The following is a 144,179-nucleotide window of genomic DNA, read 5'->3' as shown; positions in this document are numbered from 1 at the left end:
GTTTGACCGGTCTTCCTCTCCCTCTCACCAGCTGCTGTTGAAGGAAAGTGCAGGAATCTTGAGATATGTGTTGCCAGAATTGATTGACAAGGCTGTAGACTCATTTTGGGGGACTTTGAGGTTCATGTTGTATGTGCTCCTGGATTCTAGTTACTTTATTTTTGCTCTTTTTTTGAGCAGTCTGGTCGGGGCAATCGATATGGATTGGGATGGGTCGGTAAAGAATGATCCTGCAGCCTGCATTGGCAAGCAGTGTGCCGCTAAACTGAACGAAACTGAATACGACTGGTTTGATGTTTGATATTCACTCACTTTTTGCTGTTTGCGCAATTTGTTCCTTTTTTCATGCCTTGGGTGTTTGATGTTTTCTTGAACAGGTTCCATGGTATTTCTTTGTTTTGTGGCTGTCTGCAGGAGGATGGATCTCAGAGCTGTATTCTGTATAGGTATGTACTTCTGGTGCATTTAAAGTCATGTGGACATATATTCCAAAATCCTTCTGTTCCTCCACACACTTCATTTACTTCCTGTTTAGTATATGTTTCCCTGCCCAGTTACACTTCCTTACACATATTACCTGTAAAAGCTCATTTTGTCTATTCAACGACAAGACATCTTGGATGTTCTTGATGGTTGGCTTGGACTTATTGGACTACAGGGTTTGTTGCCATCCTGCATGTCTCCATGTCTCATGATCACAAAGGGATCATGTACTAAATTCCTATTCTACCTCCAGTACTAACAATCTTCCAATTAATAAAAGCTCCAGCCAACCATGATCCTCTGTCATTTGCTCCTGTGCTGATCTTAGATTGAATTTGTCACTCTTCTTTGGACTTATTTATTTTGATATTATTCTGTCACTTAGGAAGCTTGTCAAAAAGTTTCCTAAAACCCACGAGAAACAATGTCAAACCAGAGCTGCTTGTCACCTCCCCAAAAAATTCAGTCAACTTGGTAGGTTTATACTGGCCATTACAATTGATTACTACAATATGTTGGCTTCCAAACTTAAACTGCCAGGCATGTAATTAATTTATCACCTTCCCCTTATTTAGACAATGTTACAATACAAGTAGTCCTTCAGTTTTCTTGGATCACTCCTGTAGTCAGAGAGAATTGCAAAATAATGGCTTGAGTCTCCACAATTTGTTCCCTTTCTTTTCATAACAGCCTGGGATATATTCCATATCACCATGAGATTTATCTACTTTCAAAAACACAAACCTCCTTCATAATTCTTCTCTTACTATGTTTGTACCAAACAATATTTCACACTTCTCTTCCTTTCATATAACAATGGACAAAATCCATCGCATCTTTGAAAAAAATCTCCAAAAATTAATGTAAAACATTCCCTACACATCTATCATTCCACTTTGGTTAAATGTTTGGCCCCTAATAGTTTCTGCTGTTTCCTTATTTTTTCTCTTTTTTGGAACACCATATTTTTTGAAACTCCGACATAAGTTTCTCTTTCTTGGCTTATTCTACCTTGTTTGCATCTTTGGTTGTCACACTCTTTCTCTGGAGTGGGTGCAAGTTTGCCCTATTTTGCTTGAATTTCAAACTTGACTTTCACATATTTTAATCCCTTCTCAGCCCAGTGAACTTGGCCTTCTGCCAATTTAGAACTTTACAATTATATTTTTGCCCTTCTCCATAACTACAGAAATTCTGAGCAAATTACAATTGGCACCCCCCCAAAAAAATGTTCTCTCATTGACTCTCTTGCACTTCACAAGCTTCATTCTTAAATCATGATTTCACCCATTCCCTGCTCCCGCCGGTTTCCACCAGCAACCCCATTATCCATCTCTCTTTTGGTTTGATTCATACTGCCTAAAAGAGTTGTGAATTCATTTTATGAGCTCTGTGCCCACTAAGCCTTTTCATTTTGACTGTATACCAGCTAATATCAGGGTAATCAAAATGCCCTGAAAGTACCATTTGCATTTGTCAGAAATTCAGGTTCATTGAGTCATAGAAAAATACAGCACAGAAACAGAGCCCTCGGCTCATCAAGTCCATGCTGAAACCTTTTTAAATTGCCTACTCCCATTGACCTGCATTGACACCATACCGCTACAGATTTAGACTTCTAAATCTCCCTTAAACTGTTTGCAGGTCTATAGCACACTCCCAGTGCTGTGACTGGTTTTGTTTTGTCCTTTATTTCAGCCCAATAGCCTCACTTCATGATCCATTTCAAATTTCCTTCCTCCTCTACCTGTAAAAGCACCTCTTTATCCTTGGCACACTGCCTCCTTTTATTTATTGCATTTATTTGTTGGAAAACCCAGCAGACATTAAATTGCCATTTCTGTCCCTCTTTCTGCCAGGTTTCAATAGAAGATAAAAAAAAGGTTTTATACTTCCACTTATGTACCTGCATCTTCAGTTCATCTGCCTTGTTTACTTGGTCCTTGCATTTTGGTATGCACCACAAAGCATAGCCAGACTCTTGTTTATTGTTTGCCTTATAAACTTTGCCCCAGCTTCCAAACTTTCTCGGTATTGTTTTGCCTTCCATGTTCAGCTCTGCCGTTTTTGCCTTCTTAGTCCACGTTCTGCTTCCCATCCCCCAGCCAAGCTATTTGTGAAGATGAACAACGTGCCTCTTCACAATTTCTAGATTGCAACATCCCGTCTCAAGGCCAGCTGGTTTCTACGTTATTGATATTTCTGCGTTTACCTGGTTTCACTTTCAACATCGATGCAGTGAACGAAATACAGGTGTCCCCCGCTTTTCGAACGTTCGTTTTACGAAACCTCACTGTTACGAAAGACCTACATTAGTACCCTGTTTTCGCTTTCAGAAGGTGTTTTCACTGTTACGAAGAAAGGCAGCACGCGATGAAAAATCAGCGCGTGAAAAAATCAGCGCGCAATAAAAGGCAGCGCGCAGCCCGAGCAGCCGCTCTCCCCCAGATTCGGAACGGCATTGCTTAAACACGTTGCATTAAGCAGCCATTAGCAAGATGAGTTCTAAGGTGTCGGAAAAGCCTGAAAGAGCTCGTAAGGGTGTTACACTTAGTGCAAAACTAGACATAATTAAGCGTTTCGATCGTGGTGAACGCAGCAAGGACAAAGTGAGTTTGGCTTGTGGAAGCTGACGAAGATGATGTTGAAGAGGTTTTGGCATCCCGTGAGCAAGAACTGATAGATGAAGAGCTGATGCAATTGGAAGAGGAAAGGATAACAATCGAAACCGAATGCAGTAGCGAAAGTGAAGTCATCCAGGAACTGAACGTGAAGCAACTGCGTGAGATTTTCGCTGCAATGATAAAGTGTGACTTTAATTTTGAAAGGGTATGTAGGTTTAGGGGATATTTGCAGGATGTTTTGAGTCCTTACAAAGAACTGTGTGATAGAAAAATACTCGAGGCTCAGCAGTCAAGCAAGCCCTCCACAACAGCCACAGCAGACGACGAATCTCGACCTTCGACATCGAGGCAGGCAGTCATAGGAGAAGATGAGCTGCCTGCCCTGATCGACGATGAGATGACACCCCCGTGTCCCACCACCCCAACCTCTGGGACCCGGACAGATACTGGGTATCGATTCACGGAGAATGCAGCAGTAGCCGGGAGGCACACAGCACATCTTTAAGAAAAAATCCAAAATAAACATGCTAATTAATTAGGTGCCATCTAGCATGTAATTGTCAGCCCAGATCAGTGCCGATACAATCGGCAATCGCCTCTGATCTGCACCAACATTTACGTGCTGGGCAGCACCTAATTAATTAGCATGTTTATTTCGGCTTTTTTCTTAAAGATGTGCTGTGTGCCTCCTGGCTACCCCTGCGTGCTTTGCAGCAATGTATCAGTCGGCACCCTGGAGGGTGGGGGCCACTGCACCACCCCAACCTGCGACCACTCAGTCTAACACACCATCATCAGTGTGCTCGATGTCTTCCCAATTCCCGTAAGTGATACTACACTGTACATACATTATTTCTACTTTATATAAGCTGTGTATATTTACATGTTATTTGGCAGATTTGGCAGCTTCATAGTTTAAAGGTTACTGGAGAGCACGTTTATGCCAACAGCGCTTGCGTGAGATTTTCTGCCGAGAGCTCTTGCGTGAGATTTTCGCTACGGAGATCTGTGCAGGCAATTGTTGTAGAGAAGTATTTCTACTTTATATAGGCTGTGTGTTTATCATATCATTCCTGCTTTTACTGTATGTTACTGTTATTTTAGGTTTTATGTGTTATTTGGCATGACTTGGTAGGTTATTTTTGGGTCTGCGAACACTCACAAAATTTTCCCATATAAATAAATGGTAATTGCTTCTTCGCTTTACAACATTTCAGCTTACAAACCGTTTCATAGGAACGCTCTACCTTGGATGGCGGAGGAAACCTGTACTGGGAATTCTAGTCCATAATTCAGTTGTTATTTTTTCATGCATCACTTATGGTCTACAGTTCTCTAACAAACCAGACCTCAAAATAATGGTCAGAAATTTCTGGAAACAACTTTCCTGCTGACTGAATGTAAAGCTGATGTGTTCAGAGGCACCTTTGCATAGAAGTGAATCCCTCATACCTCTCATATGGTGTAAACGTCATTGAAATTGCCTTTCATTTCATATCTAGGGTGGAGTTTTCATGACTTCTTTTACTCCAGTGTAAAGTGATTATTACAAATCTTGCTGTGCCTGATTATTGGTTTTATAGCAATGTGGAAATGTTTCCGTTCTTTGAGGTTGTTAGAGCCAGGGGTTTTAGTGGGGACAAGCTCCCACTACCTATGAAATGCTCCCAATGGTGGCATCTCTAATCGTCTCTGACAACCAAGTCTCTCTCCTGGCCTTCACATGTGGATCAGCTACTACGTTTGGTGGTACTATTTCTACTGATAGGAGAAACGGAAAAGGAAGGTTATTGGTGCTTTAAAACTAGTAGCTTTGGGCAGATGGGGCTCATTAGCTGTGGTGGGCAGATGGGGCTCGTTAGCTGTGGTGGGCAGATGGGGCTCATCAGCTGTGGTTGGCAGCTCACCTAGGAGAATGAGAACTCTAATCTCGAACCTCTACTGCCTTGCGGCCATATGCACTCATAGGGAAGACTTTGGGAGGAAAAATCCAGAGCTGGAGTCCCTAAGACTGTCCTATATTGAGCTTAATGCTGACTGGCAACTCCTGCAACACTGCTGGTGCCAAATTGTGTCTGTCACCGCTGATTCCTTTGGATTCATCGGCTGCATGGAGAGGGGGTGCCTGCTAAATGGGCAACAGCTTGCTCTCCATATCCTACTGGCTTGCGAATCATGTAGACAGCTGGGACACAACATCCATGGTTGATCCCAGCCAACGGAGGTGCCTCTAGAAATGTTAGGATACAGGCTGCTTCTTTGCTTGTACACAGCATAAATTACTTGTGTTATTACAAAATCTTTTCCAGAATGTTGTTGTCTCCTGCTCTTAGTTGCAGAGAGAAGGAGATGAAAGACCGTAACATCATAAAAATATTCAAATTAATTGCTTATAAAGCCGTTATTACTGAACATATGCTTCCATTAGTTTGGAAAAGTAAAAAAAAAACAAAACACTAATAAAATAAGATTACATTAAACAGGATTTATAAAAGGATTACATGCTGTACTTCAAATAAACAAAAAATAAATATGTTTTAATTGCTTAAGAATTAAAAATGCTTGAAGTGCACAGAACTCCAGCCATTTCCGAGGGTCCACTGGTTCATGATATTGCGGTTGGAGGGGCTGCTTCCCTCAGAGAGGTCGTTGAGTCCCAATCCTCTTGGAGGTATTTTCAACATTTTGAGATTTATGGATTGGACTGCAGTTCATTTTGACCTCTTTTAGTTCTATGTTTCTTTTGTGCTCTCGTCCGTTTTTCTTGTTGCCGATTGGTTGGTTAGGGGTTTGGGTGAACTATTAGTTTTTGTGTGAGGGAAGAGCTCGCGGGGGTGTTCAGAGATTGTGAATTTTTGCTGAATTGATGACTTTCTTTCAACTACTATGGTTTTTCTGTATTTTCTGACTATCTGGAGAAGGCAAATCTCAGAGTTGTATTCTGCATACATACTTTGATAATAAAATAAACATTTGAATAAATATGATGTCCCAAATCTGGTTGAATATGATGCAGTAAAACTGTCACATCTGTCTTTTCTTATATAGATGTCAACTGACCAACATGTTTCAATAATTTCCTTTTCATAGGCTTGCTTAGTCACTGAAAAGGTAATTTATCCTTCTTTTTGTTGTATTTACTATTTTGGTAATATTTAGGTAATATTGTAAATGCATTCTTTGTTGTTTACATAATTGATTACAGTTTATATGTAAAAATACATAAATGGCATATGTCATTACACCACCACATCATAAGTGCGCGCCTCGTTCAAAGTACAAATGTATAGTACATATGTTATTCCAGAATCCGTGTTTTTCTTTTGATTAGTTTTATGTTTTGGAGTTACAACACATAACGGTGACAATGAATATGTTTTCAAACACACCCAGGATGACTACCTACCTGTTGAGACATTCGAGTAAAAAAAAGTGCAGCATGTGTTTTTTCGCAAGGGAAAAAAGACAATCAAGTAAAACAAAAGGCAGAAAATGGATGAAACTCACAAGTTCATAAACAATGAGTGCTGGGTGATAATAAGCAGAAATAGCTGGCTATATTGAAAAGACATGTGTTCGATTGCACAAAAGTTAACTGAGTGATGGTATACTGAACAGATTGAGCAGTGTTTTAAAGCAAATGAAACAGGCAATGAGACTTGAGTGCCAGTTTTGCTGAGTCTGATAGGTGGAAAAACATGTAGTTTGCTTCGAAGTTCGACTGCTTCAACCAAACCAGCCGAAATGAGCTTTGCTGACATCATGAAAGTAACGCAGGATTACTTAGAGCCAAAACCATTGTTGACTGCAGAATGCTTTGGGTTTCATAAGTGGAATCAAAAGGAAGAGTCATCCATTTCATCACGTGGCTGAATTGAAGAGATTGTCAGAGCATTGTCTGTTCAATGATGGTCTTAATAATATACTAAGAGATTATTTAGTTTGTGGAATCTTACAAGAAAGCATTTAAAAATGACTCATAAATGAAGCATAGCTAACATTTAAAAGAGCAGTAGAAATAGCTAAATCAAGGAGAAAGAGAGCAAGTAATGCAGTTTAGTTGCAGTCAGGAATGAAATTGAGTGTGATCAAAATTGCAACATATAAACAGCAATCTGTCTGACCAGACAAATTGTGCTATCATTGTGGCAGGGGCTCACATACACCATACTAATGCAGATTTACAGGGAAAAATTGCAGAGAATACAACAAAGTAGGGCACATACAAAGATCATGTCGTGCAGACAAAAATAAATGGACTGCACAGGGAAGTGAAAAAGATCAAAAGTCAAGTTGCAGTTTCAAAAAGAGCACTAATCTGCATGAGAATGACAGTGATCCAATACTGCATAGCCTTGAGATTTACAACGTGAAAACTAACAACAGACATGCGATATGGCATGCACCAGAAATGAACAGCAAATTAATTAAAATGGAATTGGACACTTGTTCAGCTGTTTCAGTCATTCCACAAAATGAATTCGAATGCCATTTCAAAGATACTAACGGAAGCCTTCAGGTATCGAACTAAGAAGTTATACTAGAGAAAAGATAACTCCTACCGGAATGACATTTGTAACAGTGAAATGCAACAAAAAACAAATCACATTAAGCCTACATGTGGTAAAAACAGGAGGACCAGCAATGTGGGGCCATGATTGGCTGAGACAATAACAACTTAATTGGAGATCCATCTACAATTTGCATGCCACATTTCCTGCAATAGAATCAACTGAGGACAAATTACGAAAAGTACTAGATAATGCTACAACAGAGTTCAAGGATGGCTCTGGATAACTCAAACATATCAAGAATAAAATAGTACTAAATGAACATGCCACACCCAAGTTTTACATAGTCTGTCCTGTTCCTCCCATCATCCATGATAAAGTAGCCAGTGTCTTAGATCACACAGAGCCCAAAGGAATTCTTCCCAGGGTTGAATGAAGCCCATGGGTAATGTCAGTCCCAATAGCCAAGAGGAATGGGTCTGTCAGGATCTGTGGTGATTTTAAGGTCACCATCAACCTAATACTGAAGTAGATCACTACCTTCTACCCATAGAGGCTATCTTCACAAACTTTTCTGGAGGGAAATACTTCAGCAAAATGAACAAAACTGAGGTCTAAAATGGGCTAAACTGAGGTCTACCTACAAATTATTATTTCAATCAGTTTTATGTTTTGAAGTGACAAAACGCAACACATTTGAACACCGAAGCAAGTGCCAACATCTGGAAACAGGATTATATTAAAGATTGAATCTTAGCGGCTGCTCACCCTGCTAGTAGGCAGAAATATTGGAAGGGCATAAGCCTGTTAGGTGCCAGTGAACTTTAATGAGCGTGTTGAGATTTGGAATGAAGATCATTTAATCAGAGAGAGTCAATAGGTCCTATGTCGTTAGTTTAATCAAATTATTTCAGAAAAAATTCCTGTGTGTTTAAACAAAGGGGAAGCAAATATTTGTGGAGTTTCAAAATGTGTTCTTTTTTTAATATTCAATTTTACAGATGAATGATACTAACAAGGCCAACATTAATTTCCCAATGCTAATTGTGCTTGAAAAATGTGGCGGTGACAAATCTTTAAACTATAGTAGTTTTTATGATAAAAGCACTAACCCTATAGGTGCCACAGTAGCATAACAGTTAGTGTGGCACTATTACATCTTTGGGTTCCAGAGTTCACAGTTCAATTCCCGTGCCGTCTATAAGGAGATCGTATGTCCTTCCTGTGAACTGCTTGGGTTTTCAGATTTCCTCCCCCAGGTTAATTTGTCATTGTAAATTGTCCTGTGACTAGGCTAGTGTTAAATAGGTGGGTTGCTGGGCAGTGTATGAAGGACATGTTCGGTGCTATATCTCTTGATAAAAAATATAAACAAACTATGAGAGCGCCAGAATCTAGACCTGGTGACAATAAAGGAATAACAATAAATTTCCAGGTTAGGGATAAAACTAAATATCCGCTGAGGAACTCAGAGGAGATGGCTGTCTCCTTGCACTTTGTCATTTACCAGCCCATGCTTGAATAGTGTTAAGGTCTTTCTGCATGCAGGTCCTCACTTGCTGAGGAGCATTGAATCTTGTTCAATCATCAATAAGCTTGCAGTTTACAGTCATTGCCCACATTACCCAAACATACCTTTTCCAGACATGTCCCGACCACAAAACTTCTCCCGGAGTCTTTGGTAACAAGCCCCATCACCAGAGGTGGCTCTCCCTTCAACAGGGAAGGTCTGAATTTTCACTTTTGGCACACATTAAAACCCTCTCTCTAATATTGGCCTACTTGACCTGGTTTCAAATTATGTGTGATAATTCTGAAAGTTTCCTTTGAACAGTTTATGATCTTAAACCTGTATTTGAAGTATAAGGTGATATCATTGATGAATAACAACTCAAAATGACAAATAACAATATGATGATTTATCTGAGATGGATTTGAACCTAGCAACAGCCAATGATTCCCAAATCTGCATTTTCACCTCGCCTCTTCCACCAGCCAGTTTGATATATAATAATCTGCATTTCTGGGCTTTCATTAAAAAGTCAGCTTCAATGCTGATCAAACTGAATGCATAACAAAAAGAGTAATAAATACCAGTGAAAATGTCTTGCATCATAATTGCCTGGTAAAGTGAATTGACATTTTGTGTTTTTAGTTATTCAATGTAGCTCACTACATGATAATGGGCTGGAATTTGCTAGGGATATCCAGCAATATGATAAATTGCAGGGGATATTCTGCAGTTCAAACAAAATCTGCAGAGGTAGGAACATTAGGTCAATAAACTTTCATTTGAAATTAGAATGAGGAAGGTCAGCATGGAATGTCTTAGAAGAGTTGGCCAGACAAGGATGAGGGACTCCGGGAATAAAGAGAAGTTAAGGAGGCATTAGAAGACAATCTTAGTCATGTCACGTATTTCACTAAGGAAGCTTACCTTGGGGTTCAGCAATAAGGTTTATCTCCAGACTGTTGCCAAGGAGAGAGATGAACCTGATAGCAAGAGAACTTATTCCAGTCTGAGGGCTAAAGATAATGCCTTTCCTTTTTTTTTTGGCATGTGCCTGCATGCGTGCGAGTCTGTGCGTGTGCGTCTGCGTGTGCGTCCGTGCGTCCGTGATGATGTCTTTTTCATGGCTTTTACAAGGTGCAGAGCGAGTGAGAGAGACTGTGTGGCGTGCCACTCCCCACACAGACATTTGTACAGTATTTTTCCCTTTTATTTTACGAGGTCGAGTTGCGATCTCGACAATCAACCTGGCACGGATGGAATGCGTACTTGGGAGCGGACCCGACTGGTTTCGAACCTGGGAACCTCTGCTCCCAGGTCCGGCACCGATGTCATTGCGCCACCAGCCGGCCCAGGATAATGCCTTTCCAGTGTTGGGTTACAAGAAATTTCTGTTTATCCAGTTTAAGTGTCTGAAAGCAGTATAATCATTTTGAGATCCAGAAGAGTTCATAGATGTACTACTGAGGTAAAGAAGATTTCTTCCGTATACAGTAAAGCACACTGATTTTGGTTAATGTTATTGAGAACTACCATGTAGAAGAGGGATGTGGGGGGGGGGTGGAGGAAATGATAGATCCTTGGAAGGCTTCAGATATGCAGATTATATCAAATGGATATTTGCTCAGTAATCTATTGCAAGCAATGTCATTTCATATTGAATTATTTTTGTGTTATTGAAGTTTGATTATATCAGGACTTTGAGACTTCATCAACTACAGGGAAGTGTAAAAGTCAAAAGATGGATAATAAAATGAGATATTTTTCAATAAATTTCCTTTTGGTTTTGAGATAATAATTTGATTTCTATTGCTGAAAATGTGTTTAAATTTGATCAGTCCTGCTGTCTTAGAATCGGAATCAGATTTATGTTTATGATCTCTGGCATATATCATTGATAATTATTGATATGTGGCAGCAGTACAGTGCACGACATAAAATACTGTAAGATACAATCAAAGCACTTTAATAAAAATTTCTGAAGAGGAATAGTGAGGTAGTATTCATGGACTTCAGGAATCTGATGGGGGAAGAGACTGTTTTTAAAATATTGAGTTGGGTTTGCAGACTCCTGTACTTCCTCCCTGATGGTAGTAATGAGAAGAAGGCATGATATGCAATAGGAGCAAATGAAATGAGAAAAGATTCCTTATTGCACTAAACATGAAGTATTAGTATCTATGACTGATAATTTCTCAATTTCCTGAAAGAGGAGACAAAGCCCAAAAGGTTCTGTCAAAATTCTTCTCTGCATCTGCTATTTTCCACATTCAAAACTTTATCTTCTGGTGTGTAAAATTCACCTGTGAATCTTTATTAAATAAACTCAGGGTATACTGCGTTCTCTACTTGGCATATCATTGCTTTAGAAACAAAACAAGAATGTTGACCAGTAATGTCTCCCTTTCCTGGATATCTGTTGAATGACTGTTGTACTAATAACACAGCCCGTGTTTATTCTGATCCTTGTTCTGTTGCTGAAGGTAAGATCTGACATTGTTAATGTCTGCCTTATAAACAATTACTGTCACTTTAACTTTTTTTTGGGAACTTTTATATGTTTGCTGCAGATAGAAACATAGAAAACCAACAGCACAATACAAGCCCTCTGGGCCACAAAGCTGTGCCGAACAAGTCCTCATCTTAGAACTACCTAGGCTTACCCATAGTCCTCTATTTTTCTAAGCTCCATGTACCTATCGAGGAGTCTCTTAAAAGACCTTATAATTTCCAACTCCAACACCGTCGCAGCAGCCCATTCCATGCACTCACCACTCTCTGTGTAAGAAACTTACCCCAACATCTCTTTTGTACCTACTTCCAAGCACCTTAAAACTATGCCCTCTCACGCTAGCCATTTCAGTCCTGGGAAAAAGCCTCTGACTATCCACACAATCAAATCATTGTCTTGTACACCTCTATCAGGTCACCTCTCATCCTCCGTCACTCTAAAGAGAAAAGGCCGAGTTCACTCAACCTCATGCTTTCCAATCCAGGCAACATCCTTGTAAATCTCATCTGCACCCTTTCTATGGTTTCCACATCCTTCCTGTAGTAAGGCAACCAGAATTGAGCATAGTACTCCAAGTGGGGTCTGACCAGAGTCTGATATAGCAACAATATTACCTCTCAGCTCTTAAACTCAATACAGTTCTTTTATCCTGACCCATTCAGTTCCCTACACAGAGAGATAAAGTGGTGGATCACATTTTGGAAGCATGAGCAGAGGTCATTAAACATTTCTTGACCTTGCTGCTATTCACTTGGCCTGATATGTCTCTAAACCTTTTGATAATGTACTTTAAATCTACCTTTTAAGTGCTAAAATGAGTCAACATTGTAGTTCTTCCTTCATTCATTGAATGATAGAAATCTAAACTTTCCTCACAAGTAGAAGCAAAAGGACACCAGGGATTCCCTCCATGGGACTCCACCATTCAATGAGTTCATTTGTCTTATCTATATCCCTGTCCAATCCTTACATTCTGAGTCCGATAATACATAGAGGCATATGAAATAATAAAAACTGAATAAGAATAGACACTAAAGTTCAAGGTATTTAATTTACTTCAGCTTTTTATGCAAATTGATCTTTTAAAAGAAAGCAATATTGATTAGCAAGTAGTGATGTGATTTTTATTTGTATTGTGAACAAATATAATTCTTGCAAACCAAAATTATTAGGACTTTCAGTCTAATGGCCTTCTTTTGTAAAAAGCATTGTCAACAATTTTCTTTAAATTATCCTTTCTTTTTTCATTCTACACATAATAATCCAAACTTCTCTGGGGAATTGCAGGTCAATCTTAATGTACTCCTGTGCTCTTCTTCAATCCCAGCATTGTCTGTAGGGAGTTTGTACCTCTCCCTGTGACTGCTTGGGTTTCCTCCAGGTTCTCCAGTTTCCTACCATAATCAAAAGATGTACGGTTGGTGGGTTAATTGGTCATTATAAATTGTCCTGTGATTAGGCTAGGGTTAAATTGGGGGTTGCTGGCTAGTATGGCTTGAAGGGCTGAAAGGCCTATTCTATGCTGTATTTCAATAAATAAATAAATAAATTGTTGGGACCTTGGCATAATTGTGGACCACGTTTCAAAAGACCCCAGTGCCATTTGTGTAACCAAATACTTCTTAGAGTTTGTGCTTTTTTTGCAAGTACCCTGAATTCTCTCTAGGTGTCAAAGCATTTGAACTCAGTGGCCACTTTATTAGGTACCTTCTGTACCTAGTTAATTGGGCACTGAGTGTATCTTCATGGTCATCTGCTTCTGTAGTCCATCCACTTCAAGCTTCAACATGTGTGTTCAGAGATGCTTTTCTGTATACCACTGTTATAACGCATGGTTATTTGATTCACTGTCGCCTTCCAGTCAAATTGTATCAGTCTGGCTATTCTCCTCTGAGCTCTCATATTAACAAGGCGTTTTTGCCCACATAACTGCGGCTCTCTGTATTTTCTTTCTTTTTTGTTTTTTGCATCATCAAACTCTGGAGACTGTTGAGTCTGAAAATCCCAGGAGGTCAGCAGATTCTGAGGTACTCGAACCACCCTGTCTGGCATCAACAATCAATCCACAGTCAAAGTCACTTAGATCACATTTCTTCCTCATTCTGCTGCTTGATCTGAATAACAAGCGAACCTCTTGACCATGCCTGCATGCTTTTATGCATCGAGTTGCAGCCAGATGATTGGCTGATCAGATATTTGCATTAATAAGCAGGTGTACAAGTGTACCTAATAATGTGACCACTGAGTATATACTGAGTTCAACTCAAACTAAAGTCCTGACAGTGATTTCCTACAGCTAGTGGTTTGGATTTTGAAAGAAAAACAATTCAAACCAAAACATAACTAGCTCTTTGACTCTATCCATTGAGACCTCCCCAGAGACTATTTCACAATGGCAATGAGTGATACATTTTTCATTAATCTTCAGTATCCTTATGTCAGTAACCATCTCAGGGGATTCATTTGCTTTGAGTTGTGTTACCCTGTTGATTACTTGCATCTAATTTTGACTGAAGTCATTAATTTTACATGAGTCATTGTTATTTTGTTGAGGTAGGAATGGACATGTTGCTTATGCCTTCCCTAGTGCATAATTTAATGAAGTAATCATTTAATGTCCTAACTGTTACACACTTTGTAACGAGATCTTGAGACAAACAAACCCAGGCATGGAGTAAACTCAAGACTGGAAGGTAGAAAGTAATGATGAGGATTTATTTGAAGAATGTAACATAGTAATAACAAATGACTCAGAGTGTACTTGCTCGAGAAGGATAGAGTACACAGGCTGTCAGTTCACTCGGAACTCAAATTCAGGACTCAATGACGAATGCTAGTCGTGATGAAGTTAAATAGTGCAAGCCCGTGCATATCAAAATCAAAACTCAATAAAACTAAAAACCAGGATGCACGAGGTACCCGCATTCAAAAAACAAGTGGCATGAAAAACACAAGGAAATCCTTCATGGAAGTTTACAGCCTTTCTAAAACTTCTCCTGCCATGCAGCATGCCTGGACAAGATAGAAATTTTTTTTAGCTTACATTGTGGGCAACAGTTTAGTTGACTTGAATTATGAATTAACAAATATAGGCAATTTCAAAGAGGGAGGAAGAGAACGTTGACTCAGACCATGAGAGGCTGCGTCAGGTATTTTCATGCCTTACAAGGCGCAGATTGGAAGTCTGTGTGGGGCACCACTCCTCGCACAGACACTAGAGCAATGTGTGGTTAAGTGCCTTGCTCAAGGACACAAACATGCTGCCACAGCTGAGGCTCGAACTAGCGACCTTCAGATCACTAGACGAATGCCTTAACCACTTGGCCACATGCCCAGTTTCAAAGAAATGGTGTGTAATATTTTCATTTCAGGGTGATTTTCATGATCAATAGCCAAAGATCCATAAGATACACCCAGAAGTATTCAGGAAGGAAAATTATTGTTGTCCAATGTTTTCAGGTGTGCCAGAAGACCAAAGCCTGACTCTCTCCAGCCCCCTCACTGGTCTGAAGATTTCATGACAGAATTACAAATTTCACTTTCAGTAGAACGTCATCCTGCTGCAGATTTCTAGAGTCTGATATGGACTCAATGTTCACTTTATTAGTTATACCTGTATACCTGCTTTGTAATGTAAATATCTAATCAGCCAATCATGTGCCAGAAACTAAATGCATAAAAGCATGCTGACATGGTCAAGAGGTTCAGTTGATGTTCAGACCAAATATCAGAATGGGGGAAGAAATGTGATCTAAGTGGCTTTGACTGTGGATTGTTTGTTAGTGCCAGACAGGGTGGTTTGAGTATCTCATAAACTGCTGACCTCTTGGGATCTTCAGGCACAACAGGCTAGAGTTTATAGAGAATGGTGCAAAAAACAGGGAAAATATCCAGTGGTGGCAGTCTTGTGGGTGAAAATGCCTTGTTAATGAGAGAAGTCAGAGGAAAATGCCCAGAGTAGGTTAAAACGACAGGGAGGTGACAGTAACTTAAATAGCCATTTGTTATAACAATGGTGTGCAGAAGAGCATCTCTGAATCCACAACACATTGAACCTTAAAGTAAAAGGGCTACAGCAGCAGAAGACCAAAACTGAGTTCCTCCTCTGTGTGGCCACTAAGTGTACCTCCTGCTTACTGCTCACTAATCCATTGGTGTTTAGGACAGCAATGAAAGCTCCCCATCTCTGCCTATCTTTGTCCAAAACCAATCTTGGTCTTGATCTTGGCAATGTTCAGAGCTTCCTTTATAGTGCTTGTAGCTTCCTCTCGGTTTTCAATACTGTCAGCCATGCAAGTCCTGGGTGGAGTCTCAGGAATACCATCACACACAGATATAGAGGGGTTATTCATTGCTGTTTCTGTAATAATTTTGATTGCCCAGTCAGCATTGTTAGCCCTAAGGTGAACCGCCAAACCTGGAGGACTTTAGCCAGCATAGCTCTCAAGGTCTCCAAACAACAAGGTTGTGGTCCTCTTGGAGGTTCTTCTGATTTGTTGTACCATTTTGCTCAAAGTTGCTTATTTCACACATTACATATTGAATTACAGAATATTTATCTCTTTGGTGCTATCCACAATTCCAATCTCCCCTTTTTTTCTCTCCTTATTTTGATGTTGGTTTAGAACATGCAACCTGGGCTTCACTCACTGAATCACAAGTCACGGTCATCTCGGTCATTCTGTGAACCATAATTTCCAGTTCCTGTTCATTGTCTGAATTACTTCAATCCCCGTCATAAACCCAATATCAGAGATGCATGTGAAAGGAAAATGAAGGAAGGTTGTACACATTTCTGGGATGTGGGTGCCATTGGTAAGTACTTTTTTACACATGTCTGAATATATGGATATTTTAAATAACCAGGCCCCATTTCGCTTACCTTATACTTAAGTGATGATATTCTAGCGTAGCAATAGTGCAATCACCTGTGTTGAGTATGATGTCCTCCCTTAATGGAGGATGCCTGTGCATGACTTTGTTTAATGTGAGAAGGCTGATGCACGGGTAGCCACCTCATGGTCCTTGACAGATCGGGGTCAGGAGCCCAATGGCATGGGATGCAAGATGACTGGGGTCCCTTCACCGCTGCAGCTTTCCTTTGCCTTCACTGCTGCTGTGATGAGTCATCAGCTTCTGCCAACTCCACCACTGAGGTCTCCGTTGGATTGCTCTTTGTCTGGTACCTCCCCCTCGACTGTGCCACCACGGTGGCCCTACCTGGAGCTGAGCCCCAGGATGGCATTGCTCTTGGGATCTCAGGAACTCACAAGCCTCTTCACCATGACAAAGTGACGAACCTGGGAGAAGAATCTGGAGTGCTTACATGTGGTATTATGAATGGTTACTCTATTGCTTTGGGATTCTGTGTGATAATTCATCTAGATTGTAAACAGAGTTGACAATTTCCAGATTTCTTTTACAGGAGAATGATTGTGATGCTTTCATCATTTAATCCTATGTTTATAAAACAGAAAGTGAAGAACATATATAATTATATGAAGCATCGCTACTGTGTAACTTGACCAGTACCACAGGCAATGCATAAAATATTTATGTAACATTCAGTTCCTGGCACATAGAGTTACTTATGATGCAGAAAGTATGCACTGTTATAACCATCAGGGTCTTAGTAACAAGAAGTAGTGAATGAGGAACATAAAGCTGGTGAATAATGCATCTAAAGTTACAGTCCTTCCAGGTGAGGAACACTTTGCCTGCAAATCTGCTGGGGTTTATCTACTGCATCCAGTGCTCCTGACACAGCCTCCTCTATATTGGAGAGACCCGTCGTAAACTGGGGTTGGCTGCTTCGTCGAGCACCTCCGCGTCATCTGCCACAAGCGGGACTTCCTGGTGGCCAAACATTTTAATTCCAATTGTCATTCCTGTTCTGATGTGTCGGTCCATGGCTTCATCTTGGCACAAGAGGAGGCCACCCTCAGAGTGGAGGAGCATCATCTTATATTCTGTCTCGGTAGCCTCCAACCTGATGGCACGAACACCAATTTCTCCTTCTGGTAAACAATTCCCTGCCATCCCCATTCTCTATTTCCCACACTGACCTTTCACTTCTTCTTACCTGACTATCACTTCCCCCTGGGTCTTTCCTTTCTCCTATGGTCCACTCTCCTCTCCTATTTGATTCCTTCTCCTCCAGCATCTGACCTTTCCCACCCACCTGGCTTCTTCCCTAGTTTTTCTTAGTCTTGAAGAAGGGCCCGAAATGTTGACTGTTTATTCATTTCCATAGATGCTGCCTGACCTGTTGAGTTCCTCCAGCATTCTCTGTGTGTGTGTGTTGCTCTGAAGTTAATTATTTTGAGTGCTTAGTTGGACATTGAAGGGTTTCCTATAAACATACAAAAGGTTTCTAGCTTTTTGACCCATTTCCAATTATGTCAACTGCAGCAGAAACTTATTCAGTCAACAAAAAATACAAACACTTTCCTCCTAGCCTAACCATTTGAATGAAAGCATGAATGGATAAAGAAGATATGGGTTTAAAATAAAAATTTCATCTCATTTTTGCATACAGTAGATTGACTTTTATGTAACTGATAAAAGGATATTGCGGACCTGAGTTAATATACAGCACAGTACAAGCCCTTTGGCCCTTGTTGTTGTGCTAACCTTTTAACCTATTCTAAGATTAATCTAACCCTTCCCTCCTGCATAGTCCTCCATCATCCATGTACTTATAGCTCAGATCCGTTCTCCAAAATTAAAAAAAAAGTCATTAATCTATAAATTGGGTATTATGTATGGAATAAGATAAAATTGAACTTCTAACAATACAATGTTACTATTATTTTTGTATTAATTCATACATAGAATCTAGATTTTTATTAGGGTAGGAGGTTCTCTGCCACCATGTATCTGAAGAAAATAACATTCGCGTATTTTGCTCGACTCTTGCTGCACTCTGCTCCCAACCCTCAACAACATATAAAATCAAAATGTAAATTTAATCTTTGCTTTCACTGGCAACAATGCAAATCATTTTTTTAATGTTAAGATCCATAAATATAAGCACATTTTTGAGGAACAGTTTTTGTGTGGCCCACAAAGTTCCAACACTGGCCATGTAGAGGAAATATGAAATGGGACCATAGATGGTCAAGGCTTTGCTCACCTCTCCTCATATCCCTAATCTGGGCTCGGTTTTATATTCTGTCTGATTACAGCCCAATAAAGCTCTTTGTAATGTTTTACCATGATAACTGGACTCTGACTCTATTGAAAGTAGTTGGTATTCCATTTGTGTGTCTACTGATCATTTAAGTGTTACTGGTTTGCTTTTCAATTTGGATGCAAACATGATCTACATACATTGTCATCAGTTACTAAAGGAACCTTACTCATAATTAACTAGAACACTACTTTCAACTGTTTAACTTATATCTAAATTGTACTGTGAGCTATTTGTTATGTGTAGTGTACTTATAACTAATACGGAAATGTCAAATTAAATTGAGTTGGGTTCTCTTGGGTAATATGTTATAATAGCAGTGTACATATTACAAATAACTGTTGAATGGTAATTTCTTTCTCACTACTGTAAGCTTTAAAATGAAAGCTGAATAATTTAGTGGATAACAGCACTGATTAAATAAGTTTTTGCTTTGCACAGTCATTGATTTTCCAAGGAATATGAGGAAAGTATAACTTCAACCATTTTACCATTTACCATTTTTACCACTGAGTACAGTCACATGGAGTGTCTCCACAAGAAAGCATCTCCCATCATCAACGATTTCCACCATCCAGGCCATGCTCCCTGATTCTACCATTTGGCAAGAGGTGGAGGAGTCTTAGGACTCACACCACCAGCTTCAGGAACAGTTATTACCCTTCAACCATCAGGCTCCTGAACCAATGTGGATAATTTCATGCACCACAACTCCGAACTGATTCTCAACTTAAGGGCTCACTTTCAAGGACCCTGCAACTCATGTTCTCAATATTATTTAGCTCTTTATTTGCACAATTTATCTTCTTATGCACATTAATTGTTTGTCAGTTTTGGATGATATACAGTTTTTCATAAATTATATTGTTTTTCTTTATTTTCCTATAAATGCTTGGAAGAAAATGAATCTCAAGGTAATAGATGGTAACATGTTGATAAAAAATTGTTTTGACTTTAACTAAATTAATTCACAGCATGTATTATAAATACATAAATCAATACTTTTTAAACTCTGAGGTTCATTATTATTGTGTTGGATTACTTATCGAAGGAAAGGTTTATTTTAATGAAAGGTTGCTTTATCATCAAATCTTTTGACATTGTTCATGGTCAAATCGAGAATAAATGATTTTAGAACAATAGAGCATTATAATGAAAAGTGCTATTGTGACAGAAAGCAACACGACCTTTGGTAACTCTGTGTCTGAGTGGTGGTAATATACAGTATGGGATAGAATTAAATAGGATAGTCGGGATGCATGGAATAAGGCCACAGCATTAATCATGAGTGACTTTGATCTATATCCTGCTTGGTCAAATCAAATTAACAATAGTAATGTGTAGGAATTGTTTCAGGAGTGTTTTTGTGGTGTGTATTTTTAGACCATCATGTCGAGGAACTTTCCTAGACTGGGTATTCCGCAATGTGAAAGGATAATTCTTGACAATTATTTGGAAAAATACAATTACAATATAATAGAATTCTTCATTGACATGGAGGCTGAAGATGAAACACCAGAAATTCGGGTTCCAGTTATAAAGAAAGCAAATTACCTGCTGAACCATGTCTACGCCCACCTGGACAAGCCAGCGAGCACTGTGGGGGTCATGTTTTTTGATTTCTCCATCCACGCTGCTCTGCTGGGGGAGAAGCTGACAGCGATGCAGGTAGATGCTTCCCTGGTGTCATGGATTCTTGATTACCTGACTGGCAGACCACAGTACATGTGCTTGCAACACTGTGTGTCCGACAGAGTGATCAGCAGCACTGGGGCTCCACAGGGGACTGTCTTGTCTCCCTTTCTCTTCACCATTTACACCTCAGACTTCAACTACTGCACAGAGTCTTGTCACCTTCAGAAGTTTTCGGATGACTCTGCCATAGTTGGATGCATCAGCAAGGGAGATGAAGCTGAGTACAGGGCTATGGTAGGAAACTTTGTCACATGGTGTGAGCAGAATTATCTGCAGCTTAATGTGAAAAAGACTAAGGAGCTGGTGGTAGACCTGAGGAGAGCTAAGGTACCGGTGACCCCTGTTTCCACCCAGGGGGTCAGTGTGGACATGGTGGAGGATTACAAATACCTAGGGATACGAGTTGACAATAAACTGGACTAGTCAAAGAACACTGAGGCTGTCTACAAGAAGGGTCAGAGCCATCTCTATTTCCTGAGGAGACTGGAGACTGAGGTCCTTTAACATCTGCCGGAGGATGCTGAGGATGTTCTACGAGTCTGTGGTGGCCAGTGCTATCATGTTTGCTGTTGTGTGCTGGGGCAGCAGGCTGAGGGTGGCAGACACCAACAGAATCAACAAACTCATTCGAGGAAGGGCACCAGAGGGAGGTGTTAGGCAGGTGAGGAGAAGAGAAGGGGTAAGAATGGGGAATGGAAAAGAGAGAAGAGTGGGGTAGGGGAAATTACCATAAGTTTGAGAAATCGATGTTCATGCTATCTGGTTGGAGCTACCCAGACAGAATATGAGGCATTACTCCTCCAACCTGAGAGTGAGAGGAGGCAATGGATTGACATGTCAGAATGAGAACGGTGATTGGAATTAAATTGGTTGACTACCTTGAAATCTTGCTTGTTGTGGCCAGAGTGAAGGTACTTGACAAAGCAGACCCCCAATCTACATCTGTAATTAATTAAATGGTAGTAGTTTGCTGTCATAGAATGGAGAACCTTAACAAATATATTAACAATAGACAGGCAGTGGACAATATAGAAAAAATTATACATGGATTATAACAATTAGTCATTTCCGTCTGGCTCAGAAGTAAGTTAGGTTTAATAACCATGGCTTACAAAGGAAATTAAGGATTGTATTTGGTCAAAGAGCACGCTAGGAAAAGCAGCAAGCCTGAAAACTAGGAGCAGTTTAAAATTCATTGAAGGGGACCACAGAAATTGATCAAGAAGGGAAAGATGGAAAATGAGAGTAAGCTTGAAGGGAACTAATAACTGACTGTAAAATCTTTTGTATATACAGTTTGTGAAGGTAAGCACACTCAGAAATGAAAATGTTACTTTTGGGGAACAAGGAAATAACAGGATAATTCAATACATTCTTCTATTATTTCTTAATAAAGGAGGGTACAAGTCATCTTCCAGTTGCCCTAGGGAACCAAATGTGTAGAGAATCAGAGAAATTGAACGTCAGAGAAATGACTGAATCCACCTCAACCCTGCCAACCCACTCCTCGTCACACCAGAGGCTAATAGTCTACATCTCAGAGGATGAAGAGTAGTGGCCTGAAAGTAATCAGCATCTAAAATTCTGTAGACACTGGAGCAAGTTAACCAGATTAAAGGGTGTAAAATGTAACCCTGTGTTAAAAAAAAAGAAACAAAAAGAACAGTAAGCCTGACATTAGTAGTACTGAATTGCTAGTGGAATTTTTATAAGTGTGATAATATGGAAAAAAATTGATAGGATTGGGCAAAGCCAGAAGAGGTTTATGAAAGCGAATTAGTCTAAATTAATCTACTGGAATTTTTGAGGAACTAACTAGTAAAATAAATAAGGGAGACTATTTGGAGTTTCAGAAGACTTTGATAAAATGTTTGCATGGACTGAAACCAGGAAACAGATGTAATCCTCAGGCTCGGCCAGCACGTGATCGCCTAGGGGAAAACAACTTCTGGCCCTGCCAAACTGAGAAATCTCATTTGTGTGAATGCTGCGTGCTGTGTTGCCCGGTTACAAATCCGCACCCCAGAATATCCGACAGTACACTATATGCAATTAAATGATTGAACTTTATAACTCTTAATCTGGATAGAGGGTTAGTAAAGAAAATAAAAAGTAAAAGGGCCCATTTTAAGGAAAAAGTCTTGCGCATCGTTGGAGCTCACTGTTTGTTCATTTGTTCCCGTCAACATCCAAGTGTAGCCGGCCCTCGGACTCTTGTTCCTCAGTCCACTCCGTGCGGTGGTCTTCCAACTCTCTCTATTGCTCCCCGACGAAAAGACCACGAAAAACCCGGATCACAGACACTCAAGAAAGAACAACATTTCTCCCATTGGATAACATACATTCCAAAGTCCCATTATCTCTAGCCATAACACAAACATTGCTGCTACAGAGAAACCATTACCTTAACAGTGGAATATTACATAGAAGCCATTACATTAGCCTTAGCAGTGAAACCCTACAGTGTGTTACACAGAGAATGGGAATAGTCTGTTCAGGTGATAAGTAATGACTAATGGGGTATTGTTAGGATCAGTGCTAGGGTTCCAGCTGTTTCCCTTGACTTGAATGGGATATCATTCAATGTGTATCATTGACTTCAATGAGAAAAATAAATTCAGCGATATACAGACACCACAAAGCTGGAGGAAGGAATATGGGGAGTTTGGAAGATGCAAAGAGATTTCCAGTGTGATTTAAAAAGCTGAATGAATGGGCAAGTGTGTGATATGCAGTTTAATGTGGATAAGTGTGAGTTATATATACTGCGATTCAAAAAACAGAGACATCTTATTATCTGAATGTTATGGATTGGAAAAAAGGGTAACGCAATGGTGGCTGGGTTTCCTTGTATACCAGTTGCACCATCCAGACAACGCTCTCTTCTTGCTACTACCATCGGGCAGGAGGCAGAGGACTTTAAGTCCCACATCTGCAGGTTCAGTAACAGATATTACTCTACAACCAGCAATCTCCTGAGCCAGCAGGGATAACTTCACTCACCTCAACTCCGAGATGGGTCCACAACCTGGAAAACTTTTAGGACTCTACAACTCGTGTTCTCTGTACTTTTTTTTAAATGTGCACAATTTGTCTTCTTTTGCACATTGGTTGTTTGTTATTCTTTGTTTATGTATAGTTTTTTGTAAATTCTATTGTATTTATTTATTTCCCTGTACATACCTGTAAGAAAATGAATCTCATTTACATATATGCACTTTGATCATAAATTTACCTTGACTTTGACTTTTGACTCTGAAAGCAAACACATTACACGTTGATATTCATTGTAAAGGTATTTGAGTCAGAAAGCGAGGATGGCTTGCTATGGTTGTACTGGACCTTGGTGAGACCACATCTTATCCCCTTATCTATGAAAGCATGTTCTTGTCAAGGAAGAAATACAACAAACATTTACTCTACTAATTTGAGCAATGGCAGCACTGAGATGTGAGAAGACTTTGAGCTGATTAGAAACTATATTCACTACAATTTAGAAGACCGAGAGAAGATCTTTCAAGTCAAGGTTCCATTTCAAGCTGAGTGTATTGTCATAGACACAAGAATGTACGGGTGCAATGAAAAACTTGCTTGCAGCAACATCACTAGTGCATCGGTTTACAGAAACATAACGTTTTGACAGAGATAGAGAAACTCGATATAGGATGATTTTCCAGATGGCTTGGAAGTTGATGGAACTCCATAGCAGAAAGCAATGGAGGTTGAATAGTTTAATATGCTCCAGAAGGAAGAAGAAATAGAAATGCAATATAATATGAAGTTATCAACGTTGCTGAACAAAAAGTAAAAACAGAGATTTTGTTAAATGTTGAGAGATTGGATAATGTTGATGCTCAAAAGGACGTAGATGTCCTTGTGCACAAGTTAATGAAAACTAGCATGCAGGTGCAGTAAGAAATTGGCTAGGCACATAGCTTTTATTATACAGGATTTGAGTACAGAAGTAAAGATTTCTTAGTGCAGTTATGGAGGGAATTTGTGATACTGCAACTCGTGTATAATGTTCTGTTTTGGTTTACTTACCTAAACAGTGCAAAGATGATTCACAAGACTTGTTTCAGGGTGGTAAGTTTGCTGCATGAGACCTGATTGTGTAGACTAACACTGCATTTTCTCAAATTTAGAAGAATGGCAGAAGAATGGGACCTATAAAATGCCTGCAGAGCTTCACAAGCTCGATACAGGGAGTGGTGGATGCATAGAATGTTCTGCTAGTGTGGTGATAGAGACAATTACATTCAGTAAATGCAGGGAATTTTGTAGAGGCAGATACATTAGGGAGATTTAAGAGACTCTTAGATAAGCTCATGGATGAAATAAAAATGGAGGGTTATATGTGAGGGAAGCACAGATTGATACAGAAAAATTATTTTTTTCCAGTCCTGATAAAGGTCTCAGCCCAAAACATAGACTGTACACATTTCTTTAGATGCTGCCTGGCCTGCTGAGTTCCTACAGAGTTTTGTGGGCGTTCCTTGGATTTTCGGCATCTGCAGATTTTCTCTTGTTTGTGATTGGACTACTACACTACAAGGTCTCTTCCAGGGATGCCTACCGTGAAAAAGTTTAAATCTTCCCATTGATGGGAGTTCAGTGAAACCCTCTCTCACTGCTCCCCCTCTGTGATCTCTGCTGCCCATCTTTTTTTCCAGTCCTGATGGAGGTTCACGGCCTGAAACGTCGACTGTACTCTTTTCCATAGATGCTGCCTGGTCTGCTGAGTTCCTCCAACATTTTGTTTGCGTTGCTTGGATTTCCAGCAACTGCAGATTTTCTCTTGTTTGTGTACAGGGAGGATATTTTCCCTGCCGAGGAGTCTGGAATGATGAGCCACATTCTCAGAATACATGGTAGACAATTTAGGATTGAGATGAGGAGAAATTTCTTACATAGAAGGGTAATGAGTCTTTGGAAATCTCCACCTCAGTTCCTTCAATACAATGACCGATAGATTTGCATAGGACATAGATCACAAAACATTACAGCACAGTACAGGCCCTTCAGCCCACAATGATGTGCCAGCCTTTAACCCATTCCAGTTTCAGTCTATGCCCTTAAAATTATGCCCTCTTGTATTAGCCATTTCTGCCTAGGGAAAAAGTCACTGGTGTCCACTTTATCTCTGCCTCTTATCATCTTGTACACCTCTATCAAGTCACCTCTCACCCTCCTTCGCTCCAGAGAGAGAAGCCCTAACTTGCTCAATCTATCCTCACAACACGTACAGTTCTCTAATTCAGGAATGGTCTAACCAGTGTTTTATAGAGCTGCAACATTACCTCACAGCGGGTGAACTCAATCCCGTCACTAAGAATGCCAACTCATAAGCCATCTTAACATGTTATCAAATTGCATGGCAGCCTTAATGGATCTATGAACGTGTACCCCTTGAACCCACTGTTCCTCTACACTACTAAGAATCCTACCATTAACTTTGTACTCAGCCTTCAACTTCTCAACATTCTGCAAGATCTTTCTGTACATAAACGTGTTCCAGCATATTATCTCTACTGTGCTTTCCTCACACTTGTCAAGATCCTTCTCACTGGTGAATACTGAAAAAAAGTATTTATTGAGAATCTCACCCACCTCCTTTGACTCCAGGCATATGTTTCCTCTTTTATCCCTGATTGGTCCTACCATCACACCTTGGGGTTCTCCTTAATCCTACTTGCTAATGTCTTTTTATATCCCCTTTTAGCTCTCCTAAGTCCCTTCTTCAGCTCCTTCCTGACTACCTTTTAATTCTTCGGAGTACTGTTTAGACCTTGTTTGCTAAACCTTAAATATGCTTCCTTCTTCCTCTTGAGTAGATGTTCCACATCTCCTGTCAACCATGTTTCCTTCTCCGTACCATCCCGTCCAGCCTTAATGGGAAAAACCTATCCAGAACAGGATTGAGTCCTGATGAACGGTCTCAGCCTGAAACATAGACTGTTCATTGTCCTCCATAGATATTGCCAGAGTTCCTCCTGCATTTTGTGTGTATTGCTCAAGATTTCCAGCATCTGCAGAATCGCTTGTGGTCTATGATTTCCTTCACTGTGTTTCTTTCTCTCCTCTCTCTCTCTCTCTCTCTCTCTCTCCCCTTCTGCCTCTGTCGCTCTCTCTTTGTTTCTCTGAATCTCTCCCTCTTCCCTCTTAGTCTTCTCTTTGCTTATTTCATTGAAATAAAGTCTAGATGCTGGTCAGCGAAGTTTGGTAGTTCCATGGTTGATGTTTCATTTTCTGTTTTAGTTGACTATGATAATTCTTTATGTCCTCCCAGCCTAGGTAATACCCATGCTAATCTTCTCAATGGAATTCTAATTATAGGTACACATTCCAAATAACAAATATCTCAGATAACCTTTAGTCAATGGTTATTAAAGTGGTTAATTGGTTTCATCCTAAAAAACATGACTCAACTCTAGGATTTATTCCTTATTCATTTAATTATAACCTTCTTTAATGTTATATCTTTTAAAGTATTTTATGAATTTTGAGCAGAGATGTGTGGCTGTTTTTGAATTTAGTGGTAAAATTAATACTGTCTGCATGTTAAGTATATTTCCTGGTGGTTTGCACTGCTGATTTTTTACTCAAAGGCATCCTCATTTTCTGGCACCTAATTGCAACAAGATGTTTCTCAATGCCCTGCTCCATCCCCTTGTGAAATACCCATTAAATAGTTAAAGCAACATAATTGTTTTTCCTCTTTGTGCTTTGGGAGAAAGGATGACCTTCTCTGAAATATAAGCTTTCCATGTCATATCAATGCATTATGTAATACAATTTCACTGTGAAATGAAACAAAATTGAGAACTAGAGTCTGCCTATTGTATAGTGTGCAAGTTCTATTTGGTCACAGAGACATCGAGTTATACAGCATGGAACACAGAATGGTATATAGTAGATAGGACCTGTTGGCGAATATGGAAATGCACTGAAGGGTCAACCATCTGTGATTGTTCATTCATTATGTGGCATGTCTCAGGTCCTCAGCACATTTTCTACAGAAAGGCTTTGCCATTGCCTTCTTTTGGGCAGTGTCTTTAGAAAATGGATGACCTCAGCTATTATTAATACTCTTCAGAGACTGTCTGCCTGGCATTAGTCATTGCATAACCAGGACACGTGATATGCACCAGCTGCTCATACAACCGTCCACTACCTGCTCCCATGGCTTCACATAACCCTGTTTTGGGCAGGGGTGTGTGTGTGTGGGAGGGGGGGGTGGTTGCTAAGCAGGTGCCACAACTTGCCCAAGGGTGACCTGCAGGCTAGCGGAGGGAAGGAGCACCTTACACCTCCTTTGGTAGAGATGCATTTCCACCCCACCACCCCAAACTGTACTAGCCTACGCTAATCCCATTATATTCTCCCCACATTCCTATTAACTTCCCCCAGATAAAATCACTCACCTACATGTTGGGGACAACTTCCAGTGGAGTGAAACAATTTAATGGTATTCAGTAATAATTTGATAGTGTATACAGTCCATTAGTTTAATTATGGGTAACATTAGAGTGAATATCTGATGTAATTAAACAATCATAGCATATGACATGGCAATGTTATGGAGCGGCAAGGTAGCATAGTGGTTAGCACAATGCCTTACGGTACCAGTGACCCTGGTTCAATTCCTGCTGGCACCTGTAAGGAGTTTGGGCATTCTCTCCCTGACCATGGGATTTTCCTCCCACAGTCCAAAGACATACTGGTTGGTGAGTTAATTCGTCTTTGTAAATTGTCCCGTAATTAGGCTAGGACTAAATCAGGCGATTGCTGGGCAGCAGGGTTCGAAGGGCCAGAAGTGCCAATTCCCTGCTATATCTCAGTAAATAAATAAAAATAAATAAATAATTGATGTTTCTGACTTGCAGGGAGATTAGCATAAGGACAAGTCTCTGGAACAGAACCCTTACATATCCCCAGGACTGCCTATCCCATTATGATATATATGAACTGACCTCTCATAAATTTGCCTGCCATCTTTCTTCCTTACTTCCAAAGTGCCCCCTAGAGAAGCCTGAAGGAGATGCAAGTGCAATTTTGTTCATTTCTATTTTGTCACAGAGAGGTAATTAATGAAGGGTACTGTATCTTCTGTAGGAGGATACCCAATGTCTGAGATGCAACCTCAGTTGGTAGTACTCTGCTATTATACTTGTGAAGTGAATGGCCTTTTACCCTTCACTGTTGTTTCAAGAATCTCAAGCTCTGATATGCAAAGGAGTACTCTGCAAACATGCAAATAAATCTTTACCTAAGCACGTCTCATATATATATATATATATATATATATATATATATATAATTAAATCTTTAGAATTACCTCTGCACATTGATTAAATCAAGAGAAAAAAATCAGAAAGAGTCTTATATTTTAAAAATACTTTAACTTTAAAAGGGTCTACATTAAATCATTTGGCAGCACAGTATCATAGCAGTTAATGTAATGATATTATAGACCCAGTGAACCGGGTTCAATTCCATTACTGCCTGTAAGGAGTTTGTACATTCTCCCTGTGACTGTGTGGGTGCTCCAGTTTCCTCCCTCATTCCAAAGTTGTACGGGTTAGTAGGTTAATTGGTCATTTGGATGCATTTGGGAAACACAGACTCATGTTGCATCTCTAAATAAAATATAATCAAAATAAAATATCCAAATATTTGAGGCCCTTTAATAATCCCCATAATCTCATGAAACCATCTTAATTTTTGGCAGTGATTGTCTGCCTAGCTATTAATCTTTTTAATCAAAGATTTAGCTTTTAAATAGTTTGAAACGACAAAGCTCTTAATACAGTGCAATGTTATTGTTGATTACAAAAGCTGGAGGTTATGTTGTGAAGTAATTCTTCACAAATGTACTCATCTCCATTAAAAGTCCATTCTGAGTTCCGGGGGCACAGTGGAGATGTTATTAGCAGTGAAATTTACAGCATTTACATTTTTGTGTCTAATGTTGAACTGATGTTGAACAGAACAGAAAGCGTTTGACAGGTCGCGGTGTACTCTTTTAACAATCCAACTCTAATTCCGGCTTTGCCTATACCACACAGATACACACACAGACACAGATACGCATTCACGGAGACACAGACACAGACACAGACACACACACACACACACACACATATTTACATACACACATGCTCACTGTCTACTTAGTTTACTATCATCAACACACTTGGAAATATGGCATTTGTTCCCTCAGCCAAATTATTAATTTTGATTGTGCAAAGTTGTGGGGTTTCACAGTAGCCAAAGCCAAATTGAGAATGATGTACTTCCTATTCTTTTCTTTCTGTCCAATAATCAATTCTCCTAGTAAAATCCATTCCTCTTTTTACCTCTCAGCACCAAATCCCCGAGCTATCTCATATCTCATTACTACCATTTTTCTTTGGTTTCTGCCATTGTAGCAACTAAATTAGAGCCATAGAAAAGAGGTCACGAAGCCACTTGAACAAGAATAACTTGGACACAAATGCAAGGATGGATTTGTGCAGCGATGAAAATGGATGGAATCCTACTGGCCATCCCTGTTGTGGAAACACCCCAAGTAGAAGTTCTGTACACTAGCTGTGGCCAGGATCCACTGATATTTAGAAACTGTGGTTGTGAATCCAAGGTCACCATAGAAAGCATCTTGTCAAGATGCATCAAAGCTTGGTATGGCAACTGTTCTGCCCATGGTAATAAGAAATTGCAGAGAGTTGTGACTACAGCCCGGTCCACCATGCAAAGAGCCTGAATGAGTTCTCTCTGACCAGAGGAGACAGTTTTAGAGTAAGAAGTGGGCCATTTAGGAATGAGCTGAGGGGAGATCTCTTCACCCAGAGGATGGTGGATCTTTGGCATTGCCTGTTGCAGAGGCTCAGACATTGTGCAGAATAGAGATTTCTGGAGATAAAAGGAAGCAAGGAACATAAGGATTGTATAGGACAATAATGCTAAGGCAAAAGATCAGCCATGATGCTAAGGAATGGTGAAATGAGCTCAGGAGGTCTTTATGGCCTACTATACTTGCTCCAATTACATTCTTAAGTCCTTTAGTATATCTATTTATATTATACCTTCTGTGGCTTTGGGATATTCCAAAATGTTTTTTTTAGCCAAGGAACAACTGTTGTAATGGGTAGCTATTTATTTTAGAAAGTTTCTCTACATAGCAAAAGTGATTAAGTGGTTTTAGTGATGGGCACTAACATAAAGACCATAAGACATAGGAGCAGCATTAGACAATTTGGCCCATTGGGTCGGTTCTACCATTAAATCATGGCTGATTTATTAGTCCTCTCCAGCCCATTCTTCTGCCTTCTCACTGTAATCTTTGATGCCTTTGCTAATCAAGAAACTATCAACCACTGCTTTAAATATACCCAGTGACTTGGCCTCCACAGCCACTAATGGCAATTAATTCCACAAATTCCCCACTATCTGGCTAAAGAAATTCCTCTTCATCTCTGTTCTGAAGGACATTCTTCCATTCTGAGGCTGGGCTACCTAGTTCTAGACTTCACAACTATAGGAAACATCTGCTCCATGTCCACTCTATCTAGGCCTTTCAATATGCAATAGGTTTCAAGGAGATCCCTCTCTTCAGTTTTCTAAACTCCAGAGACTACAGGCCCAGAGCCATCAAATGCTCCCCATACATTAACTCTTCCATTCCTGAGATCTTTCTCTTGAAACTCCGCTGGACCCTCTCCAATGTCAGCGTATCATTACTTAGATAAGGAGCCCCAAACTGCTCACAGTACTTCCAGTGCTGTCTGACCAATGCCTTATAAACCTTCAGCGTTACATCTTAGCTTTTTTTCTGGTCATCCCAAAATTAATGCTAACATTGCATTTGCCTTCCTTATCACCAACTCAACTTGCAAGTTAATTTCAGGGAAACCGACACAAGGACTCTTAACACCCTTTGCACCTCTGATTTTTGATTTTATTTCCACTTAGAAAATAGTTTCTGCCTTTATTCTTTCTAACAAAGTGCATTACTATACACTTCCTTACACTATATTCTAACTGCCACTAATTTGTCCGTTCTTCTAATCTGTGTAAGTTTTTTCCAGACTCCCTGCTTCCTCAATATCACTTTCACATCCACCTATCTCTGTATCATCCACAAAATTCGTCACAAAGCCATCAATTTCATCATCCAAATCAATTGAAAAAGAAGTGGTCACACATCGACGCCTGTGAAACACCACCAGTCACTGACAGCCAACCAGAAAAGGCCCCTTTATTCCCACAACACACATCAAAGTTGCTGGTGAACGCAGCAGGTCAGGCAGCATCTGTAGGAAGAGGTGCAGTCGACGTTTCAGGCCGAGACCCTTCGTCAGGACACTCTTTGCCTCCTGCCAGTCAGCCAATCTTCTACCCAAGCTAGAATCTTTCTTGAAACACCATGGGCTCTTATCTTGTTTAGCAGCCTCATGTGCAGCACCTTGTCAAAGGCCTTCTGAAAATCCAAATAAGCAACATCCACTGACTTTCCTTTGTCTATTCTGCCTGTTACTTCTTCAAATAATTCCAACAGATTTGTCAGGTAATATTTTTTCTTTAAAAAAAACATTCTGACTTTGTCCTTTTCAATCAGGGGTCCCCAACCTTTTTTGCACTGCGGATCCGTTTAATGTTGACAATATTCTTGCGGACCGGCCGACCAGTGGGGGCGGGTGGGGGGCTGTTAATCATGACTGGAATATAGGTGATAAGTCAACTATAAGTGGCTAATACACTCAATTTCATTTCTGAAAGGGTTTATCTAACGAATTTAATATTAAACACACAGCACATGTTTTCCTCGTATGAACATATAAAATCATTACAACACACCAATATCGCTGAATCAGTGGGAGCCCTGGGCTTGTTTCCCTTCAACAAGATGGTCCCATCGAGGGGTGATGGGAGACAGCGATACTCGAAGGGGGTTCCTTATGTCCAGTCTATTCCGTAATTTAGTTTTCGTTGCATTAATTGCAGAAAAGTTCGCTTCGCAGAGATATGATGTTGGAAATGGAAGCAATGTTTTAGGTGCTTTCATGGCTATCTCAGGATATTCAGCTTTGACTTTGATCCAGAATGCCGCCAGAGATGTTATGTCAAACATACTTTTCAGCCCACAGTCTTTTGCAAGCTCGAGGAGTTGATCTTCTTCCCGCGCTGACATGGATGATGTGTGGGTAATGACCTTGCATGCGTAATGAGTTCGTGTGTGTTCAAGTTCCAACAGTGGGCGTGACAGGGAATGAGGAAAGGTGCAGCTGACTCATATCGTTTCATATCGCCAAATCATATCATTTCCTCACGGCCCAGTAGCACATGCTTTGTGGCCGGGTACCGGTCCGTGACCCGGTGGTTGGGGACCACTTTTCTTAATCATGTGCCTCCAAGTCCCCTTAAACCTCATCCTTAATAATGAATTTCAACATCTTCTCCACCACTGAAGTCAGTCTAACTGGCATTTAGTTCCCTTTTTCTCTGCCAGTGGAGAGACCTTTGCAATTTTTCAGTCCTCCAGAACCTTTCTAGAATCTAGTGATTTTTGAAAGATCATCACTAATGCCTTCACAAGTACTTCAACTGCCTCTTTCAGAACCCTGGGGTGTAGTCCATGTATTCAAGTGACTTACCTACCTTCAGACCTTTCAGCTTCCCAAGCACCTTCTCCTTAGTAACAGCAACTACACTCACTTCATCCTCTTGACATTCAAATTTCTGACATACTGCTAACGTCCACAGTGTCCAGGTGCAAAATACTTATTAAGTTTGCCTGCCATTTCCTTGTTCCACATTACCACTTCTCCAGTGTCACGTTCCAGTGGTCTGATATCCACTCTCACCTCTCTTTTATTCTTTATATATCTGACAAAAAAAACTCTTGGTATCTTCTTTTAATAGCTAGCTCACCTTCATATTTCATCTTTTCTCTCCTTATGAATTTTTTTAGTTGCCTTCTATTGGTTTTTAAGATCTATTGTCTTCTCTAGTCAGCCACAGTTGTCCCATTCTCCCCTTAGAATACTCCTTTATCTTTGGGATGTATGTATGCATCCTGCACCTTCTGAATTGCCCCCAGAAACTCCAGCCTTTGCAGTTGTCCAGTCATCCCTCCTAGTGTCCCCGCCAATCAGCTTCTGCCAGCTCGTCCCTCATGCCTCTGTAATTCCTTTTACATCACTGTAATGCTGATACATCTGACATTATCTTCTTCCTCTCAAACTGCAGTGTGAACTAATCCTCCTAGAGGGTTCAGAAGTGGAGAGAGTGAGTAATCTCAAGTTCCTGGTTGACAAGATCCCTGAGGACCTAACTCGGTCCCAACATATCAATGCAGCTATAAAGAAGGAAAGTCAGTGGCTGTATTTCATTAGGAGTTTGGGGAGATTTGTTTTGTCACCTAAGGCACTCGAAAACTTCTACAGCTGTACTGTGGAGAGCATTCTGACAGGCTGCATCACCGTCTGGTATGGGGGTTGGGGGCACAGGGTGATACTGCACAGCATTGTAAGAAGCTACAGAAAACTGTAAAGTTAGTTTGCTCCATTGTGTGTTCTAGCCTCCATAGTACCTAAGACATCTTCAAGGAGTTGTGTCTCCGAAAGGCGGCATCCATCTTTAAGGACTCCATCACCCAGGATTGTTACCAATCTCATTGTTACCATCAGGAAGGAGATACAGAAGCCTAAAAGTACACAGTCAGTGATTCAGGAACAGTTTCTTCCCCTCTGCCATCTGATTCTTAAATGCACATTGAACCCATGAACACTACCTCACTTATTTCTGTTTTTACTCTATTTTTAATTTAACTATTTAATATGCGTATATATATATATATTCTCATTGTAATTGATTTACTTTCCCCCCCATATTATCAAGTATTGCATTGTACCGCTGCTGCAAAGTTAACAAATTTCATGACACATGCCAGTGATATTTAACCTGATTCTGATTCTGAATTCTATCATATTATGATCACTGCCTCCTGAGAGTTCCTTTACCTTAAGCTCCCTAATCAGTCAGGTTCATTACACAACACCCAATCCAGAATTGCCTTTTTCCTAGTAGACTCAACAACAAGCTGCTCTATAAAGCCATCTCACAGGCATTCTACAAATTCTCACTCTTGGGATCCAGTACCAACCTGAATTTCCCAATCTACTTGCATATTGAAATCCCCCATAACTATTGTAACATTGCCCTTTTCACATGCCTTTTCAATCTCCTGTTGTAATTTGTATCCCACATCCTGGCTACTGTTTGGAGGCCTGTATATAACTCCCATCAGAATCTGAAACACGTTCTGGAACTCTGCAATTTAGAAACATGTTTGTGTGTATCAGGCCATTCGGGCTATAGATGTCACAACCAGGGGTTGGTTTTAAAAAAGAAGAAAAGTTCTTTTCCCAGTTAGAATGTGGATTGTATTTTCTTGGTGTAACCTTGTGGGTATGCAATGTTCCTTGAATTGCTTACCTTTTATGTCTAATTGTTCGTCTTTGGACTGGTTCTGGGGTTTCACTTTGTGTTGCAGGTGTCTCATTTGGGATCATGGGGATTGTTAAGCTCTCTTTGTATTTATCACTTTTATTCAATTTGGGATAATTGAATTGGTACGGTTCAATGCCTTGCATTGTAGTTGTTGGCTTTGTGGGTTATAGCTTGGTCTCAACACCAGGGCTGCCTGATTAAGGAGGAGGAGGAGAAGATGGTGGCGCGACGGCAACGTGCGCGGCCTCTCCGGTGAATGAATGATATCTGTTATCTGTCAAGTAGGAGACCGTGCACAATTCTGATTTGTTGGAGATGGACGTGAGAGTACGGAGGAACATCTGGAAAATTTCTGAAATGCCCACTTCGTTGCCGCTGCTACTGTGTGGTAACCGGAATCTCCGGAGCAGAAGGCCCCGCTTTGCGTATTTCAGCGGCCGGGACGAGGTCGAAGGTGCTTGGGAGAGGATGGCGCTCGGGAGGCTGTATTGGAGAGGCTGGTTGGAGGCTCGAAATTTTCGGACGGACGGACTCAGTGTCGGCTGTGGTCGGCTGCTTCCAAGGCATTGGCAAGTTGACGGTGCCTGGAGGTTTATGGCAGGGAGTTTCTCCCTTTTGCCACCTGCTATCGGGGACTCGGGAGTCGATCGACTAGGGGACTTTGAGACTATTTTTACCGTGCCCCTGGTTTGGTCTTAATCAAATTACGGTATTGCTTTGCACTGCTGTAACTATATGTTATAATTGTGTGGTTCTGTCAGTGTTAGTCTTTGGTCTGTCCTGTTTTCTGTGATATCACTCTGGAGAAACATTGTATCATTTCTTCATGCACGTATGCATTTCTAAATGACAATAAAAGAAGACTGAGTGTTCTCATAATCTAAGGGCTGCCTGATTGGTCCTAAATACCCCCTACATGCTCCAGGGTGTATTTCAGGGGGGCTTGATAACCCCTCTTAGCTTGGTCATTGTAGGTCCTTGTCTGGTGAAACGATGACAGAGTTTTCCTGTATATCATAGAAACATAGAAACATAGAAAATAGGTGCAGGAGTAGGCCATTCGGCCCTTCGAGCCTGCACCGCAATTTATTATGATCATGGCTGATCATCCAACTCAGAACCCCGCCCCAGCCTTCCCTCCATACCCCCTGACCCCCGTAGCCACAAGGGCCATATCTAACTCCCTCTTAAATATAGCCAATGAACTGGCCTCAACCGTTTCCTGTGGCAGAGAATTCCACAGATTCACCACTCTCTGTGTGAAGAAGTTTTTCCTAATCTCGGTCCTAAAAGGCTTCCCCTCTATCCTCAAACTGTGACCCCTCGTTCTGGACTTCCCCAACATCGGAAACAATCTTCCTGCATCTAGCCTGTCCAATCCCTTTAGGATCTTATACGTTTCAATCAGATCCCCCCTCAATCTTCTAAATTCCAATGAGTACAAGCCCAGTTCATCCAGTCTTTCTTCATATGAAAGTCCTGCCATCCCAGGAATCAATCTGGTGAACCTTCTTTGTACTCCCTCTATGGCAAGGATGTCTTTCCTCAGATTAGGGGACCAAAACTGCACACAATACTCCAGGTATGGTCTCACCAAGGCCTTGTACAACTGCAGTAGTACCTCCCTGCTCCTGTACTCGAATCCTCTCGCTGTAAGTGCCAGCATACCATTCGCCTTTTTCACCGCCTGCTGTACCTGCATGCCCACTTTCAATGACTGGTGTATAATATCACCCAGGTCTCGTTGCACCTCCCCTTTTCCTAATCGGCCACCATTCAGATAATAATCTGTTTTCCTATTTTTGCCACCAAAGTGGATAACTTCACATTTATCCACATTAAATTGCATCTGCCATGAATTTGCCCACTCACCCAACCTATCCAAGTCACCCTGCATCCTCTTAGCATCCTCCTCACAGCTAACATTGCCATCCAGCTTCGTGTCATCCGCAAACTTGGAGATGCTGCATTTAATTCCCTCATCCAAGTCATTAATATATATTGTAAACAACTGGGGTCCCAGCACTGAGCCTTGCGGTACCCCACTAGTCACCGCCTGCCATTCTGAAAAGGTCCCGTTTATTCCCACTCTTTGCTTCCTGTCTGCTAACCAATTCTCCACCCACACCAATACCTTACCCCCAATACCGTGTGCTTTAAGTTTGCACACTAATCTCCTGTGTGGGACCTTGTCAAAAGCCTTTTGAAAATCCAAATATACCACATCCACTGGTTCTCCCCTATCCACTCTACTAGTTACATCCTCAGAAAATTCTATGAGATTCGTCAGACATGATTTTCCTTTCACAAATCCATGTTGACTTTGTCCGATTATTTCACCGCTTTCCAAATGTGCTGTTATCACATCCTTGATAACTGACTCCAGCAGTTTCCCCACCACCGATGTTAGGCTAACCGGTCTATAATTCCCCGGTTTCTCTCTCCCTCCTTTTTTAAAAAGTGGAGTTACATTAGCCACCCTCCAATCCTCAGGAACTAGTCCAGAATCTAACGAGTTTTGAAAAATTATCACTAATGCATCCACTATTTCTTGGGCTACTTCCTTAAGCACTCTAGGATGCAGACCATCTGGCCCTGGGGATTTATCTGCCTTCAAATCATGACTGATTTCAGTTCTTCAAGAATCTGTATAGTTTGCCTGAGTTCTTGTTAGCTTTGCAGACTAATCTCTGTAATCAATCTTTAGTTTTGTCTGAATTGCCGAAACCTCTGGGATTCCTGCACTTGAGTTCACTAGTGACGCTGACAATTGAGTATATTAGGCAATTTTTGAATGTATTTAATTGTGAGTGCTAACTTTCTTTTCCCTTCTTGTGTCTATAGGCACCCTTTGACTTGGCTTTGAATGCTTTCTGCAGAAAATATTTTCACTGGTGGAAGTAAATTTTAAAATACAAGATCTCAGCCTGCCAAAGGCCAGAATGTCGCAATCTGAACTGTTTGTGCTTTTGGAGTTACCACATCCACCTCTGGAGAGTTCTCTTGGCCAAACCTGTGCTATAAAAACTTAACCTGGGAGCTGCCCAAGAAAGTAGATTTACCAAAGAGGCTGATTTCACAGAAGGCAAAAATGGGAATAATACGTCATTAAGGCGGGGGTGGGTTGGGTGTGGTGAGTGACAGTTAGAACTAGATTGGGGTTTGGAGTGGTTAACATTCTCATTTCCTTTACTTATCCAACTCTGTATTGTTGTTTCAGACCCTCCGGGAGTTAACTCCCATCTTCACGTATCCCTCTCCTCTTGTTACATTTTTCTTTGTCCTCTCTCCCTTTGACTGCTTCCATCTATCATTCACCAGCCACTCCACCCTCTCTGGCACCTCCTATCTGTCATCTTCCACCCCTTCTCAATCCACCATTCGCCTGGGCGTCTTTCTGCCACTCCCTCCCCCTCTCAATGCTGGCAATCTCCCCTCTCCTAATGAGCCAAAACGCTGCTCGACCCCCCTGAGTTCTTCAAGCAGACTGTGCTTCCAGATTCCAGATTCCAGCATCTTGTGTCTCCAATGGGTTCTGGAATATCAGTTTGCTAATGGAATTCCCTTCTCTCCCATTTTACCTGCAGCACCCCTTCAGTAGATCCAGTGGTTTCTAAAAGGATGGCTGGGTTCCATCGTTTTCAACAAGTCCTCGTTGAGGTAGCCCCCGGAGATAGATATTCGTCCTTTGATATTGTTCTCCAATGATTGCAAAGGGCAGGTGGCTTTCCAAAAAGTATTGCAAGGCAAGACAAAGGGAGCCTGTAAACATAGTAAGAAAAAGTGAGTACAGAAAACTGATTGGGTATAATATTAATAGGAATCATATTGATGCTTACAATGAGCTGAAGCTTCTTGGTAAAACATAAATTTGCAGAATTGGACACGGGTTAATATTTATTATTGAGATGGTTCAGCTTTGGCAGAATTCAACACTGAGCTTTGTTGGTCTCCATACACCAGAACTTTGCCTTTAAAAATCACAAACCCTATTGTTCAACAGAATGCAGTATCAAATCTATGCTTTCAAGGTTTCGAACCTTAAACAGAGCAGTTCTTGGCCCTTGTAGGCATTGTAGGCAAACAAAATGATGCCAGAAATATTAAACACAAATAAGATTTTAAGATTGCTTTACTTTGGGCATTAAGTGCTGAATGTTCAAGTGCCAACACTTTCTGCTGCTGTGCTAATTGCCTCAGTTATGAGCATTTTGTTTGACAGTGTCAAACAGGTGTGTCATTTATATGGCATGACAACAAACCCATGTCCTGCAACTCCATGAGTTCCAGCTATTTAAACTTACTGAAGCAACTATATTCCACTGATAGCTCCTGTATGATTGTGTAAGGAACTCTAGCCATAAAGTGATATGCTGTCATTGCTTTCTATATATTAACTTGTCTCCTAAGCCTCCAATATGCAAGCAGGTAATGCGTAGATGACTGGTGAGCATTAATTTGTAATGTACTGCCGAGCACTAATGGAAGAGGCAGATGTACTTTTGGCAAGAACTCATGGGATCTTTCAACTTCTGAAGTAATTCAAATTAAGTCTGATTCTGAAAATTAAATGCCCAATGCATCCAAGTTTTTCCCACTCAAGAAATGGAGGTATTATCTGCATACAAGACCCCTACCACCAATCCAGGTGTATAGCCACACTAGTGCAACGTGCCCTGCTCAAATATTCAAGTAGGCCTTGGCTGAAGGTACTCAAGCATTTGCCTGCTGACTTTCAACTGTACATCAGATTTCTTTCTCTATTATTTGTGACTCTTAATTCTTCAACCTTGCATCCGTTCTCTAATGAAATTCATGCAATAGATTGAAATGCTTTCGGAATTATTCTTGAAGCTGTATCAATATTCAGTTTTCGCGTGCTGAATACTTGTTTTCGAGCTGTCATATCAGTTACTACTATTAAAGTACTTCTATTAAGTTTGTTCTTGATTAAAAAAAAAACAAACTATTTATTTCCAACAAATGCGCTTCAGCTCAACATGAGTGTGTGCGTTCAGCTCATGGCTTTAGCTTGACCTCAGCACATGCGACCAGCTTACCAATGTCACTTCTGGTTCCACGTGAACCGCCGATAACTCACACTGTGAACTGTAGCTCTTTACTATGTACACACAGAATAATACAGCTTCCCACTACCTTTGCTATTAAGACAATCCTCCACCTTGCCCTTTTGGCTCTGATTTAAAAATCAGTACAAATAAACTATTGCTAATTATTTTTGAAGTCCTTTCATAATTCAAAACCAAACTCGTATTCAATACCATTCAGTTAAGTAATCATAACCTTCCATTTCTGATGTTACTTCTCTTGAATCTTCTCTGCACCCTATCCTTAGATTTAATTTAGTTCTTGCAATGATGGAATATAAAGAAGTAAAATAAAATAAAGTAGAAATTACAGACTATTGGGTGGTGCTCTGCTTCTTTCAGGATAGTGCCTCTGGACCTGTGGAGTGACATCAGGTTTGGCAGATGTCTTGTCAATGATGACGTTCTCATCACGTCTGTGGACCTATGAAGCAGCATCGGGATTGGTCAGTTTCTTGTCTAAGACAACGTTCTCGGTTTCTCATGTCACATTGCTGTGAGTGACATCACCATTGAGAGGTAAGTCCTCTAATCCACCTGCGGTCTTTTATTGGCTCTCTTCCATTATGTCCTGTTTAAGTTTAGAGGAAATAAGAAGTCGGACATTTGATACATCCTTTAAATTTGAGCAAATCTGGTGACCTTTTATCCAATATTATCATTTAATTTGATTTATTACTCTTTCAATCTTTTTTTTTGAAGTTTTAGATTGGATCAGAAAGTCTTTCTTTCTTTTTTTTGGTCGTATCCTCAAATGGACTTACCAGTCCCTTTTTTTAACTTCTTTTTTTGTTTTTTTTTCATATAGTGTAGTGGTTTTTTTCCTCTTCATTTTAAACTCAATGTTTTTTTTCTCTCTTTATAAACTGATAAGAGGAGAATTGCTATTTTCCTTTTTTAAAATTATATATTTTATATTAGTTTAATAATATCTATGATTTTAATAATGTTTGTCTTAATCTCGGTTTATATTGTTACTGTTATATATATTTGAGATAATTCTCCTCTTGATTGTACTTATGCTCCTTTTAAATCAATAAAAAGATTAATAAAGAAGAACAGAGGTAAGTCCAGTGACCGTATGTGTCCGTCTTGTTGGATGCAATCGACTCAGGTGTGTCCTTTGGCTGAGCATCCAGATTCTGGTCCACATGACGTCTCCATGTCTGATCTCCAATATCCATTGTGTACATCAGTAGTCCAGTTCTTGTAGCTATTCTACCAGGTGTCCACTTGTCTTCTCAGTAATCACATGCTAGGATTTCCTGTCCAATCTCGAAGTTCCTTACTGCTTCACTTGGCAATTGGCTGAACTGTTTATTCTCCAGTTTCCTCCATAGATCTGGTTTCAGGAGGTCGATGCGAGATTTCAGATTCCTGTTCCTGAACAGCATTGCAGGAGTTTGATTTGCATGAACAGGAAGTTGTCCTCATTGTGTCCTACAGCAATCTTCTCCTTGTCCATAGCTTTAATGGACTTCTTGATGGTTTGGATAAACCTTTCAGCTAACCTATTTGCTTCTGGGTGGCGAGGAGCTGACTTGAAATGTCTGATGCCATTTTTCTTCAAGAACAGTTGAAATTCTTCTGACACGTGTTGTGGTCCATTGTCACTCACAATTTGTTCTGTTAATCCATTTCTGGTGAAAACACTCTTCAGAGCAGAGAGTTTCTGGAGGTGCTCTTCATTACTTTTGCCAGTCACAATAATGTCATCAAGGTAACATTATGTCCCTGGGATATCTTGGAGCACTTGACCCATTGCTTTTTGCCAAATTGCTGGAGCTGATGTGATGCCAAAGACAAGGCGATTATACTGGAATGGTCGCTTGTGAGAGCTGATTGTAAGGAACTTCCTTCTTGACTCCTCAGTCTCCATTTGCAGGTAGGCTCGTGACAAGTCAATCTCTGAAAACTTCTCCCCACCAGCTGAAGTTGCAAATATGTCTTCTATTCGTGGCAGGGGATACTGCACAGTACACAGCACTGGGTTGATGCTGACCGTGAAATCCCCACATTGTGCGAACGGCTCCAGACTTCCCTTTCTAGATCACTGGGACAATGTGCATGGCCCAATCACTCTACTCATCATTGGAGAGAATTCTAGAAGCCTCCAAGTTCTGCAGCTCAGCATTCACTTTAGGATGTAGTGTATAAGGCACTGGATGTGCTTTATGGAATCTTGGTGGTGCTGTTTGATCCATTTCAATTCTGGCCTTTATGCATTTGAGTTTACCAATATCCTTCTCAAACACTTTCTCATTAGCATTAAGCAACTGTGCCAGTCTCTGGTTAGTGCTACTATTTGGGCTGCAGTTACCTGTTGATGTTACACTGAGAACTTTAACCGATTGCCAGTGCAGTTGGATTTTTCTCAACCATTTACTTTTCAACACATAAAGCTCTAACTGTTGTGTTTGGCTTCCATATGTCACATTTACTCTCAGTTTGCCTTTGGGAGATGCATTTTCACCTGTGTAAGTCTTTAGCATCACTGAGGTGTTTTCTAATGGTGTCTGAGAAAACAGTCTATTGTAGGCAGCTTCTAGAATTATGGACTAAGCTGACCCTGTATCCAGCTCCATTTTCAGTTTTACATCAGATACATTTATTGTGATCTAGATGCTTTTGTGATCTGCTTCAGTAATACTATGCAGTTCTAGGCATGACAGTTCACCTTTGTCAGAGTCTATGTTGTCTGATTCTGTTTTACATTCAGTAACTTCAGGCATTTGCTTAGTTTTGAGTTTGAGACTTTTACTCGGTGTGGTTTTTCTGTTTGATTGGGCTTTTTGTTTGCCTTGAACACTCTGTGTGACCTTGACTGTGATAATTCCTGCTGACCTTTTCATTGAAGTAACAGTCATTTTCATCATGGGAGGATTTGCCACATCGATAACATTTTTGGCTTTTTGCACCATTCGGAGACATTTTGTGCATTTCACATTCTAACCCCCTTTTCTGCAATTCTACTGCATCCTTTGCTGCAGTCTCTAATGATATTGCAATAGTCAATGCCTATTCTAAGGTTAGGTCTATTTCTGCCAGTAACCTCATTTGAGTGTTTTGACTATGCAAGCCTGTCCCTTAACGCATCAGAAAGTTCATCTCTAAAGCCATAGTTCCATAGTTCTGCAATGTATTCAGGAAGGCTTTCATCTTTTGACTGATTCCTTTTGTAAAATCTAAATCTCTCAGCTATTACCAGCAGTTTAGGGATTAAGTGATTTTGTAAAATTGCAACAATTTTTTCAAATGTCTTGCTTGCTGGCTTTGCAAGGGTTACTAGGTTGTTTAAGAAATTGTATGTCCTTGGCCCATTAAGCTAAGAAGTGTAGGGGCTTTGTTTTGCTCCTCCATGTTGTTCGTGTTACAATACAGTTCAATCCTCTTGATTTATGACTCCCAGTTTTCATTAGCACTAACAAGTTCATCAACTTTCTTGAACGAAGTCATCGCCACATTATTTTCATTTTAAACTCAGCACACCTTTCACTGTTATTCACCCGTTCTTTTGTTAGAATCCATGACGGCTTCCTCATGCTGTTTATGTCATGGTCCGGTCTGTGAAGTCTGGATTCTGGTTCACGGTCCGGTCCATGGACTCAGGACTCTGGGTCTTCCAGCTGTCCCTTGTTTGAGTTAATCATTGGCACCTGCTTCCCATCTTTGGGCTTGCAATATAAGTAGCCTTGGGATTGAGTGTGGGCTGCCGGTTGCTGGGCATGGGTGAGAGAGCACAAGTCTGGGTATTTTTAGCGTTTTTAAGGGTTACAGGGGTTTTTTATAGAATATGACGAATAAACAGGAATAAGATACTAGGATGGTCAAAGATGGGAGGATGAAGTGTAGGTTTGTGTGTGTGTGCGTGCACACGTGCGATTGGGTGAAGGGATTTAGAATGTATGTCTAGTGCACATTCTGGAGCAGAGGGTGGCGGTAATGCATCATTAAGCTGGATGCCAACCATCGTAAAACAAGATACAGAGAGAGAGAGTGTGGGCTGCTGGTTTGTCTTGTCAGTCCCCCTTGGAGCAACCTGCTGATGAAATCATTTGTGATCTCTAGGCCTGGTTGCAGCCTTGTTGCCACTTGTAGGAGTAGTCTTTGTGGTATGGATTTGGCTGTTTCCTGGGCCAGCTGAGTGGCTGCCAGCCACTCCAAGCTAGGTAGGGATCCGGCTTTTTCTGTAGCCAGCTGAGGTTGCTGGCTGAACTGAGACTTGGAGCTACTCCGGAGCAGAGATGGAACTGTCTGTTGTTCTTTGGTGTTTGTCTCTTCTTGCCCTAGCCTCTGTGGGGTAAGTCAGGCTGTCTTGCTGTTGCCCTGTGGGGGGTCATGTCTTGTCTTGTCTTTGACTCTGTTGGGTAAGTCTGGCCGTCCTGCCGTTACCCAACAGATGGACCTGTCCCACCTTGGTGTGGAGAAGTTGAGTCCCGGCTTGTCTTAGGATAAGTCTCGGCTCTATGTCTATGTTCCGTCCTGTCTCATGTTAGTGTTGTGTGAAAGATGAGTCCCGGCTTGTCGAAGGATAAGTCCTGGCTCTATGTTGATATTTAGTTCCCAGTCTGTCTCTGAGCTCCAAGAACCCAAGCCTCGAGGATCCCACGGGCAAGCTCCAAGAACCCAAGACCTCAGCCTCAAGCCATGCCATGTCCTTCACAAACAACAGGAATTCTGCAGATGCTGGAAATTCAAGCAACACACATCAAAGTTGCTGGTGAACGCAGCAGGCCAGGCAGCATCTGTAGGAAGAGGTGCAGTCGACGTTTCAGGCCGAGACCCTTCGTCAGGACTTACGAAGGGTCCTGATGAAGAGTCTCGGCCTGAAACGTCCACTGCACCTCTTCCTACAGATGCTGCCTGGCCTGCTGCGTTCACCAGCAACTTTGATGCCATGTCCTTGCCTGGTTCTGGGGTCCGAGCCCGAGGCAAGACCCAGGTTCTGGGTCCTTGTCCAGTCTCGGGCTCGGAGTCCAAACCTTGTCTCCTAGTCCACGCTTCCTAGTCCACGCTTCCTAGTCCTGGTCCCGCTTTCCCTAGCCCAAATCTGCATTCTTGTCCCTGCTCCTGGTCTGAATCCTGTTATGTCCCTACTCTAGTCAAGTCCTATTCCTTGTACTTCAGTGTCTGTGTCTTGCGTCTGGGTCTGTTCCCGGCACCCCCTTGTGACAGTTTAACTCTCACTGTTCCGTACCGTAACTGTTGGTGCAGTACATGATATTTTCTGACATTCAGGTTTGTACTTGTGGCAATTTGTTTCATCTGTGCACAACTACATATCATTTAAATAAAAGCACACACATCGGAGATGGCTTTATCTGATGTGTTCACATTTTAATGAGAGGGAAAGCGCAATGTATATGTGCAGAATACGCAGTGCTAAGGTGGGGGGGGGGGTGTGGTGTCATTGCTCTAAAAGAAATCGATCCATACATTACACCCTGCATTTTGAGTTCACAGAGAACATACTTGCATGCTTCATTCCTGTATCTCATTTGGCCAAACATGAATTCCTTTTCTGCAATTTGTACCTTTCTCTCAGTGTTCCAAGTATCCCAGATCCACTTCTTCACTTTGTTTGAACAATAGCACATACAGATACAAGAATTTTGTTTAGTTCATCCTGTGTCATTAACAGTATCTAATTCAGACAGCTTTAATAGGATGTTAACAAAACAATAATACAAAGTATTTTGGCCTAGTTGAATTTATCTCATGCACAAGTCTAGCTAGACATGGCCTGTAATAGCATGACAGATTTTTCAGCCTCAAATTTCTGCAGGAAAATCTCTTGGCATTAAAAGGGGATATCTCCAGATTATCCTCCCTTTCTCCAGCTCATCCCATTGAATTCCGTGTCTATAATGCTGAAAACATGTTTAGATTATCTCAGGTTGAAACTTGGGCATGAGTGCAAGGTAAACCATGCTTAATATTCATGTTAAATACAGTAGTCAAGGTCTGGTGTCTTCAAGAAACGATAAATCCAGTGAGGTTTTAAGCCTGCTTTCGTAAGTGCTTAGCTTTTGCAGGTGCAAAGGATTTGTAGGAACTTCTGATTAAAGTACGTAAATCAATTACAGTAGAGATTCTCCACTCCCTTCTCCTCAAACATATCCATTCCCAATTATGCTGAGGTGGAGCTTTGTGGACCATCAATTGACACCTATCCCTCTAACCCCTGCAAACATTCCAACCATGTATTTTTCCAGCTGGTTTTGAAAGAGACTCATCATCATCATTATGTTCTATGTCATTTGACATGGGCTATCATGGTCTTCCATATGACCTTAATCTGATCTTTACTTCTGGGGAACCCCCTTCAAGCTGTTGTTCGCATTCTTTTCTCTACCCATGATCATGATTGCTCTTGGCAATTTTTTTTCTACTGAATGGGTTTGACATTGCCTTCTTCTGGACTGTGTCTTTAACAGGTGGTGATCCCAGCCATTACCAATACTTTTCAGGGCTTGTCTGCCTGTCATCTGTGGTCACATAACCAGGACTTGTGATATGCGCCAGCTGTTCAAATGACCATCCACCACCTGCTTCACGTGACACTGACTGGAGGGTGTTAAGCAAGTGGTACACCTTGCCCAAGGGTGACCTGCTGGCCAGCGGAGGGAAGGAATGCCGTTCACCTCCTTTGGTGGAGCTGTATCTCTACCCTGCTGCCCTAATTCATTTATTTAGAGATACAGCACAGTAACAGGCCCTTCTAGCCCAATAAGCACGTGCTGCCCAATTACACCAAGTTACCAATTAACCTATTAACCCATATATCTTTGGAATGCAGGAGGTAACCGGAACACCTAGAGGAAACCCATTGTCATGCTGGGAACACACATGCTCCTTATAGACAGTGGTAGGAATTGAACCTGGGTCACTGGCTGTGTAAAGCTATGCTACTGTGCTGCCCCAGACTAACAGATCTTCATTTAAAGATACAACTAATAAATATGCAACCACAAGCTAGATTTCTCAGTTATTGACAATAAATAATTGATTATCACAGTATTATATTTTAGATGTTTTCAAATAGTAAAATTGGCATCACAAAAATACTTGTTACTTTGAATTAAGTGGAGGATTTGACTATTTCACATACACTGAGTTTAGAATGTCCCTCTGTACCTTGCTAATGGAACAAAATAATAGAGCTTGAAACTGAATTTTCTAGTGCAAGACTAGTCTTTAACATCTAAATATTTTTTTTCAATCTTCAGCTTCTTTGATATATTGGTCAGATTCTGGATACAGTGCTCTGTAACCCATTTAATTTCTCTTTGTCCTTTGGCAGAACACACCAACTATAAATTACGTTTTGAGATCTGAAATGTTTTAATAAAAATAGCAGCAACTCCTCTTCCTGCATTGGACTTGATTGCGTTTGTCTAAGTAATTCCAGTTATTTTTTTAATGAAATGCTTCAGGAGCAAGCTTTTCAAGTTGTTTCATAAGTAGAATTTGCCTCAGCGCATGTGCAAATTATTGTTCGTTCTTCGATATAGACTTGTGTGCTCCAATTTTCAAATTTGCTGTCAGATTGGAATTCCAAATTTAGCAGGATTTGAATTTTCTGACATAATGTAATCTGTTTAATATCTATCAAACTAAAATTCTGATAAGCAAAGGCCAGTATTATGATGAACTGATTTGCTAATGAAATTGTAAAGGATTGAATAAGATCCTTTTCAAAGGAATCATAAAAGAATGTGATGTGGATGTGGAACAGAGAACTTTAATGCATAACTGACCAATGCAAGAACAAGTGTATCATTAATACACAACCTCTACCATTAAGAAAGACGAGAGTTTCCTGTAATGTATTGAGAAGGAATAATGTAATGGAGAAACAGGGCAAGTATTTATTTAAATAAATACTTTTCTTATGTTTGAATTCAGCCTTTGGGATTTTATATATAGAGTTAAAATACTAATGATTGGAGCCACAGATGAAGTGGGAGATTGCTCAAACCCACTGTAAACTACAGCAAGCCTCTTCACATTTGGATTGATATAAGACCATCACTTAAGTACATGACAGCATTGTTCTGAAGCAATATTTTTGGAAACACAACAACATAGTAAATGATACATCCATACAGAGTTTGCTGACAGTAGTTTGCTTTTTGGAGAACAAAATTATTTTTTGGCACCAGACACAGCTTTGGAGGGATGCTTAGAACCGGCTCCATCCAGAAACTCATTCTTTTACTAGTTGAGAAATACAAAAATAGAATTGAAGCTGGCAACGTCTAATCTGGAAAATGGAATTTGAAAGCATTCCGGTGAAAGGAAATCTCAGATGGATGTTGGTTCAAGTAGATGGCCCACAAATATTTGAAGAAAGATTATTCCTTATTCAAGTGACCTTACCAGATGTCTTGAAGTAAAACCTGATTGAAAGTACTTCTTGCACATAACATTGCACCTTTGATTCCTTAGTGGAATCTGTTATTGGCCTTTAGTTTTATGATTGAGCTGCAATATTCAGCTGTCAATAGAGACTTGGTCATATCAAAGGAATGGAACTGAAGTATATAATATTGCGTTACTAAGGGAATGAATGGCAATTCCTTCTGTGATTTTTACAGGTATAACCTTAGCCCCTGCTGGATTTAAAGGTAAATAATTAAAGAACAATACTGTAAAAGCAAATGATCTATATATTCTGCTGATTCTGAGGTAAGTCTCAAAGTAATTGGCATAGACATTATAGTTATTTGTGACCCAAGCTCCACAAATAGCAAAGAAATTTGCAATCAGTTAATCTATTTTCTTGCTGAGGATAATATACCTTCTTCTTTTGCTTCTTCTGAGGAAATCCTTCTGAATTCAGGATGATGTACATTCACTCCTCTTCTACAGGCTCTGCAATGGCTGATGAGTCCAACTTGGGAATGACAGATTCTTCCACCATGGGGAAAAATGAATGAGTAGCTTATGAGATGGTGGTCTCCTTTTGCCACTTACACATGGCTTCTGTGTGCATCACAGCCTAGACTTGGATGGGACACCAAATAAAGAGAGATACCATTGCAAGGATTATCTCTTGCAATTGTTAATAGCCTCCTGACTCACTGCAATACCCAGACTCCTTGAAATAAATTGTGCCTTTGATTAACATGTTATCTGCAGTATTCTTGATGGAATAGGCTTTCTGTGATACTTTGCACACCCACTAATTTCTGGTTCAGCTATGACTGTGTTACAATGTGAGCAAAATTCATTAACATAAAAGGAACTATTAAATATGATTCACTGAAATGAGTGTTAATTCCATTTTAAGTCAAGAAAGATATAATGATTGATCCCCAACACATTTACTGCTTCCTCCTTTTATCAGCTGACAAAAGTGAATGTTTGTTGACAGCACTGTGTCGGTAAATGAGCTTGCAAAAATTACGGAGGATGTTCAACAGGCAAAGTCAATCTACAGACTCCATTTAAGGGAAATTTGGAATTTCTCTCAATCAAAGCAGAGTGATGTTTTCCAGCAAAGTGAAGTGGGTGTTATAAAATTAGCTTATTACTGTCAAATACAGCAAGATACGGTGCAAAACCTTGCTTTGCATGCCATCCATACAGATCATTTCATCACATCAGTACATCAAGGGAGTATAAGGAACAAGCAAAAAGAGAATACAGATAAAGTGCAGTGCAGGCACATTCATAATAAGGCCAAGGTCATAATGAGGTAGATCGTGAGGTCAAGAGTCTATCTTATTTTACTAGAGATCCATTCAACAGGATTGACATTACAGGGTTATATGCAAATGAAAATCATATCAGAATATGCTGGAAATGTACAGTGGTAACTTAGGGTGAAAACCCTTAATCAAAAGCTGTTTCTCTTTCCACAGGTGCTGGCTGACAAGCTGAGTGTATCCATAGTTACAGGAAAATTATAGACTTCAAAGCAATCTCAGTCACTTACAGAATGAGTTCTTCAAGTGTTCTTCCATCTTCATTCTCACTGGATGCTGTTACCACTTGCAGCCAGTTTTAAAAACATATTGGAGAAAAATGATTAAGCTGTATTAGATATTCCAAATGTGGTTAGTAAAGCTTCTCTCCAGATTAAAGATTCGAGTTTATTCATCTCATGTACATCAAAACATGTAGGACTGGAGACTCCAGCCTGTCCCTTAATTCCTCTAATTTTCTCACATCCTGTCCCTAAAACCCTATCCTGACCCCTAACTACCTTCTCCATCGCTAAAACCATCGCCTTGAACCCAAAAAGAACTCACTAAAAATACGTTGTTTGCGTTAACAACCAACACACCCAAAAGGTATGCTTGGGACAGCTTGCAAGTGTCGCTACGTATTCCGGTGTCAACATAGCGTGCCTACAATGCTTGGCAGAAAAACACAGGAAACACCAAGCAACAAAACAACAGCAAAACAAACCCCATTTCTCCCTCCCACATATGCGCATACACAGCCTTTAACCCCAACAGATTCTTCTTTGATCTCCAGCTTCCAGCTTAGCTATATTTGGTCTCGGATTTGGTCATGGCATGCTGTTAGTACCTCCAGCTGAACTCTGTCTTTTTGTGTGTTTTCCCCCTAGCTGTCAGTCTGTGGTTTTGTATTAACATGTGCACCTGTCCCCCACTCCTGCTCTACTCCAGCCCCTGTATTACTGAGTACTCCGTCTCTCATCTGTTTCCCATTATTACCTGTATTGCTGCGCCTGTGTCTCATTGTGCTCCACCTATCTTCTGCCTCTCTGTTTATTGCTCAGTGTATTTCTGTCCTGTGTTTTCACCTGCTTGTTGCCAGATTGTGCCAGTGAGTTTTCCTGAGCCTTTCCAGCATTTGTGTGTGTGTGTCTGTCAACTCTGCCTGTTTCCCGATTCTGGTTTTTGGATTTCTCTGGATGCTTTGATCTCTGCCTGAACTTTGACACTAACTTTATTTGCACCTTGGGATTTATTACTCAATTAATATCACTGTGTGCACTATACTGGGTCTGCAATTGGATCCCTGCTCCAGCGTCCTGACACAAACAGACATTGGGCTTTTGACTATCCCAGTGCACATGCAGAGATTCACAGGCCCTGGGGCCCTTGGCCATCAGGCCTCGGCCTCGACTTCCAGACTTTTCACTTGATCGTTGGGCCTCGATCCTTGCTATCAACCACAGGACTTGCCAGTCACAGAACACTAGGCCCTACACTCCAGATGCACTGATGATAGGGCTCTGAAAGCTAGGTTTTGAACTCTCGTCTCAGCAATTTTTGTGAACCCAGGGGTCATCACACCTGGTTCTTCCTGAATGCATGGAACTCCAACTCCATAACCTGCAGACCTTTGGGGAGCCACCAGTCCCCGTCCACGCTGGTCTGTGGATATCCCATGTCCTCCCCACTATCCTTTGTACACAGAGCAGAGGCTTAAGACTCTAGCCTGTCCTCTAATTTCTCCACATCACTGTCTCTAGAGCTCTAATCTGACCCCTAACTATCTTCTCCATCCCTCAAACCAGCCCCATGAACCCAGAAAAAAACCCTCTAAAAATGACTAAAACTGAGTTGCGACCTCAGTGGAGGTCACAGCTCGGCACCAGCTTGAGATCTTTGTTTACAACAATCAAGATCTTATTTGTGTTGTGGACAGCAGGCTCCTGCCTAAACTGGAATAATGACTGAGTTGCTTGGCAGTAATTCTGCCCCTGAATTAGAAGGCTAAACGTTTCCACTGCAGTTGGTACTGACTGATTGCTTAAAAGCTATGACATTATTAAACTCTGTGCTGTGATTGACTGCTCCCTGGGTTGTAATGATTGTCGGTAATGGCCTGTTGAACCAGTTTGGAGATCCCCTTGAAATAAACAATCGTGCTATGCTGAACTTTGGCTCTCCAACACTATTCATTTCAAGGTTACACAAAGGCCCAGACATTACAGATTCCAGGCCTCTCTTCAGGATATGATTCGTGAATTTTGACTGATGCTGACACACACTATGTTGGCCTTCCATGTAGGATTTGTAACTAAGGCTCAGTTTTCTATCTTTCGGTAGTCTTGCCCAATACTTAAAGATCATGTGCCAAATTCTGGAAGAGCAATATGAAATAGTCTCTGCCTCCTGTCCAATGGTTTGGTCACCAGGAGGATAGATTTATACTTTATAGCTCATTGCAGTTTGTTCTCTTCCCCAGTTACCTCAGTGAACTGACAGCATTTCAGGAGTGAGTCATTGCATAAAATCCTTTATAAGTCATTACTTACATTCTCCCTACAAATAGGCCATTGTGCATGATGAACTGATCTATTTGTTCATATAGTCCTGGACCGATACTGTAATGGCGCACTGTTAATGTGTTTTGTCTGTATTTAACGAAAAATACTTTGAAGCAGATCACATTAAAAATGAATAAAATATGATTAACGCAGGATGAATCTTTTTTATTGACCTCTGTTTTTGCTTTTCCCTTGTATTAACTCGATGTAGTGATGTGTAAAGATGACGCGTATGGATGGCAGATGGTGTGCAAAACAAAGTTTTTCACTCTTCCTTGGTGTATCTGACAATAATAAAACAATTTAGCAGCCATCCATCTAACTGAGTGGCTGATGGTTAGCATGGTCTCTGTAGCCTGAAGGACCTTTTTCTGTGCCATCTTTCTGTTTGGCTGTATGACTGACATTGAATATGACTTTTGAATTTAATACAGGTTGAAACAAAATAACAAAATCTGTGTGTATAGCTTTGTAGAAAAGTTAGATAAGCACAAGATGGCTGGTTGTTATTGGAAACCAATGTTTCTTTTTAAATAATAAAAATTTTTAAAGATTCATACTTTTTAACAAACTTGTATTTTTCACACTCACTGGCAGAAAGTGGTATAGCAGCTAAACTAATGGTATATCACCTTTCTCATTTTTCATTGGCTAAGTATTAGCACATCACCCACGTGATGTAATTGTTTTAATTATGTAGTCAATTAGCTAGTTCATTCCTATCTAAGGAATTTCTTCATCTTATCTATAAATATGATAGATTTTTCAGAGGTGCCTTCTTGACCTCTTAGCTTCTTGTCTCTTCTTTATTCCTTTGTTCTCTCTTTGTATTGTTTCTCAGTTCTTTATTTAGTTTGCTTAGTATCTGTATGCTTGTTTGTACTCTAAAATAAACTGAAATCTTAGAATTAAGATTATTTGTCATTCTTGACTCTTGCAAGAACCCCAAGGATCAGAAATTAAACAGGAATCCAATATCTTGAATATAATGCCTGGTTGATCTTTAAGAATGATAGAACCAATTTAAATTGTTGGGTCATGGAAGTGATTGGGATTGAGAGTTCTATGACTCATGACTCTTTCTGCATTTTAAATGAATAGTCTGCTGTGTTGGGACGGTCAAGGTGTTTCAAACTGTGTTCATGTCCTTAGCATCACATGAGCTGTCTTAATGTTGAAAGGAAGTCACAACCAGTCAGGAAACCACAGCATCAGACCAAGCCACATCACAAGAAGCTGTGGAAATCCAGAAATATTAAATGTGCCTAAATCAATTTGGTGCAAAACATCAGCAATAAATAAGCTATAAATCAAAAAAAGGGTACTGCTTGGAATATATTGTTGATTGGGAGGCACTAATTAAAAAGAGGTTTTATTCACAAAGGTCTCCTTATTAGTAAGAGCTTGATTTCATTACAACCCCTTTCATTTTTAAGCACCTTTAACACACTTATAACATTGCCCCATTGTCTTGTTTAGTATTTCATAAATTTAGACAAAATGAAAAGGAAAAAGCAATTATTTTATATTTGGAATCCAATGGGGCTAAAAATCACTTTGGACATTTGTTGAGTGCCAGATCTGATGCATTTATTCAGGGTTCAGCTGCATCTAATGACAGCAAAGGTTAGGGCAAATTCTTCAGGGTTCATCTAAGCACTTAGTGCAATTTAGATTCAGGCTTATTTATCACATTGAAATGTACAGTGAAATGCATCATTTACATTAACAACCGACACTGCTTGCACTTCTACAAACACAATCTAATTTTTGAAATTGTCTGAGACATCATAAACACCAAATGAGACTAGGAGTAAGCACAACTGAATAACATGAATGAATACACAATCAGAATCAGAATCAGGTTTAATATCGTCAGCATATGCGTGAAATTTGATAACTTTGCGGCAGCAGTATATTACGATACATGATAAAAGAAAGAAAAAACTGTGAATTCAGTAAATACGTATACATGGAGAGCCAAGTGGGTAAGTCTCTCCCTGCCAGTACACAGTCTCTCCAACAGCAAGCCTCATGCAGTGCCTTCTCGCTGGCGACACATGGAAACCGAACTCCTTTTGGACTCCGGCTGAACTTCAGAGGACGGGGAGGAGGTCTGGCCCCTGCACACGGAGCACCCAGGCCCACCAGCATATGGACATGCCATGGTGGTCTTGACCCAGACTTCCAGCTATGGGTAAATAGCCCCACTGCCTTGTGGACATCCTTGGGAGAGACAAAGCCTACAGGAGTAACTGCAGACAGCAAATTCTGAGTGGAGCCCCGAAGGCGGGTGACCGTCATTGAACGTCCTTCTGATAGCTCCTGCAGCCAAATATATTGCTTCATAAGCTTTCCTTTGGATTACACTGGTGAGGGCAAGAGGGGAATCTTGACGACTGGGCATCTCCGGATCTCCATACCTTCTGCCCAGGCTTGTGAAGATGGTGATCATCACCCATTGACCTTCGAGACAGAGAGATGCCAACCACTATATATAAAATAGTTAAATTAACTATGAGTCAAAAGGGCTGCCAATTAGAAGCACTCCGTTAAGTTCATAGTATGTTCATTCTATTCCATGAGATGGGGTAACAATGGCCCTTAGGGATTCTCGTTTTGTTGTCATAGTGGTAGAAGTGTTTTGGTTTGCAAATTATTTATTCATTTCATTGCTTCCAATTTTAAACAATGTGGTTGGACATATTTATTTCTGTCTCTATTTCTGTACAGTGTTTTTGTTTATTTTGTGGGATTCCAACCATATGTAGCTGCCAATAGTTAGAAGATTACTCAGCAATTCAAAGGTTGAACTTCGTCTCAGAATACAATGGCCACTGAGGTACTCCAGTGAAAAAGGGTATGGGCCTTCAGTCGATGTACAGTAAACTGTCCACTGTTTTGGTGTTTGTAGCTGCTGTGCTGTGTCTCAGCATGGGCACGTTAGTCCAAACACAACAGACCACATGACCCTCAGCTGAATGTGGCATAAACTAATGCTTCAAATTAAAGGAGAAAGCCAATGTACTAAGGACAGTAAAAACAACATGTTCTCAGTTATAGAAATCTGAAACCAGGACAGGAGGCGGTAAATGAATTTGCACTTTAAATTTCTTCAGACATTAATCACAACACTGTGTAGCAGTATATGGAACATAGAACTGTACAGCACAGCCCAGTATCAAACTAATTAGATTAGATTTGCTTTATTTATCACCTGTGTATTGAAACATTGGAACATATAGTGAAACACATCGCATTGCATCAAATCTAGTCAAAGACGGGTGTGCTGGGCAGCCTGAGAGTGTTGCCACCATTCTGGCACTAACATAGAACGTCTTTGACTCACTAACGCTAACCCGATTGCCTTTTGGAATGTGGGAGGAAAGTGAAGCTCCTAGAGGGAAGTCATGTGGTCATGGGGCCATGGGGTGAATATACAGAATCAAGCCTTGATCTTACTGCCGGCACTGTAAATCGATCCACTAACCATTACTCTACCATGCTGCAAATGATGCCTAGTTAATCTCAATCACAAAATACTCTGCAGAAGCTGGAGTCAAAGCAACACTCACAACACGCTGGAGGAACTCAGCAGGTTGGGCAGCATCCGTGGAAACGATCAGTCAATGTTTCGGGCCGGAATCCTTCGTCAGGACTGTAGAGGGAAGGGGCAGAGGCCCTATAATGAAGGTGAGGGGAGGGTGGGAAGGAGAAGGCTGGTAGGTTCCAGGTGAAAAACCAGTAAGGGGAGGGGAAGCAGGGAGGTGATAGGCAGTAAAGGTGAAGAAGGAATAGGGGAAAACACAATGGGTAGTAGAAACCCGACGCAGATTGGGGGGGGCCGCTTCGTCGAGCCCCTTCGCTCCGTCTGCCACAACAGACAGGATCTCCCGGTTGCCACCCACTTCAACTCTGCTTCCCATTCCCATCCGGATATGTCCATACATGGCCTCCTCTACTGCCATGATGAGGCTAAACTCAGGTTGGAGGAGCAACACCTCATATACCGTCTAGGTAGTCTCCAGCCCCTTGGTATGAACATAGAATTCTCCAACTTCCGGTAATTCCCTTCTCCTATCCCTATTTCACTCTGCCCCCTTCCCCGGCTGCCTATCACCTCCCTCATGGTTCTGACTCCTTCTACTACCCTTTGTATTTTCCCCTATTCCTTCTTCACTTTTCCTGTCTATTACCTCCCTGCTTCTCTTCCCCCACCCCTTGATCTTTCCCCTTACTGGTTTTTCAGCTGGAACCTACCAGCCTTCTCCTTCCCACCCTCCCCCACCTTCTTTATAGGGCCTCTGCCCCTTCCCTCTACAGTCCCAATGAAGGGTTCCAGCCCAAAATGTTGACTGATTGTTTCCATGGATGCTGCCCGACCTGCTGAGTTCCTCCAGTGTGTTGTAAGTGTTGCCTAGTTAATCTAATGCCTTCTGCCTGCACACTGTCCCTATTCTTCCAACCTCTGCAGATATTCTCTCATATCTGCCAGTCCACTACCCCTGGCAGAACATTCCAGGAACCCACCAAAAAAAAGAAGACAAGCCCCACACATCTCTTTTGAACTTTTACTCTCTCACCTTAAATGTATACCTTCTAGTATTAACCATTTTGACCTTAACAAAAAGACACTGACACTCTAATGATGACGCATCTAATTTTATAAGACCATCAGATATAAGAGCAGGATTAGGCTATTTGGCCCATCGAGTCTACTCTGCCATTTCATCATGGCTGATCTATTTCCCTCTCAGCCCTAATCTCCTGCCTTCTCTTTGTAATCCTTTATGCCCTGACTAATCAAGAATCAATCAATCTCTGCGTTAAGTACACCCAATGACTTGGCCTCCACAGTAGCCTGCGGCAACAAATTCCACAGGTCCACCACTCTCTGGCTAAAGAAATTCCTACATCACCTTCTATCAGGTGTCCCCTCAGCTTCCACCACTCCAAGACAAAACAACCCAAATTTGTCCACCCCTTTCCTTGTAGCACATGCCCACTAATCCAGGTAGTATTCTGGTAAACATGTTCTACATCCTTTCCAAAGCTTCCACATCATTCCTGTAATGGGGCAACCAGAAATAAATATAATACTCTGCAAATGATTTCAAAATTGACGACAAAACATCTCAGCCAGAGATCGAACTTGGAATTATTGGCATTGCTATCTTTAATTCTGTCTGGACAAAGGTCTGAAGCTGCTGTCACTTACATCGTGCAATGATGGTGAATTCTAATGGTTATACAATCAATATAAGACAATTTTCCAGCCCATCAATTGTTTGTTGAAGAACATTGTGAAAAAGTTTGCAGTAAGTGTTTCCACATGAATTGTGTTTAATTGCACTGAGCAGTCTGGTCCACATAACATTTTCTCTGTTCAGATATCAAAAACTTTTTTTCTAAACATAATGGTTCCCATGCTAAGGAGGAGGTTGCGAGAGTACATCGAATGCAGTAATGGACGAGATCTTGGTAAGTGGTGATGTTAAAGACAGGGATTCATTTAAATAAGTTAGCGCAAGCATTGGACAAATTGAAGCCTAGAAATTCAAGTGCACCCAAATGGATATTCAAGATGATGCCTATGTGAGATGCTAGTAGGTTTAATCTACACTTCATTATATACTGCTTCCCACAGCCCTTCTGCAATTTCCAATAGTGGAAAAGGTGTTTCAATTTCTCTTGATGGGAATTAGTCCACCAGGAATAGAGATTGGGGTAGTAGGGTTGCACGACAGCCAGAAGGCTAGGAAGACCTGGGGAGGATGAGGAAGATGAGCTGGGACTGTTTGAGGGTTGACATAGTGATGTCTGGATGGTTTGTGCTGGAGTCTGGCATTGGTCTGGGAGGGAACTCAGCTAGAAAGAACGGCACCTGTGATTGGTCATGTGTGAAAGGACAATGGGCTCAGTATTTGAGTTCTGTAAGTGGTTAGGAGGGAGGAAAGTTGTCATAGGTGGTGATGGGAGGGTGAGATGAAACATATCTTGGGAGATCAGAGTATCAGAGTATCAGAGCAAAGAGGGGATTTGGAAAAAAATGAGGGGACTGGGGGGTTGGGAAGTGTTTGCACTATGCAGTTGAGAAGGAGAGCTGGGGACTGGGGTCGTGCCCAAATATTCAGCAGTAAGATTGAACCTTATCATTCACTGATAATAATCCAGCACTGTATTAGTAAAACATCGTTATCCCGAGGATGGTCAGTGACAGCCACTCTTGGGCCTACAGTCTAATTTTTCCTGCAGTGCTCCAAAATAATGTCACCCAGTGTGTGACTGACACAGAACTTGTGTATATTTAGCTAGAGTGACTCATAATGGAAACTGCTTGGTCAAATTTCCAGAGTAACACAAAAAACACCCAGAAATGGTGTTATTGCATTTCTCCCCGGGGCAGTCCGTTTTTAATTACCTAATGCTGGAAAAGAAAACAGTTATGCAATTGAATTTTGAGGCCAGGATGTCTGGCCAACACGAAGGAGTGGAAATTAGTGGCAGTAGACAGTGTACAACTCCATCGGTCTGAACTTAAAGTGAATTAGTTGTATCAATGGCATTAATAAGCTGTGTTGTTTCCCTTCCTGCTTTTGCTGATCTAGGTCTGAATTATCATCTTAAATGTTGCAGCATTCAGATTGTTGTAGCCCAGTATTTATCTTATTCATTCAGGGCGCGTGGCCAAGTCAGACTTCATTGCCCATCCCTAAGGCCGTGTGCATACTGATTAGCTGCTTCCTTGGACTGATGCAGTCCTTGACTTGGTAGATAGAGAGGACCAAGTTTCTGATACTATGATGGTAAAAGAATGAGGATGTGCTTAAGCTTGGGTGGAGCATGATTTAGAAAGAGACTTGGAAATGGTGGTGTTGTTATTAAGGCCACCAAATGATGATGTATGATTTAGCGATCATTGCATTGATGTGTGATTGCTTGATCCTGAATGTCAGAGATGGGCGGTTATACTTGATTTGTTAGAAATAGTAGTTGCCTGGCATTTGTGAACATAGTGGTTACTGTACTCAAATAAACTCTTCTCAGGCTTCCCACGGCTTCGATTGTCAGGATGACCTCGGCTTTACTGAAGAAATTCGGACTGCCAGCAGACATCTGCAAGACACTTCTGCCTCACTTTACCCTAAGGTACATAAGCAGAGTTCCCCACTGAGGCCTATTGTCAATGGGATAGATTCTCTGACACTACCTCGCTAAGCATTTAACGACCATGCTGCCTCCCTTTGTTGGGGGCTGTGAGCATCACTTCACTAATTTGACTGACTTCATTAAAACAATAACCAACATCCAGCTGAACCCGAAGGACATAATGGTCAGTTTCGACATGGTGTCTCTGTTCATAAGAGTTCCCATTAAGGACGGCTTGGTCCTCCTGCGGTCAAGGGTACCTTTGATCTGTTTGAACACACACTCACATCAATGTACTTTCTCTATAATGGGAACTGCTATGAACAAATGGACAGAGTGGCCATGGGATCGCCCTTGTCATCGGCTATTGCTAATTTCTACATGGAGGACTTTGAGGAGAGGGCTCTGAGTTCATCACCCTTACACCTCAAATGTTCCTTCAGATACATCGATGAAACCTTTATAGTGTGGCCTCATGGACTCCAGGCACTCCAACATTTCCACGACCATCTGACAATTATTCATCCAAACATTCAATTTACGATGGAGATCGAGGAGAATGGTTGCCTCCCATTCTTGGACATTCTAATATAATGGAAGCCGTACAGTAGCCTCAGACATGGCGTCTATCGGAAACCCACTCACACGGACTTATACCTCAACAGTAATAGCCATCACAATACCTCCCAATGTGGAGCAGTTCTGTCTACTTTGATTAACCGTGTGAAAACTATTTCAGACCCGGAGGGTCTCCTGCAGAAATAAGACAATTTCGTACAACGTTCCTTCAAAATGGCTATTAGGTGAAGGAAATCAATTGGGCCCTTAAAAGAGCTGACAGAAAACCAGGAAACCTAACAGCGAGGAGGAACCCATCACTACTGCCTGACTTCCCTATATTTCAACGGTTTCTGGAAGGATCGCCAGGATCCTGAAGAAATACTGAATTAATACCATCCACAAACCCATAAGGAAGCTCAAATCACAACTTATGTGGATCAAAGATGACCTGGGACTCACGTCGGCTGGCATTAATAGGATTCCCTGTGAATGCGGAGCAGCGTATATGGGCCAGGCAGGACGCACGGTGGAAACACGCATCAAGGAGTACAGGACATGTATCTATTTGGGTTAGCTGGAGAAACCGGAGGTAACAGAACATTGCATTCGCAACGGCCATAGGATTGACTTTGACAGCACAACACTGCTGTGCTTCGCCTATGGCTTTTGTGACCACCTGGTAAAGGACGCCATTGGAATAAATGTAGAGGAAAATAATTTTAACAAAGATGAAGGTCTTGCATGACATCCTGGACAATGTCTCCCACCCACTACATAATGTACTGGTTGGGCACAGGAGTACATTCAGTCGGAGACTCATTCCACTGAGATGCAACACAGAGCGTCATAGGAAGTCATTCCTGCCTGTGGCCATCAAACTTTACAACTCCTCCCTTGGAGGGTCAGACACTCTGAGCCAATAGGCTGGTCCTGGCCTTATTTCCATCTGGCATAATTTACATATTATTATTTAATTATTTATGGTTTTACATTGCTATATTTATACTCTATTCTTGATTGATGCAACTGTAACGAAACCCAATTTCCCGCCGGATCAATAAAGTATGACTATGACTATGAAGTAAGAACTGGAGGTCAATTATAAACAAGGTGGGAGAGCTGAAATCTGATTGGATGAGGACTAGCCAATCAGGAGGGACTGACTATGGGGGTATAAGTACCACTGGACTAGATATGCCTAGGCATCATCCCTGATGAAGATGATAGAGTTTGACTTCGAAACATCATTGATACCTGTACCCGTCTGGAAGCCTGAAAAGGATTTATTTGTCATATGCACAGGGAAAGGACTGGATCCTTTCTTACAGTGGTTACTCATTACTTTTCAGTCTAATTCTGCTATTTTAGCCTCAGTTGTTACAGGCCCACTCTAGTCATTATTGAGAAGTTGTGGGTGGCATGGTAGCATATCGGTTAGTGTAATGCTATTGGAGCTCCTGTGAACTGGGTTCAAAACCACTCACGCTTCGAAAAGGTTCTCTCCAATTATACTCAAACTCAGCATCCTCCAGAAGAAAAAGGGGTTTGCACGTTCTCCCCAAGCCCGCGTGGATTTCCTCTGGCTGCTCCGGTTTCCTCCCACATTCAAGAGGCTTATGGGTGAATTGGGTATTTGGTCACGTGTGTGTAATTGGACGGCATGGGCATGTTGGGCTGGAAGGGTTTCTTACCATGCTGTATCTCTAAATTAAATAAATGTGAGTGGAACTGATCAAAGTGCAAACAACCCAGTGATTGCCATTGTAGACTTGCCATTCAAAACTATATCCATAGCATGGGGGCTAACTAATGTATAATGCAAGTGTCATTGTATCATTGTCGCAATAAGTTTCGATAGTTTCTGGTTAAGCTCATTTGTGTGAGAGGTTGTGCGGTTGACCTATTCCATCTCATGGAATTTTATCTCCCATCGACAATTTAATTCCTCTCATTGACATTAATTATTTCATTTGGCTCTCCACGCTTGTTGAAAAGCTAAAGTGATGAGTTTCTGTGTATTCTGAAAGTTGCTTTAGCCTAATACAGAATCACAGCCAAAGATTTTGAGTCATCATTCATACTCAGTGTCAGTCTTTGGTTTAGCTATTGCTGTCTTTGTTCTACATCCTGTCTCTCTGATATACTTCACTGGTAGAATCATTCACTACACTGACATGAAAGCCCCAGTTGTTTGCACTTTATACGATACCTTCACCTTACCCCAGTCCCAATGCCCGATGACAACATGGGACATAGAGTCATAGAACATTGCAGCACAGAATCAGGCCCTTTGGCCCAGCTAGTCCATGCTGAACTATTAATCTGCCTGGACCCATTGATTCGCACTCGGACCATTGCCCTCCATATCCCTCCCATCCATATACTTATCCAAACTTCTCTTAAATGTTGAAATCCAATTTGCATTCACCACTTCCACTAGCCCCTCGTTCCACACTCTCCCCACCCTCTGAGTGAAGGAGTTCTTCCTCATGTTCTGGTACGATGGCGGCATGTGCAAACGTAGTGGCCTCTTAGGGGCCAACCAAAGGTGCTATTTTCTTTGTAAAATTTGTTTCATACGATCCAAAGACAAATCTACTCCAAGAACGCCGGGCAGTGCGGGGCTACTCCATCAGTGAACTGCTTGTTGGTCGGAATGGCTGGGCTGGTGTTGGCGGCAGAATTGGCCGAGGAGTCGAATGGGCCAGGCCAGATGTCGAAGGGGTCAGCTGAGGTGTTGAAGGGGTCAGCTGAGGTGTCAAAGGAGCTGGTTGGGTTATTAGAGGAACTGGTCAGGATATCAGAGGAGCTGGTTTGGCTTCAGAGGAGCTGTCCTGGCTGCAGACCATGTTGCTGCCCACTACCCTGAAGCATCAGAGTTGGTACAGTATAACCGCAGGAGATTGTCTTGGACATTTCACTTGCAATCACAAGACTCTGTTGGACAGTAATACAGTAAGCTGCCAGAGGCCTGTAACACTTGTCTGTTGGAAAGACAGTCGACATGGTCACTGTGTAGCCCTGGTTGTTTTGAGAACTAGGCCACAAGCCTCGTGCTTGCCTGATGCTGCAGACCAGGTGAGAGACATGGAAACGCTACAATGTGGTTGAATTTGGCTGGGGCCTGGCCTGGCCTTCCGGTGCTGCCCTTGTGTGTTTGAGCAGTGGAATGACAGGCTGGATTGCATGTGTCTGTACACTACTGGGAGACTGTGACATCGATTGCTAGATTTTGTTGTTCAGGGTCTTGGAATATATATGTTTTTTTTCCTGACTGAATATGCTTCTTTGCTCAATATTTTGAATTGTGTTACTCACTACTTTTGAATGTTTTCTCACTATTTTGAACGCTTTTCATCTTAGCCCCAGAGGAACACGGTATAGATATATGGTTTAAATGATAATTAAACTTGATTTGATTTGAGTTTTGAGTTGATTTGATGTTTCCCTTCAACATTTCACCTTTCATCTTTAATCCCTGAACTCTAGTTCTAGTCTCACCCAATCTCAGAGGAAAATGCCTGCTTGCATTTACCCTATCAATGCCCCTCATAATTTTGGATACCTGTATTAAATCTCCCCTCCTTCTCCTACACGGTAGGGAATAGAATCCTTACCTCCTCAACCTTATCCTGAATTCCTGCCACATTCGCTCTCTGCACTCTTTCAATTTACTGATATATTTCCTGTAGGTAGGTGACCAGAACAGGACAGAGTACTCCAAATTAGGTCTCTTCAGCGTCTTATACAACTTCAACATAACATCTCAACTCCTGTACTGAATACTTTGATTTAAAAAGGCCGATGTGCTAAAAGATCTCTTTTTGATCCTATCTCTCTGTGATGCACTTTCAAGGAATTATGGATCTGAATTCCCAGATCCCTCTGTTTTACCACGCTATTAGTCCACTGCCATGCACCATGTAAATCCTACTCTCGTCTGTTCTCCCATCGTGTAACACTGCACACTTGTCTACATTAAATTCCATCTGCTATTTTTCAGCTCATTTTTTTCCAGCTGGTCCAGATCCTGCTGCAAGATTTTATAGCCTTCTTTGCTGTCCAGTGCATCCTTAATCTTGGTGTCATCCACAAATTTGCTGATCCGGTTTACTACATTATCATCCAGCTCATTGATAGAGGTAACAAACAACAACGGACCCAGAACTGATCCCTATGGTACACCACGAGACACAGGCCTCCAATCGGGGGGAACCATGTACTACCACTCTGTGGCTTCTCTTGCAAAACCAATGTCTAATCCAATTTACTATCTCATCTGGAATGCCAAGCAATTGGACCTCCTACGTGGGACCTTGTCAATAGCCTTGCTAAACTCCATGTAGACAATATCCACTGCTTTGTTTTCATCATATTTTCTCACAGCTTCCTCAAAAAACTCTATAAGCTTGGTTAGACACGACCTACCATACAAAAAGCCATGATGACCATCCCCAATCATTTCTGTCTACCCAAATCCTTATATATCCAGTTTCTTAGAATACCTTCCAGTAACTTTCCCGCTACTGATGTCAGGCTCACTGGCCTATAATTTCCCTGTCTACTCTTAGGGCCTTTCTTAAACAGCAGAACAACGTTAGTAATCCTCCAATCCTCCAGCTCCTCACCCATTACTGAGGTTGTTTTAAGTACCTCTGCCAGGGCCCCAGCAATATCTGCACTAGTCTCCCACAAGGTTCAAGGCCCTAGGGGTTTATCCACTCTAACTTATCACAAGATAGTAAACACCCCCTCCTCTGTAATTTGTATACAGTCATGCCCTCACTGTTGTTTTGCTTTACCTCTACAGACACAGTGTCCGTCTCTCGAGTAAATACAGATGCAAAACATCAATTTAAGATCTTCCCCTTGTCCTTCAGCTGCATGCACTCTGCACTCTGCACTCTGATCTTAAAGAAAACCAATTTTGACCTTTGCTATCTTTGCAAATCTCTTATGGAAATGGATTTGACCTAGTGATTCAGAAACTGCCCGAGAGTCAAGACACCTATTGAGCCAAAATATATTGTATTTTACTTATTGATTTTTCTTTTTTCCATCAACTTTCTAACCGTCTCAATATTGTTAAAGCCTCCCAGGGCCCCAGTAATATTTGGCACTTCCCTGCTCCCCTAGAACATTTTAATTATTTGTTTTGATTTTTGGTTCAACATACCAATGCCTTTCAGTTATTGACAGTTGGTCAAAAATCATACATTTTCTGTTACCTTTAAAAAATAGTTATTTAAAAACATCAGCTTTGGTTGGTATAATCAATTATAATTTGTTAATGAAATGCACCTTCAAAGTTGTTACAGTTTTAGAAGTTAAATAGGGCTCAGTGTCTGCAATATGACTGCTGCTTTCTTGGAAAGCACAGCTGCAGCATTAAACGTTAAGTCCCTTGCATTATTTTTCACCATCATCTTCATTTTCCTTCACATTACCACGTGCTCATTTTGCAGTCCTAGTCCTGGATTCCTGCAGAGGGACATCCTCTCTGGCCTTTCCAAAACACTACTCTTGCATTTTATCGCATGCAAATCCTTACAAATTTATCACCCTCAACATCTTATTCATTTCCTAATCCAATGTAGTATTTGACCTAACATATTTTCCTGTTGTTTCTAGGATCTCCTCCAGTCCTGTCTCAGCGTACAACCTTCCCTCTCATTAGAGACTTGTCCCAGGCCATTCTTCATTATTGATGTTACTGCCACCCACAATCACAGCACTGAAACCTTCTGTCTCTTCGCTCAATTATAAGTTCAGGTTAGGTGAAGAACACACAGATGCAATAAAATCAATCAAAAATAAAATCAGAAAATGATGGAAAGGCTGAACAGGCCTGGCAGCATCCATGGAGAGAGAACAACTTAGAGCTGCAAGTCATGGGGAAGATCTTAAATGAACTTTTTTGCCTCTGTATGTATTCAGGAGACAGACGTGGCTGTGGAAATGTGTTTAAGAGCAATTGGGAAGCAGAATCACTGGAAAACCTCAAAAATTTCATGAATCCAGTAACTTGATTGTCAGAGATGTAATGGTTCATTATCTCAGATATGTTAAAGCAAAACTGTAAGAAATATGACTCATTCGTGCTATCTGTTTTCCACAACCACTCAAGGGTTCTAGCCACCAACAGATATAACAGAAATGCCTCACTGAGAAATCACTGCAAATCCATCCCAATTGTTTCTGATCAATGAAAGAATCATTACAGTATGGATTTTCAGTCAATCTCTTTCTTTGACATTCAAAACAAATATTGACTTTATCTTCTGATTTTTTTGTATACTCTTCTTGTATGTGGATCTGATGCTTGATGCTCCAGTAATTTTGCCTCTTCCCCTACTGTTCCCCACACACACTCCCTGCAACATGGGTGTTCAACATGTGGCCATTTCCTCAGAAGCTTCTTCCATAGCTCAGCAGAAACTGGGGCCTTGCACACACTTCTTAAATGTAAAATGTCTCAGACCATAAAACCATAAGTCATAGGAGCAGAATTAGGTGATTCAGACAATTTTCATTCTGGCTGATTAGTTATCCCTTTCAAACCCATTCCCCTGCCTTCTGCTTTCATAAGTGCTAAATCTGGGAAGTGAGGTATAAAGAGACCAAAGCAAAACTGTTTGATGCTTTCCATAAAATCATAAGTGGAGAGACAGTCCAAAATTCTGAGGTGCAAAGGGTCCCTTTGGGAGTCCTGCTGCAGGAATCTCCAAAGGTTAATTTACAGGTTGAATTGGTGGGAAGAAGGCAAATGTGATGTTAGCATTAATTTTGAGAGGACTAGAATATCAAAGCAAGGATGTAATATTGAGGCTTTATAAAGCACTGCTGAGGCCCCATGGAGTATTGAGAGCAGTACTGGGCCTCTTACCTAAGAATGGATATGTTGATGTTGGAGAGGGATCAAAGAAGGTTCACAAAAATGATTCTGGGTTTGAAAGGCTTATCATGTGAGGAATGTTTGATGGCGCTGAGCCTCTACTCACTGGAATTGAGAAGAATGAGGGGGGATCTCATTGAAACCTATTGAATGTTGAGAGGCCTCATTAGAGTGGATTTGTGGATGTAGAGTGGATGTTTCCTAGGATGGGTGAGTCTAAAACCAGAGGACACAGCCTCAAAATAGAGGAACGTCCATTTAGAATGCAGATGAGGAGGAATCCCTTTAGGCAATGTGTGGTGAATCTGTGGAATTCATTGCCACGGGCATTTGTGGAGGCTAAGTCATTTAGTATATTTAAGGCAGATGTTGATAGACTCCTGATTAGTCAGGGCATGAAAGAATATGAGGAGAAGACAGGAGACTGGGGCTGAGAGGGAAATGGATTATGGAAATATTATGGAGATGGAAATGGAAATAAATCTGTGGAATTCTCTGCCCAGGGAAGCAGTTGAGGCTTCCTCACTAAATATATTTAAGAAACAGTTAGATAGTTTTTTCTCTCTCTCTCTGGGTACCCATCCCATAGGATGATGATGGTTCCTTTCAGTCAGTTAGTGGGGTTTGATATGTGTGTCCCGGAGTGGCTGTACAGTCCGATCCTTGACAGGCACTGTATGCCACAGACTTGGAAGGTGAGGCCAGGAGGGGCAGCAGGGGCAGAAGCTCTGTTGTGGCACTTCCTGTGCCTTTCCTCTGTTGCCTCGTTGAGCTTGTTCTCAGCAGCGTTCACACCATTTCTGATGGCGTCCCTCCAAAGTGAGCGACCTTGAGCCAGATCCTCCCATGTTGATGGGGCAATGTCAGCTTTCTAGAGGAACATTCTTGCACAGTAGTCGCTGGCCTCCTCTTTTTCGGGTACCACTGGATGGTTAGCCATACAAGATGTTCTTGGGCAGTCTTCTGTCAGGCATTCTGACAACATGCCCTGCCCAGTAGGAACAGACAGGTCTTTACATAGTAAGGGAATTAAGGGTTATGGGGAAAAGGCAGGTAGATGGAGCTGAGTTTATGGACAGATCAGCCATGATCTTATTGAATGGCGGGGCAGGCTCAATGGGCCAGATGGCCTACTCCTGCTCCTATTTCTTATGTTCTTTATGTTCTTGAGTAGCCGTGATGAAATGGCAGAGCAGACTCGATGGGCCAAATGACCTAATTCTATTCCTCTGTCCTATGGTTTTATATTAATTATGATTTATTGAAACAAGGGGTGTATGGGGTGACCAGGGAGGGGTAGCATCTCTGATGAAGGGACTTGCCGTGTCCATTCTGGAGCAGCTCACTGAACTTTGACCCCTACTGAATACCTCTAGCAGCTGTTTTCGTGTGACCATGGCGACATCCTGGACACTGCTTCGAGAGACGGGTTAAACCAGGTGAAGGTAGTCACTCAGCCTCAACAATGTTTAGATCCCAATTCTTCCAGCCGCTACGTCTTCACTGCAATTCTACACAGGAAAATGATTGTGGATTCAGGCTCTATTTATACTGTACCCACAGTGTCAATGGATCCCAAGTAACACAATGAGGATTGTGTGTGTAGCACATTACTCAGCAAGTCTGTGTAGAGGTGACTGAGCAAAATAGTAAGAATAAGTTTAAAATGCACTTCAACGGTTTCTGGCAGCTGCTGGTAAGTCAGGTAAACAGTAAGATCTTAACCAGGGTAAAGTTTGAGTTACCAATTCAGCATGTGCATGTAAATTAAATGAGGAAAGAAAAGGCTAACAATGATGAAAGAGATCACTGGTTGTCAGCTGCTGAGCAGCTCTTCCCTTCAGCACAGAGTCCCTGAATTACTGAGCTCATTCAAGATGGCTATTAATTACAGACTTGAAAGAGAAACCTGGAGCTGAAGAATAGATCCCACAGGCCCACGGAAGATTTTTTAAAATATTGAGATACAACATGGAACAGGCACTTCTGGCCCTTCGAGCAGGGCTGCCTAGCAGACGGTGATTTAACGCCAGCCTAATCACGGGGCAATTTACAATAACCAATCCTCCTACTAACCCGTACGTCTTTGGAATGTGGGAGGAAACCGGAGCACCCAGAGGAAACACACGCAGTCACGGGAAGAACGCATAAACTCCTTACAGACAGTGGCGGGAAATGAACTCGGGTAGCTGGTACTGTAAAGCGTTGTGCTAACCACTACGCCTCTGTAACAGTGAAGCTTTAAGTATCTGTGAAAGTAATAATGAGTGGTATTCTGTGGTTTCTCAGGATTGGCTCTCACTACTTAGTCTCTGTGCACTGCACACCTAGTTGCACTCACTGTGGTAACTTCCCACAATGCCATGCTGTTTCCTAACCATGTCTATGCCAAACAATGGGTACCCATCTGTACTAGTCCTATCTTCCAGCACTTGTAGCATGGTATTCTATTACTAGACAATTGAAGTGCTTGACTGGCCAATTCTTTGAAGCTGTCAGCAACTCATCTTACACCACTCTCTCAGGCACTCACCATTCACCAGATGGAGCCACAGAGGAAAACATTTTACATTAATGTGATATTTTTCAGAATTCCCCTTCCTCTCTCACTCTCTCACAGTGGTGTCTGAAAAGGGGATGCTGTCTAAGTTGCATGCCATCTTGGACAATGTCTCCCATCCACTACATAATGGACTGGGTGGGCACAGGAGTACATTCAGCCAGAGACTCATTCCACCGAGATGCAACACAGAGCATCATAGGAAGTCATTCCTGTCTGTGGCCATCAAACTTTACAACTCCTCCCTTGGAGGGTCAGACACCCTGAGCCAATAGAACGGTCCTGGACTTATTTCATAATTTACATATTACTATTTAACAATTTATGGTTCTATTACTATTTATTATTTATGGTGCAACTGTAATGAAAACCAATTTCCCCCGGGATTAATGAAGTATGACTATGAAGTGCTAACAACAAATGAAGTAAGTTTGCATTTCTAGTGGTGTGGGAGGTATTGCAGCTAATTGCATGTAGCAAGTTTCCACTAAAACAATGTGATAAGGAGTAGATGATTTTTGAACTGCTGTTTAGAGGATAAATAATACCCCAGGGCACCATTACTGTTCTTCTTCAAAGCCAAAGCAAAAGATCTTTCACATCTCCCTGAGAAGGAAGATGGGATTCTAGTTTGAAATTTCTTTGAAAGGTTGTTCCTCAGACAGTGCAGTGCTCCATTGTTGCCCTCAGGCAATGAGATTTCTGGTCTTTAATGGATGATAAATAATTTTCTTTAAATGTCCTGTCAATAACATGCAAACATTTAGGGACAGATGGGTGAACTAAGGAGCTGGATAAATTCTAGTTCAAGTGAAGCAGGATAGGAAGAATTGTATGTGGAACATTCATATTTGCCCAATTGAAGAGCATCAAGGATTGCTCCTTTGTTACAAATTCCATATTATCTGTTTTTTAAAAATTTATTTGAGGTTCACCTGTGTGTTGTAGCGAGGAGGGGTTTTACTGACAAGGATCAAAGATTGAAAGGCAGTTCAAGAGGGGTAAAGACATGCTTGCAGGTTTAACGAGGACAAATGGCAAGAAATGGTTTCAGCTGGCAGAGTGGGCTAGGACCAGGGAGCCCTGATTGAAGAGGGATTAAGGAATAAAGTGATGAGAAACAATTTGGCAGGGTACATAGAATGATCAGGACGACTCTGCCCAAAAGTGTGATGAATGCAGATTTCAATTGTGTCTATCAACAAGGAATCAGATAAGAGAATTGTGTCTGATGTGGAAAGAGCAGTGGAATTAGAGTGAGCTACTCTACAAAGAGTAACTATATGTTTGATGGGTTGACTAGCCTCTTGTGTTGTACCATGCTATAACTATTCTAAGATCCTATCTGGGAATGGATCTTTAACTGCTATTCACAACAGCCCCTATGTTTACTCATATAACTTTAGGATTGATGGATACTTTAAATGGTTTATGACAATGAAGAATATCATTCCAATGAATTAAAGATTTATCTGCTGATGTTGCCATTGGCAATCCTTAACCTTTAAATCATTTTCTCTCGGAATATTTTGACTGAGCATAACGCAACATTGAAAGATGGTTTCCCTGGGAATAATGCAATGTATTTTCTTTGACTCACAGCTGAAAGATCAAATTATATAAAGCTGCTTTTAATTCAGGAAAGTTTTGCCTAGTTAATGAGTAATTTTAAACTATGGATACAGATATTGCAGTTATCTTACAGCTTCAGTGAAATTGGTTTGATTCTGTCCTCAAATGATGTCTGTGGGAGTTTGCCAGTTCTTGCTGTGGCTGTATGATTTACCTCTGGGTGATTAACGTCAATTTCTTTCTATATTTTAATGGTATGATGGTGGCTAAATGAATTGGACTCTGTAAGCTGCTCCTAGTGTATGCAGTTAGTGGAGGAATCAGTGGTTGTTAATGGGCATGTGAAAGAGAATGGTTCACTGAGAAGTAAATGGAATAATGATATCTGCTCCTCGGGGTTTTTTTCTCCAGTCCTGCTGAAGGGTTTCGGCCTGAAACGTCAACTGTGCTTTTTTCTAAAGGTGCTGCCTGGCCTGCTCAGTTCCACCAGCATTTTGCGTGTGTTCCTCAGATTTCCAGCATCTGCAGATTTTCTCTGGTTGATGATATTGCTTTGCGGGCTATCGTTGACTCAATATCCTGCCTCTATGCTGTTTGAAAATATGAAATAAAAGATGCAGATGACCATCACTCCAGACAGTACAGAAAGGATGCAGAGTTGAGAAGATGTTTTGACAAAGGGTACTTCCTGAAATGAGGCATCAAATTGCCTCTAGCCTTCAGGCATTATTAGTAAAATCATACACTTTACATTGAAGACAGAGATCAATAGATTATTAAATATTAAGAGGAACAAAGATTGAGGGATTAGTGCAGGAAAGTGGTGCTGAGGTAAAAGGTCAGCTCTGACCTCACTGTGTGAGAAGGTAAGAGATACAGTATGGTAACGGGCCCTTCTGGCCCAACAAGCCCATGCTACCCAGTTGCACACATGGGACCAAATAACCTACCAACCTGTACATCTTTGGAACAGGGAAGGAAACTGGAGCACCCAGAGGAAATCTGTGTGGTCATGGGGAGAATGTACAAACTCCTACAGCTACTGGTGGGAAATGCACCCCGGTCACTGGTATTGTAAGGGTTACACTAATTGGCAAGCTACTAAGGTCAATGCCAACTCCAATTCCTTCTGTTCTTGAGGATCTCTGGATTAAATTGCATTTTGCTTTGTGGAAAGGACATAATTTCAAGCCACTATTCCAGTGAAACAAATTGCAAGGTAATTCTCAAAGTGCACACAGGGATCAGTGCTGGGTCCATTGTTATTTGTCATCTATATCAATGGTCTGGATGATAGTGCTGTAAACTGGATCAGCAAGTTTGCTGATGATACAAGGATTGGAGGAGTAGTGGACAGTGAGGAAAGTTTTCAAAGCTTGCAGAGGGATTTGGACCAGCTGGAAAAATGGGCTGAAAAATGGCAGATGGAGTTTAATACAGACAAGTGTGAGATATTGCACTTTGGAAGGACAAGCCAAGGTAGAACATACAAGGTAAATGTGAGGGCACTGAGGAGTGCAGTAGAACAGAGGGATCTGGGAATCATATACAAAATTCCCTAAAAGTTGTGTCATAGGTAGATAGGGTCGTAAAGAGAGCTTTTGGTACATTGGCCTTTATAAATCAAAGTATTAAGTATAGGAGTTGGAATGTTATGGTGAGGTTGTATAGGACATTGGTGAGGCTGAATTTGGAGTATTGTGTGCAGTTTTGGTCACCTAATTACAGGAAGGATATTAATAAGGTTGAAAGAGTGCAGAGAAGGTTTTCAAGGATGTTGCTGGGACTTGAGAAACTCAGTTTTTCTCGAGAAAGGTTGAATAGGTTAGGATTTTATTCCCTGGAGCGTAGAAGAATGAGGGGAGATTTGATAGAGGTATATAAAATTATGATGGGTATAGATGGAGTGAATGCAAGCAGGCTTTTTCCACTGAGGCTAGGGGAGAAAAAACCAGAGGACATGGGTTAAGGGTGAAGGGGGAAAAGTTTAAAGGGAACATTGGGGGGGGGGAGCTTCTTCACACAGAGAGTGGTGGGAGTGTGGAATGAGCTGCTAGATAAAGTGGTAAATGCGGGCTCACTTTTAACATTTAAGAAAAACGTGGACAGGTACATGGATGAGAGGTGTAATAGAGGGATATGGTCCAGGTGCAGGTCAGTGGGACTAGGCAGAAAAATGGTTCGGCACAGCCAAGAAGGGCCAAACGGCCTGTTTCTGTGCTGTGGTGTTTCTATGGTTTCTACTGGAAGTCAGAAGCCTCCATTCTAATGTTGCAGAAGTGGGTCAGAGCAGGGCACCTCACTGTGGACACTAATAGTTAAATATCTTCCTGCACTTTCCAGCTGATGAATTCATAAAGAATCTCATAATTTGACCATGGAATCTTGAAATGAAAACTATGTCATGAAATTGGCACTAATCCACACAGATAAGTCTCGGAGTTGATGGTGCCTGAAATTGCCTGCTGTCCTTGCTTCTGGTGCAAACACACTTATTCTCTGTGAGCCCATGTCATTTCCTGAGGTGGAGCAGTGTCGTGCCTTGTGCTCTCGACAAAGTGTTGCAGAACTGCCTCCATTGCTGTTGGATCTCACTGTTGATCTCATCCGCCCAGTCTGCCGGAGTTGACTTAGAAGTGGAAAAGCATTCAAATATAAGAAGTTAATTAAAAACATGATGATTAAGGGAAATAAGGAAGTAAGTGAAACTTTTCCACAAAGGTCAGAGATTCCATTGACGTGAGTGGGCACACACCACAGATGCCAGCAATCTCCGGTGTAAAGTGATCCTGCCCTCCCAGCTCAGTTTGTTGGACTTTATGTCTGGGCTCAGTCTATCTGCAGTGCAGATAATTAGATGTGCCAGCAGCTGATCCTCAGTCTCTTCCAGATGTCCAAGAGGCAACACATGGGCACACGGGTCAGGAATAAACCGGGCCACTGCAGTCAGTTGGCAGTCACCTGCAGAACCACAGGCTGACGATCAGGATGATTCATACCGCTTTTTGTCAGTTTTCCTATTTTCAGACCTCCAGTTTTTGCATATAGCTTCATTAGACACAAAGCTGTGTTATAAAACGTAGAAAAGTAGATTCCAGGAACATGTCCTCTGACCAATGCTATCTGTGCTGACCAGAATCAGAATCAGGTTTAATATCACAAATGTACATGGTGAAATTGGTTGTTTTGTAGCAAAATTATAGTGCAATACATAAAAATACTATAAATTACCATAAGAAATATATATACTGTATACAGTAAAATGCAAGAAGTTGACATAAAAATATATATATAGTATATATAAATTAAATAAGTAGTGCTAAAATAGCTCTATTCCCACACTGTCTATAAGGAGTTTGTACGATCTACGTTCTCCCTGTGACCATGAGGGCTTCCTCTGCGCGCTCTGGTTATCTCCCACAATCCAAGGATGTACCAGTACATTGCCCCGTGAATTGCCCCGTGAATTGGCTAGGGCTAAGTTGGGGGTTGCTAGGCAGCAAGGCTTGAAGGGCCGAAGGGTCCATTCCATGCTGTATCTCAATAAATAGCTAAACTAAAAAGGATTACAGCCTTGCTTTTATATTCTAGTCCCCTCGAAATGAATGCTAACATTGCATTTGTCTTCCTCACCACTGTTTCAACCTACAAATTAACCTTCAGGGAGTCCTGCACGAGGACTCCCAAGTCCCTTTGCACCTTGGATTTTTGAATTTTCTCTCTATTTAGAGCATGGTCTATGCTTCGATTCCTTCTACCACAGTGCATGACCATACACTGCATTCCGCCTGCGACTTATTTGTCCATTCTCCTGATCTGTCTCAGAAATCCCACAGTATCCCTACTTCCTCATCACTACCCGCTCCTTCACCAATCTATGTATTGTCCGCAAACTTGGCCACAAAACCATCAATTTCATCCTCCAGGTCATTAACATACAACGTAAGAAGAAGTGGTCCCAGCACCAGTCCCTTTGGAACACCATTAGTCACGGGTAGCCAATCAGAAAAGGCTCCCTTTATACCCACTCTTTGCTTCCTGCCAAAGTCAATGCTCTATCCATGCTAAAATCTTTTTGTAATGCTATAGGCTGTTATCTTGTTAAACAGCCTCATTTGTGGCACCTTGTCAAAGGCCTTCTGAAAATCCAAGTACACAATATCCACTAATTCTCCTTTCTCTATGCTGCTTGTTATTTCCTCAAAAAATTCCAACAGATTTGTTAGGCAAGGTTTTCTCCTAAGGAACCCATGCTGCCTTTGGCCTATTTTATCATGTATCCCAAAATCACCTTCTTAACAATTCACTCCAACATCTTCCCAACCACTGAGCTCAGACAAACTGGCCTATCATTTCCTTTCTTCTGCCTCTCTCCCTCTTGACTTAAGTGACATTTGCAACTTTTCAGTCCTCTGGAACCATGCTAGAATTTATTGATTCTTGAAAGGTCATTACTATTGCCTCCACAACCTCATCAGCTACCTCTTTCAGAATCCTGAGGTGTAATCCATCCTTTCCAGGTGACTTATCTATCTTCATTCCTTTCAGTTTCCCAAGCACCTTCTCCCTATTAATAGCAACTGCACTTGCTTCTGCACACGACACACTCAAACTTCCAGCATGCTGCTAGTGTCTTCGATAGTAAAGAATGATGCAAAATATTTATTCACTTTGTCTGCCATTTCCTTGACTCTATTACTACCTCTCCAGCATCATTTTCCTACAGTCTCATATCTACTCTCGTCTCTCTTTTACTCTTTGTATATCTGAAAATCCTTTGGTATCCTATTAGATATTATAGGCTAGCTTACCTTCATCTTCCCCCCCCCCCCCCATGGCTTTTTAGCTGCTGTCTGTTGGATTTTACAAGTTTCCCAATCCTCAAACTTCCCACTCATTTTTACTCTAGAATTGAATTGAAAATACACGTGGACTAAGATGTTAACTGTCCTGTGCTATCACCAGTGGGATCATCAGTTGATCTGCCACCTGTCTTCAGGAGTTTCGGCCCGCTTATGATCAAGACTCCCTCGAGGTGGTGGGCCAGCAGTGCTAAAGCACCACCTCCCACTGGTGAGCTTAAAATCTTGGCATCTGCCTCTATCAGAGTATTTAGTCGCTTCCATCCAACAGACAGTCTACTCTTCAGGTGTCTATGCAATTACTGAAGGGTTTGCAAAAGGTGTATACACTGTCCAACTATCTGCCCCTCTGGACATACTTGGTCCACACCCATGCTGATCCTGTCTCTGCTGCCTCAGCTACAGCCCTGCTGATTGACTTGATCTCTCTTCTAGTGAAGCCAAGGTCACGCAGCCACTTCTGGAAAGTGAACGCAATAAACCCATGGCAGCCTACTTCGAATGGATAGCATGAGACCTTCCACCCTCTGTCTCTGCACTCTGATCTTAATTCTGCATATTTGGTTAACTTGCGCTCATGGGCTTCATCGATGTTGTCTTCCCAGGGGATTGTGAGTTCACCAATAACCGCTTCTCTACTGGTGTCAGACCATACGATTATATCTGGACGCAATGTGGTGAAAGCTATTTGCTCTGGGAAACTGCCTTTCCCGTCCAGGTCGGCCTTGACACACCAATCATTGGCTGAAGAAAGTATGCTTGATCATGTTATATGCCTTCCCTTTTGCTTTTATTTTGGCTTTGACTTCCTTTGTCATCCACTGTTGTGTCATCCTGCCTTTAGAATACTTATCCTTTGGTATGTATATATTTTGCCCCTTCCAAATTGCTCCCAGAAACTCCAGCTATTGCTTCTCTGCTGTCAACCCTGCTAATGTCCCCTTCGGATCAGTTTTGGCTAGCTCCTCTCTTATGCCACTGTAAATCACTTTGCTCAACTGTAATACTGATACATCTGACTTTAACTTCTCCCTCTCAAATTGCACAGTGAATTCTATCATAAAGATTCCTTTACCATAAGCTCCCTAATCAAATCTAGTTCATTACACAATACCCAATCCAGAATAGCAGATCCCTTAGCGGGCTCAACCACACATTGTTCCAAAAACCTATCTCATAGGCGTTTTACAAATTCTCTGTCTCAAGATCCAGCACCAACCCAATTTTCCTAATCTACCTGCATATTGGATCCCCATGATTATCACATCATTCCCTTTTTGACATGCCTTTTCTACCTCCTGTTGTATCTTGTAGCCCACATCCTGGCTACTGCTCAAAGGCCTGTAAATAACTCCCATCAGGGTCTTTTTACCCTTGCTGTTTCCTAACTCTACCCACAAGGGTTCTACGTCTTCTCATCCCATGTCACCTCTTTCTAATGATTTGATTTTATTTTTTACTAATAGAACCACGCCACCCCCTCTGCTTTCCTGCCTGTTTTTTTGATACAACGCATACTCTTAGATGTTAAGCTCCCGACTATAATCTTCTTTCAGCAATGACTCAATGATGCCCACGTCATAACTGTCAAACCATCAATGCGTCAGTATCCTTATTTGGTACATTGCGCGCATTCAAATATAATACCTTCAGTACTGTATCCGCCACCTTTTTTCATTTTGTCCCCAAGGATATCGGTCACCCCTTAAGTTTGGGTGTAACCCATCTCTTTTTTACAAGTCATACCTTCCCCTGAAGGTATCCCAATGATCCAGGAATCTGAAACACAGTCCCTGGCACCAGTTTCTCAACCACACATTCATCTGTCAAGTCATCCTATTCTTATCCTGCTACTGCAGTCCTCTTTTCCCCACTTCCCTTCTGAGCCACAGTGTCAGACTCCCCTCCATGACCCCCCCCCCCCCGGAAGGTTGTCCCCCTTGATATTCTCCAAAATGGTATACTTATTGTTGAGGGGAACAGCCAAAGGTGTACTCTGTACTGGCTACCCATCTCCCTTCCCCTTCCTGAGCGTCACCCATTTACCTGCCTTCTGCAACTTAAGGGTGACTACCTCCCTTTAGCTCCTATCTATTAGCTCCTCAATTTCCTGTATGAGCTGAAGGTCATTGAGTTGCAGTTCCAGCTCCTTAATACGTTATCCTGAGGAGCTGCAGTTCGGAGCGCCTGGTGCAGATGTGGTTATCCAGGAGGCTGGAGGCCTCCCAGAATTCCCACATCTCGCACAAAGAACACAACACAGTCCCTGTTGCCATCCTCACTGCTCTAACCATGTACTAGCAGACAAAGAATGAAGAATGCATTAGAAGAAGAAAAAAGAGGAAACTCTCTAGATGCTTACCTCACTCACGCTTATTCTTGCCAAAGCCTGATGAGCCAAAGACTCTCCGCTCTAGCCTTGGTCCACTCATGCAATGGCTGCTCCAGAAAATGGCCGCTCTGCTTGCCCCTGGCTTATTTTTATTTGCCCTGCAAATAAAAAGCAGAAACCCTACAAGAGCTCCTTTTTTAAAATCTCTCTCTCCTGGACCAGTGTGAGTCCTTCTCTGCCAATTTGACTGCAACTGTGCCACCAACGAAAGCTGTGATCTCATGAAAGCTCCTTTTTAAAATCTCTCTCCCCCAGATCTCCATGATGCCTCCTTCGCCAATTCAACTGTGACCACGCCACCAAAAAAAAAAGCCGCTGTAGACCTATTGTGGTGGTAGGCAAATTGTAGTGGGTCCAGGTCCTTCTCAGGCAGGAGTTAATTCAAGTCATAGCCAAACTCTGAAAGCACTTCATCACAGTAGATATGAGTGCAACTGGGTGATATTCATTAAGACGTCTGATCTTTGTGTATGCCTGAACAACAAAGACATATCTTTCTTTTGCTTATTCAACTTTACTTTCAACGTCTCAGTTCAATACATAAGGGCTGCTACCTTTTCATCCCACAATTCCCCCTTTTCCTCCCGCGTGCATGCACATAACTGGGACAGTGAGCGTGCCTGCTAAATACTTGCATAGTCCAAATGAACAGAGCTCAACAATCTCCCATCCTTATATATTTAAATAAAAAATGAAAGACAATTGAAATGTCTATTAAGGTATGAGAATTAGTTCTAATCCTTGATGTTAATACAAATCTTAAGGTACCAAATGCCTTCACTAAGTGCCTTTAACAGTACAAGAACTGATGCTTTCTTTACCATCTCTCTTGCTCTTTATGAAGGTCACAACGCAACAGGAAAGGCTTGCTTTGTCTTCTCTAGTTCCATAACTTGAGTCCATGTTCCAATTTTCATATTCCAGCTTTCGTAAGGCTTGCTCTCGTCAAATGCTGCTGGGATCCTATAATTGGAAAGCATCCTCTGCACCACAGTTAATGCCCAAACAACAAGGACCTGTTTTTCTTTGTTTAAGCAACTTTACTTTCAACATATCAGTTCAATACATGAGGGAACCACCTTTTCATTGCACAATTTCCCCTTTTCCTCTGGCGCACATAACAGGCAAAGTGTGCATGCCTACTGAATATTTACATCGTCCTAAGGAACCAAACTCAACAATCTTTTGGGACACTGGTATGATTATTGATGCCCTTTTGAAACAGGTGGGACCTTCCAAGTGCAGCAGTGAGAAACTGAAAATGTCCTTGAACACACTCACCAGTTGGTTGGCACAGGTTTACAGTGCCCTACCGGGTACACTATCAGGGCCTTGCACTTTGCAAAGATTCACCTTCTTGAAAGATGTTCTGATGTCGCCCTCTGAGAAAAAGATCACAAGGTCACCAGGTGCTGCAGAGATTCACACAGGACCATCATGCCGACCTAAAATCTCCCTTCATTAGTCTGTCTAAATATATTGTATCTGCCCCCTTCACTGCTGGCATTGCATTGCAGGCACCTACCGCTCTCTGTGTAAAAGAAAACTTGCTTCTTAGATTTTTTTAAAAACTTAATCCCTCTCACCTTAAATCTATGTCCTCTAGCATTAGACTGAATTACCTACCCTATCTCTGTCTCTTATTATTTTATATAATTCTGTTGAAGAAAGGTTTCGAGATTGAGTCATGTCCTCCCACTTGGAAAAGCTTCATGCTTGGAGCGTTACTGTGCAGTTACAATCCTCGCAGAGTTCATTAATTGAGTAGGACCGATTAATTTATTTAATCAATTCCAGGGGAAATGTTACATTGAAAAAAATTAGAAATGTGTTTAATATTTTTAGCAGATACCATTTTCAGGCATTTAGATTTTGAATAATAAAAGTCAATTAAATTGTTTTAAAGTGAATTGGCATGCAGTTATTACTGATAATGAACAATCACATTTTCATAGTGACCATGCTTGCAACCTCAGGAATTTCCTGTCTCAAACCAAAGCATTTTGATTATTGAGATATAGTATGGCAACAGGCCCTGCTGGCCCAGTGAGCCCATGCTGCTTGATTACACCCATGTGACCAATTACCAACTGACACCGAACCCCGACATGACTGCTACAGAGCTGAATAGCTCCCATAGACACAAGAGATTCTGCAGACACTGGAAATCCAGAGCAACACACACAAATACTTGAGGAATTTGGCAGGTCAGGCAGCATCTATGGAAATGAACAAACAGTCGACCTGGGGGTGCACCTGGACGACAGGCTTGAGTGGAGCACCGACACAGAGGCTGTGTACAAGAAGGGCCAGAGTCGCCTCATGCAGGCCTCTCCTTTAGGTTCTACCAGTCTGTTCTTGCCAGTACAGTCTTCTATGCGGTGGTGTCTTCTACACGGGTGATGCCAACAGGCTCACTAAACTGATTAGAAAAGCTGGCTCTGTTATAGGAGTCAAACTGGACACTTCCATTTTTATTAATTATTTGCAACATTAAGTAAACTTCTTCTGGGGTCAATTGGCAGTTGTGACACGTCTAGTGTGGTAGGGTAGTGGGTAGTGCTTGTCACTCTCACTTTCAGCTTCCACAGCTGGCTAGCAGGCTTGCGAAAAGGAAAGCTGAATGTGTAAGTCTCTTCCTGTCAGTTCATCGCCTCTCTGACAGCAAGCCTCATGTAGTGACTTCTCGTTGGCGACACATAGAAACTGAACCCCTTTCGGACTCAGGCTGAACTACAGGGGACGGGGAGGATGTCTGGCCTCTGCACACATGGCACACAGGCCCACCGGTGTGTGGACACGCCTTGGTGCTGGTGAACCAGATCCCCAGCTATGGGTAAATAGCCCCATTGTCCTGTAGGCAGCCTCAGGAGAAACAAAAGCCACGGGAGTAAACCCAGACAGCATATCTGGAGCGGAGCCCCTAAAGTGTCTGGACGCCATTGAACATCCTCCTGCCAGCTCCTGCAGCCAAGCTGGTACCAAACATATTGCTTCATAAGCTTTCCTTTGGACTACACTGGTGAGGCTGAGACGGGGATCTTGATGACTGGGCATCTCAGGATCTCCATACCTTCTGCCCAGGCTTGTGATGACGATCATCATCACCTATTGTCCTTTGAGAGAGATGGGTGCCAACCAATTAAGCTTCTTTTCACAAAGGGCTCTAAGATGTCCTTCACTTGAGTAGAGCTCTATAATTGAAATGTGTGTTGCCAAGTCTACAGAGCCATCATTGTCACTCCTTTAAGTTGTGTAAGAAAAGCAGTGTGAAAAGATGATAATGAACTGCTGGCCAACACCCCCAATCTGCAAAGATGCCACTTCCGTTACATCCACATTATTCCATATTCTGTTTCTTGTCGTTATCAATGATTAGGGAGGCTATAGGCTATGACTCATTTGCAGCATTTGATCCTTATCAGGCTCAGACTGTTGTGATGGTGAGGTGATGAAGGCCAGGCAGTACTACCAATAACAGAATTCATGAGGGAAGGGTGAAGATTCCTCGTCTGTTAGTAGATTAAATCCTCCTTTATCTTCCTTAACACAAAGCACAATATTGTATCTAAAGTGGATATGTCAGCAAACTATTGACTAAAAAAAGAAGCAAACGACTTTGGTTGGCATGTTGTGGTATGCTGTTCAATGGCCATGTGCGTAAGACTTGTCTGCACAGGCTCGCATTGAGAAGCAGATTTCATCAAAAGTCTGTGAAGCCTTTACAGTGAATTGAGTTTTGAAATATGTTTATACAATGATATAACTCATGCTAATTTAAAATTTTATATAGTTAATAGCCTTGCAACACCAAGCAAAGCAGGTTAATACTAAACCAGGGTATATCTTTCATAAGACAACACTTTTCGTACAGACTGCATCAAAAGCAGTAGATCAGATTACATCAAGAACCACTGGTGCAAGTATCTAAGTTGTTCATCTAAAAGTACTGAGGATTGCTTGTGCAATATATTGCAGAAACTTGGAGAGGTTCACTGTGCCAGTGTCAGCTACAGTACATCGTATACAGTATAAAATTCTGTCCCACACTAAAATTTAATGTCAGAGGCAGGGTAAGTTGTGCTGTCACTTCTAGATAGTGTATGTTATGCTGTTGACCGGAGATGAAATTCTAAACTATTCCACCTCACTAACTTGTTCTAGTGTAACACAGAAGGAATAATATAACGTTAAAGGATCGAGGAAAATCAAAGACCAAGGATCAACTTTATTATACATGTACATTTACATGTATTAGGAATTTGCTGTGCTGTGTTGGTCAGGCCCCTAGGCCTGAGTTGACGTAGTAGTAGTAGTAAGGTTCAACATAAGGATTATGTGTGAAATAAAGTAAGAGGTTAAAGTACAGATATAGAATAAAATGTGCATAACTACATAAATGCCAGGATGTATTTACAATGTAAACAGCATTATAAAAAGTGGTTTAAAGTGTTTACAGTGCAGTTCTATGACTGGGGGTAATAGACAGAGGGAGGTGGGGCACTAACTAGAGTATTTGAGCAGATTAACTGCCTGGGGAATGAAGTGCTTAAGATGATGCAAAGTTTTTGTTTTAATAGCCCTGTAGTGATTTTCAGAAGAGTGCTTTTGGAAAAATGCATCCTACAGGGTGGGTGGTGTCCACAATGATTTTTCCTGCTTGCTTCTTTATTCTGGACACATACACGTCCTGCAGGGACCATAGGCTGCAGCCAATCAGCTTTCCTGCTGACCTGAGATCTCGCCGTCGTTTTCGTTTATAGTGCGAGGATGCTGCACCAAAACAGACAGCAGTGGCTGATGTGAGGAAGCTCTCTAAAATGGCAGTGTAGAATAGCACCAGGACGTTCTGGAGAAGGTGGAATTTTACCAACTGCCACAAGAAAATATCCGCTGCTGAGCCTTTTTTGTTAATAAAGGAGATGGTTCTCCCACATGATGTCCCGTGAAATAATGATGCCCAGGAAGATGAATGGCGAAATGGTGTTAACTGTAGAGTTGTTGATGATGAGGAGACACATTTCTTCTGAGTCGATATGCATCTACATGGTTTTGCGAGTGTTCAGCTCCAAGTTATTATGACTATAGCAGGAGATTAGCTAGTTTACTTCAAAGTTCAAAGTAAAATTTATTATCAGCGTATATACATGTCACCACATCCAACTCTGAGATTCTATTTTTGTGGCATACTTAGCAAATCTATAGGACAGTAACTGTAAACTAAACCTTTGCCTTAAATATACATTAGAACTTGGCCCCTACAGCTACCTGCAGCAACAAATTCCACAGATTCACCACTCTCTGGCTAAAGAAATTCCTCCTCATCTCTGTTCTAAAAGAATGCCTCTCTATTTTGAGGCTGTGTCCTCTAGTCTTAGACACTCCACCATAGAAAACATCCTCTCCACGTCTACTCTAACAAGGCATTTCATTATTAGTGGGTTTCAATTTGGTTACCCCTCATTCTTCTAAATTCCAGTGAATACAGGCCCAGAGCCATCAAACACTCTTCATATGACAAGCCGTTTAATTCTGGAAAAATTTGTGAAGTTCCTTTGAGCCCTTTCCAGTTTCAGCGCATCTTTTCTAAGATAAGGGGTCCAAAACTGCGCACAATACTCCATGTGAGGCTTCATCAGTGTTTAATAAAGTATCAACATTACTTTTATATTCTAGTCCTCTTGAAATGAATGCTAACATCTCATTTGCCTTCCTCACCACAGACTCAACCTGTAAATTAACCTTTAGGGAATCCTGCACAAGGACTCCCAAATCCCTTTGTGCCTCTGATTTTTGTATTTTCTCTCCATTTAGAAAATAGTCAACCTTTTCATTTCTTCTACTGAAGTGTATGACTATACACTTCCCAACACTGTATTCCATCTGCTATTTCTTTGCCCATTCTCCTAATCTTAGTCCTTCTGTAGCCTCCCTATTTGCTCAAAGCTACCCACCCCTCCACCTATCGTTGTATCATTTGCAAACTTTGCAACAAAACCATGAATTTCATCATCCAAATCATTGACATATAACATAAAAAGTATTGTTTCCAACACAGACCCCTGTGGAACACAACTAGTCACCAGCAGCTAACCAGAGGAGTCTCCCTTTATTCCCACTCTTTGTCACCTGCCACCATTTTATCCATGCTAGAATCTTTCCTGTAATACCATGGGCTTTGTAGCTTGTTAAACTGCTTCATGTGTCACCGAGTTCGGATATGGCCCTAGTGCAGAGTGAGAGGCACTGAAACGGGTCGCTAGTTCACAAAACTTTAAAGTGAACAGTGTTAAAGGGAAAATAAAACAATAAACGCTAGGCCAAACAGGGCTGTTAACTAAAACTCTCAAACAGGAAACAAAGCCTACACTGTGGCTGAAAAGAACAGCTAATTATTATGTGAATAACGTGAGTCTTCAGAGTCAACTGACTCAACAGTCCAATTTCCCAGGCAAGGCCGATGCAAACAGGCAGTGAAGTGTTGCTGTGCTCTGTCCAAGTTTCGACAAGCACTACGACAACAAGTATGGAGTTAAATATTATCACGATTAAATAATAATTAGTTGACACGTGCATATCCACAAGCGCGATTGCCATATCTACTGCGCTGCGGAATCCGTGGTTGTGACAGGGCCCCCCTCTCTGTAGGCGTACCCCCTGAGGCGCTACAGACCTGTGCCCACTGGAAGTCCCGGATCAGCGATCTGTCCAAGATGTCCTTCACCGGGATCCAAATACGTTCTTCTGGGTCATACCCTTCCCAGTACACAAGGCACCGGACCCTGCCATGTACCCGGTGAGATGCCAGGAGGTGCTGCACAGTATAGACAAGGGAACCATCCACCAGGCGGGGAGGAGGAGGAGGTGGGGTGACTGGGGCCAGGGGAGAGGTAGTAACCGGCTTGAGCAGGGAAACATGGAATACTGGGTTTGATTTTCACTGATGCTGGTGGACGCAATCTATAGGACACCTTGTTGACAGCTTTTACCAGTACAAACAGTCCCACATAGTGCGGTGCCAATTTCTGGTTCTCGACTTTCAGGGGAACATCCCTTGATGCCAACCAGACCTCTTCTCCTGTCTTGAATGGCCTTACCTGTCGAAGGAGCCAATCAGCCTGCCGGGAACGCTGTGTCTGGGCGCGCAGCAGAGATGCCCTGGCTTATCTCCAGGTGCGCTTGTAGCGCTGGATCAACTGTTCAGCAGCAGGAGCTCCTGCATCAATCTCCTGATCAGGGAAGAGCGGGGACTGGAATACCTTCTGGCATTCAAAGGGACACCTCGACAATGAATGGCTGAGATGGGACTGGGTGTTGCAGCAGTGGGGTAGTGGTGAAACGTCGCTTTAGCTCTGAAAATGCTTTGTTGGCATTGTCCGTCCAATGGAACCCTGCCAAAGTTTTCTTAGTGAGTGCATTAATTGGAGCCGTGATGGAGCCGAAATTGCAGATGAAATGGTGATAAAATTTCGCAAACTCCATGAATCGCTGTACCTGTTTGACTGTAGACGGTTTGGGACACTCTGCAACTGCCTGAACTTTACTAGGGTCCATTTGAACACTGGATGGGGTAAGAATATAGCACTAAAACAACACCTGGTCTTTATGGAATTCACATTTTTCAGGCTTGGCGTATAGGTCATTTTCAAGAAGGCGTCTGAGTACTCTCCGAACATGCTGTATGTGTTCCTGACGGGAGCGGGAATAGATGAGGATGTCATCTAAATACACAAACACAAATTGGTTCAACATGTCCCTGAGTACATCTTTAACCAAGGCCCGGAATACAGCGGGGGCATTGGCCAGACCAAAAGGCATCACCAGGTATTCATAGTGGCCATTAGAACTGTGGAAAGCCATTTTCCGCTCATCCCCTTCTCTTATGCGAGTCAGATTGTAAGCATTGCGCAGATCAATTTTGGAAAATATGGTTGCTCCCTGGAGATGTTCGAACGCAGACGCCAACAAGGGAAGAGGGTAGCGATTCTTCACAGTGATGTTGTTCAGGAGCCGATAATCGATGCAGGGACAGAGCTTACTAACTTTCTTGCTCACAAAAAAGAAGCCCGAGGTTGACGGACGGATAACCCCCATGCTCAATGCCTTCTTGATGTATTCTTCCATGGCCACCGTTTCAGGACGAGAGGGGGAAAAGAGCCGGCCCCGGGGAGGACTAGTGCCAGGTAGGAGGTCTATGGCACAGTCGTATGGCCAGTGTGGGGGCAGGGTGGTGGCCTTTCTTTTACTGAAAACCTCAAGGAGATCCGCATATTCAGCCCGAATCCCAGACAGGTCCACATCCTCAGCTGACACAGGAGGGGATTCATGGGACGGAGCTTGAGCTGGACCCAGACAGGTAGACAGGCATGCCGGTCCCCACTCTTGGAGTACCTTCAGAGACCAGTCGATCCGTGGGTTATGTCGGGAAAACCAGGGAGACCAAGTACCAGTGGCAGTTCAGATGAATTAACCAGATAGAAGGGTATTTCTTCATGATGGGTGCCTTCGAGCACCAGTTGAAGGGGTTGGGTAGAAAGGTGGAGCTCACTGGTTCCTGGAGGTCGACCGTCCAGCACCTTCATGTTGATCTTTTCTCTCAATCCCTGAGTTGGAACTCCCCATTTTTTAGCGAGAGAGATGTCCATAAAATTCCTGGCTGCCCCAGAGTTGATAAATGCCTTAAGTTCATGGGTCTGAGACCTTCACAACATTACAGAATCAGGGGAAGCTGACTGAAGAGAGAACTGACCCGTCAGGATTCCCCTCCCTGCTGACAGATATTTTCTTTTACTGGACACTTGGAACATGCCGCCTGGAAGTGTCCTGGATCATCACAGTAAAGGCAGTAACCTGTTCTCCGGTGCCGCTCTCGTTCCTCCGGAGACAGGAGCATGCGCCGCACTTGCATAGGCTACTCCGTGGGCTGGGTGCTGGGTGGTGAGGAGGGGGAGAGGGCGAGGAATGACGGTGATCAGATGAGGGAGGGGGATAGCGTGAGGAAAGACGGTGACCTGGCGGTGCGTAGGAAGTTTGAAACATTCTTTCCCTGCGCCACTCAGTTACCTGGTTGTCATCTCGAATAGCCAGATTAATCAGGTCATCCAGACTACCCTGCTCGTTCTGGATGGTGATCTCATGCCGGACCCTTGCGTTCAGTCCATGTTGGAATGCAGTGACGAAAGATCTCTCATTCCAATCTGTTTCTACTGCAAGGGTATGGAATTTCACTACATAGGCTCTCACCGTTCCTCTGCCTTGGCACAGGTCCAAGAATCAGTGGGCAGCCTCCTGATCCCGTACTGGAAGATCAAAAACCCTCCTTAACTCCGCCACAAAATGTCAAAACGACTGGGCTGCGGGGTATCCTTGCTCCCGTAAAGCACTGAACAGGCTGGTGGAGGTCTATTGTGACAAAAGACCAAGTTATCAGAAGATTGATGCTGATGAGAGAGACAAAGAGAGAAACATACCAAATGTTAATGAGAGACAAGAGAGTTTAACGAAAAGAGACACAGTTCCGAGTATGGTCAGACCGGTTGCTTTGAACCTGAACTGTTTGAAGTTTGATGGACAGGCGATACCCCAGCAGGGGGATAAAAGGAACAGGTTCGCTAAGGCAAGACACACCACGACACCACGAGATAACGAGACCCTGGAACTGCGGTGTGCCCCCCCAACAAGTTGGTGGGAGGTTTGGAGGTCTGGTCGCGGGACCAACCATAGACGCATAGGGTAAAAAGGTACGATCGGCGGGAACCTGGTGTGTGTGTGTCTGCCCTTGCCTGGGTGCCGGGTTCACCGCAGAAGAACGATCGTATCCGGAATGGAGGGGTCACAGTCGGTGACCTCAGAAGACGTTACAAAGGGCTCGCGCCGAAAGCTAACTGCGAGGAATATCAAAGGTCTGTTTGAATCCGATTTGAATATCATCATTCGCGCTCGCTCTCTCTCTCTCTCTCTCCCCAACAGCAACAACAGCGATTACTGAAAACTGTACTAAGCTGAACTGAACTCTGCGTCACTTGAGACTGATCATTTTACCCCAGACTGCGATAGAGCTTGATTGATTCCTACTACCCTAGTTCTGTGTACATGTGTGTTTTATCATTGCTAACCTGTTGCATTTTACATCCTTACGATTAGAGTACTGTGTTGCTTATTTCTCTAATAAAACTTTCTTAGTTCCAGTATTCCAGACTCCAACTAAGTGGTCCATTTCTGCTGGCTTGACAACCCAGTTACGGGGTACGTAACATAAGTGGGGTTCTCGCCCGCGATTTTGAACGCTAAATTTGGGACTGGGTAAATTGATTGGGTTAAAATTCCCGAAAGAAAGAAAAGGCAAACAGCAGAAATGGAGATTGAGGAATTTCTAAAGGCGCCGACCTTGGAGGCATTAGAGGATGCCAGGAAATCGGAATTGTCAGCTGTGGCCAAACGGTTGAATCTTTTTAAGGGGGAGTCGACAATGAGGAGAGCGGAGCTGCACAGAGCTATCATAGAGCATTATGTATCTAAAGGTGTGTTTCCCCAAGGGGAGCTGGAGGTGGTATCTATTGGAAAACCCGGTGGAGATGCAGTACAGCTGCAGATTGGAAAAATTGAGACTCGAGCACGAGTTCCGGGTAAAACAGCTGGAGCGAGAAGAGAAGCAGTTGAAGAAACAGAGGGAAAGGGAATTTGAGCTGGAGAGGTTAAAGATGACGGCAGCGCAGGGGCCCATGCCGAACCAAGGTGGAGGGTTCAGGGTGACCCAGGAGGTTAGGCTATTTCCCCCATTTGACAAGACCGATGTTGATCAGTACTTTTTCCATTTTGAAAAAGTTGCTGCAAGTCAGGACTGGCTGAGGGATAAGTGGCCTGTTTTGCTTCAGAGTGTACTTAAAGGAAAAACCCAACAAGCTTACTCGGCCTTGTCCGCAGAAGATGCCCAGAGGTATGAGGTGGTGAAAGAGGCCAAACTCAGGATTTATGAGTTGGTCCTGGAGGCATACCGGCAGAAGTTCCGGAATGCGAGGAAGCAGTGGAGCCGCACATATTTAGAGTTTGCCCGTGAGATGCAGACATATTGTGAGCGTTGGTACGCCTCGAAAGGGGTCAATGGGGATTATGACAGACTGCTACAGCTAATCCTGATTGAGCAGTTTAAAGGTTGTGTCCCTGAAGGTATGAGACCCTACCTAGATGAGAAAGAGGCAGACACGTTAGCCGCAACTGCTAAGTTAGCGGATGAGTACGCGTTGACACATAAAACGAAGTTTACCCTGAGTAAAGGCTACCAGAAGGGTAGTCAGGACGGCGGGGAGAGTCCGCCAGAAAAGTCAGAAAGTGAGCCGGGGACTAGTGAGAAGGATAAGGTAGACCGGGAGCAGTTTGGTAGGAAGTCTCCTGGGGTCGTATGCTATAATTGTGGGAAAGCCGGACACTTTGCGTCCAGGTGCTTTGCCCCAAAGAAGGAGATGGGGAAGGGAAAAACGGCAGTTCCGACTGGCTGTATTGAGCTGGTAAACAGACCGCTGGGGGAGAAGACTTCTGATAAAGTTCAGGAAGGGTGCGAGAGGTTTATCTCGGCCGGATTGGTGTCGGTGAAGGAGGGGTTAAACCCAGTTCCGGTACGGATCTGGAGAGAGATACGGGAGCTTGTCAGTCACTGATCTTAAGGAGTGTTTTAGACTGTAGTTCAGAGACTGAGACTGGGGAGGTCAGGGTCATAAAAGGCATTGGGAAAGGGACTGAAGCAGTACCTTTGCACCAGATACACCTAAAAAGCGACTTGGTCTCTGGACCGGTCACGATCGGGGTGAGGCCCGAACTACCGATGAAAGACGTGGAGGTCTTACTCGGTAATGACCTCGCCGGCGGAGAGGTGTACCCAGCAGTAAGATTGACAAGCCAGCCTGCCAGCGTTGAGGCCCCGCCCATGGACTCATAGGTTTATCCCGTTTGCGCAGTGACTCGGGGCATGTCTAGAAAGGCTGCCGAAGTAAATATAGATTTGGTTGAGACGTTTTTACCAGCCTTGTATCAGGAGGGGTTAGAAAGTGAGGAGCAGCGTAGTGAAACGGAAATTAAGGTAGATTTATCATTAGCAAGGAAGGAACTTGTACAGGCACAGGAGCAAGATGAGGAGCTGATGGTTTTGACGGAGACAGTTCTCTCCGAAGCAGAATTAAAAAGGGAGCCAGTGGGCTATTGTGTGGAGGAGGGAGTACTAAGGAAGAAATGGAGACCAAGTACCGTGCCCGCAGATGAGGGATGGGGGGGTGGTGCCAAAAATTTATGGGGATGAGATTCTTAACCTGGCCCACAAGAAACCCCTTGGTGGACATTTTGGGGGGAGGGAAACAGTCGGCGGAATCGTGAAAGAGTTTTACTGGCCACACAGGAGGAAGGATGTTATTGACTATTGTAGACGTGAACTAACACAGTTACAGGCTTTTGATATGCTAACAGCTTGCCACGATAGGCGAACAAACCTAGTCGGTGTTATCACGAAAATTAATGAGGCTAGTGTGCCACCTGATAAGGGGAAAACCCATTTTGAAAAGCTAAGTATGGTGCCGACCAGATGGGAGAAGTCTATTGTTTTCGACAGCTTTGCTGATAAGGTCTCTCCCTTAATCCCCGAACAAAGCGACCCGCTAAGAGAGCTAATTAAACGGCATGCACACGTATGTCCGGATGTCCCGAGGCGATGCAAAGAGCCGGGACGTGGTGTTGTTGTCACATCAGGTCAGCCTAGTGAGCAACACCCCTACAGAATGATTAATTCAGTGACAAAAGGGCTAAAGAACACAGAAGTGTATATTGGCGATGTAGTGGTCTGGAGTGACACGTGGGAGGAGCACAGTGTGGCAGTAGAGGAGTTGCTTAAACGACCGTTTGAAGCCAGCCTGACAGTGAACCTCACAAAAAGTGAATTCCGCCACGCGAAGGTCACTTATCTGGGATTTGTGGTAGGACAGGGGCAGTTGGCTCCGATGCGAGCTAAGGTGCGGGCTATCTCTGAAGTCCCCACCCCGACAGACAAGAGAGCCCTGAGAAGGTTCTTGGAGATGGTGGGGTACTATCGGAAGTTTTGCAAAAAAAAAAAAAAAACTTTGCGGATATTACCCACCCTCTTACTAAGCTCTTGCCAAAGAATGCTAAGTTGGTGTGGGACAACCCTTGTTATCTGTGTCTGGGACGAAAACCACTGAGGAGTTACACTGATCACAACTCATTAGTGTTTTTGGCCACTATGAAGTTTGCTAAGTTGGAGCCTGGTTTTAGAGGATTATTGAAATAACACATATAAAATGAACGGAAAATGTGATTGCTGACTGTCTGTCAAGGTGTTGACAACTCAAAGTTCTCTGTATTAGCTAAATAGCTGATGAACATGTATGTTCGTGTGTATCTAATAATGTATTCATGCCTATAATTTTTACCCCGGTAAAAATCCTTTGAAGGGTAGAGATGTGACAAAAGACCAAGTTATCAGAAGATTGATGCTGATAAGAGAGACAAAGAGAGAAACATTCCAAGTGTTAATGAGAGACGAGAGAGATTAACGAAAAGAGACACATTTCCGAGTATTGTCAGAGACCGGTTGCTTTGAACCTGAACTGTTTGCAGTTTGATGGACAGGCGATACCCCAGCAGGGGGATAAAAGGAACAAGTTCGCTAAGGCAAGACACACCACGACACCACGAGATAACGAGACCCTGGAAGTGCGGTGTGCCCCCCCCCCCCCCACAAGTTGGTGGGAGTTTTGGAGGTCTGAGCGCGGGACCGACCATAGACGCACAGGGTGAAAAAGTACGATCGGCGGGAACCTGGTGTGTGTGTGTCTGCCCTTGCCTGGGTGCCGGGTTCACCGCAAAAGAACGATCGTATCCGGAATGGAGGGGTCACAGTCGGTGACCTCAGAAGACATTACAAAGGGCTCGCCCGAAAGCTAACTGCGAGGAATATCAAAGGTCTGTTTGAATCCGATTTGAATATCATCATTCGCGCGCTCTCTCTCTCTCTCCCCAACAGCAACAACAGCAATTACTGCGAACTGAACTAAACTGAACTGAACTCTGCATCACTTGAGACTGATCATTTTACCCCTAGACTGCGATAGAGCTTGATTGATCCTATTATCTTAGTTCTGTGTACATGTGCGTTTTACCATTGCTAACCTGTTGCATTTATATCCTTACTATTAGAGTACTGTGTTACTTATTTCTTTAATAGAACTTTCTTAGTTCCAGTAATCCAGACTCCAACTAAGTGGTCCATTTCTGCTGGTTTGACAACCCAGTTACGGGGTACGTAACACCATCAAGAACATGGACCATGTACGTCAATTTTCGCATCATCACCAAAACGACCAGGCTGTGCTTGGAATATCAGCCTGCATTGGGTAATAGAATTCCTGCAGCCATTGGGATCACCGGAATATCTACCTGGAGGTGGAATACTCAGTTCTTGTACAGACGTAGGTTTCTGTGGGGGTCCGAACGTGGGAGCCAGCTCTGGTCTGGGAGTGGGAACATTAGTAGCAGAGATTGTCGGGGCAGCAGAAAAGAAGGACCTGCGAGATGCTGGGAGTGGGACTGAGGCAGCCTGAGGCTGCCGAATTGTGTTGGCGAGAACGTTAATGGCTGTCAGCTGATGCTGGCTGTTCACAGTAAGTTCGTGGACGGTAACCGTGAGTGCGGAAATTGCAGACACATGAGACCGATTGTCTGCAGTGAACTGTTGAACATTTGCGGCTAGGGACGATACCTGTTCCTCCAAGTGAGACTGGGCTTGTCAGCACGAGATTATCTGCCTCATTGCCTCCGTAACTTCACTGAGAACAGATTCCATTGCTTGTAGGTTGTCTCCTACCTGACCGATGAATCTCACGGCCAAGGTCAGCTGCTCTCTCTCTGCTGGGTCCACTTTTGTGTGTGTTCGAGACTTGCTGTCACCGCGGTTCGGATATGGTCCAAGTGTGGAGTGAGAGACACTGAATCAGGTTGATAGTTCACAAAACTTCAATGCAAACAGTGTTGCTAGGCCAAACAGGGCCGTTAACTTAAACTCTCAAATGGGAAACAAAGCCTAGACAGTGGCTAAAGGAACATCTAATTATTAAACAAATATCGCTGGTCTTCAGAGTCAGTTGACACGACAGTCCAATTTCTCAGGCAGCGAAGTACAGGTGTCCCCCACTTTTCGAACGTTCGCTTTACGACACCTCGCTGTTATGAAAGACCTATATTAGTTACCTGTTTTCATTAACAGAAGGTGTTTTCACTGTTACGAAGAAAGGCAGCGCGCGCCCCGAGCAGCCTCCCCCGGAACTGCATTCTAGCCAGCATTGCTTAAACACGTGCCTGTGACCATCTGTGCTTTGTCGATTTATTTTGAGCATCCGTTTGCAAGATGAGTTCTAATGTTTCAGAAAAGCCTAAAAGAACTCGTAAGGGTGTTACATTTAGCGTAAAACTAGACATAATTAAGCGTTTTGATCGTGGTGATCGAAGTAAGGACTAAGTGAGTTTGGCTTGAGGAAGTTGACAAAGATGATATTGAAGAGGTTTTGGCATCCCATGTCCAAGAACTGATAGACGAAGAGCTGATGCAATTGGAAGAGGAAAGGATAACAATCGAAACTGAATGCAGTAGCGAACGGACCGAAAGTAAAGTCGTCCAGGAACTGAACGTGAAGCAACTGTGTGAGATTTTCGCTGCAATGATTGCAGAAAAGTACGACTTTAATTTTGAAAGGGTACGTAGGTTTAGGGCATAGTTGCAGAATGGTTTGAGTGCTTACAAAGAACTGTACGATAGATAAATGCGCGAGGCTAAGCAGTCAAGCATACTGTCATTTCTCAAGCCTTCCACTTCAGCCACAGCAGACGACGAACCTTGACATTCGACATCGAGGCTGGCAGAGATAGAAGAAGATGACCTGCCTGCCCTGATGGAAACAGACGATGATGAGATGACACCCTAGTGTTCCACCACCCCAACCTGCGGGCCGCAGAACGATACATTGCCATGAAAAATGCAGCGGTAGCCGGGACGCACCCAGCACATCTTTAAGAAAAAAGCCGAAACAAACAAGCTAATTAATTAGGTGCCACCCAGCACGTAAATGTCGGCCCAGATCAGATACGATTGCCGATTGCTTCACCTCTGATCTGGGCTGACATTTACGTGCCAGATGGCACCTAATTAATTAGCTTGTTTATTTCGGCTTTTTTCTTAAAGATGTGCTGGGTGCGTCCCAGCTACCGCTGTACTGCTGCATTCTTCGCGGATCGATATCGGTCGGTGGCCCAGAGGTTGGGGACCACTGCACCACCCCAGCGTCCGATGACTCCGCCTAACACACCATCATCAGTGTGCTCTGCGCTGTCTTCCCGATTCCGGTAAGTGATACTACACTGTACATACTTTATTTCTACTTTATATAGGCTGTGTATTTTTATGTGTTATTTGGTATGATTTGGCAGCTTCATAGCTTAAAGGTTACTGGAGAGCATGGTTCTGCTGAGAGCACTTGCGCCGTGGTTCTGCCGAGAGCACTTACGTGAGATTTTTGCTATGGTGGACAGTGGGGCAATGATGGTAGAAAAGTATTTCTACTTTATATAGGCTGTTTATTTATCATACCATTCCTGCTTTTACTATATGTTACTGTTATTTTAGGTTTTATGTGTTATTTGGCATGATTTGGTAGGTTATTTTTTGGGTCTGTGAATGCTCACAAATTTTTCCCATATAAATAAATGGTAATTGCTTCTTTGCTTTACGACATTACGGCTTACGAACCATTTCATAGGAATGCTCTACCTTTGGATGGCGGGGGAAACCTATACTGCTGTGCTCTGTCCAATTCTTGACAAGCACTACGACGACAAGTCTGGAGTTAAATACTATCACGATTAAATAATAATTAGCTGACATGTTCAAATTCACAAGCGTAATTGTCGTATCTACTGCGCTACCGAATCGGCGGTTGTGACTCATGTCTGGCACCTTGTCAAAGGCCTTCTGAAAATCCAAGTACAGAACATCAGCCAGCTCTCCTTTGTCTACCTGCTTGTATTTCTTCAAAGAATTTCAATAAATTTGTCAGGCTAGAATTTCCCTTGAGGAAACCTTGCTAACTTTGGCCTGTTTTATCATGTGACTCCAAGTATCCCGAAACCAGATCCTTAATAATCAACTCCAACATTTTCCCAACCACTGAGGTCATACTAAGTGGTCTATAATTTCTTTTCTTCTGCCTCGCTCCCTTCTTGAAGAGTATAGTGACATTCACAATTTTCCAGTCTCCCGGAATCTGTCCAAAATTTAGCGATTCTTGAAAGATCATTAGTAATGTTGCCAAAATCTCCTCAACCAGCTCTTTCAGAACCCTGGGGTGTAATAACACAAGACAAGGCTCTAGATACAAGCACTGGGCTGCAAATCCAAACTTGGCTTGCAAGAAGACCCCTCACAGAGGACTCTAAGGATTATGTTTTAATCTCATATTTGCAGAAGCTGAGGAGATAATTTAAGCTTCTAATAATACTTTAGTGAGAGTGAATTGATATTGCATTTTGCTGGTTTGAGAAATTGAAATCAGTTTCAAAACTTGAGTTGTTAGAATATGATGAAAGCCCAACCATTTGTTTCCTGGGGAAATAAATCTACTGTCCCCCTGTTTCATCTACATGTGATTCAACTCAGCAGCAACCCGACTGATTTTAATATTATTTAAAATGAATTAATTCATAGGAAGCGACTGTCGCTCTATTGCCTATTCATGACTGTTAAAGTAGAGATGATAGGAGGCCTTTCAAATGGCTGGGATATATGTAGTAAAGGTGCTTGCATTGGTGAAGAGTGGTGGGATTTTGTCCCGTTGAAGCAATAATGATGTCTATCGATCCCTCAACACTGCCCCTCCCAAAGACCACAGCCTGCCATTGTCAGACTCTTTGGGCTGCTGGCCAAGGGAACATGATATTTTTTTTGGGAAAATTTACATTTTGTAATGGCTTATTTGGTACTCAAGCCAAGATACGGGAGGTTAGCTCCAAGTCCTTAAGCAACTTACTCTTGAAACAGAAAGAAATTGCTCTAAATTACTTAAAGGCAGGCAAAGGACATTTTGTTCTAGATTTCAAGTGGCAAAGAGCGATGATGTATGATGTGATTTCTGGACAGATGTGCAATATGAGAAAGTTGTCTTTTTAAAGTTCTCCCACCCAATCTAGACCCAGCAGCACTCCACCCAGTTCTGGCTATATCTAGTATATTGCTGGTCATTTGACTGTTCTCGAAGCCAGTAATCTGGGTGTGGGGTCTGGCCAGTTCTGGAACCAATGAGAGACAGAGCTGGGCTCAGGGTACATTGCCCTTGTCCTCCACATGCGCTGGGCCTCAAAGGTCAACTAGGGTCCAATTTCCCACTGAGAGATTCAGACCAGATGTGTGTGAGATGGTAGTTTTGGTGGCTCGCTAGTCTTTGAAAGATTGGAAGATCTTGCCCCTTGCATTGGTGAACTGATTGCATCATTTTCAGAGTAATAGAGCATTACAGCAAAAACAGGTCCTTCGGCACACACGTCTAGTTCATGCTAACCTATTCTGCCTAATGCCATCTACCCGCACCGAGACATAACCTTCACACCCTTCTCACCTTTGTACCTCTACCTCTTAAGTGTTACATTGAACCCACATTTGATCCCTTTTATCGATGTTTTTGCAACTTACTCTTGTTAGCATTTATTTTGTCCATCCTTATTCCTGACTGGACCTAGCAGTGGTGAACTGGTCAGTTGCTTGTAAAATTATCTACAGTGTGGGTGTCTTAAAAATTAAAGACAGTGATATGGTAAACAAAACTCAGAAAGTTGTTCACCTTGACTTTTTGTCACCTTGGCAGTGAATGAAAAGGACATCATGCCACACTTCCCAAGGCGGCATGCTAGGTTGGTGCTGGTATGTGTGGCAACACTTGGTGGTAGCCCCCATCCCATCCTTAGGTTGTGTTGGTTATTAATGCAAATGATGTACTTCTCCATATGTTTAGATGTACACATGATAAACAAATTAATCTGAAGGACACAATAACACTAAATCAATGGTTGTACAACAGTGAAGTTACTGGGCTAATACCCAGGGAAATGAATTATTAGTTTAGGGACATGTACATAATTGTATTGAAACAGCTGGAGAATTTAACTTCATCATTAAGTGAGTCTGGAAGGGAAGTAAACATTGGCAACAGTGATTATAAAACCACTGGACTGTTTTGCAAGCCCAGCTGGTTCTCTCATGCGCTCGAGGGAATGAAGTCTGCCCTCCGTACCCCGTCTGGATTACATGTGATTCCAGGCCCAGCAGTATAGTTGGTTTTTAACTGCCCCTTGAAATAGGACGGAGTGCAATAAGAATTAATAATAAATGACTGCTGTGCTAGCCACGTCCCATAATATTTTTTAGAAGAAAAGTAACATAACAATAATGCAGAACATAACGGCGTTAAGGAGTGACCAGCTTGGCCGGCTGCTGGTGTAGTGGCATTAGCACTGGACTTTGAGGTGGGTGGTCCTGAGTTCAAATCCAACCAGGTCCCAAACTGGGCAGCAGCAGAATCCGTGCCGACAGCAGGCCTGGCAATCTACTTCCGTATTTTGGCATGAAAGCCCTATGGCACTATGCACAGAGTCATCATGAGTGGACAGCTCACAGCAACAACAACAGTCCACAGATCCAGATTATTTTCATCCAGGCTTCAGAGGAGGAAGGTATGAATGTTTCGTGCTACAGAATGTGGGTACCTTGAGGGCATAGGAGGAGGGAGATGAAAAAGAAGCAGTTGGAAAGGAAGTGAAGTTGACTCCGGATGAACATCAGGATATCATAAACACCAGAAATTCTGCAGATAGGGGACATCCAAAGCAGCACACACAAAATGCTGGAGGAACTCAGCAGGTCAGGCAGCATCTATGGAAATCCATAAACAATTGACGTTTCAGGCCAAGACACCTGTTTGGGATATGATACATGCCTCGGAATAATCATTACATAAAGCAGACACCTAATCATTAACATACAGCACCAGCATTTTTCCCCATTCAGGATGAATTTGTAACAGACTTCATGTACAGGCACTTACTCACTGTGGCTGATACCACATGCATACAAAGAACTAAATTTTTTGGTTTGCAAATCCATCCCAGAATCAGTAAGGCTGGAGTTGGGTTGTGACAGTTGCTCTTCATGGCTACAAGAGCATGGTAGAATCTTTACCTTACTCAACCTAAAGTAGCCCAGGACATTCCTGCCCCTTGAAGTCACATCGTGCTTTCATTGCTTCCCAACACAGATGCAAATTTCTGCATAGATTTTGATCTATAAACTCTCTTGCTTAACAACAAGTTACAGTGCACAGATCACCTGCACAGGTCACTTTGATATATTCTGCTATCCTTTGCTATATGATCCTGATAATTAACTGCAGGATGACAGGGTTGTGCACAATGGGGAGTCAGTTTATGTTTCTGTTTCTTTATGATATAGAATGAGTCATTTTGGTCAATTAAATCTATGCCAGCTCATGTAATTCCACCCCTCCTTCCCTTTCTCCTATGGTCCACTCTCCTCTCCTATCAGATTCCTGCATCTCCAGCCCTTTATCTTTCCTACCCACTTGGTTTCACCTATCACCTTGAAGCTAATCCTCCTTCCCATCCCCCAACCTTTTTGTTCTGGCATCTTCTCTCCTTCCTTTCCAGTCCTGAAGAAGGGTCTCAACCCAAAACATTGACTGCTTATTCATTTCCATAGATGCTGCCTGACCTCGTCACAATGGGGGCGCTGGTAGTGGACCCAAATGCGAGAAACAGACACTGAAGTACTAGGAACAGGACAGGACTAGAAACTAGAGTTAGGGATGTGAATGGATGCAGACTAGGAGCTGGGACAAGAACATAGACTTGGGCTAGGACATTAGCTGGGCAAGCGGGACCAGGACAAGGAACTGGGAACTAGGAGCCTGGGCTTGAACTCCAAGCCGGAAACTGGACAAGGACCCAGAACCTGGGTCTTGACTCGGGCTTGGGTTCCCCGCGGCGAGGACATGACGAGGCTTGGGTTCCCCGCGGCGAGGACATGACGAGGCTTGGGTTCCCCGCGGCGAGGACATGACGAGGCTTGGGTTCGGACTCCGAGCCAGAGACTGGACAAGGACCCAGAACCTGGGTCTTGACGCAGGCTCGGACTCCGGAACTAGGCAAAGATATGGTGAGGTCTTGGGAGACAAGACTAGGTGAGGCTACAGGAGAGAAGGAGAGACTCCTGGGCCAGACGAGGGAACTCCAGTACAGGACGAGGGAACTCCAGCACAGGATGACACACATGGACAGGAGAAGAACACAAAGCCTTGACTTGGTCAAGGGAGACAGGAACGCAGAGCATTGGTCGATGGAGACAGGAACACAGAACACAGAGCCTTGGACTTGAGAGGACAGAAACACAGGGACATGGAACACAGAGCTGGGAACCTCTTCTTGGGAACAGGACTTGGGGCTGGGGCTCTACACAGAGTCAGGACCCTTCCTAGGGAGCAGGACGTAGGGCCAGACTCGTACACAGAATTACAGTTCTCAACACTAGGTAGCGGCAAATGGCCGGACCTACCTAGTGAAGGCGTGGACACAGAGAGACAGTTCCAAACAACGACAGACAGTTTCTTATCCTGACACAGCAAGGCTCCAGTCTTGCTCCAACGGTTGAACTTGACAGTGGTGCAGGTGAAGGTTGCAGGCGAGGCAAGGCTACAGGCACTGGTTGCAGGGCAAGACTTCAGGAGGAAGGGGCCAAGAAGGGATTCAGACAGGGGGTTTTGACAGGAACAATCCAGCAACTGAAGCTGAACCAAGGAGCTACTTATATAGCCAGCCCAAAATATGAATCAGCTGCCTCAATTAGATCACCCAATAGAAAAAAGGAAAACCAGAAAACTTGGAATAAGGAACGATGGACCTGACTGTGAACCGGAATCTGGATTTCACAGACTGGACCATGAGAGACCTGTTGAGTTCCTCCAGCATTTAGTGTGTGTTGCTTTTAGATTTCGAGGATCTGCAGAATTTCTCGTGTTTATCATGTTGTAATCTTCCTGGTAACTTATTTTCCCTACATTCTCATGAACACTCTCTAGATTCTACCACACGAGTGGCCAATTGTCTAGAACCCACCCACTTTTGGGATGTGGAAAGAAACCAGAGCACCCAGAGGAAACACAGGTGGCCATAAATGTGCAAACTCCGCACAAAGGTCAAAATCAAAGTCAAGAGTAAAATTTGTTGTTGTATTCACAGGTTGAATGAAAAGCTTACTTGCAGCAGCATTATAGGAACATAGCATCATAAGAAGAATTCACAAGAAAAACATAAATTATGCACTAAATTTTACAAGAAAACAGAATTAGAACAGTAAGAATGAAGTCTTTTTTCATGCAAAGTGGTGAAAGTGCTCATTGTGTTGCTGAACTTCAGTGATTGAACCTGAGTCTCTGGAATTGTGAGGCAGCAGTTCTATGAGCTGTACCAATGTGTTTCCCACATAGTTGGATATATTTCCATTGTATCTTCAACTTGTTGGGTGGCTGACTTTGTTCTACTTCCCGTCCAACCTGCACGACAGCCACCAATGTTTGGAGTGGAAAGTGGATGTGGTAAACACACTCAGAAGTCTCCTGATGAGATGCTGCATCAGAAATTGGTTAAAGAAGTTTTCAAAGATGGGCTAGAGATGAGAGTGCACTCAAAACTAAACTCTTGATTTCCAAATCTATCTCATCATGGCCCTTTTTACTTCATTTGTCTACCTGCAATGCACTTTCTATGTAACTAACTTTATATTCTGTATTTTGTTTTCCATTTTACTACCTTAATGTGCTCTTCTATGGACTGATCTGTCTGGAGATCCAAACAAAAGCTTCTTATAGTATCGCTGTACTTGTTTCAATAATAAACTGCTGTCCTACCTAATTTTGCATGGAAGTGATATTATATTCTGTCAAAGAAGCTATGAGAAGAGTAAGAAAAACAAGGCTGTTTCTCAGTTTTTAATATGTTCCATTCCATAACATTGGACAACAAAGATTTTGCTTCCTGAATACTTCGGGTGCATCTTATGATTTTGGTCTGCTTATCATGAAAATCACCAAAAAATTTCCCTATCACGTGCCATTTATTTAAAAAAATCACCTATATTTGTTATTTCAATTCATAATTCAAGTCAATTAAAATGTTGTCCACAATGTAAGCTGAAATGTTTTCCATCTTGTTCATTATCCATGAAACTATTATTTTGGAGGGCAGTTAATCCATTATGGGATGTTTTTGGTTTTGCAAGGTGTGTGTAGATTCAAACAAATTCAAGTTTGTCTAGGCGGAAAAAGATTTTATCGTAAAGAGATCCCGGAGGAATAATCATGGAAATGCATCTGGTCCAGAAAACACTCTCGCTCTCTCTCTCTCTCTTTCCATCCTCTACACTCTCAGTGGAGGAATACTCAAGGGAAAGCACCAAGGGAAATTACGGCAATTCAGTCAAGCAATCTCATCCACTGAAGTGAATTACTGCAATTCACAATTTCATATGATGAGCTTTTGATCATCCTGCAAGCACTGCTCCTTGTTAGGAATGTAGAACAGATCTTAGTATGTGGAATGACTGCAACTCCTTGACTCACAATTCTGTGAAGACACAGTGGGGTAAAGATTCAACTCTTAATTTTACAGAGGACGAGATCCATAAATGGAAAATGTGTTAGCAAACAGAAAAAGAATTTTGTTACCTAAATCTCTGACTCTAAATTCAGATGGCTTGGCCAACAGCTTACTATTGGAGGGCCAAATTTGCATATGGTAAATCTTATGTACATTTTTTAGCCAAATCAAATAAGAATTCTTTGCCCAGAAAACATAGCTTGTCTTGTTTCAATTCCTTTGAAACCAGGTGATTTGCAATATGGATAATTTTCCAGCCAAATGAATGTCATTAACGTGAAAACCAAAGTGAAGTACAAAACACTACCAGCAATGTAAACATGTTTTAATTGGATTTAAATGAGCAGTCGTAAGGCTGCCTGCCACAGGCATGAACTTTCTATCGTGTAGCAGTGGCATGTAATGTAAATTATACATTTATTTTCTTCAATAATAGGTTGAAGATGACTTGTTTAAAAATTAATTCTGCTTATTAGTTGTGCACCAATCAGCAATGACCAACGAGATTGAATAAATAACAGGAGTAAAGGCAGCTGGCAATTGGTGAATCTTAGTTCTTTGGTGATGTTTATTGCTTAAAGGGTCTCAAACTCTTCCCTCCACAATACTAACTTACTGTCCAGGACTGAAGGAAATGGGCTGCTCATGATCACCACCCCTGTGGTCAGAATCAAATTTAACGTCACCGGCTATGTTGTGAAATTCGTAAACTTAGTGGCAGCAGTAGAATGCAATACATGATAATATAGAAAAAAAGTAAATCAGTTACAGTAAATATATATATATATATATATATATATATATATATACATACACACACACATTAAATAGTTAAATTACAAATAGTGCAAAAACAGAATAATACATAAAACAAGTGAGGTTGTGTTCAAGGGTTCAACGTCCATTTAGGAGTCTGGTGGCAGAGAGGAAGAAGCTCTTCCTGAATCACAGAATGTGTGCCTTCAGGCTTCTGTACCTCCTTCCTGACAGTGACATTAAGAAGAGGGCATGTCTTGGGTGACGGAGGTCCTTAATAATAGACGCTGCCTTTCCGAGGCACTGCTCCTTGAAGATCTCTTGGATACTATGCAGGATAGAGCCCATGATGGAGCTGTAGCTTCTTTCGATCCTGTGCATTTGCCGTCCCTAGCCCCTATGCCAGATAGTGATGCAGCCTGTCAGAAAGCTCTCCACAGCACATCTGTGGAGGTTTTTGAGTGTTTTAGGTGACAAACCAAATCTCCTCAAACTCCTAATGAAGTATAGCCGCACTCCTGCCTCCTCCTTGCATGCCTTGACTTATCTTGGGGTAGGGTGAGGTGGTCAATCTCTCTGGCCCTCAGTGCCCATGTGCCGAGCTGCAGGCTCTGCAGGGTGGCTCAGAGAAGAAGCACCATTCTGAAGTACTTCTGATAGTTGGTCAGATTATAAGTGGAGATTTGCCTGCAAGGAAATTAAATAATGTTAATAACTTTTAGATGCGGCCAATGTTCAGACACACTTACCAACAATTAATATTGAAGTGAGTAATTTTTGGTGGTGGTGGATGAAGTTAGTTAAAATAAAGCATTTACTAAAACATTAAAATAAAGTCTAATTTTAAACAGCACAGCCCTCCCCACTATTTAAAGCACCTACGTGAGGTGTTGCCTTAAGAAGGCAGCATCTAACATTAAGGATCTCTACCATTCAGGACACTCTCAGCAATTTTATAGCTGGAGCCACACAAGCATTCTTCTACCCACTGTTGTCAGGATGCAAGTGATGGCTAAAGAAGTTGGAAGACATGGAGGGTGTATCATTCCTGTGTTCCCAAATTTAAGAGGAAAAATAGATGTTTTTTTTTATTGCTTATTGAGATACAGCAGGGAATAGGCCCTTCGAGTTCTGCTGTCCAGCAATACCCCGATTTAATCCTAGCCTAATCACGGGACAGTTTATAATGTGGGAGGAAACTGGAGCACCTGGAGGAAACCCACGCAGTCACAAGGAAACTGTACAAACTCCATACAAACAGCAGCGAGAATTGAACCTGAGCCTCCTGTACTGTAAAGTGTCGTGCTAACGACTATGCTACTGCGATGTAACGAGATTCCAACCCAATAGCTGCCCTATCAGTTTATATTCCCTTGATGATTTCTTTTGAATTTTAGAGCAGGTCCCAAAACAACATCAGGGATTAAAACTTCTTCAACTGTTCTTGAAGGTTGAATGTTTCTATACTGCCTGTGCAGTCTCTCAGCTTCTACCTCCTAGTTAATCGCTGTTTAAGTCAGAGAGGCTGACAGCTCTGTGTTCAAATGTCCTCACAATAACGATTCATCGATGCATAAAAGCTGGAAATCTTGAAACTATTGTAATTTTCCCAGCACAATCGGTCTTGCCAACTGTGAATACTCATCCTTTAAGGAAGCCCTTTGTTACCTTCTCAATATAATAAATTTCATCATCATCATGTTATCGTTTAAATTTCAGAGTGTCAGAAGCTTAGGTGTACAGATTCCACCTTGTTGAGTGCTGTCCTCATTTGTATTTCTGCACAACAATGATCGCTTATCCTGGCTTAAACTTGGCATGTGTCCCACTGTGGTAAGTTTGAATAGCTTTATTGTAATTAAACTAGAATTCTTCAGGAAGTGCTTTCTTCATGGAATTAGTATGCCTCTCCCATTTTTGTTTTCTGTGAGTGCTAGGACTGTGTTTGTTTCAGTTGTCTTGAAAATGTTTTGTGACATTGTCTTTGAAGTGCACACAAGCTGTTTACAAATTAGTAGTTTCAGTTGTGCTGCTTGTAATGTCTTTACCACAAGGCTACAAGCCTGAATGCGTCAGTGAATTGCACATTAGAATCAAAACCAGCTTTATTATCACTGACATACATCGTGAAATTTGTTGTTCTGCAGCAGCAGTACAGCGCAAGGCATAAAAATTATTAAAAGTTAGAAAATTAAATAAATATTCATAATAATGAGTAATGAGGCGATGTTCTTGAGTTAAACCTGAAGGACTAGCAAAGACAAGGGAAACTACTGTCAGTACAATTTTTTACTAAAGAAATAAAATAAAACATCAATCTGGAATAGTATCCATGTATAGCTCAGCATTTTGTAGCTACCATGAAGGTGATTTTAAGGGGTTCTATCTTACTGTCAAGAGTTTTGAGGAGTTCATAGACCATTCAGAAATCTGATGGCCGAGAGGACAAAAATGTTCTTAAAACATTGAGTGTCGGCATTGTTTCCTTAAGGGGAAATCAAATGTGATAAATCTGTTGGAATTCTTGGAGGATAGACAAAGGAGAATCTGTGGATGTTGTGTACTTGGATTTTCAGAGGGCCTTGACAATGTGCCACATAGGAGGTTACCTAACAAGTTAAGAGCCCGTGGTATAACAGGAAAGATACTAGTATGGATAGAAGATTGTCAGAGAGTGGGAAAAAAGGAAGCCTTTTATAATTGGATGCTTGTGACTAGTGGTGTTCTGCAGGGGTCAGTGTTGAGACCACTTATTTTTATATTATACAGTATGTCAATGATTTAAAGGATGGAATTGATAGGTTTGTGGCCAAGTTTGCAGACAATACGAAGAAACGTGGAGGGGCAGGTAGTGTTGAGGAGGCAGAGAGGCTGAAGAAGGACATACAAATTAGGAGAATGGGCAAAGAAGGAGCAGATGGAACATAGTGTCAGGAAGTATATGGTTGTGCACTTCGGTTGCTGGTGGAGCAAAGGGCTGGAAGAGCCTATTCTGTGCTGTATCCCTAAATAAAAATAATATTGAATTAATGCCTTTGAAGAGAACGTATTGAACTGATAGTACACCAAATATAGAGAAAGATGTGTTCTAATTTTATTTACTGCATATACTGTGTATAAGGTATATATTTGAAATAAAAAAGAAATGAATTTTCTGATGCTTCATGCCTCAGTGTTGGTGCTAATCTTTCTCCATTCTTACTGCATCACTCATTCAATGCCTTGTCACTCATGTAGCTGAAGGTTATAGGCGTGAGGTTGCCTTTCTGAGACTTCTCTGTGCCTTTGAGACAGGAGGAAGCTCAGGCAGGACCGAACAATAAGATCAGCATCTCACACCACATAGTACATGTTCTCCCATTTTCCTGAGTAACAGTTAAGGTTTCTCCATCAGGAAGGACTCCAAGAACAAGAAAGGTGATGCACAGACACAGGGAATTTGGAGTGAGCAATGATGCTTATGCATAAACCACAAACTGCTGCCTGGAGACTACCCAGCTGATATGGCTACTAACTTCATAGACCTCTTTGTCACAACTTGATTTTGACTCATTATATTTTGCTGTAATTACTGTAGACTGGGCCAAACTACTTTCATGAGGTGACAGAGAGTGTGTAGGAGTACTCTACCACGATCTGTGCTATTTTCATGCATGGAACCAAAATAGTGTTGTTCACCCAGGAATACGCAGCACTCCAGCAATGCCAACAGTGGTACGCTCTGAGATAAGACCATGCATCAATCTACGCTGATTTCCAAACACACAGCTCTCTTCTGAATTGCTTTTCAACCAATTTAGCAGTTTAAGATGATGGTATTTGGTCTGCTTGTGGAGCTTAATACCTAAGTCAACAAATTCAGGTAATTTGTCTTTACTGATTTTAGGGAGTTTAGAAGAATGAGGGGGATCTCATTGAACCCTATCAAATATTGAAAACTCTAGAGACAGTGGACGTGGAGAGGATGTTTCCTATAGTGGGGGAATATAGAACTAGAAGGCCCAGCTTCAGATTAGAAGGAATTCCCTTTAGAACAGAGATGATGAGGAATTTCTTTAGTCAGAGGGTACTGAAACTGTGGAATTCATTGCCACAGATGGGTGAAGAGGCCAAATTGTTGGGTATATTTAAAGAGGATGTTGATAGATTCATGATTAATAAAAGTATCAAAGGTTCCAGGAAGAAGGCAGGAGAATGGAGTTTAGAGGGATAATAAATTATCCATGATTGAATGGCAGAGCAGATGCAATGAGCTAAATGGCCTATATCTGCTCCTGACTTAAGAACTGCCCAGTTCTGCCTAAGGTTACCTCTTTGTAAAACTAACTCTGCACACTCTGCCTGATTGTCCTTTTCGTTTCAGGTTTAGGAACAGCTCTGACCTGCACTTAACAGCTTTAACCTGTCCCCTTGTTTCTTGTACTCTTTATCTGCCCGGATTAATCCTCTCATCTGAGAACTTCATCAACATCATGGAAACTCTGGTCAGAACCTGTCAGAGGTATTGCTTCTTATTACCTGTCCCTTTGCAGCATCTCCATAACATAAAACTAATTTGTTTTCTTACTTTTGTGGTTCCATGAAGGATCTTCACCCACAAACATTATTTCCTTCTCTGTCTATAGATGCTGCCTCACCCATTGAGTGTTTTTGATATTTGCTGCTTTCATTTCACAGATCACAAGTGGGCTCTAGAAAAGCCCAGATCTCATTAAAAAAAACTATTGTCCTGCCATGCAGGTCACCTGTACTGAATGTAGCACAGGACTGAATGACTCACTGCTTGATCGGTACTTACTGATTATTGACACTTTGCTTGAAGACCTTCAAATGCTATATGAAATATATTTTTCATAAGTACGCTCACTTTCCATCTCATCTACTACATCAACAATGTTGTATCAAGCCATATGATACATTCCATAAATTCATGAAACTCATTCCTGCATTGCTAAGTTGTGCTTTCCCACTTCAAGCGGAGAGATTGTTGTAGCCACCTCTTCCCAGTCAAGCCTCCTAATGGGTTTGGTGGGTCTCCTGGCTCTGGTAATGCACAGGGCCTTCCTGTAGGCCTGCATGTAACCCTTAGAGCCAATGTTGAAACTGCCTTTCTCTCTCTTTTTCTCCCATGCAGTTCCGTGCAGCCGAAGTTATGGAGTTACAAAGAGCTGTCCTTTGCCCCATCGTGGTCATGCTGACTTTTATCTTCACCTACACTAGCCCCAGTTGCACCAGGTCCTGCGATAAGAAGCCTAGGCAGGGATGATAAGGACCCAAGTGCTGGAGTATCCGAGACTATAAATGAGGCACGATTTTGAGACTGAGACAAGAACAGGGTTCTTGACGAGATGCTGGACGAGAACCTGAATGGACTGGGTGAAAGTCCAAATGAGACAGGTCCTAAACGCAAGCACAGACTGAACCAAAGTCGAGCTGATGATTCCACACTGAACCTGAGTGCAAGTGCTCATTAAATAAACAAATCTTGGTGTCAAGTCATGGCTGCCAATTAGGGGAGTGGGCCAGAACCTTTAAAGGGACAGAGTCAGGTATCCATACTCAGGAGAACTGGTCCATCTAAACCTCTGAGGGTGGCGTGGTCAAGTATGTACTGTAACAGGTTTGTAACCTTCATGCCTTGCCTATCTAAGTGCTTGCCTAAATGCCTGCTAAATGCAGTGATTTTTTTCTGATTCCACCACCTCCTCTGTCAGCAAGTTCCAGATATCAACCAATTTCTGTGTTGAAAAAAAATACTTTCCTCTCAAATCCCCTTTCAATCTTCTTCTTCTCACCTTAGACCAATGTATTCCTGTTGTTGTTACCCCTACCAAGGGAAAAAGACTCTGATTAACTATCCCATCTATACCTCTTACAATTTATATCATCTCTATCGGGTTATTCCTTAACCGTCTCTGTTTAAAGGAAACAAACCCAACCATCCAATCACTTGCAATAACTAAGGTTCTTCAATCCTGGCAACAGCCTGATGAACGTCCTTTGCATTCTTATCCTCTCCATTCTTTTCAATACATCCTTCCTATGATTAGAAACTGTACACAATTCTCTCAGTGTTTTGTAAAATTACAACTTTTATAGTATGTTTTATATCCTGGCCTATGAAGGCAATCAGGCCCAACTCCTTCTTTATCAACCTATCTAACTTTCAAGGAGTAGGGAATTGAATTCCAAAGTCCCTCTATTCAATAATATTCTTTACACAATACCATTCTCTGTATACATATATCCCATCTCTACTCAATTCCAAAATCCATCACTTCACAGCTGTTGGAATCGAAATCTATTTTCCAGTAATCCACTCAACTTTCCATTTCATCTACCGCACATCTAACGTGTGTGTTGCTGTTGCCCTTTTCTGAACACAGAGAACTGGGAAAGATACTCCACTGGGTGGGGTCCCATCAAGAATCATGCTGGTTCAGTTTTTGCATTTTGGTGAAAAACATCCTAATCCCAAAGTCACAGAATTTTGATCAATTCCCACAGCCTCAAAATAGAGGGACGCCCTTTTAGAATTTGAATTTGAATTTGAATTGAATTTGATCTGACTTTATTGGAGATGAGGAGGAATTTCTTTAGCCAGAGAGTGGTGAACCTGTGGAATTCATCAGCACAGGTGTCTGTGGAGGCCAAGCCATTGGGTATATTTAAGGTAGAGGCAGCTGGATTATTGGTTAGACAGGGCGTGAAGAGATATGGGGAGAAGGCAGGAGATTGGAACTGAGAGAAAAAGTGGATTTGCCATGGTGAGTGGCGGAGCAGACTTGATGGGCGAAATGGCCTAATTCTGCTCCTATATCTTATGGTTATTATCTTTTATTCAAAGACTTGTTTGTATACAGGGGGTTAATTAAAGCATGCTCTACCAACAGGTCTAGTTCAGTTTCTACACAGCTAACACCCTGTTCAAAAAGAGAAGAAAATGTGGAGCTGAGGACAGGGAAGCTTCTGATTGGCATTCATGGTGGGTAAGTACTTGACAGTGAGGGAACTTAGATGCAGAGAGCAAGCAGATTATGTGTGGGAGTGTGCCTAACCCTGCACCTCAGCCATAACTGACTAAGCTGTGACTCAGAGAGAACATTCTGCAATTCACAGCTAGCCAGAGCAATGTGCTATTTTTGGTTGAAATCTCCCAAAGCCTCTCCCTCTTCTCAGTAGCTACCCTGTTATTTATCTGCTTCTGTACAGAATAAAAAACATTTTCTCGTTTTGTGTTCTGTGCTGAATTATTTCAAGTGTCTGTCCTAAAGGTAATCACCAGCTGTGCTTTTCCACAGCGGTTGCAGGTGAGACCGAAAGGTTGAAGTCTGGTTTAAAGTGCAAAACTCCATCTGTGTGTGTTGAAATAATTGAATTGTAGAAGTGGTGTGTAATGTGCAGATCGCATATGCAATGCACCTGACCAAAGGCACATCTGTCAATACAAAGCAACACACACAAAATGCTGCAGGACCCCAGCAGGTCAGGCAGCATCTATGAAATGAGTTAACAGTTGGCGTTTTGGGCTGAGACCTTTCTTCAAGACTGAAATAGAATGGGCAAGATAACAGAAGAAAAACTTGGGTGGAGAGGAAGGAGGATAGCTAGAAAGTGATAGGTGAAGCCAAGTAAAGGCATAAGCTGGAGAAGCAGGAATATGATACCAGAGGAGAGTGGACCATTGGAGAAAGGGAAGGAGGAGGGGACCCAGGGAGAAGTGGTAGGCAGGTGAGGAGAACTCAAAGATCAGAGTGGGGAATCAAAGAAGAGGGGAGAGAGAGGAAAAAGAATTTTTACCAGAAGGGGAAATCGATATTCATGTCATTAGAGTCCTCCAGGATTTTGTGTGTGTTGCTTTGCATTTGCAGACTTTCTGGTGTTTTTGGTCAATACATGTGCAATGCATGTGACCAAAGGCACATTGGTCCGTTGGTCTATTAGCATTGTTTCAGGTAATGAGTGTGAGTGAAATTTAGATGAAAGGATGATTACAATAACCTAATCTAGGGTTGGGTCCTGGGCTGATAGCCATATTGGATTGATAACCACATTGGCTTTGGACAAACAAAAGGTGCCGTTTATCCTCATCTGAAGCAAGCATTTGGTTATTTTTGAATGCAGATAACACTGTCGCCAGATTGAAGTTTCCTTCCTACTGTTGGTTTGATGTTGATCATGCTATGCTGTACACAAAGTGACAAACTCTACTCAGCAAACACTAACCAGAAAGAGAAATTATGTTCCTCTTGAACAGGCCCTTTATTAAAGGGCACAATAGTTACAGACAGTTTCCTTTAGCAGACCTCTTAATCATCGCCAGCCCCATTAGCACTCTCCCCCACCTCCCACTAGCTGCACTCTACTCAGAGGCAGTTGAGATGCCAATGGTGGAAAACTATTCTTCATTGTTCTTGTCAGTACACTCAATGTCACGCAGGAGAGGGTCTTGAGTGAACTGCATGGCACAGATAATACCTTCAATTTGCGGGCTGCACTTTACCCAGAGGCAATTGAGATCTAAGGTCCACTTTGGCATCTATACGCCTCATGGTATGGATGGAGTTCTAAGCTTCCATTCCCTAACCTCTCACTTCTCTTGTTACACTGAAGAATGCAAGCAATGTTCTCCACTGAAGTGTGGCTTCCACAGGTTCTGTTCCTGGTCATTTAGTTGTGCATGCCACAAGCTTATCCCATCATCTATGTTTTTCAAGCCTGCAAAAGATTATGCCAACATGTCACAGACATATGCTAATTTCTCAGAATTAGCCTGCCTTTCTTGATTGAGGAGGCAGAAATTACAAAGTGAAACGCAATACCCAAACTAAGAACGGAAACATGAGGAAATCTGCAGTTGCTGGAAATTCAAGCAACACACACAAAAAATGCTGGTGAATGCAGCAGGCCAGGCAGCATCTATAGGAAGAGGTACAGTCGACGTTTTGGGCCGAGACCATTAGTCAGGACTCACTGAGAGAAGAGATAGTAAGAGATTTGAAAGTGGGAGGGGGAGGGGGAGATCTGAAGTGATAGGAGAAGACAGGAGGGGGAGGGATGGAGCTAAGAGCTGGAAAGTCCCTTATTTATTTACTTATTATTATTATTTTTTTTTTCTTTTCCCTTTTTTTCTCTTTTTTCTCCCTCTGTCCCTCTCACTATAACTCCTTGCCCATCTCTGGGCTTCCCCCCCTCCACCTTTCCTTCTCCTTAGCCCTCCCGTCCCATGATCCTCTCATATCCCTTTTGCAAATCAACTGTCCAGCTCTTGGCTCCATCCCACCCCCTCCTGTCTTCTCCTATCATTTCAGATCTCCCTCTCCCTCTCTCACTTTCAAATCTCTTACAATCTTTTCTTTCAGTTAGTCCTGACGAAGGGTCTCGGCCCGAAATGTCGACTGTACCTCTTCCTACAGATGTTGCCTGGCCTGCTGCGTTCACCAGCACTTTTTGTATGTGTTACCCAAACTAAGACAAAGGCAGTATCAGGGTATTTTCCAAAACCTTTGAGAACAAAAGATTTTCATTTATAAAGCACCTTTCACATCCCAAAGCTCTTTGTAGCAACTGGAATTTTATATTGTTGTAGGAGGCTTGGAAATAAAGTAATGACCATGGACACATTAATGATAAAGTATTCTGTGTTTGTGGTGTAGGAATGTTTGCTAACTCTTATACAAGACACTAAGGAATAGTTCCTGCACTTTGCAAAAAAAAAAGCACAGCGGGAGATATTTGTTTCATTTCCATGTAAATATTAAGCAAGATGTATATATATTTTGCCGGCTGGTGGTGTAGTGCCATCTGCACTGGACTTCGAGGAGGGAGGTTCTGGGTTCAAGCCTACCCAGCTTCTTGCACACTTTCCATCCGTGCTGAGTTGAGTGTCGAGCTAGCAACCCAACCTCATAAGAGACAGACAAATGCTAAAGAAATGGCAAGGTAGCCAACCAGTGTGCCACAAGGTATAAAGAGGAGCTAGCTAATTAATCTGTTGGTTAAAATACTTTCTGATACTGTGGATTGAAATCTAATATGCTGCCACATCTCCTGTTTGGTCTCCTATCAAGTGGGGCTCCCTGCTGAGAATAGAAGAATATTAAGAAACCCCATTTTCTTTAAATACCTTGTTGCTAAGAGTGCAATCTAAAGTTTTGGCTTCAGAATGCAAAGTATTTCAATAACACAATTACTATTTTTCATCTTTTTTTTCTCTCTGTGATATGAAATATTATGTTTTGATTATCTGTCAAGCCCTTCACAGAAACTAATTCAGTTTTATCCCAGTTTTGATTTTCTTGGAATTTTTTCTCTTTTGTTGTCCTCTTCTGCGATTTCTGACATCCTTTTAATTCCTCACACTAATACAGTGTGGTATTTTTGTAAACCTTTACAGATGTATCCAGGAATCTCTTTATTCATATTCTTGTAAGGCATTGATATTTATTTGACATTGAATGAATAACAGTAATGAGGCAGGCAAGTGGACCAGTCAGATTAAGGGCATTTCAATTCTTTTGTAGCTGATAAATCTTTAGTGCCCATGATTTTTCAACAATGCAGTCATCGGTCTTCATATAACTTCCAGAGTTGGTCTGACAGTAGCGTTAAAACCTCAGATTGACTGCAATCTGTGTTTTCTCCACACCCAATGCCGAACAGTTCAGTTTTGATGCAAGCATTTCAATGGAGCAGTTTCCCTTGATGTCAGGAGTATGGACAGGAATTTAAATTAGCAGCTATTTGGGGAGGGGGGGGGACATGGATGTGCAAACTGAGCACTGAAAGGAATGCGTGTTTTGACATTACAGATGCACATGATGTGTTTTGTTTGATGACCATTAAGTCTGGGAAGCAGCCTGTATGACTGTTCCCCTCACCCTTTGCTTGCACAGAGTCTTGTTTGATGCCATCATCGTTTGGCAGACCTGATTTTTCATGTTGCATGTCACAGTTTAATATATGGTCAATGCATCAAAGAGCTTTAACTGCCGTCAGATGTGTGCATTGAGTAATGTGAAAGGTAGTTTTCTTCTATTAGATATAACGCCAGCTTCATGATACTGTACTGGACTTAAACTGGATGAACATAAGACCTGAGCTTTGATGTTCTGACACTTAGCTCTCCTTGGCTTGGTAATACTCACCGCAAGGTTTATTAAATGGAGCCATGAAGCCGTACAGACACAGACACTTCCACCTTAGCAAATCTTTGCTAATCCTTTGTTGCTCTCCCTGCATTCTCCTCCACTTCTCCCACTCAAAGTTCAAACTAGATTCATTATCAATGTACGCATACGATGTACAGCCTTGAGATTTGTCTCCTTACAGGCAGCCGCAAAATGAAGAAACCTAATCGAACCCATTAAAAACAATCAAACACCCAGTGAGGAGAAAAAACACAAATCGTGCAAACAATAAAAGTAAGCAAATTACATCCGGAAATGAAGTTTGTGAAAGTGAGTCCACAGCCACGAAGCCAGTCACCGCAGCAGCCGATCCAGCAGCCTGTTAGTTGAGGCCGCAGTTCAGCACAGAGATGAGTAAACCTTGTGGAGCAGCGAATGGATCACCAGCCTCTCCCTCATCTCTAGCCCCGAAACCCTGATCTTTTCAATCGGGCCCGGCCCGGCTCTTAAATTGGCCAAACAGCGGGTCGATCCTTGCTCTTGGATTGGGGCTCTGCCACTTCCATATGCTCTCGGGCCCGGGCCCAGGGTCTCAACTTATTCAATTTGGCCCAGCACTTAAACCTGTCAAACGTCTGCTTGTTCCTCGCACTCAGGCCAGGGTCCCGCCGCCTCAGTTCTGCTGCTTCAAGTCACCACCAAGTCCACTCTAACAGCGAAATATTGGCTTGTTCCCTGCTCTCAGGCCCAGGCTCTGCCACCTCAATCCAGCCCTTACACGCTATGCCGCAACCATCCTGTACCTACCTCCAAGGTTTCAGCTCACACCACAAAAATGCTAGGTTACGCAGGCGGCTGAAAAGCGCCACTCCGAAAGGGAAGTTACAAGCTATTGATTGCAGTGATTGTTTTCCAGAGAAAGTGTGATTAGTAAAGTAATTAATAGTTGCTTTTGCTGCCAGCAAGTCGTCACTGTTCTTCCCTAGTGTCATCTTAAACTGGGGGGAGAAAAACACACACACTCAGGGAAATTACAGTGGCAAATTAACCAATCATGGTAAATCTCTTTAGGATGTGTGAACATACTCACCTAGTTATTGGGAAAATTTACAAACTCCACTGAAACATTGATTAAAAATCGATAAAACAGGATTAAACAGAATTCCTCTCACTTCTTTAAATCAACATAATGTTTAGCCATGGGGACTTACTGTACATGGGACTAGGCACACCTGTTGTTTGGTTTTCTATGTGGGACAGTCCTTGTTCCAAACCAACTCTGACATCCCTGCTCAACTCTTTCTTTGCTACGTCGATAACTGCACTGGTGCTATGTCCTGCAACTATGCTGAGCTCGTTAATTTTATCATCTTTACGACTAACTTCCATCCTGTCCTCAAATGCATGGGCCACTTTCCACACTCTCTTTCCTTTCTGGATCTCTCTGTCTCCAGCTCTGGAGATAAACTATCCACTGACCTTAAACTAATAGACTCCACAGCGACCCTGACTACACCTCATCCCATCTTGTCTCTCATATGGATGGCAACTTTTTTCCCCAGTTTTTCCATCTCCACTGCTTTTGCTGTCAGGATGAGGCCTTCCATTCCAGGACACCTGGAAAGTCCTCCTTTATCAGGAAATCTGGCTTCGCTTTTGCTGTGGTTGATACATTTCCTCTGTTTCCCAGACTTCTGCTCTCACCCCTCCTTTGTCAAAGCAGAACAGAGATAGCGCTCCCTCCATCCTCTCCTTTCACCCTAACATCATACACATCCAGCCGTACCTCATCACCTCTGACAGCTGCAAAGAGATCCCACCACCTGGAACATTTCCCCCTCCCCACAAGGGCCATTATCTCAATGACTCTCTGGTCTGCTCACTGCTTCCCACCCACCTCTCCTGGTCCTCTTGCACTTTGACCTTACGCTTCCTCGCTCACCACCAGAGACCAAAACTGGCCTTCCAGGTGAGGATGACCATCTGCTGGAAGAGTGATTCTAACCATCTATCCACAGCAACTACAGTTATAACCCCTCAACCATCAGGCTCTTGAACCAAAGGGCAAAACTTCACTCAGCTTACTTGCCCCAACACTGAAATGTTCCCACAGCCAATGGACTTACTTTTAAGGACTCTTCGTCTCTTGCTTTTGATATTTATTGCTTTCTTTATTATTATTGTTTCTTCTTTGGCATTTGCACAGCTTGTTATCTTCTGCACTCTGGTTGAATACCTGAATTGGGGGGGGGGGGTCTTTCATTGATTCTGTTACAGTCATTATTCTAACTGGTTTGTTAAGAATGTCCACAAAAAATCAATCTCAGGGTTGTATATGGTGACATATGTGTACTTTGATAATAAATTTTCTTTGAACTTTGCAGATTTCCCTCCAAGCCACACACCATACTGTCCTTCTATTTGCACTGGATCTAAGTTCTGGGGCTCCTAGCCCAACAGCACTTTCTAAGTATCTTCAACAGAAGCACTGGAATAGTTCAAGAAGATTGCTCACCAGCATCTTCCAAGGGTAATTTATTGATGGGCAATAAGTACTGTTTTTCAGGGATATTACCATTCTCAAAAATGAATATTCTTGCCATGATACAATCCCTAAGCTCATTGTCTTCCCAACTATAGAGATCAAGAAAAAATCCTTGTCTGTTCCAATTAATCCTAACTGTTAATAAAACAGCCATTCCTTTTCTTACATGTAACCACGGAAAAAAATGGAGAAAGTTAGACCATAAGCAGTTTTGATTAAAATTTTTATGACTGTTCATCTGGTTTGCCTAAAGCAGAAATTAAATCTTCAATTCCAGAAGATGACAAAATAATCTTGGAGAATTAGAACATTGTAGATGCAATTGGGGATTCGAATAAGAAAAAAAGTCATAAACATTGCTGGGGACAAAAGATATGCAGATTGATTTCCTGTGTTGGTGCACACTGATTGTGAGTCTTCATGACTCCAAAATTTGGCCTTTCTCTTATTGTTAAGATATTCTACTCTTCCTATGCCAACAACCAATTATTAACTGTGTATTACAGATATTGTTTAATTCCTGCTTTAGAACCCATAAATTTTTCTGTTGTGTGATACAGGGAACGTGTGCTTTGTGCCCAGAATGGCACTGTGCTGATTAAACTGATCAAAAAGTGATTACAATGTACTAGGGAACTATTTTTTCCTTTATACATTTCTAGAGACCCTGACAGCATATGTGCTGCTTCATCAGTTCTGTTTTTAAATATACGCAGTAATAGTCCCTGAGAACCATTTAATGTCAGTGGTGCAGTATATATTAGTTTAGGTGAAAAGTTAGGGACTGGGATTAATTTTGAAATTAAAATAAGAACGGGAGCTTTTCACACAAAATGCTGGAGAAACGTTGCAGGTTTGGCATATATATATGTTGTAACTGGGTTACCTGTCTGGACACGCCCCTCTGCTGACTGCCCCTGTGGCTCCTCCCACAGACCCCTGAATAAAGACGATTGGGCCATGGCTCCTCCTCTCAGTCCAGGGCCAGACACTCAGCATGCTGGAGGTCAAATTTTACTGCGAATAAAAGTCTTTCAGTATTTACTCTACTTCCAGTCTTTTGGAATTACTGATGGTGCATCAGGCAGCATCCATAGAGGTGAATAACCACGTCACTTTTCGGGTTGAGACCCTTCATCAAGGTTTCAGCCCGAAATGTCAACTGTTAATTCCCCTCCATAGATGCTGTCTAACCTGCTGATTTCCTCCAGCATTTTGTGTGTGTTCCAATATCTGCAGGACCTCTTGTGTTTATGGGAACTGTTCGGCTTTTCAGTAGTCATGTCCTTGGGTTTGGCATATGCAGTACATCCGCAGTCAAAGAATCTTACTTGTTCATGGAACTTATGATTGCTTTATCATTAATTATGCATAGATATCAGGTTTAAACAACAGTACTCCCAGGCGATCCAACAAACTAGAAATGCCATCGATCCATTTCAAATGAATAGTGATGCCACAGTACCAGTAAGTCTGAATCATTACCACTTTCTTGACATATTCTTCCCTGATCACTGACATCAGGGGGAAAGCAAATCAGCTAAATATCAGAAGCACGGTGCAAGGCACAGCTGCTATTACATCGCATGGTTAGTGCTGCTGTAGCAACTCTCCTATCAAATGCAAATCCACGTCTCTCTAATACGTTCGCAGGCTCTTGTATGCTGTTGTTTCAATTCTTCAATTGTGAAGCCTGCTCAGTTGTGGCATGTTTATCATTTATTATCCTCCTTGGTCAGAATCGAAGTAAGTTTATTATCGAAGTGTGTCACCTTGAGATTCATTTCCTTGCAGACACTTACATGAAAAAAAAATAATTTATGAAAAATGATAAATAGCAGAGATTGACAAACAACCAATGTGCAAAAGAAGAGAAATCATGCAAATAATAAACAAGTCAATAAATAATACTGAGAACATGAGTTGTAGAGTTCTTGAAAATGAGTGAAATTTCAGGCCAACGCTGTTCTGGTTATGCTATTGTCATGGATTCTGACACAGTAGAACAAGCCTCCTTTGAAACACCAGTGTCTGCACAGAAAGATGAGCTTTTTTGCCCTCACCCGTGCTTGTATTCAGGCTAAAGGGAAATCAGCCAATATTTATACAGACTCTTGCTATGCCTTTGGGGTGGCACATGACTATGGGGCTTTGTGGGAGCATCGGGGATTCCTGACCTCTACCAGACTGCCCATTAGCAATGCTGTTTTTGTACACAACTTATTGCAAGCTTTACAATTACCAGCCAGTGTGGCGATCATCAAATGCACTGCCCACACTGGAGAATCTGATGAGGTTTCAAAGGGTAATGCACGCGCTGATGCTGCAGCTAAACAGACGGCTCTAAACCCAGCCCTTTCAGTCCCCTCCAGATCACAGCAGGCTCCTGTTAGACAAAACTTAAGGACGGGTATGCCAGACAGGGGTGAGATACGCATGTTACAGGGGGACGCCCCTGATGAAGAGCGTAAACTATGGTCCCAGATGGAATGCCAACTTGAGCCTCAGAATAATCTATGAGTGACCCCTGTGGGACAGGTTTGTGACCCTTCTGTGATTTTACCTATTTTAATCGATTACATGCATAACTGTACACACTTGGGCAAGGAGGGAATGGTTAATACTTTATTACAAACTTGGTGGCACCCCGATTTCCAGAAAGCAGCTGAAAAATGAGCTAAAGCATGCTTAATTTGTAAAAAGACGAATGCTGGAAAAGGGATGTCCTGTGGTTCTGGAACCACCCCCTTGCCCGGTGGGCCTTTTGCTTGTCTGCAACTTGATTTTATAGAATTACCTAGAGTACGTTGTTATAAGCATTGTTTAGCAATAGTAGATGTATTTAGTAGATGGATTGAAGCTATCAGCATGACGGACAATACTGCTACAACCGTGGTAAAAATATTGCTGAGGGAAATAATTCCCCGTTATGGACTCCTGGAAATGATAAGCTCAGACAATGAACCGCACTTTGCAGCCAGAATAAATGAGGAAGTCTGCAAGGAGTTGGCTATAAAGCAACAGTTCCGCTGCACCCACCACCCAAAGGCAGCTGGTATAGTAGAACGAGCCAGTGGTACCTTGAAAGGTAAGTTGACCAAACTTACCCAGGAGACTGGGCTGACCTGGTTAAAGGTTCTACCCTTGGCCTTGTTCCACATGAGGATCACACCCTCAGGTAAAGCAAGGTTATCCGCCGCCGAGATTATCTACGGGAAGCCCATGCGAACCCCATGGGGGTCGGAACTGGCCCGACCTCCCTTTCCTGAAAGGATGGACATGCATACCTTAAGGGAGAAGATGGGAGAATATTTATGCAAGTTAACTAAAACTCTCCAAAGCTTGCATTCACAGGTACGACAGGCCAATCGAGAGGACGACACCCAGCCTAAGGGTGACTACCCCACCATTGTGCCTGGAGATATCCACGCTGTTTCAGGAGCCTGGTCATTGTACATAGACCTCTATGGCCTGTTTCTCTGCCTGGAGGATGTTACTGAGGTTTTCTGCATTTATAGAGATGGATATGGATATGGATTTGGACTACGGACTTCTTTCAGTCTTGTAGTTTTTTACGTCCTGTGTTTTTGCCTGTACTTTCCCGTTTTTTTTGTGCGGTGGAGGGGAGGGGGTCTGGTGGTCGATGTTCTTGTGCTTTTTTGTTGTTTTTTTGTGTGGGGAGAGGGATATTTGGGGGCAAATGTTGTTGCATTTTATGTGGGGAAAGGGTGTTTGTGGGTTGATACTGGTGTTGCCATTCCTTTTTGTGCAGGGGAGGGGTGGGTTTGCTGTTTCTCCCTGAATGGATTTCCATGGTTTTTCTTGGTTTTGTGGCTATCTGGAGAAGAAGAATCTCAGAGTTGTATACTGCATACATACTTTGATCAGAAATTCACCTGTGAACTCTGAATTTTGAATTTTGAACAAAGGTATTTAGAATGTGATAGCTTCCTTATACCACACAATCTGCTTTCCTTACTTTCTTACCAATCCTAGAACCAATTGCCCAATCATACAAATCCATTTGCTTTCCTAGAATTTGGTTGCCGTGGGTTGCATGCATATGACAATTGCGTCAGTATGCACTGTGAAGTCATTATAACCTTTTGAGGATTGCTGCATAAGACCATGAGACATAGGGATAGAAATAGGCCCATCGGGTCTGCCCCACCATTCAATCTTTACAATACAAAGAGTAACTAGTGACAAGGAGCAGGTGGAAGCGGAGGCTCAGTGATAGATGACATGAAACCTATTTGAAAAGGACTCACTTCCAACCAGCAGTTTTCAAGGTGATTCCAGGCCTATGCCCTTCACTCAGAATTTCTTCCCATGCGCACATGCTGCACACAAGGACAGCACAATAGCAAAGCTTGTAGAGCAGCTGCCTTGCAGCTCCACTGTTGGTTGTCCATCGTTTCTGATGATGACATTTGTCTGTTTCGAGAGAAACCTGTGCGGGAGGAATTTTTTAGTGAAAAAGCTGCTACACTGGGGCTGTTCCACTCTCTCGGTCTCAAAAATCTTGGTTCAATGGTACAAAAGAGTAGTCACAACTGGAGACTTCCTCGCCTGCAGTGGATAGTCATGATGGCTTCCTCGCCTGCAGTGGACAGTCATGATGCCTTCTGTGCCTTGCATGCCCTTTGCTCGCCATGGAGTGTTGTGGCACGGCCTTCTTGGCCATTGGATCTTATAGACGATCTCATTTGCCCTGATCGCCGAAACCAGCTTCGCATGCTGGGTTGGGGTATCCCTTTCTCGTCGGGGATGGAGGTTCCCCTCTACCCCTCACCTGGTTTAGCCTGCCTGTTGAAGTGGTGTATCCAGGTGTGGCCACTGTTGCATGCAGACAATTACTTGGAGCCACAGGTGAGAGCTGGGTGGCAGCTGGGGACCAAAGGTGGACGAGCTGCCCCTGGGTGGAGCACGACCAGCCTGCTACCAGAGATGCTTCCCCTCCCTGGACACCCCATGCACCCCAGTACCCTGAGTTCAACTCCAACCCCTCGTGCGTGGAATTTGCATGTTCTCCCTGCGACCATGTGGCCTTCTTCTGAATACTCCAGTTACCTCCTGTAGACCAAGGCAGGGTAATTGGTTACGGTAAATTCCCCCTGGAAAGAGGTTGAATGTGGGGGGTATAAAATGGTATGAATGTAACTGTGAACTTGCTGGGTTGCAGGATCTTCTTCCATGCTACATACTCCCGTAACACTCATAGAACATAGACGCTGACTGCAGCAGTTACTTAGAAGCAAATCAAAGCCACTGAAAGACTGCATACAGGAGTTGACACTGTACGACACACTTCCAAGTAACTGGGTTCCAATTAAAAAAAGTACATTCAATCCTTTATTATGAAATCAGCAAATGATCTTATAGCGATAAAACACTAACAAAAATAAATTGATAATAGAGTGGAATAAGAGTACTTTTCATTCAAATTAGTGTAATTAAGCGGTCAACAACCCTTGGCTCACTCCCTCTCAACTAAACTAAACTAAGACAAAGCATGAATACGTAACTGTACTCATTTGCTTCTACCACACCCCAACCCACGTAACAAATTACCCATAATAAATGTGCATCACAAAATACAATACAGACAGACAGAAAAATAGATACATGGCTCCTACCCAGGCTCTTCGTCCCACAATGTTGTGCTGTCCTTTTATTTGAAGGTCAATCTAATCCTTCCCTCCCACATACGACTCAATTTTTCAATCATCCATATGCCTATATAAGAGTTTCTTCAATAACCCAAACATATTTGCCCCTACCACACCTGGCAGAGTGTTCCGTGCACCAACTACTCTCTGCACGAAGAATTTACATCTGACATCCCCCTCTATTCTTTCCTCCAGTCTTCTTAAAATTATGCCCAACGTATTAGCCATTCCTGAGGGAAAAGGTCTCTGGCAATCCACTGTATCTATATCTCTATCATCTTATACACATCTATCAAATCACCTCTCATCTTCATTAGCTCCAAAGAGAAAAACCCTAGTTTGCTCAATCGATCTTTATAAGGTATTTCTTCAAGTCCAGGTAGCATCCTGGTACATCTTCTCTGCACCTTCTCTAATGCTTCCACATATTTCCTATAATGATGTGATTAGAACTGCACACAATATTCCAAATTCCACAAATTTTGTGAAGCGAAACTTGGTAACATTCCAAATTTGACTTTTTCTCATTTGACTGTTTACTGTGACTTGATATTCTCAATTCACCTTTGTCATTTTGGAAGTTAGGTGGACTCCCTGAAGCACTATGCTTCACAGCTGGTGGAGATATATTTTTCCAGCATTTCTTCACAACTCAGCTCACTGAAGCCCAAGTTCTGCTCTGTGACACTTTTCTTAAGGCTTTAATGTTACTCTTGTGTCCTAATGGTCAAGAGTGAAATTGGAATAAACTACAATGCAATTTATGGTTTTCCATTTTGTATTCTGCTGTGTTGTCTGTTCAAAAAATGAACTTCCAATGAGTTTGCATCAATAAAAGTGCCTTATCAGATTCTCTGAAAGTAAAACTATTCAGTATACCTTTTATGCTTGGTATGCAAGCAAACAGACAAAAAAAAAAACTATCTGCCTACTAGTTCAATCTCTTTTTTAGTTATAGCTACTTGAAGAGACCAGAAATTTTAGATGTTATTAAGTATTGTATCACCAGATTGCTATAATCTCCAATTTTGGAAACATCAGCACAATTCATGGGGTCAATTTTTGGCACTATCTCAAATTTTCTGTATTTAAACTTCAGCTGGCACACTTTGTATTTTCAACAACTTATTTTCCAGGTTCCTTGCTACTTCTTGTAAATTAATAATTTCTCTAGATTCATTCCAAAATTGACATTAGAAACTGACTTAAATAAAACAAACAAAAAATGCTGAAGATATTCAGCAGGACTGGCAGCTGTGGAAAGAATAACAGAGTTAGTATCACATCAATAACCTTTCTTCAGAATGCTTCAAGCAAAAAGGCTAAAGAAAGGAGAGGAAAGTTCTGAATCCAAGTAAATTCTGATTGATATCAAATTTAGTGCCAACACAGGATTGTGTGAATACTGCCCCACTGTTCAAAATTACTGCTTTGAGCAGTTTCTGATACCTCTTCTTTCTCATCCAACTTGCTATCCATCCAAAAGAATTTCCTGGAATTCTAACTGTTGAACTTCAATCCTCTCCTTTCCCAGATTTACACAACACACATTTAAAACATTTTCTAGGAAATTGATAATGTAGAGGATCTGTAATCCTTCCCCTGACATCAGTTGATGTGTGGTAATCTTCAATTATTTTTCCTAATAGTCAATTCTATTAATTTATCTGTCGGACAACATTGTTGCCTTGGTGTGTTTCTGTCTATAAAATGCAACTTGAATCATTTGGTTTCTGCTTTCAGTGTTCATTGTCCCAAACAAGATGACCAATAGTGATAAGTCACATCCCTTAACAAAAAATAGATTTCAATAAAATATCTGAGATCAGTTCTGTTTGGATATTAGTAACTCTAGTGCCTTAATGACTTTTGGTGCACTGTTGCACAAAGTATATGTCAAGATACACACTCAAAGTCTTGGAAAACAGATGGTTTTAAGAATGGCTACAACTTGAAAGTTCGTGAATATGTTGCATTGCTTGAGAAACAGGCACACCACATTACTCTGTGTGCGCACACACACACACACTCAGAGAAAATAACATGATCCAATGGTCCAATCTCAAAGATACATTGAAACTTGTCTCCTGATGTTTTCAAATGTAAGGAACTTCATTTGTACATTTGATGAACAACATTGTAAATTTAGTCCAGTAACTGACCTTTGGAGTGCCCTGATCACCATATAGGTCTTGTTGTTGAACTCAGTGTCAGAGTTACAGAGTGATACAGCAAGATATTGGTCCTTTTACATATCATATCCATGAGCCATCAGAAACACAGCTGTACGATCATGGCTGATTTATTATCCCTCTCAACTCTATTCTCCTGCCAAATCATAACCAAAGATTACACTTCTCATTCTCCATAACACCACTCATCATCTTGTCACCTGCAACATTTATTAGTCATGCCTCCTACATCCTTCTTTGTCAGAACAAAACATTTTTGAACCTGATGCATTAAATCTCTTTCTCTTTCTTGTTTGCAAACAAGTTGCAATGTACTTTTAATTCATCCTATACATTCTTCAGAACATTCCGGGCTTTTTAGTATGGTACAATTCTCTACTCAAGCATCCAGTGAGATAAAATAATCCCTTAATGTTACTTTGGTCTTCTTTATCTGGCTTTCCTTGTTCAATATGTGTTGTAAAGATTTCTCTCTGTTGTCTCCCTCTTTACACGGCTTTATTCGCCCAGAAGTCCAACCTCATTCATGTCTGTATCTGCTCCAACATGTACTTTTTTAATAAAATTATCAGCCTACTCTCTCTCAGCAGAAGTTCATGAGCTATTTTGGCTGGGTGAGTTCATCCCAACAAACAGAATTTCTGATAAGGCATGTCATTAAAATTTCATCAGCCAGTCCTTCTGACCCCATGTTTCTCGATCACTTACTGAAATCCTGCAGGATAGTCTGTAATTCTAACCAACAAAGATATTTTATCAAAGAACATCCATTGTGCAAAGCAGCACTCCTTACAATGGATTCCTCTGCAAAATCAGACAGTTTCTGGATACCTCTTGCTTTGTTCAAAGGGCTGTTAGGGTGTTTCAATGGAGAGAATTCATTCTGTTATACCTGTTGCTCACCCACAGTCTTGATCTCACTATAATTCAGTGAATTTCTGCTTCCACATCTACCCAGGAAGGCCCCTGTCTTGGTCCAGCATTGTACAACCCAATACAATAACTATTAACAACTTCAAGCAGGAGGGTTTAATTTATAAGATTAATTTTTCTTTTTCAAGAATAGACAGTTGATGTTAAAGTTAAATTAGGATATTGATGAAGAAAAAGGATAGAAGCAAGATTTTATAAAACTCTTTTAGGCCACTCTGTCATTCAGCAAAATCCAGCCTCCTCTTCCTACCTGTGGCCACTTTCCCCTGCAACTATCTTGTTATGCAGTAACTGTCACAAAGTGGGTTTAATGCAGGGTTAATGTCACTGGGGGACTAATCGTTAGTGTAGACTCCATGCGCCTAAGCTGTGCTGCAGTTTCTGACTTTAACTCTATAGTTGTTGTATGCATTTCCATTTTCAACTTTAAGTCTGTTACTTCAAACCAGATCTTTTGTAAAAAGATTCCACGGAAAGCAATCAGGCATAAAACTTCATTACCTGGATACCTCTTCAGGCCATTGTTACATTACTGACGGTATTGAAATCTCAGACAAAGTTCTTGCTGAAAGGTGGCAGGATGTATAGGATGAAATATAACTTTGGAAAATCAGGAAAAGGACCGTCTGGAAGTGGAATCAGATAGTCAGAAGGGGGTAAGGTTCATTTGTAAATAATCCTTCTTGAACTCCTGGTGTTCAGGGAAAGAGAGTTTTGATCTCCACTTCCTAAAGAGACCTCTGGATCTGACTGGTACCACTCTCCCTGTTTGGAAGGGAATTATCAACATCAACAACAAAAAAATCCTTTGCTTGAGAGCTTTTCAGACTTTTGGATCACTGTGGAACTTCTCTCTTCGCTCTCTGCTCGGGGCCAATCTACAAGCTGTGGCTCTACTGTTATCATGATTCCCTCAAGCTTGCCAGTCTGACCATTTGGCAAGCTTCCTCATTTACTACGTGAGGGACTTTGCAGTGTAGAAATCCATTGGCATATTTGCCTGCATGGCCGCTAGTTTAGATTAGCATTATTTGTTACATTACAATACTGTGCAAATATATAAGTGCACATATATTGCTAGGGTGCCAGAGACTCTTGCACAACACTGTAGTAATTTAATGTATTGCACTGTACTGCTGCTGCTGCTGCAAAAAACAAATTTCATGAGATACGAGAGTGATGATAAACCTGATTCTGATATGGGTCTCCATGTGGACTGAGAGTGGGGAAGGGATAGGGAGAGGAGAATCATGGTTGAGAAAAGGGGAAGGGAAAGGAGAGGGAACAGGAGGCACCAGAGAGATATTCGGTAATGATTAATAAACCAATTGTTTGGAATCAAATGACCCTGCCTGGTGTCTCAGGGCTGGGTGTGTCTGCACCCGTGCCACCCCTGTGGCACTCCTTCTCTGCCACCTGTGCCACGCCCTTCCCACAGTGCTCCACCCCCACCATTCCCAGTATGCTATGCTCCTGCCAGGTTTACAAACTCACTCTCTGCTTCACGTTGATAAGTACAGAACTGTGCAAATGTCTTGGGTGCCCTAGCTATATGTATGTGCCAAAGTCTTTTGCACAGTACTGTATATCAAAACATACAGAGAAGTGCGTTCCTTCCATCAAATTTAATCAGAGAGGATTTTGCCAGGTGCAGCCTGCAAATTTCAGCATGTTTCTGGCACCAAAATAACATGCCCACAACTTACTAACACTAACCCCAACCATATGTCTTCAGATTATGGGAGGAAACCTATGTGGTCACGGGGAGAATGTACAAACCTCTTGGCAGGAATCAAACCCCGATTAATAATTACTGTAAAGTGACTGTGGTAACCACTACACTATTTTGCTGTCAATACATGTCACAAGTATTTAATTTGTTGAAAGGTGCATCTGTCTTCTGTCATCATGCTGAATTAAAATTACAGAATTGTTCAAGGTAAAATCCTGTTACTCAGAGATAGCAAGAAATAAATATTAAATTATTGAACTAACAGAAAAAGAAATGGCATTTGTTAGCTCTTCACAGGGCTGTTAAACTGGGTTTTACAATGGGTATTTTTTGACATTATCCCTTTTGTGTTTGCTGATCTCATTACTGGAGATTCAATGTGACTCGACCTTTCCACTTTGATCTGGACCACTCCTTCATGAACCTGTTTCAACATTACTTGTCTTTATTAACCTGGTATGCATTGGGACGCATCATCAGTGATGTAACCTGGAGTCACTGAGAGCCCCAGCCAGGGTTGATCAGGCCCCGGCTTGTGTTCTATTCCTCTGGGCCAAGGCAATGAAAAGCATATCACTTTGGAAGTTAGGGTGCTAGTATGCGGGCAGTGGGAAAATTACTCCTCTTGTGTTTAAGTCTTGTGTTCAGTCCTGACGAAGGCTCTCGGTCCGAAACGTCGACTGTACCTCTTCCTATAGGTATTATAGCATCCTATGGACGCTGCCTGGCCTGCTGCATTCACCAGCAACTTCTATGTGTGTTGCTTGAAATTCCAGCGTCTGCAGATTTCCTCGTGTTTTCCCTCTTGTGTTTGTTGATCTTGTTGCTGGAGTTTCAGTATCACTCAACCCTGCCACTTTGATCTGGCCTATGCCTTACAAATCAGTTCCAAATACATGAGTCAACAGTACAAACTGACCTGCAAATCCAGGACATGTACTCTAATTCCACATGTGAATGTTTTTCTTTACAAAAGCAGATTATGTCAGATCTATAAAATGAACCTAGATGCATTCTATATTCATTTATGATCAGTTTATTGAAAAGTAAACCCTAAACTGCACAACCACAGCAGCAATGTGCATGGTTAGTGTACGAGTTTCTGTTCTTACATTATCTTTATAGCTCAGCATTTTTGTTTTTGCAAACCACCATGAATCAAGACTGCTCATAATAAATTACACTGGAATCAGTGTGTGTTTCTTGCATGGAACAAAGTACTATTAATAGCTGCATCCAGCTGTAAAGCTCTTTAATAATAATTGCAACTGTGTTGTGGTTTCTAAGGATAGATTTGCTCATACATTCCTACTGTAACTGATCCTGCTGTGATTGTATCTAGTCCAGAGGCTACTCGCCAATTCTTTGTTGTATCCCTCTTCAAACGATTGCCTTCATACCCAAACAACTTTCCAAAAAGTGAGCTTCTTACACATTTAATCCCCAGATGCAACGAACTACTGATCTACGGCAATTGAAATGTTGAATAGAAACAGATTCACAAACATGAGAGATCTGCAGTTCTGATGAAGGGTCTTGTCCCAAAACGTTGGCTGTTTTCTCTTTTCCAAAGATGCTGCCTGGCCTGCTGAGTTCCTCCAGCATTTTGTGTGCATTGCAATAGAAACAGATTATTTGGCCCAATTGATTCATACAATGATAAGGCTTTGCCTAAACCTTCTCCCAATTCTCTTTTTTCTTCCTCCTGAATATTAAAAAGGCAGTAACTTTTACATTCCATCTAGTGAAACAATTCTCCTGAGTTTTTGTTAGATTTATTAATTACATTCTTATATTTATGACAATCAAATATTGCAGACACTGGAAATCTAAAATAAAAACATAGGATTCAAGTGGTTAAGCAGCATCTTTAAAAGAGAAACAGTTAACATTTCAGGTTTGGAACCCTTTATCAAGTAATGTTTTTGTAATATTTAGGACAGTTTTGATGTCATCTACACAAGCTATTCTGTGTCCACACTTAAAAGGGAATCATTTCAGGATAAAAGATAGAGTGGTGAAAAAGAATCTCTTTCCTCCATGGACTGTGTACCTTTGGCATTCTCTGTCTCAGAAAGCCGTCGAAGTTAGTGAAGAAATTAAAGGCTGAGACATATGGCATGTCAGGCATCCAGGGTTTAGGGGGTACAGGAGTCAAAACCAGAGAAGATCAGCTGTGATGCTATCCAAAGATAGAGTAGGCTGAAGTCTTGAGGAGCTTTTGGTGACTGTCTTATGTTCATAGCCCTTATGTCCTCTCCTAAACCACTTCTCAGTAATCTGGCTCCCTGTCCTCATGCATTGCTCAGAAATGTCTTTGACTTCTGCTGAGGGTCTAGAGGATGGAATGAGGTGAGAATAGAGTGCCTACCTCTGGAATAGATGCCATGATGCTAATCTTTAAAAAAAATGTGCCACGCCGCGAGCAGGGGTGGTGCGGGTACAGACACACCCAGCCCTGAGACACCAGGCAAGGTCATTTGATTCCAAACAATTGGTTTACTGATCATACAGAATACCTGATGCCTCCCATCTCCCTTCCCCTTCACCCAACCATGATTCCTCTCTCCCTCCACCCCTCCCACTCTCCATCCACAAAAGATACCCATATCAGAATCAGGTTTATCATCGCTCACGTATGTCACAAAATTTGTTTTATTTTTGTGGAAGTAATGCAGTGCAATACATAAAACTATTACAGTATTGTGCAAAAGTCAAAGGCACCTTAGGGAAATATATGTGCCCAAGACTTTTGCACAGTGCTATATATACTGTATAAATGTTTGTATTGTACTGTATTGCAGACACATAATAATGAATTTTATGACATGGGTTAGTGATAATAAAACTGATTCTGACTGTGATTCTGCGGTGGGTGCAGATAGAAAGCCTGGGTACCACCAATCTAGGCACCAGGTGATCAGCCTGGGTCTCAGAGAATTACACCATCTTGGGGTGAATCAGGTAATTCACTGCAGACTCTGGAGTAAATGAAGAATACAGGAGAGTGAGTGAATTTAGCCAAATAAAAGGAAGCTAAAGAAAACCAAAGACCAACGATCAAGGACAAGTGGAATAGAAAATATGGAATTTATTTATGGCATTGATCCTGTTGTGTGTAGGTTCCTTTCATGAGCTATTACAGGCAACGGTGTGGGCTGTGGCATTGAAACTCCTACCTGGTGTCAGCAGACTTAATGTCAGTAAGAATGAGACTTGCTTCATTCATCAGTTCCTACCACCATAATCAGTGAGAAATAAATGGTTATAAAATGTTCTGTCCTTCCAAATTAAGGAGTGTGTTCATGGAGTTATTTGAGTGTATTGTCAATGGATCTGGTTGTCTCAGTTCCACCGTTGATTTCTCAGTGAAAACAATAAACAATAGTTGCTAGTTCCCAAGGATATTTTGAAATTCCATTCTCTGGGAGAACTAACATTTCTCTTAACAATGTACCGTATATAACTTCTATATAGTACAACATCAGATCTATTAAGACCATGAGGTACAGGAGCAGAATTATACCATTCAGCCAATCGAGCCTGTTCCACCATTTCATCATGGCTGATCCATTTTCCTCTCAACCCCATTCTCCTGGCTTCTCCCTGTATCCCTTCATGCCATGACTAATCAATAACCTATCAAACTCCACCTTAACTGCACCCAAAGACCTGGCCTACACTGCCACCTGTGGTAACGAATTTCACAGACTTACCAACCTCTGGCTGAAGAAATTCCTCCTCATCCCTGTTCTAAATGGACATCCCTCTACCCTGACATTGTGCCCGTTGGTCTTAGACTCTCCCACTATAGGAAACATCCTCCCCAGATCCACTCTATCTAGGCCTTTCAACATTTGATAGTTTTCACTAAGCTCCCCCTTCGTTCTTCTAAATTCCAGTGAGTAAAGGCCTTGAGCCTCCTCATTCGATAAGCCTTTCATTCCTGGAGCTCATGAACCTCCTCTGAACTCTCTCCAATGTCAGCACATCTTTTCTTAAGTAAAAGGCCCAAAACTGCTCACAACACTCCAAGTGAGGCCTCACCAGTGCCTTATAAAGCTTCAGCATTCCATCCTTGTTTTTATATTCTAGTCCTCTCAAAATTAAAACAACGGTTAGACTCAAAGCCACGGAAAATGCGGCTAGCACTTTACTCCTTGGCGAGAAGGAGGATGAGAGGAGACATGATAGAGGTATACAAGATACTAAGAGGAATCGATAGAGTGGATAGCCTGCGCCTCTGCCCCAGGACACCACTGCTCAATACAAGGGGACATGGCTTTAAGGTAAGGGGTGAGAAGTTCAAGGGGGATATTAGAGGAAGGTGTTTTACTCAGAGAGTGGTTGGTGCGCGGAATGCACTGCCTGAGTCAGTGGTGGAGGCAGATACATTAGTGAAATTTAAGAGACCACTAGACAGATATATGGAGGAATTTAAGGTGGGGGGTTATATGGGAGGCAGGGTTTGAGGGTCTGCACAACAATGTGGGCCAAAGGGCCTGTACTGTGCTGTACTATTCTATGATTCTATGAAAATCAGGGCATAAGGTGGCAAAGGAAATAAAGTTATCTGAAGAGTGAAACCAAAGGGGAGAGTACTTGTGAACCGACTTCATGCTGAGATCACTGCTGTTCCCAATCTCCACCTGCTTATCTGTCCCAGTTCCCCATGAGCAACATCAGTTCCATTTCCTGTACTTATGCTCTCACTCCTGTTCCCTTATGGAGCTCCCACTGACTTCACTTTCTAAACTACTAGCATCTAAATTAAACAGATTACTTTCCATAATTTCTAACATCTCCAGTGTAGTGCCACAATCAATCGCACCTTCCTTTTCCATCTCGTTTCCCTGTTCTGGTTTTAGAGTCAGCTTGGCTCACTCATCCTTCACTATCAATACCCATTTTCCTTCCTAACGGAACTTCCACAGAAGGTGAACAGCTGCCCTCTAGTCTCTGCTTCATGCTTCTGAGATGTCTTTCTCGTGAAACAGTGATTTACATGTTCCACTTTCCACTTAGTGTACTATATTCACTGCTCATAGTGCTATCTTCCTTGCAATGAGCAAATTAAATGCAGATGAGGCAACCTCTTTGCAGATATCCTACTTGTTTGCAAACATGACCATAATCTTCCCGATGCTTGTTAACTTAATTTTCCTTCTCATCTCCAGACTGACTTCTTGTCCTTGTCTTCCTATATTATATCAAAGGACATCACCCACCTCTTCCCACCGGCACACTACAGCCTTCCAAACTCAAAAATAAGCTGAAAAATATTAAGTCATCAGCATCCAGAACACTGGATATTAATGGTAATTTTGGATAGTGATTCTACATCTTTGAAATATTTCTTTGCTGGTTTGCTTCATTGTTATCACCCCTCTCTCTCATTTAATCTCTACCTTCCTTCTCACCACAGAGCTTCTCTTTCCTTCTCTGCCTTTTCCCTTGTCCAATTTTTCTGTCTTTAAATATACCCTTTTTTGATGAAGGATTATTAACCTGAAATGTAAGTGCTTTCTCTCTTTCCATAGATACTGCCTGGCCAGCTAAATATTTCCAGCATTTTCACCCTTTTTTGAACTTTCTTTATGCTTCATAATTAAAGAATATCCCCAAGTGGATGTTTACAGATCTGGGAGACTGAGGCATGATATGACAGTTTAAAGGTCAAATTCTCAGCTTTAACTTTTGCCCATATATACATATATATGCATAAGCCTGTCAACTTGAACTAGTCTGGCCGTTCTCCTCTGACCTGTCTCAGTAACAAGGCGTTTTTTCCCATAGAACTGGATGTTTTCTTCTGCTTTTGCACCATTTTCTGCAAACAAAATGCAGTGAAAACCCCAGGAGATCAGTAGTTTTTGAGACACTCAAACCACCTATCTGGCACCATTATTCCATGATCAAAGTAATCTAGATCATATTTCTTCCCCCATTCTGACATTGGTTCTGAACAGCAACTGAACCTCTTGACCACGTCTGCATCCTTTTGAAATGCTGCCATATGTTTGGCTGATTAGATATTTGCATTAACGAGTAGGTGTACCTAATAATGTGGCCACTGAGTGTAAGTTAGTGATAATAAACCTGATTCTCTTCTTCCTAATCCCATTAGGCAGAGGAACAACAGCCTGAAAGCACACACCACAAGGCCCAAGGACACTAGTACACTGCTGTCACTGGAGTTTTGAAAGGACTCCTTATCCAATGAGATGGCTTCTTGACCTCACAACCTACCTCATTATGATCTTGGATTATATTGTTTTCCTGCACTGCATTTTCTCTGTAGCTTTATTCTGCACTCAATAGTTTAATAGTTCCTTTTAATACCAGAGAATGAACACAATATATAACTTGAAGTTCTTATTCTCCACATACGTCCTCAAAAGGAGGAGAAGATGGCGATGCGACGCAGCTTGCGCGGCCACTCCGGTGAATGATATCTGTAATCTGCCGTGCACAATCCTGATTTGATGGAGACAGACGTGAGAGAATGGAGGAACATCTGGAGAAACTTCTGAAATGCCTTTTTCGCTGTTGCTGTTACTGTGTGATCCAGAACCTCTGGAGGAGAAGGCCCCGAGTCCTTGGCGGCCGGGACGGGGTCGAAGCGCTCGGCAGAGATGGTGCTCAGTGCTCGGTGCTGAAGCGCTAGTCGGAGGCTCGAAGCTTTTCATTGTATCATCGTGTATGTGTATGCCGTACCCTCCAAATATCTGGACCTGCCTCTCAGTCTTTTTGCACTAACCTTACTTTCCATTTTTCTATTTTCTATTTATGATTTATAATTTAAATTTTTAATATTTACTAATTTATAATATTTTAAATATTTTTAATATTTAATATTTGTAACCCAGGAAGCAGAAAGCACAGAATCAAATATCGCTGTGATGATCGTACATTCTAGTATCAATTGTTTGGCGACAGTAAAGTATAAAGTATAAGTATAAAGTGTGTGTCAATAATAAACCAATACTGGTAACAAAAAGGATAAAAAAATTTGTGTGTTCATCCAGTTCTTTCATTTTGTTAGTCTCTGACAATTCCCTCTCTGTCAGACTCTCTGACAATTGCGTACTCATGTTAGTTTATGAAAATTTAGGAGCTTTTTGCAAAGTATTCATTTAATATGAACTGCAAAATCCAAGTATCTGCATGGTATTTCAACTCAGATGGTTTATTCAGGAGGTTGATGGGTGGATCAAGAGGCAAAATGCTCAATTATAACTATTTTGACAGGTGGAAAGGTTACTGAAAGCCATCAGTAGCACTGAATCCGTGTTGAAATGACAGATGACTGGCATGTCTTCTCCTGTCTGATATCGTGAAAGCTGATCTTTTTCTCTGATCTATCACATGCCACAAGCACCTTCATAAATGTATACCAGGCTTATTTTCTAATTAAATTGATGGAGATGGAGGCCATTCAGCCTGGCAGTCTATGCTGTTCCTAGGGGAGGAATCGCATCAGCCTATACTCCTTCTCTTTACTTCTGTGAGCCTGGTCAGGTCACTCGTCTGAGTGCTGCTGGTACCATGTAACCCAGAAACCTGTCACATTGTCGGGTGGTCGGCGACTAAACCAGCTCCCCCACCAGGTTTGCCTGGTGAGGAGGGTGGCTAGGCACCCTGCAGGACGAAAAGCAAGACCCGTCAAAGGGCGGATGAACCCTCTCGTAGGGTCAACGGCCATCTAGCAAACATGTGCCGTGAAGCGCGGAAAGGGCATCCCTTGCATCGAAGCTTGGTCTGGCCAATCACTGCAACAGAACTTCCCCCAGCCGTCTTGGACCCCACCATGCCACTGGATCCGGGAGGGGATGTTGAGAGGGTGGGTCTGGACCTGTGCAACCCCCTACTTACCTAAACCCCATTCACACACACGCTGTTCCTTTCTGAGGAGTGGGGTATAAACCCCACTAACTGACTGAAAGGAACCATCATCATCCTATGGGATGGATAGCCAGAGAGACTCCTGTGAGCCCAGTTAATCTATAGAGACTATTGTACTATGCTTTGTGATAACATGTTACTTACTTATGCTCTCTCACGCATTATCACTCTCCTTTGATTTTTACATGAACTTACACACTCAACAGTAATTTACAGCAGCTAATTAACTTGGCTTTGGTATGTGGAGGGAAACTAGCCCATCCCCATAAGGAGACAGAGAGGAGTTGCAAACTCCCCACAGGTACCATCAACATCAGAGCAGTAGTGCAGTGAGTAGAGTTGCTGTCTAATAGCACCAGTTCAATCCTGGTGCTGTGTGTGTGCTCGCCCTCTGACCACCTGAGCTTCTTTCTACTAGTTTCCAGTTTCCTCCTACATCCCAAAGATATGCTGATAGTTTTAGTACTGTACTATGTTTTAGTACTGTAGACTGACACTAATATGTAGGTGAGTGGCATCTGCGAAGAGCTGATGAGAATCTGGAGGAAATTAAAAAGGTTTGATATGTAATCAATGAAAAAGGATGGCTGATGGTTGGCATGGGCGAAGAGCCTGTTTCCAAGCCAATATCTCTATGACTCTATGAACCTATTGGGATTGGAGCCGGAATCTCTGTGAGCCAGTAGCATTAATTGCTGCACTACTGTGCGCTCGTAAGGTTTCAGATTTTCTTTGGTATTGTAGTTGATTTTCTGCAATTACAAGTCAAGGGCAAGTGCCAAAATCTAATGAGAATTATCAATTGGAAGTGTTACAAGTTCAGACTCAGATATCTTAATGAGGAGTGTTTATACTTATCCAATGCCAGAGCAGAACACAGCACTTCGAACATTTAAGCACAGTTTTATGAATTTAATAACACATTGATTTGTCCTATTAAGGTACCTAGTGAACTTGTAGTGTGACTGTTAGAGAAGGCTCAAGGTTGATTAGTTAATTAATTTACTGCCATTTCTGCAGATAATAATGGACAGGATGTTATATTGGAGGTGGTATAAAAGATTATTGACAAGTCTGTCGGAGATTTGATAGTGTTGCTGCACTGATGTTAGTTACTTTCAAACCAAAGCAGACAACAACAATTTATAATGCGTATCTGCTTCTGTTACTATTGTCAAGAAGATGGATGGTTAAATCATCATATTCTCAGCCTCAGAGAGATATTTCCCAGGGGTCTGCTGTCCTGTTCGGTTCGTGTATTGTACTGTGCCTTGCGATTGTCATCACTTGAACTTTTCTAAATATTTCATTTCATAGAAGCACTGATTCATAAAACAGCTGAAAGGTATTCTGTCCATTCAGTTTTCCCTTGGCTCTTTCAGAGAACAAATCAATCTGTCTCTCTCCTGCCTTTCCCATTTCCCCTGCAATTAATCTAACATTTAACAGTTGCCCTTTACTCTTAATCTACAGTACATCATCATTTGTTCACTCAGGACATTCGAATTTTGAAGAACTCACTGGGTAAACAGTCAGTGGAATGAAGTGAAGAATTGGTAAGGTCCACACTACAGGTAAATGGAACTCCAGTATCTAGGCTTCTCTCCCACCTTTCCTCTCTACCACCTCACTTTTGAAATTTTACGAGTAATCTGCTTCTGCATCCTTCAGGCAGTGCATTTCAGACCATAATGGTTTATTGTTTCAGGAATTGATGGATCACTGATCCTTCAGCAAATAAGCTTCTCTTGTCATCAGCTCCCCTGGCCTTGGAGGACAGTTTTCTCCTCGATTATTACAACTATACATGATTTTGAACTCTCCATTAGCCATTATTATAGTTTTCCTTGCTCTAGCAAGAACACAGTCATTAATCTCCTCCAGCTGTCTTACAGTGATGAAAGAAAAATGGGGGGATATGTGGGGTGGAAACTTTAGAATTGTCTTGGACTAGGTTAAAATGTTGGCACAACATTGTGGGCCAAAAGGCCCGCACTGTCCTGTAATGTTCTATCCTCTCTGTTATACTCCCCTTAATCGGGGATCTTGGTTTCCATGGGCCAATTAGGTTAAAGGGCCTGTTCTCGTGCTGTCTTACTCTGTGACTCCATGAACAGAGAACACAGAAATCTACAACGCATTACAGGCCCTTTGGCCCACAATGTTGTGCCAACCATGTAACCTACTCTAGAATTTCCCTACTGCATAGCTTTCTATTTTTCTAAGCTCCATTTACCTATCTAAGAGGCTCTTAAAAGACCCTATTGTATCCGCCTCCACCACTACCAGCGGCAGTGCATTCCATGCACCCACCACTCTGTGTGAAAAACTTACTCCTGACATCCCCTTTGTACCTACTTCCAAGCACCTTAAAACTATGTCCCCTCGTGTTAGCCATTTCAGCCCTGGGATAAAGCCTCCACACAATCAATGCCTCTCATCATCTTATATGCCTCTATCAGGTCACTTCTGGTCCTCCATCGCTCCAAGGAGAAAAGGCTTAGTTCACTCAACCTATTCTCATAAAGCATGCTCCACAATCCAGGCAACATCCTTGTAAATCTCCTCTGCACTCTCTCTATAGTATCCACATCCTTCCTGTAGTGAGGTGACCAGAACTGAATACAGTACTCCAAGTGGCATGTAACTAAGCTCTTGTGTAGCTTTAACATTACCTCACGGCTCTTGAACTCAATCCCACAGATGATGAAGGCCAACACACCATACACCTTCTGAACAACACTGTCAACCTGCGCAGCAGCTTTGAATGTCTTACGTACACGGATGCCAAGATCTCACTGACTCTCCACACTGCCAAGAGTCTTACCATTAATATTATATTCTGTCTTCAAATTTTACCTATCGAAATGACCCACTTCACACTTATCTGAACTCCATCTGCCCAGTTCTGTATCCTATTAGTGTCCTGCTGTAACCTTTGATAACCCTCCAGACTATCCACAACACCACCAACTTTTATGTCATCAGCAAACTTACATTTTATTTCCTTATCCAGGTCATTTATAAAAATCACAAAGAGGAGGGGTCCCAGAACAGATCCCTGTGGGATACCACTGGTCACCGAGCACCTTGCAGAATAAGAACCATCTACAACTACACTTTGCCATCTGAGGACAAGCCAATCCTGGATCTACAAAACAAGCTCTCCTTGATTCCCATTCCTCCTTACATTCTGAATGAGCCTTGCATAGGACCTTATCAAATGCCTTACTGATACATTACATTTACTGCTCTGTCTTCATCAATGTGTTTTGTTACATCCTCAAAGAATTCAATTAGGCTCGTAAGGCATGGCCTGCCTTTGACAAAGCCATGCTGACTACCCATTAGCAGATTGTGTCTCTCTAACTGTTCATAATTCCTGCTTCTCAGGATCTTCTTGTCATGGTCCGGTCCGTGATGTCCGCATTCCGGTTCACGGATCGGTCCTTCGATCCTTATTCCAGGTTTTCCGGTTTTCCTTTGTTCTGCTGGTGCCTTAATCAAGGCACATGATTCTCATTTTGGGCTGGCTACATAAACAGCTCCTGGGCTCAGCTTCAGTTACTGGACTGTCCCCTTCCCTTTCCCTTCCTTTTGCCTGAAGCCTCACCCGTGTCCTTGCCTATTCTCGCCATCAAGTTCTACCGCCAGAGCAAGACCGGAGCCTTGCTGTGTCTAGATAAGGAACTGTCTCTTTGTGTCCTCGCCTTCGCTGGGTAGGTCCGGCTGTTAGCTGCTACCTTGAGTGGAGATCTGTCTCTCAGTGTTCTGTGTATGAGTCCCAGCTCTACGTCCTGCTCCCTAGGAGGGATCCCGGCTCTGTGTTCCATGTTCCTGTTCTCCCTCAACCAAGTCAAGGCTTCACGTTCTTGTCCTGTCCATGTGCCTTGCCCGGCCCAGGAATACATCGCCCATCCTGGTGCTGGGGTTCCCTCGTCCTGTCCAGGAGTCTCATGTCCAGTCCTCTTGCCACACCTCGTCCTATAGCCACGTCTTGTCCTCGCCTAGATCCAGGGTCCGAGCCTAAGTCAAAACCCAGGTTCCGGGTCCCTGTCCAGTCTCTGGCTCGGAATACTTGTACAGGTTCCAAGTTCCTAGTTCCTCGTCCAGGTCCCACTTTCCTAGTTTAGTCCTAGCCCAGGCCCTGTATCCTAGCCTTGTCCAGGGCCTGTGTCTTGTCCAGTGTCATATCTTCCCCACTTCCCTTGCTTGCTTGACATTCCCAGTCCTGTTCCTAGTACTTCAGTGTCCGTGTCTTACATTTGGGTCCACCCACCAATGCCCCACCTCGTATGACACTTTTCCAACAACTTGCCCACCACTGAAGTAAGACTCACTGGTCTATGATTAACTGGGTTATCTCTACTCCCTTTCTTGAACAGGGGAACAACATTTGCAACTTTCCAATCCTCTGGTACTTGTCACATTGCTATTGATGCAAAACTCATCGGCAGAGGCTCATCAATCCCCTCCCTTGATTCCCACAGTAGCCTGGAGTGTATCTCATCCGGTCCTGGTGACTTATCTAACTTAATGCTTTATAAAAGCTCCTGCACATCCTCTTTCTTAATGTCTATACACTCAAACATTTCAGTCCACTGTAAGTCATCCCACAATTGCTGAAGTCCTTTTCACTGGTGAATACTGAAGCAAAGTATTCATTAAATACCTCTGCGCACATTTCCACTATCGCACCTGATTGGTTCCTAATCTCACACGGCTCATCCTCTTGTTCTTCACATATTTGTAGAATGCCTTGGGATTTTCCTTTACCCTGCTCAACAAGAACTTCTCATGGCCCCTTCTAACTCTCCTCATTACGTTCTTGCATCTGGCATCCTTGCAATTTTCTAGAGCTCTAACAGTACCTAGTTTCTTGAACCTTTCATAAGCTTTTCTTTTCTTATTAACTAGATTTTCTACATACTTCATACACCATGGTTCTTTTACCCTACCATTCTTTCCCTGCCTCAATGGAACACACCAATGCAAATGCCATGCAAATATTCCCCGAACATTTGCCACATTTCTGCCGTGCATTTACTTGAGAACATCTGCTCCCAAGTCCCTGCCTAATAACATCATATTTCCCCTTATCCCAATTCAGTGTTTTCCTAAATTGTCTGCTCCTATCCCTATCCAGCACTATGGTAAAGGAGATAGAGTTGTGATCACGACCTCCAAAAGGCTCTCCCGTTGAAAGATCTGACACCTGACCAGGTACATTTCCCAATACCAAATCAAGTACAACCTCTCCTCCAGTTGGATTATCTACATATTGTGTCAGGAAACCTTCCTGAACACGTGTACCTAACTTGACCCCATCTAAACCACTTGCTCTAAGGAGATGCCAGTCAATGTTAGGAAAGCTAAAATCACGCATCATAACAGCCTTATTATTAGCACCATTGCAGAATCCCTATTAATGTCTCTGACTAATTGAAGTATGTCATCCTCAAAAATAGAAACATAGAACAGTGAAACATAAAAAACCTGACTGAATTTTTTGAGGATGTGACTAAACACACTGATGAAGGTAGAACAGTAGATGTAGTGTATATGGATTTCAGCAAGGCATTTGATAAGGTACCTCATGCAAGGCTTATTGAGAAAATAAGGAGGCATGGGATCCAAGGGGACATTGTTTTGTGGATCCAGAACTGGCTTACCCACAGAAGGCAAAGACTAGTTGTAGACGGGTCATATTCTGCATGGAGGCCAGTCACCAGTGGTGTGCCTCAGGGACCTGTTCTGGGACCCCTTCTCTTTGTGATTTTTATAAATGACCAGGATGAGGAAGTAGAGGGATGGGTTAGTAAATTTGCTGATGACACAAAGGTAGGGGGTGTTGTGGATAGTGTGGAGGGCTGTCAGAGGTTACAACAAGAGATTGATAGGATGCGAAATGGGCTGAGAAGTGGCAGGTGGAATTCAACCCAGATAAGTATGAGGTAGTTCGTTTGGTAGGTCAAATATGATGACAGAATATAGTATTAATGGTAAGACTCTTGGCAGTGTGGAGGATCAGAGGGATCCTGGGGTCCGAATCCATAGGACACTCAAAGCTGCTGCACAGGTTGACTCTGTGGTTAAGAAGGCATACGGTGCATTGGCCTTCATCAATTGTGGGATTGAGTTTAGGAGCCAAGAGGTAATGTTGCAGCTATATAGTACCTTGGTCAAACGCCACTTGGAGTACTGTGCTCAGTTCTGGTCGCCTCACTACAGGAAGGATGTGGAAGCCATAGAAAGAGTGCAGAGGAGATTTACAAGGATGTTGCCTGGGTTGGGGAGCATGGCTTTTGAGAATAGATTAAGTGAACTCGGCCTTTTCTTTTTGGCGCGATGGAGGATGAGAGGTGACCTGATAGAGGTGTATAAGATGATGAGAGGATTTGATCATGTGGATAGTCAGAGGCTTTTTCCCATGGCTGAAATGGCTAGCATGAGAGGGCACAATTTTAAGGTGCTTGGAAGTAGGTATAGAGGAGATGTCAGGGGTAAGTTTTTAATGCAGAGAGCGGTGAGTGCGTGGAATGGGCTGCCGACGATGGCGGTGGAGGCGGATACAATAGGGTCGTTTAAGAGACTCCTGGATAGGTACATGGGGCTTTGAAAAAATAGAGGGTTATGGATAACCCTAGGTAATTTCTAAAGTAAGTACATGTTTGGCACAGCATTGTTGGCTGAAGGGCCTGTATTGTGAAACACAGATACATAGAAAACCTACAGCACAATACAGGCCCTTCGGCCCACAAAGCTGTGCCGAACATTTCCTTACATCAGAAATTACCTAGGGTTACCCATAGCCTTCTATTTTTCTGAGCATCATGTACCCGTCCAGGAGCCTCTTAAAAGACCCTATCGTATCCACCTCCACCACCATCGCCAGCAGCCCATTCCACGCACTCACCATTCTCTGCATAAAAAACTTACCCCTGACATCTCCTCTGTACCTACTTTCAAGCACCTTAAAATTGTGCCCTCTTGTGTTAGCCATTTCAGCCCTGGGGAAAAGCCTCTGACTATTCACACGATCAATGCCTCTCATCAGCTCATAAACTTCTATCGGGTCACCTCTCATCTTCTGTTACTCCAAGGGGAACAGGCCGAGTTCACTCAACCTATTCTTATAAGGCATATTCCCCAACCCAGGCAACATCCTTGTAAATCTCCTCTGCGCCCTTTCTATAGTTTCCACATCTTTCCTGTAGTGAGGTGACCAGAACTGAGCACAGTACTCCAAGTGGGGTCTGACCAGGGTCCTATACAGCTGCAACATTACCTCTCGGCTCTTGAACTCAATCCCACGGTTGATGAAGGCCAATACACCGTATGCCTTCTTAACCACAGAGTCAACCTGCGCAGCAGCTTTGAGAGTCCTATGGACTCGGACCCCAGGATCTCTCTGATCCTCTGCACTGCCAAGAGTCTTACCAATAATACTATATTCTGCCATCATATTTGACCTACTAAAATGAACTACCTCACACTTATCTGAGTTGAACTCCAACTGCCAATTCTCAGTCCAGTTTTGCATCCTACCAATGTCCCACTGTAACCTCTGACAGCCCTCCACACTATCCACAACACCCCCAACCTTTGTGTCAACAGCAAGTTCACTAACCCATTCCTCCACTTCCTCATCCAGGTCATTTATAAAAATCATGAAGAGAAGGGGTCCCAGAACAGATCCCTGAGGCATTCCGCTGGTCATCGACCTCCATGCAGAATATGACCTGTCTACAACCACTCTTTGCCTTCTGTGGGCAATCCAATTCTGGTTCTACAAAGCAATGTCCCCTTGGATCCCATGCCTCCTTACTTTCTTATTAAACCTTGCATGGGGTACCTTATCAAATGCCTTGCTGAAATCCATATACACTACATCTACTGCTCTACCTTCATCAGTGTGTTTAATCACATCCTCAAAAAATTCAATCAGGCTTGTCAGGCATGACCTGCCTTTTACAAAGTCATCGTGACTATTCCTAATTATATTATGCCTCTCCAATTGTCCATCAGCTTACCAACCACTGAAGTCAGATTCATTGGTCTATAATTTCCTGGGCTATCTCTACTCCCTTTCTTGAATAAGGAGACAATATCCGCAACACTCCAATCCTCTGGAATCTCTCCTGTCCTCACTGATGATGTAATCATCATTGCCAGAGGCTCAGCAATCTCCTCTCTCACCTCCCACAATAGCCTGGGGTATATCTCAAGCTGTCCCGGTGACTTATCCAACTTGATGCTTTCCAAAGGCTCCAGCACATCCTCTTTCTTAATGTCTATATGCTCATGCTTTTTGATAAACTGTAAGTCATCCCTACAATTGCCAAGGTTCTTTTCCGTAGTGAATACTGAAGCAAAGTATTCATTAAGTACCTCCGCTATCTCCTCCAGTTCCATACACATTTTTACACTGTCACATTTGATTGGTCCTCTCCTCTCACATCTTATCCTCTTGCTCTTCACATACCTGTAGAACGCCTTGGGGTTTTCCTTAATCCTGCTCACCAAGGCATTTCTCATGGCCCCTTCTGGCTCTCCTAATTTCATTCTTAAGCTCCTTCCTGCTAGCCTTATAATCTTCTAGATCTCTATCATTACCTAGTTTTTTGAACGTTTCGTAAACTTTTCAATTCTTCTTGACTAGATTGTCAACATCCTTTGTACACTATGGTTCCTATATCCTACCATCCTTTCCCTATTTCATTGGAATGTACTTATGCAGAACGCCATGCAAATATCCCCTGTACATTTGCCACATTTCTGCCGTACATTTCCCTGAGAACATCTGTTCCCAATTTATGCTTCCAAGTTCCTGCCTGATGGCTTCATATTTCCTCTTACTCCAATTAAATGCTTTTCTGACTTATCTGTTCCTATCCCTCTCCAATGCTGTAGTAAAGGAGATAGAATTGTGATCACTATCTCCAAAGTGCTCTCCCACTGTGAGACCTGACACCTGACCAGGTTCATTTCCTAATACCAGATCAAGTACAGCCTCTCCTCTTGTAGGTTTATCTACACATTACATCAAGAAATCTTCCTGAACGTACCTAACAAACTCCACCCTATCTAAACCCCTTGCTCTAGGGAGATGCCAATCAATATTGGGGAAATTATGACAACCCTATTATTATTGCATCG

The sequence above is a fragment of the Mobula birostris genome, chromosome 23 (assembly GCF_030028105.1).
Source record: "Mobula birostris isolate sMobBir1 chromosome 23, sMobBir1.hap1, whole genome shotgun sequence".
In the NCBI taxonomy this organism is placed as follows: Eukaryota; Metazoa; Chordata; class Chondrichthyes; order Myliobatiformes; family Myliobatidae; genus Mobula; species Mobula birostris.
The sequence above is the reverse complement of the archived record's forward strand: the minus strand, read 5'-3'. Positions refer to the sequence as shown.